Source organism: Dromiciops gliroides, chromosome 4, assembly GCF_019393635.1.
Source record: "Dromiciops gliroides isolate mDroGli1 chromosome 4, mDroGli1.pri, whole genome shotgun sequence".
NCBI classification, from domain to species: Eukaryota; Metazoa; Chordata; class Mammalia; order Microbiotheria; family Microbiotheriidae; genus Dromiciops; species Dromiciops gliroides.
Genome location: NC_057864.1, coordinates 481,975,445 through 482,119,623, shown reverse-complemented (window position 1 = coordinate 482,119,623; position 144,179 = coordinate 481,975,445). Strand labels below are relative to the sequence as shown.

The window sequence follows — 144,179 nt, the reverse complement described above, 5'->3', positions numbered from 1 at the left end:
CTGGGCCTCAGTTTCTTCCTCATAAAATAATGAGGTTGAACTAAATGGAATCTGGGGCCCTTCCAAGCTCTATAATTCTCTGAACCTCCCTGGGCATCAGTTATTTTGAATCTGGCCTGAATAGTCTCTGGGATCCCCACCAGCTCTAGGGCTGTCACCCCAAAATTCTGCTCCCCTAATCTCTCTAGGAACAAGAAGGGCACCTATCAAACAAACCCATCAGTTGTCATTTTAGTCAGAGCTATTCAATAAGCAAGAATGAGTTAAATGGTGTCTAGCTTTTGAGCCTATGACTGCCCTCCTGGGCATGTGGCCCGGGGAGTTCAAAGACAGAAGCAAAGGTCCAATAAACACCCAAACCCTCATAGCAACCCTCTTTGTGGTGCCAAACAAAGTGGGCACTCCCATCAGTTGGGAAATACCAGGAAAAACTATGGACTATGAACATACTGCAGTACTTCTGTGCAACTTTGAAACGTTGAGAGAAACACGGGCAGTTTTATAGGAACCAATCCAGAGGAAATGAGCAGAACCTAGGGAACAATGTACACTATCGTTACAGTGTTAACAAAAAGATCATGATAAGGGGCAGCTAGGTGGCACAGTGGATAGAGCACCAGCCCTGGATTCAGGAGGACCCGAGTTAAAATCCAGCCTCAGACACTTAACACTAACTGTGTGACCCTGGGCAAGTCACTTAACCCCAGTTGCCTTAAAAAAAAAAAGATCATGATAAGGAATGCAGGCTCAGAGTAATGAAAACACTAATGAAGGGGACCAGGAACAGAAAGTCAAATATAGCTCCTCCCTCATGTCAGAGAGGTAGATGAAAGACTCCTGGGGCAGAGTATGGCATACCTTGTTAGATATGGTCACAGTAACAGGTATTTTGGTTTAATTGTTTCTATCTGTTGTAGGAAACAATTCAGTCTGAAGTGACTGAGATGGAAAGACAGAAAAGGAATTAATAATAATTAATACATAGTATTTTAAAAATATTAATTAATACATAGTATTTTTTTAATTTGAGCCAATCATAGGCTCAAAGGCTAGCCACCATTTAACTCATTCTTGTAAGAACTCCCTCCCCCAAATCCCTTTAGAGTAAATTGCACAAGGTTTAAGATTTCATAAAGAAGTTCCCCGTCCCCCTGCAATAGAGCTAAGGCAAAAGACCAAATATTAATGGTTAGGCAACAGGAGAGGCTCATTTCCTCCCAGGCCTCTAGCTCCCCAGGAATATGGCTTCTGGTACAATACTCTGTTTCAGTTTACTTCTTCAATTCCTTAATGGATCCATGATCTCAACAAAGTGGGTACTCCCTCCAACATGTCAGATTGTAACCCTTCCATGCCCCCCCTTTTTTTGGGGCGGGGCAATGAGGGTTAAGTGACTTGCCCAGGGTCACACAGCTAGTAAGTGTCAAGTGTCTGAAGTCTGATTTGAACTCAGGTCCTCCTGAATCCAGGGCCAGTGCTTTATTCACTGCGCCACCTAGCTGCCCCCCTTTCATACCTTTTTGCCCAGTATCATCTTTATCTACAGAGGACTTGCCCTGCCATGGTGGTGTCATTCCTCCAGGGCATTTATTATTCACTGAACCAGGCTTTCCCTTTGTCACATCTTGAGGTCACTGAATGACTGGCTTGCCCCCCATTTCTGATCCTGTATTTCCTGGGTGAGGTCTTTCATACCATCCCTCACCCACAAGGTAGTAGTTAGCACTGTGACACAGCCTCTTTATGCCAAAGTGAGCACCCATTTTGAGCCTCAACTGCCACGTCCATCCTTTGGAGGCTGTGAGCCCATGCTCATTTAGCAAATCCTAAAAAGGTCATTTTAATACCTAAAAAGGTATTAAAGATATCCCTTTTGTGTATGATGGCTCACATAAACCCATCCCCTGTTATTGTGGTCATTGTATATGTTATTTTCCTGGTTCTACCTACTTGACCCAGCATCAGTTCAGACAAGTTTTTCCAGACTTCTCTTGAGTTCTTCTAATTCTGAAGAACTGGCACAGTCATGTCCCAATTATATTTATGTGTATGTGTCATGGATGGGCTAACACAGCTGTCTCCTATGTGTCCGGACATGTCTAACTGCACTTCTAAGTTGACACCTAGATTTGTTGTTTTCAATCTTTAAAAAATTTTAATTAATATCTGTTGTGTTGATATCACCTTAATTTCAAATATATTCCTCCCCCATTTTGCCAACAAAGAATAAAAAAGAAAGAGAAAGAGCAGCTCAGTGAAACCTGCCAATGCCTCAACTCCCAGAGTGCATTGCTTGTAGCTTGTTATTTATCAAAAATACTTTCAGAAATACCTTGGAGCTTAATTTGATTTTTTTCCTTAAAACAATACTCCTCCCTTTAAAAAAGTTAGACTAGCTTTGTCCTTAAATATAGTTTCCTATTTGTCTTACAGCCCAAAACAAACAAAACAAAAATACCCCAACAACCCCAAGCTCCTTTCTTTAAGTCATCTTTAAGTTATCAAGCTGCTTAAATAGGGACAGTTCTGGTTTTGGTTTTGTATTCCCAAAATGTGGTACAAAGTAGGTACTTAATAAATGTTCATTGATTGAAGATGCACAAATGTTCTATAACTTATGGTCTTAGCAGGAGTTCTTAAACTGTTTCTTTAAACTATTTCAATATAATTGACTTCTTTCATAAGCCTGTATATATCATTTCATGCATTTAAAGACATGATTCTGAGAAGTGCTCGGTAGGCTTCACCAGCCTGCTGCCACAGGGTTTCAGGATACAGAAACAAGGTTAAGAACCCCTGCCTACGGACTTCGGGTTAAGTGATTTGCCCAGAGTCACACAGCCAGTATGTGTCAGAGGAAGGACTTGAACCCAGGACTTTCTGACTCTGAGGTGAGCTCCCTATCTACAATGCCACCCTGTTTCTATGTCTCACTTACCTGAGCTATAAAATGGGACACTGATTGAATATAGCTAACATTTATATACCACCTACTATGTGCCAAGCATTATACTAAGCACTTCATGATTATTATCTCATTTGATATTTACAAAAATCCTAGGTGCTATTATTATTCTCAATTCTGACCTGCCACAACCCCATTTTCCTCTCTGTTATAAAAGCTTTTGCATGCATGCCTCTTTTCTGTGGGAAAATTTTCCTCATTCTACCTTTCCCTTCTCCCTTCTCCCAGTGCATCCCTCTTTTTTACCCCTTCATTTTTTTTGGATATCATTCCAACCTAATTGATTCACACCCATGCCCTCCCTCTTTTAACTGCCTTAATAATGATAAAATTCTTAGGAGTTACATTTATCATCTTCCTATACAGGAATGTAAATAATTTAATTCCTTTGAGACCCTTATAATTACTTTCATGTTTCCCTTTTTATGCTTCTTTTGAGTCTTTTGTTTAAATGTCAAATTTTCTATTTAGCTCTGGTCTTTTTATCAGGAATGCCTGGAAATCCTCTATATCATTAAATATCCATTTTCCCCCTGAGGGATAATAATCAGTTTTACTGGGTTTGTTATTTATAATCCAAGCTCTTTTGCCTTCTGGATTATATTCTTAACCTTCTGCTCCTTTAATGTAGAAGTCACTAAATCTTGTGTGATGCTCACTCTGGCTCCACTATATTTGAATGGTTTCTTTCTGACTGCTTAAGGTATTTACTCTTTGATCTGGGAGCTCTAGAATTTAGCTATAATATTCCTAGGGGTTTTAATTTTGGGATCTCTTTCAAGAGGTGATCAGTGGATTCTTTCAATTTCGATTTCACCCATTAGATCTAAGATATTGGGGCAGTTTTCCTTCTTGAAATATGATGTCTAGGCTCTTTCTTTGATCATAGCTTTCAGATATTCCAATAATTCTTAAATAATCTCTCCTCAATCTATTTTTCCAGGTCCATTGTTTTTCCAATGAGATATTTCATTGTTTTTCTATTTTTTTCTTTTGACTTTGTTTTATTATTTCTTAATGTCTTATGGAGTCATTAGCTTGCACTTGTTCAGTTCTTCAGTGAATTTTTGTACCTCCTTTTCCATTTTGGTCTATCCTGATTTTTAAGGAGTTCTTTTCTTCAGTGAATTTTTGTGCTTCTTTTTGCCATTAAGCCAATTCTGTTTTTTTAAGGTGTGATTTTCTTCAGCTAATTCTGGACATCTACAAGTTTTTGGTTCTTCCAAGTTGCTTGATCCTGAGAGAGGTTGGTCACTGCTCACTTGGTCTGGGCTCTGGTATTTACCAAGAAAGGGGTCCTGATCCCCTGAAGCCATAAGGACTAATGTTCCTCTTTGCCTTGGAACTGTAACCAGGGTCCCTGCTCCCTTGTGACCACAGATCAGCATTCTTCTCCACCCTAGAACTGTGACCCAAAACTGAATATGGGCAACAGAGTTACCAATCAGCATCAGCTGTACCCAGTGCCAACAAAAGGTTCCCTATAATCTCTTTCTGGCCAGTTGTCTGACCCCTTTATCATCTCTGTGCTGAGAGCTCCTGAAGCTGCTACTGCCATAGCTGCTGTTGCTGCTTGCCACATGAGTGGGTTCTGGATAGACATCCACCAGACCTCCACCCTAGTTTTACAGACTTCTCCTGCCAACCTCCTAAGTTTTCTTAGGTTGGAAAAATGTCTCACCCTGACTTTTTGTTGGATTTGCTGCTCCAAACTTTGATTTGAGGTGTTATTTTAAAGTTGTTTGGAGGAGAATGTTGGGAGAGTTCAGCAGGGTGGTCCCAAATCTGCCATCTTGCTTCTGCACTCCTTTCTGTAAGTTCGTGGAGTGTCCTTTGGCTCAAAGCTCAATGTTTCTATGAATACCAGATTCCATCCCTTGAGCTATGAACAAAGAGGATCCTCACAGACCACTGATGGTATTTAGCCCCCTCTCTGAGAACTGCCATCTTGGGCAGCCTTGCTCTTTGAAACATTATATGTCAAGGAAAAATCTAAAGGCTTATTTCACTATTTTGAAAGCATCCATGCTTTTCACCTCCTTTATTCAGATTGGACTATTAATGCATTTCTTCCTAGTGTCTCCATTCCCCACAATACCTGCCTGAAAACACTTAGTACTGTCCTGTCCTCACATGCATTTGTATTGAATGTTTCTTCCCCCAATGCATCTCTTTTCTTGGAAACTGGAAACTAACCTTTTGCCAATTCTGGTCTCACCCCGTCTTCTCTTTGCTGTTCCTTATACAGATTTTTCACTACCTGGAAATCACTAATGAGAACTTCATGTAGAGGTTTGGGGGATTTCTTCTATTGGCTTCTTCAGAAAGAAGAAAAAACCCATGTCCCAACCATTTGGGAATCCCTAGGGATTTTTCAGCTTTCTTCTCTCTTCCAAATTCAGTTTGTAGTGAGAAGTTTAGGATCAAGGTTTCTGAGTCCTCATGGCACAAACATTTGCCCACACCATAAAAATTTCAACTCTTTGGTGTATGTGAAAAAAGCACTTTATACTTTGTTTTGAACACTCCATTTTGTTCTTTAGGAGTTTTGCTGACAAAAGCAAAATAGCTATAACCGATTCCTTTCTCCTTTGGCCTCTGCCGATAGGAGGGAAAAGTAACCTATATGGTCTAATATTTGATTGTTAATAATGACAGCCTTTCTAAGGATTAACAGGAAGTGGCCAGACTATTTTGCCAATAGATTCATTGAAAATTTTAATAGAAGGAAGAGTGGAAAAACTGCTGAAAGTCTCAGAGCTACAAAAAAGGAGTTTCTGGGTTTTTTTTGTTTGTTTGTTTGTTTTCTTTGTTTTTTTGCAGGGCAATGAGGGTTAAGTGACTTGCCCAGGGTCACACAGCTAGTAAGTGTCAAGTGTATGAGGTCAGATTTGAACTCAGGTCCTCCTGAATACAGGGCCAGTGCTTTATCCACTGCGCCACCTAGCTGCCCCGGTTCTAGTTTTCAATGACAAGATCTAAAATGAGTTAAATCTGCTCAAGTCTGGAGAAAATGAGTGGGCTCAATAGTCTCTAGCAATACTTAAAGGTTAGGGTAAAGCTCCCTACTATACACAAATGTTTATATTTCTTTAAATCTTGCTCTAAAAAGTTAAATGCATAACAAATTGTCTCCTTGCCCCCCATTTTGGCACCAAGGAAATCACAGCTTTTGATGTATCAAAGGAAATTCAGGTGATTATTGTATGGACTCACAATGGCAGTTTGGGATTCCTAGACTTTACTAGGGCTACTGGTAAGCCACTATCTTTGGATATAAAAATCCTAAATGACAGGATAATCGATAAATTGGTCTGCATTTATTAAGCATCCTTCATGTGCTTTGTAACCCTACCACGTAGGGTTACAAAGACCAAAGCAAAACAATCTCTCGCCTCAAGGAGAATATATTCCATAGGGAGAAAACAACATACACATATAAATAAATACAAAACATATTCAAAGTACATACAAGGGAATTTTGGTGGTTGGAGGAAAAATGTTAATCACGTAAGTGAGATCAGCAAAGACCTCACATAGAAGATAAATTTAAACTAAGTTTTCAAAGAAGCAAGGGATTCCAAGAAGTGGAGATGAGGAAGGCAAATATTTGCCAAGTTGGGAGAAGAAATGTTGCAAATTGACCAGTTTTGGGTGGGGGGTAGAGAGCATGTGAAAGAGAGTAATGTATAATAATTCCACAAATTTAGGATGGAGCCAGGTATGCGTGTGGTACCTTATCTTGCCCTGGGGCACAGTTCTAGGGTTCTGGAAGGCTCTCCATGACAGGTTCTTGACCAGATCCTGTCCCCAGAGTCCATAGAACCCTCTGTCTACCCACACAAACCTGGGTTGGACAAATGACTCAGTTATGTTTTCTTGGATTTCCCCAACAAGACTCAATTGGGTGCATTTCTGCTTGAAGGAATTTTAGGAAAGAGCTCACTGTACTTCCTTTCATACTACTTTCTTATTTCCAACTCCTGTAGATTGTAACGATTGGAATGATGCCACCTGCTGGAGAATTACTGTAGGAAAGCTCTACCATGAGGAGAAGGCATCTGAGGGCAAGCCATGCAATCAGGTTCTTGGCATCAGGAAGTGACGTTTGCTCCTGGGTACTGTCTATCAAAGCTACCAGCCAATTAGCTTGGAGCTGTGTGCATGTGTGGAGGGGATATGCCCAGTTTCATAGGAAGCATTGGTCCTTTTTGTTTCCTAACCTCGCCATGGCAGGTCGGATGCTGGGGTCTCTTAGAAATAGTTAGAATTTTAGCTTTCTCTCTGATCATTAGATCCTAATGCTCTTTAATAAATACTTAAATAAGGGGCAGCTAGGTGGTTCAGTGGATAAAGCACTGGCCCTGGATTCAGGAGGACCTAAGTTCAAATTTGGCCTCAGACACTTAACATTTACTAGCTGTGTGACCCTGGGCAAGTCACTTAACCCTCATTCATTGCCCTGCAAAAAAAAAAAAATTTAAATAAATAAATATTTAAATACTCTTGCTAAAGCTTATAATTTATTGGCAACCACTCATTAGACACTTTAGACAGACTAGTGAGAATTTTAGCCCTCACAGATGGCTGACCATGAAGAGGAAAGCTGAACCTCCATCTTCTGATCTTCCGGTTGAGTAAGAAATTTCTCCTACCTTGTCCCTTTAAACTCTATAAAGTACTGCTAAGTACCAGCTGTTTTCTATTTAAATTTTCAAATGGGCTTTTTCAACTCCCTAAGTACCCTGTTTCTGATTTTAGTCTGTTTAACCAGACAAATGGGGGGTAAGATCATGTTAGAGCATTGTTTTTGTGGATTTTCTATTTTTATTTTTATTTTTGTTAGAAGAGTGAGCAAGGTGCTCACACAAGGGAATATAAATATCCCCCACTCTCCCAACCATGCCTTTTCAGAGAAACCTCTGGCTCCTGCATTTGTTTTCAAATTCTAACACTAAGCATTTCTGTCCTCTTGCATGCCTGGAGGCAATGACCTGACCTCTAGAAGGGCCAAAATCAGGCCTGAGTTCGAAACCAAGCCTGATTCCCAGGCTGTGCACCACATGGGACAGGTGGTCCTGCCCCCTCCTCTTGGGACCCCACCCCTTCCCCCTCCTCTGGCACCACCTCCTACTCCTCTCATGGCCATACCCCTACATCCTCCCACTGGGAAGTCAAGAGATCTTTCTCAGATCCTGAGCTTGGGCATGCACACCTTTCTCTACCTGCATTTCCAGCTTCTACTCTGTTACAAGAGCAAACAGCTTTGACCCTACCCCAGCTAAGTTATGATTCTGACTCAACCTGCTGTGGTTCTCCCAAACCAACCTTAGAAAACCCTTTAAATTCCAGATATGCAAGTTTTGTTCATAATTTTGTTAATCTGCTTTTGTCTTTAATTAGTAACCTTATAAAGCATTTGTGTTATCAAAGGACCAACAGACAATATAAAGGGGTTAAAGAAGACAAACTTAATCTGAATAAAAATGACAATCATCATCATATTTCAAGAAGACATATTTTGCAGAAATGTAGAAGTAAGCAGCAAGGTATTGATATGAGTATTGGGGACTTTAGATATCAGAATCAAAAGTGTCCTAAATTCACAGAGAAATAATGTCAGTTCAGAGGTTACATAGGATTTCCATGCTATTACATCTATATCTTCTGCTATAACTTTTTTTTTTGGTGAGGCAATTGGGGTTAAGTGACTTGCCCAGGGTCACACAGCTAGTAAGTGTCAAGTGTCTGAGGCCAGATTTGAACTCAGGTCCTCCTGAATCCACAGCCGATGCTCTATCCATTGTGCCACCTAGCTGCCCCTATTACATCTATATTTTGAAATTAACATTATGGGTTTATTTTCATAGAGATTTTCATGCTTTTGAAATTGTGTTTTATACTTAGTTTGATAATAAAAAGGGGGAATATTTGTAAAAGCTTTTTATAGTCATTTGATCAAGTTTATATTTTGTAATACTCTTATTAATGTTAAGTTCATAATTATTTAGATTTCCCTCATTTGAATTTCATTGTCTTTCATTCTTCCATGTGTATTTTGTTGTATTAGGTTATCTCTATTTTAAAACAATGCAAGATGGTTTTGATTTCATAATACAGTGTTAATTCTGGCAGTATCGTGCTCCCATATTCTGAGTTGTTTGTTTTCGTTATTTTTTCTCGCAACTGATTATTTGATCAAACTCTAATAAAACATTTCCCTGGAAAATTGGTTTGCCATGGCAAGTGTAAAATTGATTTTAGAAGTATTATTTTTATAAGCATACTAAAAAAAAGAGGGGAACCATTTATAAAAGTTTTCTTTTTTTAAAAAAGTTTTCTTTAAGATTGTGTTGTGTTTTAACTTGTTATTTAAATAGTTCTGATTTTTCACAAAGTAATTGTATACTTAGTAAAAAAAAGGGGGTATTATTTGAAATTATTGCGTAATTGTATATTATATTCTGAGTGAAGGTACATTCACATTTTTTGCAATCCTTTATTATCCTCCAATTTTTAAATCCATGAGACTTGGATAATGGGAACTTATCATTTAAGACAATAAATTGCCTTCATTCTGAGTTATCAGATGCCAGTTGTCCAGGATGTCATCCGATCACAAGAGGAATACATGCAAGAGCAGACATTGAACTGTCCATGAGGGGAGACATGCATGAAGTCAAGGTACTGCCGAGGGAATGGCTATGACAAACGTTGAGGTTGGTTTCTCTTGGTTTAATTTTTTCCTCACAATATTGTACAGATGGCTGGAAGTTTTCATCCCACCCATCTCATTCTACACCTGGCTTCTATGCCCCCTCCTATATGCCTGATGCCATGAATGTATCAATGCCATGCATTTGATTAAGTCTGACTCAGTTTCCCTCCAATATGTTCGGTGGCATGGCTGTATATCCCATCTACCTATTTTAAGCCTGGCATACTGCATGGGCAGAATATATTGCTCAAGTGTGGGAATGCTCAATATCTCATCATTTCTCTGTTCTTTTATGGTAACTCCCATAATTATCTCAGGTGTTATGATAAATACAGTGTTGGATTTGACTTGACATCTGTTACCAATTATATTAGATTTTTTAATATCTCATAATGGCATGAGGATAATTAGGCAGATGATACAAAAAGTGATGAAACAGATAAAAATTTTTTTTTTTAAATAATATCATAGCGATTATCTTCTCAATTTATCCTCCACAAGGGGGGGACTATATTAATATTAAGTTTTAGAGAATGTTTCCATTTTTGTTTTATTATATATTTCATGTGCAACAACTAAGATTCTGAATTTCCTTACACTGTTTTAAGAAACTCTCATTGTTTGATTTGATATTGACAAGCTATTTTAAAGTTGTGTTAAGCTCAATTTTGTAGGAAATTTTACTGTCTGATTACCAGCATCCACACATCATCCCCTGAAAGACTTCCATTCCACAACTACACCCAGAGGACATCCCAAGAATCATCTGAGAAAAAGACTTTCAAAGACTTTAAATGAAAGATTTTGTTTTGTTGGGATTTTTTCCCTCTGTTCTTATGTACACCATTTGTAATATGTATTCTCTGTAGAGGCCCTCCCTCTGCAGGCAGTGTCAAAGTGCCGGTTCATGAGGGACCACCCCTCTGGACAAACTTTCTCCTTTCTCCCTTTTCTGTATTGTTATTGACATATTGTTTGTTAGCATAGGGTATTATATTCTGTTGTTTTTTACTGTTTCTTCTAGGAAACACTACAGTGTTCCTCTAAGAAACAAAGTGGGGACTGTAATGATTGGAATGGCGCCACCTGCTAGAGAGTTACTGTAGGAAAGCTCTGCCATGAGGAGAAGGCGTCTGAGGGCAAGCCGTGCAATGAGGTTCTTGGCATCAAGAAGTGACGTTTGCTCGTGGGTACTGTCTATCAAAGCTACCAGCCAATTAGCTTGGAGCTGTGTGCATGTGTGGAGGGGATGTGCTCAGTTTCACAGGAGGCGTTGGTCCTTTTTGGTTCCTGACCTCACCATGGCAGGTCAGATGCTGGGGTCTCTTAGAAATAGTTACAATTTTACCTTTCTCTCTGATCATTAGATCCTAATGCTCTTTTATAGTGGGTTTTTTTTGTTTTTGTTTTAGTTTTAGTGGGGCAATGAGGGTTAAGTGACTTGCCCAGGGTCACACAGCTAGTAAGTGTCAAGTGTTTGAGGCCAGATTTGAACTCAGGTCCTCCTGAATCCAGGGCCAGTGCTTTATCCACTGCGCCACCTAGCTGCCCCAATCCTAATGCTCTTTAATAAATACTTAAATATTCTTGCTAAAGCTTCTAATTTATTGGCGACCATTCATTAGATATTTTAGACAGACTAGCTAGGATTTTAACCCTCATAAGATATAATTGATCTAAATGTTTAGTAAAGAATTTGATAGTTTCTCATGTTGTTCTTATTCACAAGATGGTGGATTAAGAATTAGCTGAAATTTTTTTTTTTTCACAAAGCTAAGGGAATCGAATAGGATCTAAAGGATCTAAAAGGAAGGTTGGGCTCCATATAAGATGACATTTAATTGAAATATATGCGTGTTGAACTGATGATGAATGAGATGAGCAGAACCAGAAGAACATTGTACACAGTATCATCAATATTATGTGTTGATCAACTGTGATAGACTAGATTCTTCTCACCAATCCAACAGTACAAGAAAGTTCCAAAGTTCTCATGATGGAAAAGGCTCTCCAAATCCAGGAAAAAAAAAAAAAGAACTGTGGAATATGGATGCTGATTGAACATAGTATTTCTTTTGTTTTTGGTGCTGTTGTTTCTTTATCTTTTTGAGGTTTTTGCTCTGATTCTTCTCTTATAACATAACTAATGCAGAAATATGTTTAATGTTATTGTACATATATAACCTATATCAGATTACCTGCTGTCTTGGGGAGGGGGGGAGGAAGAAAAATTTGAAATTGGAAATCTTATAAAAACAAATGTTGAAAACTATCTCTACATGTAAAAAAAAGAAAAAGAAATATATGCATGTAAAAATATCATATTTGGGTTAAAAAAAATCAATGTTGGGGCAGCTAGGTGGCACAATGGATAGAGCACTGGCCCTGGAGTCAGGAGTACCTGAGTTCAAATCCAGCCTCAGACACTTAACACTTACTAGCTATGTGACCCTGGGCAAGTCACTTAACCCCAATTGCCTCACTAAAAAAAAAAAAAATCAGTGTCATAAGTACTAGATGGCTAGGCAGCAATTTGTCAGAAAAAGATCTGGGGGTTTTAGTGGACTGCAAGCTCAATATAATTCCAGAGAGTTATATGACACCCAGAAAACTAATGTAACTGGGGCTACATTAAGGATGGCACATATTCAAAGATTAAGGAGGTCATTGTCCTACCATACCCTACCCTGATTAGACCATGTTGTGTTCATTTCTAGGGGCCATATCTTAGGAAGGGCAACTTAGAAAGCACTCAAAGGAAGGGATCCAGGATGGTGAAGGGCTTTCCAATCAAACCCCAGGGCGCATAACAATGAGCCATGAGTAGAAGCAGTAGAGGTGAGTTTAGGTTTATTCTAAGCCGTCTTTGGCTAGAAAATGATGTCAGCTCATTTTTTTCGTGGGTTTTGCTGCTCCAGGAATTGTCCTATGGCGTTATTTGGAGGTTTTTTGGAGCGATCGTATGGTGAGTTCCAAGGGCTTACTGCCTTTCCCTAGGTTTATTTTTGTGTGTGTGTGTGTGGGGGGGGCAATGGGGGTTAAGTGACTTGCCCAGGGTCACACAGCTAGTAAGTGTCAAGTGTCTGAGGCCAGATTTGAACTCAGGTCCTCCTGAATCCAGGGCTGGTGCTTTATCCACTGCGCCACCTAGCTGCCCCGTCTAGGTTTATTCTAATGAAATAACTTCTTAACCACAGGACTATGTCTAAGGAAAATGGGCTGCATTGGGAGGTGGGAGCTTGTCCCTTGTGGAGATCTGCGAGCAGAGGCTGGAAGACTATTCAGAGACAGTGTGAAGTAATGTATAGGGCACTGGACTTGTAATCAGGAACCTGGGTTCAAATCCTCCCTCAGATGATTACTAGCTATACAACAAGTTACTTCGGCTCTCTTGGACTTAGTTGCCTCCCATGTGAATTGAGGGAGTTTAACTTAATGGCCTCAAAGGTCCTTTCCAGATCTAGATCTTATGGCCTCTCTGGACCTCAGTTTCCTCACCTGTAACGTTAGGGGGGTTCAAAGATCCATGATCCTCTAAGATTCTTGATCAGGGATTTGATAGTCTCTGAGGTTCTTCCATCTCTGAGAAGCAGCTTCTGGGAAAATTTCTCCTGCCACCTCTTGTGCCTGGATACCTGATTGGGAGACTTTGTTACTTACCATGGTTACTTTGTCTCTGGTGGCACCTTCACAGGGTCTACTTTGGGTGCCGTGTGGCATCAGGAGATGTGGGACAGGCTCAAGAACCTAGCCATCGCTTCTAACATTCTTTCTTTTCTTTTCTTTTTTGAGGGGGGCAGTGAGGGTTAAGTGACTTGCCCAGGGTCACACAGCTAGTGTCAAGTGTCTGAGATTGAATTTGAACTCAGGTCCTCCTGAATCCAGGGCCAGTGCTCTATCCACTATGCCACCTAGCTGCCCCTCCTTTGTTTCTTAATTTCAAAGAACCAACTCCAAACCCAGCAGTTGGAGCCCAAGCCTCTCTATGAGTTGAAGAAGCGGGGCAGGCTCTTCTGTGTTCTGAGTCAGAAGTCAAACATGAATATCATGAATGAACCTGTGGTCCCACCCATGTTCCATACTTCCGGTCCCTCACAAAAAGCCCAGCAACGATGCAGAAAAAGCATAAAACATTCCTAAGAACCCATCAGCAATTCTCTTCTCCATTTTGCTAATTTTCACTTTCCAAAAGAAGCTGAGTCTTCAGTCTCATAGCGCCACCTTGTGGTTTGGAGTCCCCTCAGAAGGGAAATGAACTTGGGGTTTCCGGCTGGATAACCCTTCACATGCCGTGACATTCCAACAAATCCTACTTTCAGGGCAGAGTGACCAGACCTTTGGCCCAGAATGCCAACACTTGCAGTCCTTTATGGAGTAAAAAACCAGAGCTGAGCATCCTCTTCTCATCAGTGGTGCCAGGCCCCTCTCCCCAGTCCCCTCAGGGATGCCACCTGGATGAGTGGACAGAATCACCAACGATAATGTTTCAGGTAAGCTCTTGCCATCTGTTCTGCCACTCTGCCCTCTGGCCCACCGGGTCCTCTAGACTCTCAGGGCCTTTCCATTCACCCTACAGTTGAATTTTCCATGTGTCATCTATTCCAATTGGAATGAGAGCCCTTGGATGAAGAAGAAGGCTAAGAGACTTTATCAGGGAAATGTAGAAAAAAAGGGAAGAGGATGGGTTAGTCAGAGGGTGAGGGTGAGGGATAACACATGGATGGCTTTAGGTTTCCACAGATATCCTGAAGATGCCAAGAAAAAGCAAGGAATACCTCCGTTACATTGGGTGGATTTCCTGTTGTGAACATATGGGAGACCATGGCTGAGAGCTGTACCGGTTTGGCCCACATGGATAGCATGGATCCTTGGGAACACACATCCTTTGCAGCATTTAGGTACCGTGTGTGTGTGTGTGTGTGTGTGTGTGAAATAAAATACTATTAATAAAACAGTTGGCAAGCTCTGACATACCACATTGGGTCTCATCTTCATCTTGACCATCATCATGCCTGATACCAGAAGGTATAACAAAAAATGGCTGAAGCATAAAGGAAAGGAGAGGAGCTACTGAGATCAGACAAGGACGAAAGGCTAGGGACAACTTTGCGATTATGGCCTATCTTCTATGTTCCCAGTACTATGGAACCCAGGTGATCTTTGCTTGGCACACTCCTGAGTCACAACTGAATCATTCAAAAGTAGAATTCCAGCAGAGCAACTTCGATCCTCAGAGCGCCCTCTCTCTACAGCTCACAAAAGAAACATATCACAAGTTGACACCAAATGGTGATAACCCCTCCAACATTTTCCAAAAGAAGCCTCTTCCAGCCCTCAAAGTGGTTAGACAAAAAACAATTTGGGGGGCAGCTAGGTGGTGCAGTGGATAAAGCATCTGAATTCAGGAGGACCTGAGTGGAAATCCAGCCTCAGACACTTGACACTTACTAGCTGTGTGACCCTGGGCAAGTCACTTAACCCTCATTGCCCCGCCCCCCCCCCAAACCAAACTATTTGAATGCCACATCCAAACTGAAAACTCAAAACCAATGACAGATTTTATTTTCCCCAGAAAATGTAATTCAGTTACACTGTATAATCAGACTAAATGAGGTATAAATTAAACATCATAAATGGCAACATCAAATGTTAAATACATATCTAAGATAAAGAACCAATTTTTACTTTTCTCTTTTTTTTTTTCTTGGTGAGGCAATTGGGGTTAAGTGACTTGCCCAGGGTCACACAGCTAGTAAGTGTTAAGTGTCTGAGGCTGGATTTGAACTCAGATCCTCCTGAATCCAGGGCCAGTGCTCTATCCACTGCACCACCTAGCTGCCCCCAATTTTTACTTTTCTAATAAAAAATTGCTATGAGAACTTGAACCAGTCACTTAAATTTTCTGATGCTTTAGGCAGCTCTCCAAAAATATAAGTTGCAGAGAGAGCATTTCCCTGCTTTGGTATAGGGAATTTCTTCGCTCAGGAATTCCCTATATTAGTAAAATCACAGGCCTAGTCTCCATCCGTATCCCTAATAGAAGACCAGAAAGGGGTATGACTAATATGCTCTGCTTTGGACAGGTTGAGTTTAAGGTGCCTAATGCCACCTGGAGATGTCAAAAAGGCAACTGGTATGGGGAGGCTGGGATTCAGACAGGGGCTAGATGGATAGCTCTGGGAGTTGTCTGCATAGAGGTGATAACTGAATCCAAGGGAGCCAATGAGTTCATCAGTAAAGACAGTGTTGAGAAGAGCTGTCCCAGGGCAGAGATTTGAGGGACACACCGGGCATGAATGATATTCTGCAAAAGAGAGTGAGAAGGGGGGGGGCAGCTAGGTGGCACAGTGGATAGAGCACTGGCCCTGGATTCAGGAGGACCTGAGTTGAAATCTGGCCTCAGATACTTGACACTTACTAGCTGTGTGACCCTGGGCAAGTCATTTAACCCTTGTTGCCCCACACCAAAACAAAACAAAACAAACAAAAAAGAGAGTGAGAAGGAATAGCTAGATAGGAAGAGAAGCAAGAGAAAGCCCAAACAAAACAAAACACCCAGAGAAGAATGAAGATCTAAGAGGAGAGGATGAGCAATGGTGTCAAATGCTGCAGAAGGGTCAAGGATACAGACTGAGAAAAGGGCATCATATTTGACAATGAAAAGATTGCTGGTAGCGACCATTGGGCCACATCCACAGTTAAGGGTTGGGACGTGGATGATGACCTGATGAAGGAGACTAAGAAGGGTCAGCCAAACAGGAAGACACCAAGGAGAGAGCTGGGTCATGGACACCCAAAGAAGGGAGATTGTCCAGCAGAAAGGGGTGGCAGGTGTCAAATTCTGCAAAGGGGTTGGGGCCACTGGATTTGGCAATGGATATATCACTGGTAACAGTTGAAGGTTGAAGTTGGAAGCCAGGTGGTTAAGGAGCTGAAAATGGAGAGAAGTGGAGGCAACGAGTACTGACAACTTTCTATAAGAGTCTGGCTGTAAGAGGACAAATTACAGGGTAATAACCGAGGGGAATGGTAGAGTCCAGTGAAGGTTTGTTAATGATGGGGGCATCTGAACGTGTTTCTAAGTACTAAGGAAGGAACCAATGATTGAGGACAGATTGAAAATGAAGGGGGGGGGGGGCGGCTAGGTGGTGCAATGGATAGAGCACCAGCCCTGGAGTCAGGAGGACCTGAGTTCAAATCCGGCCTCAGACACTTGACACTAGCTGTGTGACCTTGGGCAAGTCACTTAACCCCAATAGCCTCATTCACCAAAAACAATAACAACAACAACAACAAACAAACAAACAAAAAACAAAAAGAAAAGAAAATGAAGGGGAAGGGGCAGCTAGGTGGCACAGTGGATAGAGCACCAGCCCTGGATTCAGGAGGACCTGAGTTCAAATCTGGTCTGAGACATTTGACATACTAGCTGTGTGACCCTGGGCAGGTCACTTAACCCTAATTGCCTCACAAAAGAAAAAAGAGAAAAAGTGAAAATGAAGGGGAGGGGGCAGATAGGTGGGGCAGTGGATAAAGCACTGGTCCTGGATTCAGGAGTACCCAAGTTCAAATTCAGGCCCAGACACTTGACACTAGCTGTGTGACCCTGGGCAAGTCATTTAACCCTCATTGCCCTGCCAAAAAAAAAAAGGAAGAAAAAGAAAAGAAAATGAAGGGGAGAACCCCTTCTTTGCAGAGGTGGAGGACTGTGGGTATGGAATACAGCATATATGTCAGACTTTGGCATTCCATTGGCTAATTTTTTTTTTTTGGTGAGGCAATTGGGGTTAAGTGACTTGCCCAGGGTCACACAGCTAGTCTAAGTGTCAAGTGTCTGAGGTCAAATTTGAACTCAGGACCTCCTGAATCCAGGGCCAGTGCTCTATCCACTGTGTCACTTAGCTGCCCCATCCATTGGCTAATTTTGCTGGACCTTCTCTCCACCATTTGTCTTCCTTATGTGGGAAGGTTCTCTGGGAGGGATCAGGGAGGGGAATATGCTGGGAAATGTGGCAGCTAATGTTTAGCTGGCACTTTATATTTTGCAGTACATTTTGTATGTTATTTCATTTGTTGTTGCGGTTCATCTTTTATTCTCCAAGAGGACCAATGACATCAGGACTTGCCAGTGAAATGGACTTAAGAGAGGCAGAGTTGCACAAAGTTATCCATCTCACGCTTTCCTCCAGAGCCATCCAAGTCCAAAGGCAAGATAAAAGTCAGGATGACTGGCCTGGCAATGGCCCGAGATGCAGTGCATGACCTCGGCCTTTCTAAGTGAAGGTCTTTCCCGGGTCTCAGTTTGTCTGAGGCAATGCCCATTTAATGACTACGGACTAGGTAAGAACTGAGACAAAAGATGGCCTAGTTTACCATCTCAAAAATATTAATCTGGGAGGGGAAGCCCCTCAAAGTTTCTGGCCAGAACAGAAAACAATTACTATTTATACTCATTCCAAGCCATCCAATGAGCCATTTTTTAAATCATGGAAATGTCTGTGGTGTTAAAACAAAATGTGTTGCGATTTATTTTATTTTAAAAATATTTTAGAGGGTGGCTAGGTGGCGCAGTGGATAAAGCACTGGCCCTGGATTGCGGAAGACTTGAGTTCAAATCCGGCCTCCGACACTTGACACTTGCTGTGTGACCCTGGACAAGTCACTTAACCCTCATTGCCCTGCAAAACAAACAAACAAACAATTTTATTTTCCCCAATGACATGTAAAGACAAAACATTCTTTTTTTTTAAATGTTGAGTTCCACATTTTCTCCCGCCCTCCCTCACCATCTCCTCCCTAAGTTGGTAAGCAATTTGATATAGGTTATACATGTGCAATCATGCAGAACATATTTCCATATTAGTCATGTTATGAAAGAAAACACAGACCAAAAGAAAAAAATCTTGAAAAAAATAGAGTGAAAATAGCCTGTTTTGATCTACATCTAGACTCCATCAGTTCTTTCTCTGGAGGTAGATTGCATTTTCCATCCTGAGTCCTTTGAAATTGCAACGGCATTTATTTTAAATAAATTGGGGGAGAGAAGGGATGTGTGGAGGGGCAAGGCCTTGGGGAAATAGAAGGAGATGGGATCCAGGGCACAAGTTGAGAAAGGCAGTGTTATGAACACCATTGTTTATGTAACATACAAGGTGAATGAGCACAGTTTTCACAAGAGAGCAGATTTAGTGGCAGGGTCAAGATCTGGGATTTCATCAGGGTGGATCCCTGTTGTGGAAACTCTCTCCACAAATACAGATAACCATCTCCTCAATAACACAGAATCTTAGGGATCCCTTAAGTGCCTTGCCCAGGGCTGCACAAACAGGATGTGTCAGAGACAGGGCAGGAGCTCAATACAAGGATTCGATCTGCCCTGCCTCCTCCGTACAGTGCTGGCTCAGTCTTTGCTGCAGGAAGGCGTTTGGGTGAATAGTGATACTTTTGCTCACAGACCGTAACCAGTGTCTTCATTCAGCAAAGACTGAGCTTCTCTGGGCAAGGAGCCAAGCTAGGCACAGAGCGGGAGGAAGAGGAGGAGGAAAGGGTGAAGGAGGGGGAGGAGGAGAGGCCGTTACAATGTACCCCCCCACAACCTACTTAGAATGGGGATGGTGTGTACACACATACATGCACACACACATATACATATACTCAGTCACACAAGTACACACTTGCATACACACAATGCATACATTCACCCTCATACATGCACATACCCATGCATACACACATGCATACACTCGCGCACACACACTCACACATACACAAACTCACATGCACCCACACTCATATGCAGTGCTAATATCATATTAATTGGAGTCTGAGAAACCTGAAGCTTGTCTGGAAATCTTTGGAGGTCCTAGTGATCTGCCACTAGGAAAAAAGGAGTTGCAAGATACCCTGTACTTCAGAGCCATTTCTGGTAATGAAGTAGGACGTGAGAAAGGTCATTTTCTGGCAATGAATTTCACATGAGATTCATAAATGTTCTTAAAAAAAAAAGATATGGAAGCTGGACCTTGGAGAAGATGGGGGCATGAGTCCCCTGGTGGTATTCCTCTGCCTGAGTTATACCCTTCTCTAATACGTCTTCCCCCTCCCCAGCCCACAACAGGAAAGAAACATGAGAAACAGAGAAGTGACAATCTGAATAATGGCAATAATGGGGTTGATAATGATTAGGTCAATTAGTCAATCTACAAACATGTATTAAGTGCCTATTTGTACCAGGCATTGTACTAGACACAGGGGATACAAAGATAAAAATGAGATGATAATAGCTGGAATTTATTTAATGCTTTGGGCAGTGAGGTGGTGCAGTGAAGAGAATGCCAGGCCTGGAGTCAGGAAAACCTCAGACCTCAGACACTTTATACTTATGTGATCCTGAGTAAATCATTTAACCTTGTTTGCCTCAGTTTCCTCATGTGTGAAATGAGCTGGAGAAGGAAATGGCAAAACCGATTCAGTATCTTTGCCAAGTAAACCCCAAATGGGGTCATAAAGAGTCAGACACGACTGAAAGGACTTGACAATGTATAATGCTTTACATAGATCTCCTTCGCTTCCTACAACAACCCTCAGAGGTAGATGCTATTATCTTTTCCTTTTTACAGATGGGGAAACTGAGGCGAAAGGTTAAGTGACTCGCCCAGGGCTACTAAGAATCTGAGGCCAGACTTGAACTGAGGTCTTCCAGACTGAAGGACCAGTGCTCTATTTGATGAAATACCTCACTGCCTCTGAGGTGGGAGACAGCTCTTGGAGGCCTCAAAGGTTTTACATTGATGATCATAATTGAGGAGGATGAGGACGGGGAGGAACAGCAAGGCAACTTCAAATTTAGGGATTAAATCTAAAGGAAAAAAAGAAAGAGGCAGAAGAAGAGGAGGAAAAAGAGGAAGAAAAAGAGGAGGGAAGGATAAGGAAAGAGGAGGGGGAGGAGGAAGAAGGGGAAGAGGAGGAGGAAAACAAAATCTCATTAAAAACAATAAAAAACAAAAGTAACAATAACAAAAAGGGAACATGGCAACGAACAGAACATGTTTGCTACTAACTTGTTAATAATGACCCTCCCCCACCAAACTACTTTGTACATAATGGAAACAACAAAGAAATTTCATGCAGATAAATAGAAAGTTCTCTGTCCTGCTCCCTTGGACACCTGCCCCATCTCCACCCTCACAGGTTTGCAGCTGGGTCCCCACGGCCGCTCCTCTCAGGTTCCGAGGTATATCCTTATGAGGACACCCTTCCAAAACCTAGAGCTCTCTAGCCCCCTTGGGTGTGTTTTCTATGAACAATTAGCCAGTGAACAACAAATTAAGCTCTTGGCCAAAGTACTTAGAAAAATGACTAAGAACAAAAGACATAGATTTTGGCTTTGGGAAAGAAGTGCTTCTTAACAATGAAAGTAGATATCTACCCTCCAGTAGAAGGGATGACCTTGGCCAATATGTCCCCACCACAGAAGTCTTTGAGCAGAGTGGGATGACCACTCACCAGGGATGTTAGGAAGAACTTTTGGTTCTTGTAGGTGTAGCTCTCTCAACTCGTGCTCCCATTCATAGATTGCGTGCCCAGTAGGTGGCTACTATCTTGGGTTAACCATGTGAGGGTACACTTACAAAACAATAGGCTCATGATTGCTCACTGGCATGCTTCAACCATGATCGGCAGAGACAATTAGCTCTTAGCAAAAGGGATTTACTGTGATAGAAAAGGTGTTTGGTTTTTTAAGTAACTGCAAGACATCTCTCCCATAAAACTAGAGGGTACGATCCCACAAAAATGCATAATGTCCATGATAAAAATGGATTTAGAGAACAGTGATCCATGTGTGTCCAAGGCTACTCACAGCCCTGTGTACTTCAGGGTCTGGATGCTCTATAATCCTCATGGCTGCCTTCCTAGAGTCTGTTTCTCTCCATTGTGGGGTCTCTTCTCTACTCCCAGTAATCCTGCTCTTCAGAGCTGCTTTCTCCCTCCATGACTCTCTCTCTCTCTCTCTCTCTCTCTCTCTCTCTCTCTCTCTCTCTCTCTCTCTCTCTCTCTCCATGTCTGTGTTGGAGTTTGTGTCTTGGCTCCCTCAACTGTTTCAGGGATTTTCTCTAACCAATGAACCCTCAAACTACAGGATGAAGTGACTCCTATTCTACTGCCAGATGTATTAACCAGTAGGGACTGGGGAAGAAGAGGGAACAATCCTTTTCTGCTCCCCTAACACCATCTCCTCCACAAGACACTCCTGACCCTGCAATGGCTCTCAATTTTGACCTAATCAAATTCATTGGGATGGGGGGGGGGGGCCTTAACTGTTTAAAACCTCTGGAGCTTGGCTAATTTGTTTACTCAGCCAATCACAAGTCTTTGTGACTCAATCAGAGAGATGTTTATACCTCATAAAGGTATCTCCAGGTGTCACACCTTGTTAATGCATAAAAATTTCTTTCCATGAGATTTTGTCAACTGAGTTGGGGGTACATGGGAGAGAATAATTTTCTTTCTCACTTCCTCATGTAGATGGTAGATTAACTTTTTTTTTTTTTTGCGGGGCAATGGGGGTTAAGTGACTTGCCCAGGGTCACACAGCTAGTAAGTGTCAAGTGTCTGAGGCCGGATTTGAACTCAGGTACTCCTGAATCCAGGGCCAGTGCTTAATCCACTGCGCCACCTAGCCACCCCAGATTAACTTCTAAATAAAGAATTCTATGATTTTATAATAAATATTTTAGTGGGACTCCTCAAAAACCCACTTAGTGAATACAAAAAAGCCAAAATTCTTTTGTTATATCCTCAGACCAAAACACAATTCAAAATAAATTAGAAAACAGAATTAAAAGTACCCACTTCTGTGAAAATTTTGTTCTCTTCCTTCCCTAAAATATGCCACTCTTTAAAATAATGAGTCAAGGAGGAAAGCCAATCAGAGAGTGGGGTTTTTTTTGGTTTTTTATTAATAAAGTATTTTATTTTTTTCCCGTTACATGTAAAGATAGTTCTCAACTTTTGTTTATACAAGCTTTCCAATTTCAGATTTTTCTCCCTCCCCCTTCCCCTAGACAGCAGGTAATCTGATATAGGTTTTATATATATATATATATATATATATATATATATATATATATATACACACACACACACACACGTGATAACATTAAACATATTTCTGCATTAGTCATGTTATAAGAGAAAAATCAGAGCAATGACGAAAAACCTCAAAATAGAAAAACAACAGCACCAAAAACAAAAGAAATAGTATGGTTCATTCAGCATCTATACTCCACAGTTCTTTTTTTTTTTTTTCCTGGATTTGGAGATCCTCTTCTATCATGAGTTCCCTGGAACTCTTCTGTACCATTGCATTGGTGAGAAGAATATAGTTCATCACAGTAGATCAACACACAATGTTGATGATACTGTGTACAATGTTCTTCTGGTTCTGCTCATCTCACTCATCATCAGCCCATGCAAAACCCTCCAGGTTTCTCTGAACCCCTCCTGCTCATCATTTCTTACAGCACAATAGTAGTCCATTGTATTCATATACCACAATTTGTCCAGCCATTCCCCAATTGATGGACATCCCCTCAACTTCCAATTCCTTGCCACCACATACAGAGCAGTTATAAATATTTTTGTACATGTGGGTCCCTCTCCCCTTTCCATGATCTCTTTGGGAAAAAGATCCAAAAGTGGTATTGCTGGGTCAAAGGGTATGCACAGCTTTATCGCCCTTTGGGCATAATTCCAAATTGCTCTCCAGAATGGCTGGATCAGTTCACAGCTCCACCAACGATGCATTAGTGTTCCAATTTTTCCACAGCTTCTGCAACATTTATTATTTTCCTTTTTTGTAATTTTAGCCAATCTGATAGGTGTCAGGTGGTACCTCAGAGTTGTTTTAATTTGCATCTCTCTAATCATTAGAGATTTAGAGCATTTTTTCATATGGGAATAGATAGCTTTGGTTTCTTCATCAGAAAACTGCCTGTTCATATCCTTTGACCATTTCTCAAGTGGGGAATGACTTGGATTCTTATAAATTTGATTTAGTTCCGTATATATTTTAGAAATGAGGCCTTTATCAGAAGTACTGGCCTCAAAAATTGTTTCCCAGCTTTCTGCCTCCCTTCTAATTTTGGATGCATTGCTTCTGTTTGTACAAAATTATTTTAATTTAATGTAATCAAAATCATCCATTTTGCATTTTATAATATCCTCTATCTCTTGTTTGGTCATAAACTGTTTTGCTTTCCAAAGATCTGATAGGTAGACTATTCCTTTCTCTCCTAATTTACCTATGGTATCACCTCTTATGTCTAAATCCTGTATCCATTTTGACCTTATTTTAGTATAAGGTGTAAGATGTTGGTCTATGCCTAATTTCTGCCATACTATCTTCCAGTTTTCCCAGCAGTTTTTGTCAAATACTGAGTTCCTATCCCAGAAGCTGGAGTCTTTGGGTTTATCAAACACTACATTACTAGTGTCCTGTGCCTAGCCTATTCCATTGATCCTCCACTCTATTTCTTAGCCAGTACCAGATGGTTTTGATGACTGCCACTTTATAGTAAAGCTCCAGGTTTGGTACTGCTAACCCACCTTCCTGCGAATTTTTTTTTCATTATTTTCCTGGATATTCTTGATTTTTTGTTTTTCCAGATGAATTTTGTTGTTATTTTTTCTAGCTCTATAAAATAATTTTTAGGTAGTCTGATTGGTATGTCACTGAATAAGTAAATTAATTTAGGTAGTATTGTCATTTTTACTATATTAGCTCTGCCTATCCGCGAGAAATTGATATCTTTCCGATTATTTAGATCTGATTTGATTTGTGTGAAGAGTGTTTGGTAGTTGTGTTCATAGAGTTCTGGGTTTGTCTTGGCAAGTAAACTCCCAAGTATTTTATATTATCTACTGTTACTTTAAATGGAATTTCTCTTTCTATCTCTTGCTGCTGGACTTTGTTGGTCATGTATAGAAATGCTGATGATTTATGTGGATTTACTTTATATCCTGCTACTTTGCTAAAGTTATTAATTGTTTCAAGTAATTTTTGAGTTGATTCTCTAGGATTCCTTAAGTATACCATCATATCATCTGCAAAGAGTGATAGTTTTGTTTCTTCCTTGCCTACTCTAATTCCTTTAATTCCTTTCTCTTCTCTGATTGCTAAAGCGAACATTTCTAGGACAATATTAAATAATAGGGGTGATAATGGACATCCCTGTTTCACCCCTGATCTTATTGGGAAGGCCTCTAATTTATCTCCATTGCATATAATACTTGCTGATGGTTTTAGGTAGATATTGTTTATTATTTTAAGGAAAGCTCCACCTATTCCTAAACTCTCTAGTATTTTTATTAGGAATGGGTGCTGTATTTTGTCGAAAGCTTTCTCTGCATCTATTGAGATAATCATATGATTTTGGTTGGTTTTCTTATTGATGTGGTTAATTATGTTAATAGTTTTCCTAATGTTGAACCAGCCCTGCATTCCTGGTATAAATCCCACCTGGTCATAGTGTATTATCCTGGTGATCACTTCTGTAATCTCCTTGCTAATATCTTATTTAAGATTTTAGAATCAATATTCATTAGGGGAATTGGTCTATAATTTTCTTTCTCTGATTTGCTTTGCCTGGTTTTGATATCACCACCATATTTGTGTCATAAAACAAATTTGGTAGAACTCCTTCTTCACCTATTTTTCCAAATAATTTGTATAATATTGGAATTAATTGTTCTTTAAATGTTTGGTAAAATTCACCCGTAAACCCATCTGGCCCTGGGGATTTTTTCTCAGGGAGTTCATTAATGGCTTATTCAATTTCTTTTTCTAATATGGGTTTATTTAAGGATTTTATTTCCTCTTCAGTTAACCTGGGCAGTTTGTATTTTTGTAAATATTCATCCATTTCATTTAGATTGTCAAATTTATTGGCATACAGTTGGGCAAAATAATTCCTAATTATTGATTTAATTTCCACTTCATTGGTGGTGACATAACCATTTTCATTGTTGATACTGGTGATTTGGTTTTCTTCTTTCTTTTTTTAAATCAAATTAAGCAATATTTTATCTATTTTATTGGTTTTTTCATAAAACCAGCTCTTAGTTTTATTGATTAATTCTATAGTTTTTTTGCTTTCAATCTTATTAATTTCTCCTTTAATTTTCAGGATCTCTAGTTTAGTATCTAATTGGGATTTCTAATTTGTTCTTTTTCTATCTTTTTAAGTTGCATGCCCAATTCATTAGTCTCTTCTTTCTCTTTTTTATTCATGTAAGCATTTAGAGCTATAAATTTTCCCCTAAGCACTGCTTTGGTGGCATCCCATAGATTTTGGTATGTTGTCTCATTATTGTCATTCTCTTGGATATAGTTATTGGTTGTTTCTATGATTTGTTGTTTGGCCCATTGATTCTTTAGAATGAAATTATTTAGTTTCCAATTGATTTTCGTTCTACTTTTCCATGGCTCTTTCTTATATGTAATTTTTATTGCATCATGATCTGAGAAGGATGCATTTACTATTTCTGTCTTTCTACATTTGACTATGATGTTTATGTGCCCTAATACATGGTCAATATTTGAAAATGTGCCATGTACTGCTGAGAAAAAGGTATATTCCTTTCTATCCCCATTCAATTTTCTCCAGACATCTATCATGTATAACTTTTCTAGTAATCTATTCACCTCTTTTCACTTCTTTCTTATTTATTTTTTGGCTAGATTTATCTAATTCTGAGAGGGGGAGATTCAGATCCCTCACTAGTATAGTATTACTGCCTAATTCCTCTTGTAACTCATTTAACTTCTCCTCTAAGAATTTGGATGCTATACCACTTGGCGCATACATATTTAATATTGATATTACTTCATTATCTATAGTACCTTTTATCAAGATGTAATTTCCTTCCTTATCTCTTTTAATGAGATCTATTTTTGCCTGCGCTTTGTCTGAGATAAGGGTTGCTACCCCTGCTTTTTTTACTTTAGCTGAAGCATAATATATTCTGCTCTAGTCTTTTTCCTTTACTCTGTGTGTATCTCTCTGCTTCAAATGTGTTTCTTGTAAACAGCATATTGTAGGATTCTGGTTTTTAATCCACTCTGCAATTCACTTCTGTTTTATAGCAGAGTTCATCCCATTCACATTCACAGTTATTATTACTGTCTATTCTCCTCCATTCTATTTACCCCCTTTGTACTTTTCCCCCTTCTTTCACCCTATTCCTCCTCACTGATGTTTTACTTCTTACCCCTGCCTCCCCCAATCTGCCCTCCCTTTTTATCACCCCCCTCTCTTTTCTTTACCCTTTTCTCCCTTGCTTTTGTCCTCCCTTCTATCAGTCCCCCCCTTTCCCTTCCCCTTTTGCTTCCCTAAAGAATGAGCTAAGTTCCTTTATCCCAGTGAATGTATATGTTATTCCCTCTTTGAATCAAATCTAATGGGAGTAGGGTTGAAAAAATGGGGCAGCTAGGTGGCGCAGTGGATAGAGAACCGGCCCTGGAGTCAGGAGTACCTGAGTTCAAATCTGGCCTCAGACACTTAACACTTACTAGCTGTGTGACCCTGGGCAAGTCACTTAACCCCAATTGCCTCACTAAAAAAAAAAAAAAAGAAAAAAAAAAGAAAAAATGTTCACCCCTCCTTTTTTCCCTCTATTGTAATAGGGTTTTTTTTTCACCTCTTTATATGATATAATTCACCCCATTTCACCTCCCCTTTCCTCTCCTCCCCATAGACTCCCTTTTTAACCCCTTAATTTTCTTTGTATCATCACATCAAAGACAATTTATATTTATACCCTCTGTGTAAAGTCCTTCTCTCTGCCCAAATACATTTACAATTCTTAAGAGTTATGAGTATTATCTTCCTCTGTAGGGATATAAACAGTTTAACCTAATTGAGTAACCTTTTTTCCCCCCTCTGTTTACCTTTTTAAACTTCTCTTGAGTCTTGTTTGTTAAGATAAAATTTTCTATTCAGTTCTGGTCTTTTCATCAGGAAAGATCGAAAGTCCCCAATGTCATTGAATGTCCATCTTTTCCCCTGAAAGAGAATGCTCATTTTTGCTGGGTAATAGATTCTTGGCTGCAATCCAAGCTCCTTTGCCTTCCAGAATATCATATTCTAAACCTTGTGGTCCTTTAATGTTGAAGCTGCCAGGTCCTGAGCAATCCTGACTGTGGTTCCATGATATTTAAATTGCTTCTTTCCGACTGCTTGGAGTATTTTCTCCTTCACCTGATAATTCTGGAATTTGGCTGTTAAGGGCTAAAATTCTAGCTAGTCTGTCTAAAATATCTAATGAGTGGTCGCCAATAAATTATAAGCTTTAGCAAGAGTTAGACTTTTAAGCATTTATTAAGGAGAATAAGAATTTGGTAAAGAGAGAGAAAGGCCTAGATTCCTATCTATTAAAGGGAGAGCACATTTCTAGCTCCCTTCTCCACCAGAGTCCAGAGGAAAAGAGCCTGAGACCGAGCGCCAGTCTCTTCCTTCCTCCTCCCACTAGTCCGCGTCACTTCCTGAAGCCTGGTCTTGCCCTCAAAGACCTTTGCTTCATGGGCAGAACTCTTCTACAGTAAGTATCCAGCAGGTGGCGTCATTCCAATCGTTACATGGCTACAATATTCCTTGGAGTTTTCCTTTTGGGGTCTCTTTCAGGAGGTGATTGGTGGATTCTTTCAATGATGATTTTATCCTCTGACTCTATGATATCAGGGCAGTTCTCCTTAATAATTTCCTGGAATATGGTGTCTAGATTCTTTTTCTGGTCATGGCCTTCAGGCAGTCCAATGATTCTCAGATTGTCTCTCCTGGATCTGTTTTCCAGATCAGTTGTCTTTCCAATGAGGTATTTCACATTTTCTTCTATTTTTTTCATTCTTTTGATTCTGTTTGACTGATTCCTGGTGTCTCATGGATTCCTTATCTTCCAACTGTCCAATTTTAATTTTTAAGGCATTGTTTTCTTCAATGAGATTATGCACCTTTTTTTCCATTTGGCCAAATGAATTTTTAAAGGCATTGTTTTCTTCAGTGAAATTATGTACTTTTTTTTTCCATTTGACCAAATGAATTTTTTAAGGAATTGTTTTCTGCAGTCAATCTTTGTGCTTCCTTTTCCAAGCTGCTGATTCTTTTTTCATAGTTTTCTTGTTTTGCTTTCATTTCTCTGCCCATTTTTTCTTCTACCTTTCTCAATTGATTTTTTGTTTTTGTTTTGTTTTTTGCAGGCAATGGAGGTTAAGTGACTTGCCCAGGGTCACACAGCTAGTAAATGTCAAGTGTCTGAGGCTGGATTTGAACTCAGGTACTCCTGAATCCAGGGCCGGTGCTTTAACCATCTAGCTGCCCCTTCAATTGATTTTTAAAATCCCTTTTGAGCTCTTCCAGGAAGGCTTTTTGTTCTTGAGACCAATTCACCTTCCCTCGTGAGGCTTCACATGTAGGCAATTTGAGGGTATTGTCCTCATCTGAGTTTGTGTTTGCTTCTTCCCTATTGATACAGAAGCTCTCAATGGAGAGGGCTCTTTTTTGCTTCTTACTCATTATTGAAGCTTATTTATTTATTTTTTAAGTTGAGGTCTGCTCTGGGGGCACTAGGGTCCCTGTTTTGGGCTTCTTGTGCAGGGGTATAGGTGCTGTGTGACCGGCTTTTTACTCTGAGGCCTTTATAGTGTGTGCAGTTCACCCCCCTGCACTTCCTGTTTGAGCATGCTAGGTCAGTGTGCCTGGTCGTGCCTGTCCTGTTCGTGGCTCTACAGCTGGCAATTTGCCCTCTCAGCTGGTGCAGGTAGGTTTTTTCACTGTCTTACTGGGCCACCAGAATTTTGAGCCAGGTTCCAGGGGCCTCAGTTGTTCAGCTGTGGCCTGCAGCTTCCTGCTGACTTGCCCTGACCCTCTCAGCGCTGGGCTGCTGCCCTGCGCTGTACTTCCCTTTTGCCCGAGTCAGACTGATCTTTTCCTGTAGTCTTCTAAATTATCTCTGGTTGGAAGACTGTGTCTCTCTGTCTCTTTGCAGGTTCTGTAGTTTCAGAATCTGTCCAGAGGCTTGATTTAATGTTCTTTTTGAGGGAACAGAAGGAGAGCTCAGGTAGCTTGCTGATTCCTCTCCACCATCTTGGCTCGCCCCCCCCTCCCCCCCCCAGGAGAGTGTTTTAAAATCAATTTCAATCTTTTAAGGTTAAGTTTTAGATGTGCTTGTGGTTAAAGCACCTACTAAGTAAGTGTGAGATCCTGGGTTCGAATCTCACTCATGCCTTGGCCAGCTTATTTTTTAATATTTGACACTTTTATAAAGTCCAAATGCAGGATATCATAAGTTAAGGTTCTTATCTACAAGGCTTTGTGGCTTAGCTGGTTAAAATGCCTATCTTGTAAATAGGAAAAAACTGGGTTCAAATACTGGCAAGGTCTTTTTCTCTTCATTCTATTTAAAAAGAATGTTTCCTTCAAAAATCTGTGGGATGATAAGATTTTACATTTATCTGCCACTGGTCCTTAATCTAGGATCTCATCTGAGCCATATAAATGACCCTGTGAGGTAAGCAGTGCTGGTATTGTTGTGCCTAAGTAAGCTGAAGCCCAGCAACACCAAGTGTGTGCCTAAGATCACACAGTTAATTAGTGGGAAAGTCAATACTAGAACTCTGGTCTTTCTACTCAAAGTCCAATGTTCTTTGCACGATAATTCTGCTACTGGTACAAAGGAGAGAATGTTGGACCTAGAGTCAAAAAGACCCAAGTTCAAATTAAGCTTTAGACACTTACTAGCTGTGTGATCTTGGGCAAGTCATGTAACCTCTGTCTGCCTCAGTTTCTTCATCTGTAAAATCTTTATCTGTAAAAAATCTGTAATAATATCACTTCCCAGGGTTGTTGTGAAGATCAAATGAGATAAGTGTAAAGTGCTTAATACAGTGACTGGTACACATCAGGTGCTATGTAAATGCTTATTCCCTTCCTCCTCTCCCACAGGCAAAGGGCTTAGGATGATTTCAGAAAAACCTGGAAAGACATGAACGATGCAAAGTGAAATGAGCAGAACCAGGAGAACATTGTACACAGTAACATCAACAGTGTACAATGGAGAATTGTGAATGACTTAGCTGTTCTCAGAAATACAATGAATTGAGACAATCCCAAAGGACTAATGATGAAGCATACTATCCTTCTCCAGAGAAAGAACTGATAGTGATTGAATACAGACTGAAGCATGCTGTTTCTCTTTCTTCCCTCCCTCCCTCCCTGCCTCCCTCTCTCCCTCCCTTCTTTCCTTCCTTCCTTCCATCTCAGGGAGTGGGGAGGAAAGGGAGGAAAGGATAGAATTTAGAAGTCAAAACTTTTAAAAAATGTTAAAAATTGGTTTTAGCATATAATTGGGGGGAATAAAATATTATTAAAAAATTAAAATAGAAAAAGGGCTTAGAGGGAATTTATTATTCCAAATTTTAAAAAGAAAAAAAAAAGCCAGAGGCACTAAATAATTGTCTCAAGACCTCTGAAAGCCAATCAGCTACAAACTTGCTGTGTGACCTTAGAGGAAGGAAGGAAACATATATTTTTATTAAATAGGGTCAAATATGTGTCAGACACCAAGGTAAGTGCTTGAAAATTATTATCTCATTTAATCCTCCCAACAATCCTAAGATGCTCTTATTATACCCATTTATTATTATTATTATTATTATTAATTATTATACCCATTTTATACTTGAAACTGAGACAGTTAGTGACTTGCGCAGGATCATAGAGCTAATATCTGAGGACGGATTGGAACCTAGCTCTTCCTGACACCAAAGCCCAGCACTCTATCCACTGAAGTGCCACCTAACTGCCTCTAGGGTCTAGAAGTTACTTCCCCAGGTTGGATCTCAGTTTCGCATCCATGAAAGAAGAGGTTGGACTTTAAAATCCTCTAAGGTTGGGCAGCTAGGGGGCGCAGTGGATAAAGCACTGGCCCTGGATTCAGGAGTACCTGAGTTCAAATCCAGCCTCAGACGCTTGACACTTACTAGCTGTGTGACCTTGGGCAAGTCACTTAGCCCTCATTGCCCTGCAAAAACAAAAACAAAAACAAAACCTCTAAGGTCCCTCTCAGCTAAATTCTATGATCCATCAGAATGTGCCATTTGCAAGTAAGGATTGTCTCAATCTTTTCATTTATATCCTCAGTCTATGGATTGATCGATCTTTTTCAGTGATGGGAAGGAGAAACCTATGAGAAGAAAATTTTAAAATGTCGAAAGATAATGCCCTCGAATTGATAAGCAAAAGGAATCATTGGTTCTTTAACAAGTTTGTCATGGAGTCCAGATGTCATTGGAATTGCCTGGAAAGGACAGAACTGGGACCAATGGGGAAAGCATCAGAAAGGTCCATTTGCTTTGACTTCAGGAAGAGCTTTGGAGCAATTAGTGTCCCCAAATAGCACACCTCCACATTTGTTGTTCCTCTGCGGGCAAGAACATCTCACTTTTGTCTTTGTAACTAACTCCAGGGCTTAGCACAGAGTCTGGACCACAATGTGTTTAATCAAGGCTTTTTCATTCACTCTTTGGGCAGAATGGGATGATCACTTATCAAGAATGATGCAGGGGGCAGCTAGGCGGTGCAGTGGATAAAGCACTGGCCCTGGATTCAGGAGTACCTGAGTTCAAATCCGGCCTCAGACACTTGACACTTACTAGCTGTGAGACCCTGGGCAAGTCACTTAACCCCCATTGCCCTGCAAAAAAACCCCAAAACAAACCAAAAAAAATGATGCAAAAGGGTCTCATGCTCCTGTCAGACAACTCCTGTCTCCTTCCTATTGCTAAAAAAGTAAAAATATAAAAACTGGATAAGACAAATTATATAACAACTAATATAAAAAAAACCTTTTCAAGTTATGAGAGGAATAGGTTATATATGGATATATATGCATTTATTAACATTCTGTTCTAGAAATGGAGACAGTGCAGAGTAGCTGAGAGAGAATGGTTATTGGAGTCCAGAAGACCTAGAGTCAAGACTCACTTTTGATACATACTGCATGGGGGACTTGGGAAAAGTCACTTAACCTTTAACTGCTCTAGGCAACAACTGCTCTAGGCTGCAACTCTAGACAGTCAATCAACAAGCATTAATTAAAAGTTCACTATGTGCCAGGCTCTGTTCTAGGTGATACAAAGAAAGGAGAAAAAAATACTTCCTGCCCTCAAGAAGCTTACATTTGAACAGGGGAAACATAAAATAAAAAACACTAGGAACGGGGCAGCTAGGTGGCGCAGTGGATAGAGCACTGGCCCTGGAGTCAGGAGTACCTGATTTCAAATCTGGCCTCAGACACTTAACACTTACTAGCTGTGTGACCCTGGGCAAGTCACTTAACCCCCATTGCCTCACTAAAAAAAAAAAAAAATTAAAAACACTAGGAACATACAAGATCTCTCTCTCTCTCTCTCTCTATCTAGAATAGATGAAGGGTAATCTCAGAGGGGAAAGCACTTGAAGTTTGGGAGCCTCAGAAAAACCTTGCAGGAGGTAGAATTTGAGATACACGATAGATACGATTGTTAAATGATGGAGAGGGACAAGAGACAGAGAGACAGACAAGGTTATTAAGTACTAACCACGTACCAGGAGCTATGTGCTAGCAATACAAATACAAGGAAAAAAGCCAGTTCCTACCCCCAAGGTTGTATCATTCTAATGGAGGAAGAAAATACAGAGAAGAGGAGAGTGAGGCGGTCAGGCCATACAAGAACATGGTGAGGAAATAGTAGAAGTGGTGTCTGAGATCTGAGCCCCCAGCAAGGTAAAGCAAAAGCATACCTATTAGGGCCTGAACTGAGTTTTAGAGGAGGTCAGGGAAACTAAGAGGGCAGGAATTCTAGGCATGGATAGAGGTCCATTGAAAGGCATGGAGGGAGGAGATGGAGAATTGTTTGAGGATCATAGAGTGCATGGAGAGGAGTCAGCTATAAAAAGACTTGAGAGACCAGAAGGGATCGGGTTATGAAGGACCTTAAATGCCAAACAGTGGACTTTATATGTAATTCTGGGGCCCTCTCTCCATAACATCACACTTCCTCTAAATAGACCAATACAGAAGAAATAAGAGAAAGTTATTAAAGTATTTTTTAAGAAACAATGTGTGGTAAAAAAAAATATGAAAGTTTTTTAACAGTCGGTTAGGATAACTGAAAGACGCCAGTTTTTTTTTTAAGGACCACCCTTTCGGGGAGGAGACCAACGGCATGAGCTACGCACGCCAGTCCGCCTGCTGCGCACATCAGACTGCCTGCTAGCACTCCACTTCCGGGGTGCGAGCTTAAAAGGCAAGGAGAGAACGGAAGTGGGAGTTTTTTCCTGCTCTGCTGGTCTCCTGACTGCGCTGCACAGATGGTCTCTCTCTCCCCAAAGGTGGCCTTCTCTTTTGGTGAGTTTTATACGGAATATAGACTAAGCTTAGACTTAAGACGATTTGTATTGTGTTTCTACTTTCCTATCCTTCTAATCAACATCACCTTGTGACTACCATACAATAAATGGTCTATCTAGAAAACCAGAAGCTTCTTCCATTTACTAGTCTGGGAGATAAATTAAGGGAAAGGTTAAGTAGGGTAGATTTATGATATAATATCCAATTTTAAATCTCACAAATGGTACCAATGAATTCATGCAAAAAAAGTTTCCCAACCTTCAGAGAATAAGATTGTAATATAGCAAAAATATAGAAAATATGGAAAAAGGATAATGTTTTTTTAAATTAAATTTTTTTATTTTCATGAAGATCCATTTTCTCTCCTTCTCTCCTGCTCCCCTCCCCCACCCAAACTGAGAAAGGAAGAAAAACAAAATCCCATTACAAACTTGTAGAGTCAAGCAAAACAAATTCCAGAATTGGCCAAGTCTAGTATGCATGTGTGTATGTGTGTACATATGTGTGTGCATATACTCATGGATGCATACATATGTGTGCTATGTATACACACACACATGCATACTTTGGTCTTCACTGAGTCTGTCTCCTCTGGGTCAGGAAGTGGACAGCACATTTTATCAGGAGTTCTCTGGGATTGTGGTTGGTCATTGCGTTCATCAGAGTTCCCAAGTCCTTTAAAGTTTTTTGTCTGTACAATGTTACTGTTTTGTAAAAGTTGTTCTCCTGTTTCTACTCACTTCACTCTTCATCAGTTCATATAAATCTTCCCAGATTTCTCTGTTATTAAGGAAAGGACAATATTTTGCTCAACTCTTTTTAGGAGAGAAATTCCACAAGAGCAATTACAAAATACAAAAAAGTAAAATAAAATTATAGACTAATCTGGTTTATGAAGATGGAAGGGATTTGTGATTTCATCCGGAGTGGGAGATCTCTTCCAACAGATAACATAGCTTCAATCATTCATAAATGCTAGGGAGTTTCTTGAAGCAACATAATGTTATCATGAAATGACTTACCTAAGGTCATACAGCTAGTTAAAGGAGATAGGATTCAAACCCAGGTCTTCATCACTCCAAGGATAGTGCTGCATCAGAATGTCTCTTACATGTCTCTTATTTCATCAGCACAGAGAGCTCCCAATGTACGAACATCTTCCTCTTAAGCACTTTGTGTCCTTTCTCCGATTTAGAAGTTAAATTCTTGTGATACTTGAGGTACACAGGGGAAGAGTTACTTTCTTAGGGACCCTTATCCAGTAAGTGTCAGAGACAGGTCTTCCTGACTTCAAGACCAGAAGTCTATTCACTATGTCAGGCTGCTACTTTAACTTATGACAATTGATGCAAAAAAATCCTCTACAGAATCTTCAAAAACAATACGACAGTAACTTTAAGAGAATGACTCCCAGTCATCAAGGAGACTTGTCTCTGGAATGCCAGACTGGCATAACACAAGGAAAATTTTGAATATAATTGATTACATTAGAAGAAAACATTTTAATTTTTAAGGTTTTTATTGAAGTCTTTTGTTTTCATTTTTATTGATATCTTTTGTTTTTATATCACCTCGATTTCCCAGGGTATTCCTTTCCCCATCCTTGCCCAGAGAGCCAACCCTTAAAAAGAAAAGAGGGGGAAAAAGCAATTGGGCAAACTAATCAACATACTGACAATCCGATGGTGTATGCACTGTTTCACCCCATAGTTTCCTTCCTCTGCAAGGAAAAGTGGGAGGTGCATTCTTGTATATATAGAGGGAAAATATTTTTTTTGTTTTGTTTTGTTTTTGTTTTTGTTTTTTTTGGTGAGGCAATTGGGGTTAAGTGACTTGCCCAGGGTCACACAGCTAGTAAGTGTTAAGACTGGAGACCGGATTTGAACTCAGGTACTCCTGACTCCAGGGCCGGTGCTCTAATCCACTGCACCCCCTAGCTGCCCCGAGGGAAAATATTAATAACATATACTCACTTGGGAAGCAGTATGGGTAATGGGAATAGTGTAGAGCTTGGATCCTCAATGTCAGGTCTGCAATAATTCCCTGGGCCTTGATCTTATCTAAGTGAGAAATCTGGGAAGTGTTGTGCCATCAATGGCTGTGCTTGAAGCCACTAGTAAGAATTGGGTGAGAATTTGGTGTCCACCCTGAAGGTGGATGAGCCACCCTGAAAAGGGCTTTGGCAAGCCCTCCCACCAGAGGTGGTAGTGCTCCCTGAACACTCTCAGCTGACTGGCTAAACCAGACTGAGGATAACTGACAGACCTCAAACCTGTCAGGGCAAGGGAGGGGGGATGTCCTCCCCCAACCATGTGAAGGCTTTTCCTGGCAGAATGGAGATGAGAACAATTTGTTCTGACCGCCATGAAGCAGTTAAAGTAGGCATTGTGGAGCGATTAGAGCTTATCAGACATCAAAGATCTCAAGGGCTTCCACTGCATCCTGGGTTATCACCACTCATCCTAGCTTTTATCTTGCTATTGGACTTCAATGACATCAGAAGAGAGTGAGGCTGAAGGCTTTTCCTCAACTTAAGCCCAATTCACAGGCAAGTCAAGACATCGCCCAGTGACATCATTGGTCCTCTCAGAAAATGAAGGACAAACAACAACAACCCTCGACGGCTTCCCATTCTGTGCCCCTCTTGGCGATGTTCACTTCTGCCAGGGCTTCATTCCACAAGCTGGGTATCTTCCTCTTTCTCAGCATTGTGTGGCTGGGTGTACGCCCTGCCCCTGCAGTTTATGACGAATTTGCTTCTGAAGCACAGGAGAGTCACTATGTTTAAGAGGAAGGAGTTCTCACAGTGGGAATTCCCCATGCTGATGAAATTGTTTTATTTGGGAGAGGCAGTCGGACGTAGCGCTCTCTTTGGAATCATGAAGCCTTGGGTTCGAAGTCTGACTTGCTTTTTCAACTATCTGTGTAACCTTAGGTAAGTTATTTTACCACAGTAAACCATAGTCATCATGTCACTGTTCTGAAACTTTGTTTCCTCTTGGGCAGAAAAGTGGGATATGTGGCCAGCTTTCAAGTGTTATATAAATACTAGCTATTGTTGTTATTATTATTCACAGTGATCCTTGGGGAAGAAGATTAGTGTGATAATAAGAATAAGAGTAATAAATAATAATAGCGGGGGCAGCTAGGTGGTGCAGTGGATAAAATACCAGCCCTGGATTCAGGAGGACCTGAGTTCAAATCCAGCCTCAGACACTTGACACTAGCTGTGTGACCCTGGGCAAGTCACTTAACTCTCATTGCCCTGCAATAATAATAAAATAATAATAATAATAATAATAGCACTATATCACAAGACTGCCCTGAGGTCCAAATGTGAAGAGCTTTCTAAGCCTTAAAACATTGCATACATATAAGCTGTGTGACTTTGGGCAAGTCACTAAACCCCTGTTTGCCTCAGTTTCCTTAACTATGAAAGGGGGATAAGGATAGCACCTACCTCATGGGGTTGTTGTGAGGATCAAATGAGGTAATATTTGTAACGCACTTAGCACAGTGCCTGGCACATTTTAAGTTCTTAATAAACGCTTCTTCTCTTTCCAACTGATATGACTGGGGGACAGTTTACCCAGTGGCAGCAAAAGAAACAGGAAGCAGTGTCAAATATCTTCCTTTCTTTATTGATGGCCTCCAGTGTTCAAATGTGTTGTCAAGTAATTAGTACATTAGTCCTAATTACTGATCACTTATATCAAGGCAAATTAATGGAAGCAATGGAAATTCGATGAGCCAATTTAAAAGCAACATTCTAGGGACCTGTGAACAGCTAAGACCAAAGGGCTCATTTGCCATAGACCAAAGTCAGAGGAGCTTATTCAAGATCTAGGACCATCTTGGCCCCTGGTGGAACTGTTCTTGTGATCTTTGTGCTATCTGCGATAGATAGATAGATAGATAGATAGATAGATAGATAGATAGATAGATAGATAGATAGATAGATAGATGGATAGATGGATAGATGGATAGATGGATGGATGGATGGATGGATGGATGGATGGATGGATGGATGGATGGATGGATGGATGGATGGATGGATGATAGAGATAGCTAGCTAGATATCTCCTTTTTCTTCTTTTTCTTCTCCTCCTTCCCCCTATCTGATCTGCTATATTTATATTCCTGCCAGTGGTGATTCCCAAGGCTGTATTTGTGTTTGTGTGTATGTGCTACGTGAAAACTCTCGAGGAAAAATGGAAAGCATTTGAGGAATGCCTCTCTTCACTCTCATTTCTTAGAGGGTATGAAGAATCCTTAGAATAAAGAAAAAAGATACAAGTAGGAAGATGGGTAGTAAAATATTCTGAATAGGAGGCAAGGACTTAAAACTGGTAGAAATCTGGGTAAGGGAAGAATAGGTCACAGAGGAGAAAGAAAAGGAGAAGAAGCTCTGTCTCAGATGATTTAAGCAACAGAGATGTAGATGGTTTGGACCTTCTGAGTTCCTATACAAAAAAAAATTTAAAAAGAAGACCCACAGAAGCAACCTGCTAGGGGCCCTGGGAGGAAGAGGTGATGGATGCTTCCTTGAGAAATGAAGTGGGAGGACGGTCACCTGCCTAGTACACATATCCAAGGATTCCATGAAGAAGTCTGTCAAGATTGATTAAACCTGATGACTACCACCCACTTTTGGTGATTCTTGAAAAAGCCTGGTATGTTATCTCTAGGGACCATATCCTGGGCAGGAAACCAAAGGATCTGGAATCACTGGGGGCACTTCATACCCAAATGCAATTTGGAACTTAGGAAGATATGGGAGCAAATGGCTAGCTATTGAGTTATTAAAGGAAATGATTTGGCTTTCTAGACCATTGCTTGAAATAGCAGAATGATGATGGGCTCTTGGCTGGAGACAGAAAACCTCATGAACACTGGGAAGAACATGTTTGCCTAGAAGCTTGCTAGTCTGGAAAATGAAGATTTAAAATAGAAAATTGAGAGGGATGAGGGAAGGGGTTACATGCTATATCGTAATGAGAGAAAAAAAATGAGTGAAGAAAGTGCCCAGTATTAATTGACTGGAAGAGGGTCAGGGTTTCAGTGTCTGTGTCCCAATGGATATCATGTTATCATGGATAACAGATGAAGTGAACTAAGGTTTGATGCAAAAAGGTCAATACAACTTTATGGATATTGCTGAAAGTTGGTAGGATGGGATGGACAACTGGAATTCAGTAGGATTCTGGTGCCTGAGGTCATCTCCCATTTATCCTGTTTAAACCCTGTTTGTACATAGCTGTTTGCCTCCTGTCTCCATTAAGTGTGAGTTCCCTGAGGGCAGCCTTTCTCTGTGTTCCTAGTGTTTAGCACAGTGTCTGGCACATAGTAGTTACTTAATAAATGTTTATTGACTGACTTCCTTAGGGAATAGTTTAGACTGTTGGATAAATCCACTTCTCTGCCACTCTTGACCATGTTTGTAAAGTGCTTTGTAAAAAAAAACAAACCAAAAAAAAGTGCTATGTAAATGATCTATTATTATTGTGGTCTACCAGGCTTGTTTGTGTGTGACTGTTTTCAGAGTTTTGAAGGTTATAACTAAGAAGTTATAAATCAAATAACTGAGGAAGATGGGACAATTGTAGCGGAACTGTTAGGAGTCATATCTGACAGAAAAGCAGGTTTGAGTTTCACATCAAAAGGTGGGGATGAATCACTAAAAATAAAAAAGCCCTGTTTCAATGTGCAAATATGATTATTCCTGCTCATTTTTCAGTCGTTTCTGAATCTGTGACATCATTTGGGATTTTTTTTTGGCAATGATACTGGAGCGGCTTGCCATTTCCTTGTCCAGCTCATTTTACAAATGAGGAACTGAGGCAAACAGTTAAGTGACTAGCCCAGTGTCACACAGCTAGTCCGTGAGGCTGGGTTTGGAGCAAATGTTTCCTTTTAAAGAGGTGACAGCCAAGAGGAAGACAAGAGGTTGAGTGACCCGACATCACAGTTATCTATGGGGCCACTTTTTTGGTGTCCTGTGCAGACTTCAAATAGCATTCCCCCCATGGCTCATCATCACTACAGGTTTGGTCTTCTTCACAATCTCGAGCCTTTGTATTTGCATACCCGATGCTTAGCAGTGCATGTTGGCCAAACAAATTCCAACCACCAGGATGTTCACTACCGAGGAGCATTCTTCCCGAGTGCCAACTTTGGTGCATGTACATTTTCAATGGTGGCTTAGACAAGTATTTAAAACTTCCTACTTGTATATCATAAAAGGTAAGTTAACAAGGCTGTTTCCTGTATCTAGAATGCGAATATGTGGCAGTCTGGTCCCAAACGAGCTTACTCTTCTCTTGTAATCAGTGGCAAGCCCCTGTGCTCTGGTATACTGAATCCAGGTAACCCACCCCCCCACCCTCAATGGGAATGGGCCAAAGGTATACACAGAGTGAATCCATCCCCAGCCCCTTTGTGAAGGGACCACGTCCGTAACACCCTGTGAGATGGCCTCTTTTCCCTTGCAGTTTTTGAACAGGGGATGCCATCTTTGGGCCTGCCTCCCACCCACCATCGGGATATTCTGGACACCATTTTTAGCCCTCCTAACGGCCCCCTTTTAGGCCATAAAAACAAAAACCCTTTAGTAAACCCTGACTCGATGTAAACTTTGTGGCCAGGCTGCCCTGTCTTTCCTAGCAAAGATAACATTTGCCACAAAATCATTTACTTGAAAGCATTTGTTGCCAATTAAGCTGGGTAGAAGTTGACAGATTATTTTCATTCTGAGAAAAAACTCCAATTTATAGAATACTGATCTCTTCCCATGGGGCAGCTAGGTGGCACAGTGGATAAAGCACCAGCCCTGGATTCAGGAGGAGAGTTCAAATCCAGCCTCAGACACTTGATACTTACTAGCTGTGTGACCCCTGGGCAAGTCACTTAACCCTCAGTGCCCCCCCCCCCAATCTCTTCCCATCCTTACACTCAATCCTTTCTTCAGCTAAATGTCTCTTTCAGTTTACTCTCAAATTCTCCCAAATCCAACCTAACTTTCCCAATACTAACTAAAACCATCAATTCACCCCCAACTTCCTTCTTAGTGGGCAGCTTGGGGCCTCCCCTAGAAACAATGTAACATTTCTCTATACTAGTCAAGACGTACATTAGATCAAAGGGAGACTAGAAGACAGGAAAAGGGTGCAGATTATTTATTACTCTAAGACATGCAAATATTTGATTTCCACTCTGCCTTGAATGCTTCAGTGATATGAAAGCCAAGTTATTGCTGTCAGATCAAATAAACATTTTAAAAAACCTAACTTGATGGGAGACCCATTTAGAAGTTTAAAGGCTCCATTCCACTTAAGATACTGGGTACTCATAAGGAATCCTTTCTGTAAGTCTGTCCAATTTGCATTGTCGTCTTGTTATCCATCCAGTTTTGTCCCTAAATACACTCATTCATTCTTGTAAAACACACCCTCTCCCCTCCCTGGATTGTAGAATGGTTTAAGAAAAGAACCTTTATTAGATCAGGGACTCAATTTTGAACTTTTAAAAATGACCAATGGCAAAAACAACAGCAAAGAAAAGCCCTAGAAATGCAATGAGTAAGCAATTTTTTTTCTTTTAAAGTAATGGAAACTTAAATGGGCAAACTGAAAGTGTCACCAACTTGTTATCTTTTTAATTAACAGTTTATTTAAACACAGTTCTCCAAACAGTCGAGTGAATCAGGCCTCCTTTGGTAAGCAAAAGGATCTCTCAAAATAGTTTTTGAAATTTAACAAAGTCTTCCATTCACTCCTCCAACTGCTGACGCGTTCCTTTCTCCCATCCTTTATGAAGCACCCATTTTTACTGTAATCTAAAGCCAGAAAATTAAGATTACATTTGTGGTGGAACGTGCTGTTAACTCACTGAAAGCTGAAAGCTCAACATCACCACCTCCAGGACAGTCTGTGAGGAAGAGGGGCCTTCTGCCAGGCCTCCACTGTCCTCACTTGCTATTTGCACAGATTACATAAAGGCTTGACAAACAACATTCAGACAAGCAGTAAGCAATTGCTGGATAGAAATACCTTTAGTTCTAATACTAGTAATACAGAGTTACACAGTATTATAATCGTAACACTCAGTTGTAGATATATTAAGTACGGTGCTCTCTAAATGGCAAGGGGTGAAAGGGTATCTGACTTTATTTTCCACAGACTAATTTGAAAATTCAGTTTTTCTAAGCATTGATGTGGTGAAAAGAAAAGTAGAAATCAAACGGTTTATTGTTGGTTTACCATTTGGAGGCATTTTACATAAATGTCAAATCTTCAGGTTACCCTGGATTCAGTAGAAAAACCTTTTAAATGAAGTTTTTGTACAATAGAAACTTCTCAGCAGTCAAAATTTAGACTGTAAAAAAATACATGCAAAACATACTTCTCTGAAAACACTTAACTTTGAACAAAGCACCAAACTACACAAATGCAGAATGAAAACAGCATTTCAACTCCACCAAAAGTAGTCTTCATAAAAGGTGTAAAAGTCACCTATTCACTAGGCACTGTTCACTTTTAAACAGGAGACAATAAAAAAATATTGTCAACAAAACCAAATTCCATTTCAGAAATCCACCGTCTTCACGCTTTAATAACGACCTGCTCCAAACAAACACACAGAAAGAGAAAGAAGTAAAAATATTAATGTTTTGATTCATTAAATAAGTCTAGACTTAGAACCCAGGCCGCTTTCCCACTAGGTTTTTTCCTAATGTTTTCTTATTTTCCAGTCAGATGTAAAGATAGCTTTCAAAATGTTTTTATAAGAGTTTGAGGTCCAATCCCGCCCCCTCCTTTCCCCTTCCCTATGACAGGAAGCAATCTGATATACTTCCCAATAGTTTTGACTGACACGATATAAACTCAGGAAATTAAACTCTTTCTCAGATTTCCCCAGGAACACGCCAGACCGGGGATACTAGCTTTCTAAAGATGGTCTGGGATCGAGAAGACCAATGTTCTATGTCTCTTGCAACCACTGGCTCTGCATTATTTTCATTCTATTGCTTCAATAACTGCCACCTGCCTCATGAGGGGCCTGGTGCTTCTTTCACCTCCCCCCAAATCACATAATACTTTTAAGGCAAAAAATGGCATGTGGTATGTAAATGCTGTGCTGAGAAACAATCGACACCAATCAATTATACACTGAAGTTATGGGGTTTTGGATCTAATGACTAATGAATATTGAAATAAATGATAGTTGAAAAGTTTTATCTGAAAGAATCAAGCAAAACCCCAACTATACTGGCATCTGCTAAAACATTATCATTTAAATGTGTACTCTTAAAACAGGCTGTCAAACATACAACTAATAGATAGCCCAGTGGTCCGCTTTGGCTTCCAACTGGAGAGGTTTTAACTTTTTCTAGTTGGGAAAAGACAAGGGGAAAAACTGCTAAGCGGCAAGATCCGGAGACACTGAGGAAGGCCCACCAGTCTTTGTTAGGCAAAAGCAAATCAAACGTTCTTCACTTACGAGGTGAATAAGATCGAGACCGAGACCGTGACCTGTAACCTCCTCGGCTGTAATATGGGGATGGCGATCGCCTCCTGTAAACAAATGAGAAGTGAGTCAATCCTTAACACAAACTGTTACCTAGATTAGTCTGGGAGTAGACTTGAGCACTGACAGTTTATGAAACCAATCCAACTATGGAGTGCTTCCATGAACTTGCTTGCTCTCCTTGATCCTGGGGCTCAGGTTCGGTTCAGAGCAGTGTGCCCCCACCCCTTGGGGACATACAATTCCCTACTCCAAATGTGATTGAAGAGACTCACCAGAAGGGCTTTGCCGTTTATATCATCCCTGTCTAGGCATGGTCCCAATTGTAATAAAAGGTTTGGTCTAGATCTCAAATGAGCTACCTGCAAGCTGGACCCTGACAAGCAGCACTGACACCCTTACCTCAGTAACTCAGCAGCACATCCAATTCTCCCAAGAAAAATGAGGGCCGAGGGCAGTATGGAGAGACACTATCTGTTAAGCCATTTTACCCCTTTCTTCTTTTCCCAAAGCAAGCCTTTGACCTACTAAGAGGTGCATGTGGGAGGTTGGGATGTGTAGAAGTTTAAAATATCTCCAAGAATTACATCCAGCTTGAATTTCAAAGTTGGGAAGGAGGTGCCAATGACAGGGAACTACAGAAAATGCCCACAAGGGTGTGCATAGGGGAATGGAGATCAAAGCTGTTCTAAACATGCCACTTTTATCTAGCCAATGATTTAGTCCCTTGTGATTTCACACCACATTTTAAAGAACCCCTTTTCAACACCTAGTTAACTCCTTGGCATAGGCTGAACAATGTCCAATAACCCTAATATATGGCATATCTTCATTCAGCCTCGACACATATTCTTACACAGCATTTTCTAGCTTACAATTGGGCGAGATCAATATGATGTGGAGAACCCCTTGGTCTGACCCAGCTTGGCATTGAGCCCTGCAGCAACACTAAGACCTCGCCTAGCATACCTGTAAATCTGATCCCTGTCTTGGGCAGCTCTCCACCCTCCTCCTCCTCCACCTCCTCCTCTGTGAAGACACAAGCAAAATACTTTTTTGCAGTTTGGTTTATTGAGTTATAAATGTATTAGATGACATTCAACAACACACACAGAATCACAGCATCACAGCACCAGACCTCAGTGGCCATCTAGTTCAACCGGGAGCCCAACAAGCATCTCCTCTACCGCCACCAGCCACATCAGCCTGGGCTGGACCTCCCCAGCACCCCGCTCCCTCTGCTTTGGGAGAGCCCTCATTGTTTGCAAGGGATTCCTCATATCAAGCCTCAACGAGCTTCTTGGCCACGTTCACCCACTGCTCCTGGACCAGGGCCATCAGGATGAGCCTAATCACTTTTCCACATGACGAGTCCTTTGAAAATCCTTGATGACAGCAATCATTGTCACCCCTAAGTCACAGCTTTTCCATGCTAGTTATGTCAAAGCATAAATTAAGAAGCTGATCCATCCTTCAAGAGTTACAAATGCTGGGAAGCAAAGGGTTGGCTCCCTGGTAGCTACAACGAAGTATCACCCCTTACATTTCAAACTAAATCATATTAAGCTACCAATGCTCCTTGGATATTCACCCATGCCTTAAGGTGCTTATAAATGAACTGCTAACAATACAGCCCAGCACTCACCCTCCCAAACCAAGCCTGTTTTAAGTTAAGATCCAATGATATTAATAGAGAAACCCTTAGAATGGAAATGTTTGGAAGATTCAACCAGCTTCTAAAGCTCAAAACTGAATGTGTATTATTAAGTAGGGTCGGGTGTGTTTGTGTGTACCCCCAAACTATCTGACAATGTGGGGCTCCTGGGCTCTCCAGGCCCAGTTCATCCTTTGTTCCCCATTTCATCTTTTCTCTCCCCAGCCCAATTCCTTCACTTCAATCTCTGTCCAAGAAGAACGCTTTCCATTTGAATTCTTCCAAGATTGTTTCTCTTTCAAAATAAGCTGGAGGTCAGACCAGGCACCTTGGGCTTTTCTGTCCAGGGATTTCTGAGGGAGGATCCTCAGCCCTACTGAACAAGTTTATAAAGACAACCCCTGGCTTTCCCAAAGCTTCACTCAGTGAAAGGCGCACCAACAAGTATTCCCAGAATGTGGCCTTAGGGGCTAGTTTGGGGGTGGTAACAACACAGTATTATGGCTTCTCTTTTATCAAGAGAATAAATAAGCTTCCTTCCTCTCTCCAGTCCTTGGGGCCAGGGACAGAACAGGCACAGGGAACATACGAGAACACACCAGGCTAGTCCAAACGGCCCATGGAGTTTTGAGGGCTTCTGCCCATTAATAGCTAATGTTCATCACGCACTCCAAGGACTCAGTTTGACCTGTCCATTTATATCTTCTGGTTGAGGAATTTAAATAATGTAAAATTATTGCATGTTCCTCGGCTGAGTTTACCTGGTGTTTAAACAGATTTAAAAAACCATTTGTGCCACAAGATACCTAGGACCACATGACAGGAATGCCAATGCCTGTGCCAAGGAGTTAATCAATGGACATACCACCTTGGAGCCTAGATGAAATCTGTGATCCTGGATTTCTTAAAAACCAGAACAGATAACTTGTCTGATAAAGGCAGCACGGTTTACTCAAGTGCAGGCAAATTAAATAACTACAAAGTTCTCAAAGTTCCTGGAACCTGGGAGAAGTGCAGTTAGATTTCAAATATGGTGCCCCAAAGCTATTTATACCAAAGTAACTTTGTTAAAATGATTTTTATGTGAACAGGCAAGTCTATCCAAGAATCATCATTGATAAACCAAACCAAAGGTTGTAACCTTCCCCAATACCAGAGAGAGACCTGAACATTAAGACTTCTTACCTGTAGGATCTGCTGTAATAGTCACGATCATCATAGCCTCGATCGTACCCTCGATCATAGTAATCACGACGGCGGGAGCTGCCACTGCGCATGATACCAAACAAAGTTAAGCGCCAGATGTTAAATCAAAAAGCTTCTCCACTTCATACCTGGCTGACCCCACACAAAGGCAAACACATTTTGATCAGAGTGAAACCTTATGTAGAAATGGTAGCAAACCAATCTGGAAGTTTTAATGGGGGTGGGGGGTGGTGGTGGTGGTGCGCAGCTGCGTGCCGAAGGAAGGGGAAGAGATAGGATCCCCCTGAAACTACAGGTTTAACACTTGTTCAATCATGTCTACTCTGTGACCCCATTTAGGGTTTTCTTGCCAAAAATACTGGACTGGTTTGTCATTTCCTTCTCCAACTCATTTGACAGATGAAAAAACAGGCAAACAAGGTAGGTGACTTGCCCAGGGTCACATAGCTAGGAAGTGTCTGAGGCTGGATTTGAACTCTGGTCTTCCTGACTCCAGTCTGGACACTATTCACTGTGCTACCTAGCTGCCCCCCGTTTAACATTATTTCCTGGCAAAACCTGAGAACTACTAAAGAAGGGATGACTCACTTTACATTTAGAAAAGGTAATATTAATATTAATCATTTGGCTGGCTGAGCAGAGCTTCATTAAGAACAAATCATGCCATAGCCTTACTGAGGAGGTAGCACGGTTTTGTTTTGTTTTGTTTTTTTGGGTGGGGCAATGAGGGTTAAGTGACTTGCCCAGGGTCACACAGCTAGTAAGGGTCAAGTGTCTGAGGCCAGATTTGAACTCAGGTCCTCCTGAATCCAGGGCCGGTGCTTTATCACTGAGCCATCTAGCTGCCAGAGGTAGCAGTTTTAATGGGATTCTGACTGCATGGGCTACACCTAGAGTAGCAACCAGCCAACCCACCCAGACCTCAGTTTCAATAAGCAGTTCCATGACTTGACAACTGTCACAGAGGCATCAGCAATCTCCCCAGCCCTAAAGCCAGACCCCCTGATCCATTACGGCACCAGCTGATATTGCTGAAATCCAACCCTATCCTCCCGACAACTTCATACCAAGTGGTTTTCATATCCTTCAAATGACTAGGCCTTGGTCTGAGTATAGCCTCAATATGGCTATCTGCATCTGGCTTAAAGGGCAATTCTATTGGCTGACGCTGGACCCTTGTAAGAGGTTTCTGAAGCAGTTAACACAGAAGAGCGGCCCGCTGGAAGGCTCCAGGGGGAGTACAGACAGCGGGAGTACCCTCAGCCCAAACCAGAATCCCCTTTTCCTCCCCCAATACGTTTCTAGACAATGCGCCAAAGATGACTCACTAAGTAGGTCTTCCCATGTAGATTCCAGGGGTTGGGGTGTGGGGTCTTTTTGTTATAGAAAAATCCACTCGGATCCTTCGCCCATCCAGCTCCATTCCATTGGCACGCTCTTTAGCCTTCAAAATGAAAACAAGGGAAATGAGCTGTTTAGCATCCTGGCCCAAGCTCCTGAGGGCAGGCTCTATAAAGCTGAAAATGTTTTCAATTCAGATGATCACTCCTTGGGACCTGGGATTTCATCAAGAGGGAATTCTCAGTCCACAAATGCAGCTGTAACAGAGAATTGCCTAGGGGGTGGGGTCCTGCCCAGGTTAAAAGGCCAGCCCAGAATTAAGGTCATAGTTCAAAGGTTTCGCCTGACACATTCTTATGAACCCAGAAATTATGTCTAATAAAAAAATTAATAATATTCATCACAGTTCACTCTAACACATTATTAGAGCATTTACAAAAATGCTCAGTGTTCTGTCCAAGGTCATACAGCTAATCACTGGGAAAGCTGAAACCCAAATCTAGAAGCAGCAGCACAATACACATCAACCAATTAAAGGAATAGAGCCTGGTAAATAATGTATCCAAGTATGGGGACTAAAATTTCTTTGTGGTCCCCAGCATCTGGCATGAGAACGCATAGAACCATTATCATTTAGATGGCCAGTGAGGAACTACCAAGAGGCTGCCTCCTTGCTCACATGTTAAAATGTTCCCAAATGCTCTCGACCGTATACATATATGTGTACGCACACAGTACACTTACCTACCCACCCACCCCAGGAATAAGAAACCCATTTAAAAACATCTCTTAATTACAACCTACAACACACCCTGGGTCCATCTCAAACCACACCCACAGTAGAAAATACTTTCCATGTTCAAGACCAGACCTTCCAAATCTCATTTCCCTGAACTGTAAACAACGATCCTAATCTGTTTCTTCAGGAAAGGACATGAAAGAAACCCCTACCCTGAAAGCCTTCTCAGTCAATCCCCTGGCAGGCTTGGGAATAAGAAAGACTTGTTCCCATTGAATGAAAAATGAACGACTCACCATGAGGCCCTCAGAGGCCATCTTTATATATGACCAAAATGAGGCTGACTCCTGGTTTTTTAAAAAATTCACCTGGCCCTTAAATACAACCCAAAAGTTGTGAAGCCCAGCCTTAGTTCTAAGAATATGATTGTTTCGGTCAGCTTTGAGTGGTTTCTTGGATTAGAAATGATACGGGAAACTTAACTGACAAATGGTGTTGTTTTAAACAAAGTGGACTAGAGAAAATGTTACAACATGGTTAGGTTTGAAGGCAATCCACAAAAGCCAAGTTAAACAAACAAACAAAACTTTTTGTGATAAATGTGCTCCAGATACCCAATCTGACACAGGGTCAGTAATAGGTTCTAGTCTCGGCTCTGCCCAGGACATACACTTTGGGACTCTAATATGTAAAATGGTGGTGGGAGTTCTCTCCTAAATTACCAGTCATTCTGGCTGAGAGTTAAGTGACTTGCCCAAGGTCACACAAATAGTGCCGTGTCTCTGAGGCCAAATTTGAACTCAGGTCCTCCTGAATCCAGGGCCGGTGCTTTATCCACTGCGCCACTTACCTGTCCCTTGATTCATTTTTAATGGCTTTCAAATGTTTGTTTTCCTTCTCATCTCTTAACCAAATCTGTTTCATTTTCAGGTACCTTAGTTTCATTTCTGAAAACTGTTGCTGCTTTCAGCAATTCCCAACTGTTACCAACAATCTCCAGCCCCATAAGTCCTGTTGCAACTCTAGGAGGCAGCCACTTACCTCCTTGGCATCATCCACGTTCTCAAAGTAGACAAAGGCAAAGCCCCGGGAACGCCGGGACTGCTGGTCATACACAATGGACACATCTGCAATCGGGCCATATTTGGAAAATACTTCTCGGAGATCCCTCTCTGTCGTGTATAGACTCAATCCAAACACCCCGAGACAGCAGTTGGGATCAGGATTGGCCTATAATTAAAAAGAAAAGGACTTAAAACAGTTTTGAAAAGATTCAAGTTTCTTAAAGAAAAGCACAACGACAACAGAAGGTCTCAGTTCTCCTAATGGAACCTTTTAACTGGTGCTAAAGCCCTTCCCAAACATGCCGGTTTAAGGAGACAACAAATAATTACGATCATCATCAATACGAATCAATTACATGATTACTGAACAGTTAATTAGAATTATTATCATTAAGATTTGAATAATTTTAAACATATCTGAATGGCCCCAAATCATGGAACGGAGATGGAATAATCACGTGCATATGCGAAATCCCATGAGATGCTTGTGTTCTCAAAGCAAAGAAACTGACCTTTCAGGGAATGCCTTCTGTCAAGTGGCACTTTAGTCTGTCACACATACTAAACTAGCTTCCTTTCAGCTGACTGCAGCAGAGCAAAAATGTGGGACGTCAAAATCACAGCCCCAAGCCCACCGTTCTGAACATTAAAGCCTTAACCAATGTGTACTTAAACATAATTTTATGGTTTAATATTTGCTGAGTACCCCAAAACACTGATACCCAGTCATCATAACCTAAAGCAATCACTTTACAAATAGCCATGAAAACACCAAAGACAAGTTTATAATTCTCCAAACACAAAACATTCTCTACTTTCGTAGCCAATCCATTATTTGCTCTATGGACCAATGGCAAATAACTGCTCATGAAAACAAATGAGCGGGGAAAAAGATCCAACACCAAAAAACCAAGAACAGCTGCTAAAATGCAATTTTAGGTAGTCTACAACTGAACAATGAAACTGGTTAGCTTTTCTTACTCGATTCCCCACGTGACGCCTGCGGGTAGACATTGGAGAGTGACTGTGGCTATGTCGCCTTCGGTAATCCCGACTGTATGATCTGCTTCGGGATCGTCTGTGGGAGCGGGAGCGAGAACGTGATCTAGTATAATGTCTCCGAGAACTTCTTCTGGATCTCGATCTACAGGACAAATTATTCATGGTTACCATCATTCAAGACTGATGTCCACACCTGCCTTCCCCCACAAACGAGGCAGAGCAAGCAGGTGTCTTTGTGGAGTCAGTCTTGGAAGGGGATAGAACAAAGCCAAATAGTACACAAGAGACAATGTCTAAAACAGGAGGGTGATGGAGTGATAGATGATCAATGAGATAGCTTTTAAGCAGGGCAGTAAAAGCAATTGAAGGGTTTGGTGAAAGATTTGATACTCATGCACAAGGAATTATCTGGCACTCATATACAAGGTCTGCAGAGCAACGAGTAAAGCTAAGAAAGATGGTTAGGCAATTTTAATAAATGTTTCGTAGACATGTAGCAGTGAGGGTCTGTATTGGTTAATAACAGGAATACTAAGGAGGCAGTGCAGAGACAGGGAATACTAGACCTTCAGGGGTCAGCAGGGTCAAATGACAGCACAGGTGGTCACTAGCAGCTAGTGAATAGTTTAAATAGTTATGGGAGATTAGGAGGGACAGAACAGATTCCAAGGGTATGAGAAAATGAACTAAATGTATCCTAAAAGAGACATGATTTTTTAAAATTTAGAGGTGAACAGGATGACATGATACAGCTTCTAAGTAAGGGTCAAATGCTTTTAAAAATGTAGGCAAAAGGAAGGAAAGCTTAGAGGCCATCAAAGCAGATTGAGGACTGAGGATCAGAAGTTCTGTGACTTGCTCAAGGTCACAAAGGTAGTGGCAAAGCAAGGATTTGAACCTAGGGCATTCAGATGTTCGCACTGTCTACTATGACACACTATCTCTGAAAGCAGAGACTCAATCTCAGACTGAAGATGACTGACCAGCCTAGCTAAGGAGAACAAAACAGCTATCTGGTGGGAAGGAGCATAAATTACTACTGAAAAGCTTTGCCACTGGTAAAACAGAACCTCAGGCAAAATTTGGGGTGAGAACATGCCTGGAAGGTACTTTCGGACGAAGCCAGCTTTCTGAAGAGTGGGTGGCATGCAATTAAGTTCTAAAAAGCACAAAACCATCATTTTCTTTCTCCAGTGACTGACTCAGCAGCCTCTGCCCCAGCTCCCAGCCTCCCTTTAGAAACCTTCTCAAACGCAGGGCCCACTTACCGAGACTCAGACCTGGACCTTGACTTGGATCTGGAGCGCCGGGAATCTTCCTTGGACCGTGACCTGGCAGGGGTGTGCCTTGCGGATTTCCCAGATCCATGGGCACTCCCACTTCTGGAAGCGGAACGGGATTCCTAAGTGCAGATTGGTCAAGTTTAATTTGTGCCCTTTCTTGGCCATCGCAATCTAAACAACCTGCAGTGAAACAGTATGGCAGACTGACCCCCTTGCCCTTCCAAAGAGGTTACAGAGAAACACCTGTTCAATGGATAACTAGGTTTTGAAATCATCTATTTAACATTAATATTGTCCATCTAGGGGTGAGTACGTTGTCCCATCAACCCCGTTCTGTTTCACCTGGATGCAACTGTGACCAGAGCTTGTCTAAGCCTTCCATTGGAAGGGGCACTGAATGGGGTTGGAGGGAAGAGAATCAAAGCAAGAGTAATATGCAAAATCAAAAGGTTTTTTAAAAAAGAAGTTTTTGGGGGCAGTTTCCCAGACAGGGGCCAGGTCAAATCAAGGAAAGAAAGGAGGTGCCCTATACCCTCTTCAAGTCAAAACAATCTGGGTAGATTGGTCTGGGTCAGAAAATCTCACAGAAAATTGGTGGAACTTGGAATTTATTTTTGCTCTCCTTATTTAGAGGAATCTGAGAAACCTCAACCAAGTCTAAGAAACCAAAGGGGACAATACAAATTTACTACATCTGTCAGAGAGAAAGACTGGCACATCCTTCCGTGGTAGATTGTAATGTCTCCAAGAAAGAAGCCCACACTAGTGGAGCTGGTCAGGCCTGGCACTACCCATGGTGGCAGGCCTGTTACCAAAGACAGCAGAGCATATAGTCCAGAGGCCCTGGGGATAGGGTTTTACTTCAAGAAGAAATGTCAAGAGCCTAAGGACCAACAAGCCCCACTGCCATCAAGATGACCAAGGAAGAACTGAAACAGGAGTGCAGTCATGATCAGATAAAGCTGCGGCTGATGAACCAGAATAAGCTGGTCCATCCAATCAGAGCCTGGCGTGGAGCAAAAAGACAAAGATGAGACAAGAGGCAGATGGAATTGATTCTATAACCAGCCAGTGTAATGAGCCTTCATTATCAGAGAGCTAGACCAATAGCACAGTGAAGGAGAGCCACTCGCTAAGATATCAGTTCATGGGTTGACTCAGTTAACTGAGGGACCAGAGGAAACTACATCACAGTAGACTCAATAGGGGAAAAGCCTAGTACACTAGCATCCCACATGGTAGGGCAAGACAGAGCTCGAAGGAATTTAGGAATCACAGCTCCCTGCCCATTGAAAAGACAAGAAAATCCAGAGGTGAATCAAGAGATCATAAAGGCTGTTAAGTAAGCCATGTATATATATTCAAACCTACATCTTCTACCTTCCAATCCAGGTTACTACCCACAAGGATGGGATGCTTGTTAATGGACAAAGTCTAGCTGACATTTTTGCAGTTAAAGAAACCTGCACCTTACTCTTAACACAGGCAAGAGATGGAAGGAAACCCTTAGATGGTGGAGGCACAACAGAGGTAACCACAGAACAGCCCTCCCTAACAATACTGGGAGAGGAACCATAACTACTTCTGGTCATTTTGGGGTTCTCAGAAGTGGAAGGTATCTTAAGTTAAAAGGTTTGAGGACACGATTCAAAAGAGAAACAACCTATTGACAATTACAGTCCAGAGAATCTTAGACTAAAACTCTCCAGTCTGCTACCTACTCCAGGGGAGGCTATAGTTAAGAAAAAGAAAATTAAGAACTGATATGGAATTTCCCCTAAAAACTAAAAGGCTTTAATTTGTTTTCAAAATGCTTACCTCACAATTAGGATGTGGATCTCAGCAACATTAATCCCATTTTACAGATAAATGCATAAGGGAGTTGCTCATGGTCACACAAGCACCAGAACTAGAATCTGCATTTTCCACCATATGACAAGGCCTCTAAAAAGCCATGTTTGGAAAGAGAAAACCAAGAGAGATAAAAAGTATCACATGAGAAAAAAGATGGCATGATAGCGAATAGAAAAATACAGAACCACTTAACTCCTATTTTGCTTTAAATTTCTCAAAAGAGAATGACTTTCAAATTGGAAATGTTTACCAGAGGGGAACTGAAGCCCAAGATTTTCCATATTCTCTCTCTCCCTCTCAATCTCATACACACCACAACACAACAGACCCCCACACACCTCACTCTCTCTCTGGAAAGTGCCATATCTGCCCAGGCTCCTACATAAAAAGATAAATTCAGAGCTAGAGAAAGAGGGACCTCAGAGATGATAATGATCTGAGTCCAGGGCTTCATCTCCTTTTTTGTGTCCTGGACATCTTTGGCAGTCCACAGTCTGGTGAAGCCTAGGGAGCCATTTTCAAGGTTTTCAGATTCAAATACACAGATTACAAAGGAAGCCAAACAATGCAATAGTTATCTAAACAACAAGTTCACAGAACCGCTTTCTTAGTTCAACTTCATGTTTCATAAGGAAATCGAGGCCAAGAGAGATTAAGTGACTGTAGCAAGGCCCCATAGGTAGGTATGTAATCTTGCTCAGATCTTGGGTACCTTTCTAACAGGCCACACTATCCTTTTTCCTATGGTAACTAGGGAAAGAAAACCCAAAGCCCTTACAAAAATGACCACCCAGTACTCCCAGATAAGCAGATATCCTGTTTTGCTTTATAGTGGGGGAAAATGCAGTTTCATAAAATAGACCAATAAACGATGTTGATCCTAGAATGGAACCGGAGATTCGGATTGAGTCCCAGTTATGGCCGAGATCCAAGTCCTGTTCTCCCGACCAATTACAGTGCATTTGATAAATGAAGGGATAGACCGAATGTTTAAAGTCTCTTTTTAAATAGCATTCTATGGGTCTGGCTGAACCAACCAACCAACCTTTTTTCTTTTTTGGCTATCTATTGTCAAGGATGAGTATTTAACTTTGGCAAGCCTTCTAAAAATAAGCCACTCATAATATTCTGGTGTACCAGGAGAAATAAGTGAATTTAAGTTATCTCTAGCTGAACAACTATAGTAAAAAATAATAAACCTACAGCAAGGTCTTTAATATGGCATACCCAGATCCTCAAGGTGTCTTTGAACTTGGAAAGGGGAAAAAAATGAGATTTATTTTCTTTTTCAAAATTTGAGATTTCCACTAGCCATTAACTTAAACTTAGCATTTCTTTAAAAATATAATCCTCAGGGGGCAGCTAGGTGGTGCAGTGGATAGAGCACCAGTCCTGGAGTCAGGAGTACCTGAGTTCAAATCCAGTCTCAGACACTTAACACTTACTAGCTGTGTGACCCTGGGCAAGTTACTTAACCCCAAATGCTTCACTTAAAAAAAAAATATATATATATATATAAAAACAAATCATTTAATTTAAATAATTAAAATCACACACACACACACACACAAATAAATAAAAAATCCTCAAATGGCTTAGTAGGCTTCACCAAACTGCAAAGAAGAATCTGTCCCGTGAAGCCAACATCTAGAAGTTGGCCTAGTGATGATCTCCATCCCTGGCAGGAATCGATGAAATTTAGTAGGGAATGAAGGGAGGATCCCATACTTAAGAACATAGAAGAGAGAATACATGCCAAATGCCTATGCCAGCCATTCATGATAGAGAGACCTAAGGCTTCAACTGCCTCCAAGCTCAGCACATCAAGAATTGAAAACAAAAACCCAAACTGCAGACAGTTGGAAGTACAGGTAAGCTGAAGGCAGGTGGTAGAAATCCCACTGTAAGCTGTACTGCCCGAACCTCACCTGACGGTCTATCGGTATTACCATTGTAAGAGATGACAAACAGCCCAGTTAGCCAAGTATAGGGGGCCCAGAAACCTCTCCAAAGGGAATGGCTCAGCTTGCCTTTGCATAAAGTTGCCTTGCAAAAACAGGAGGTAGCGCCTGATAATTACTGAATGACATGGGACATACAATCTGGGAAAGATACTTTAGAGGGACCTAGAAGACCTTTTGGAGCAGCTCCAGAAGGAAGAACCAGGGCTAATGGAAAAAGGGTTCAAAAATGGATAAGAGGATGAGGCAAGGTGCAGTTCCTGTCACTAAGTATTTAAGCAGACAAAAAAACCAACAAACATCTATATGGGATGCTAATAAAAGAAATTATTCTTTTATTTGGTGGGTTAAATGCAACATTTATATCTCAGTGTTAAAAAAAGGACTGATGTTCTGTTTAGAGCCACTTCTGAGACAAGAGCCTGCCACCCAAGGATGGCAGCAGCTTCAGGGGAATCCAATGTTCTGCCAGACCAATTCGGTTCCTACAGGAGTCAAGACATTATAAGGGGACTCAGGTTTGGGATGAAAAGCAAGAGAATAAGTGAAGATATTTCAGTCATGGGAATGTCCAGGTGAAGTTTCCTACTAGGACACCTGCTCCCTCCAAAATGAAATGTTCCTAAGCAGGGTTAGAAGTAGCAAGGCCTGCTACATCGAAACTCCCTATAGCCACTGTAGTTTTGAAAAACTGTGCCTTTCAGATTTGTGAAACAGCAAATCCAAGGCTATTTGGGAGATTGGTATTTATAGAATCTGTTACCCGAAGGAAAGTCATTAGAAAGCAAGCAGAATGATGGGCCTGGCTAGTTCCTGTTTGTTATCCATTTTATACTGAATGGAAACAGGAACCTGTATATCAGAATAAAATTACTTGAGAAAACTGCTTGTAACCTGTATTAAGGATGTAAGGTATACAGAAGGAGATATTTACTAGGGGACAAAAAAAATCCAACACCACAGGCCTTGGCTTTGGGCCAACTAATGAAAACACTAGAAAACATAGGATGTAAACACCTCATACTAAGATTTGAGAATAAGGATCCAACCAAGGAAATTTGAGAAGGAAAGAAAAGAGCTTTTCTGATATAGACCCAACAAGACCTGTCATCTCAACAAATGAAGTTGAGGAACTCAAATGATGTGAACTGCCACTAAATCACTCAGCATTTTCAAAATCTCAAGGATGCCAATATGAATGATTTATCTGACAGAGGCCAATGAGAACAGATTTAAATATTGGATGAGCTGAGGACAGGAAATTTAACAAGGGAGAAAATGGAAAGAATCATGGATTTCCCTTAGTCTCTCACTACTGGGGGAAAAAAAAATCCCCTAACAGGCTGGGATGCACTCGATCAAGCTTGGCCCTAAACACTCAAAAAGGGGGAAGGGGAAGAATAAAGAGAAAGATTTTGACCAAGTCATTAGACAACCAGAAACAATACTGTTCATCTCTAGCAGCAACTAAAACAATTGTAGAGGGCTTAATGAAGCTTCTTAAATTTGGGTTTCCTCATAGTGTATGGATAAAAGGACACCCAGTAGTGCTCTTTCCTAAGGGAGCAATACCAAGGGCATTCTCAAAATTGTGAACAGAAAGGAGATGATGAAGTCCAAGAAAACAGCCTTTCCTCAGAAGAGACAAAAAGGCATTATGGTATGTCAGAGTGACAGATTTCACTGATAGCAAGAAGGTACAATGTTATACCTCCCTCTAAGTGCAAAGGTTCTTAGAATAGTTCCTAAATAATGGAAAAATAAGAACCAAAGACATAGAATTATGTTCTAGCTAAGGTCACACAAAGTGTCCTGGGAAAAGTTGCACATATCTTTTGAAAACCCTAGAGGGGAAAATATTAGTACCATTCCACCCCCAAGGAAGGGTAAAGTACAAGGAATCTGACACTGAAACAAGGTTTAAATTCTAACCCTGGCAAGTTTGGTAAAAGCCTGACCCCAGTCCCTACAGACAGGTATATACTTATATTAATACCATTTGAAATAGCTTTTCTGGGGAAATCAGGAACATCCTGGCCAAATTCACAATAAAGATGCCAGGCACCACACTGTCCCCACAAAGCCACATAACTCCAAAGTGGCAAAAATCTAAAACCAAAACTATCTCCAGAGGCATGAGATGCTGAATGGGATAACTACTCTCAGCTTCCAGCAACCCCATGCCTTTTCTTTGTTATTAGTTCCAGAATTGATGATGATGATCTAAGACTGTGTGGACTATAGAGGAATTGCCATTACTAAGTCAGAATTCTAGCTAATGACCTAAGTTTTTGTCTCAAGTCACATAATGGGGACTGGCATGGAGTAAGTCCCAGTGGCCAAGACCCCCAATTTTTCATACCCCCTCCAAAGGAGCCTGTACAAACATACTATTTTCCAAGCTCTTTTAAGTACTAACTACATTTACTGAATGGAATGAGAGGATTTGGTGATGATGCATATGGGTAACAGTCATTTTAAAACTAGATAAGAGACATTTGGGGACATGTTAATGTAAAGTCTAGCCTAGAAGGTACAGATTACAGAATAAACTAAGAAATCATACTTAGGTCACACAGCAAAGAGTAGAAAAATAGCACCAATTCAGGAGAAAGGCCATACACAGAGGAGAAATCCCCTAAACAAAATGTGTGTTCTTGGAACCAGTATTGTGTTGCTGTACATTTACACTTGTCTCACCTTCAAAGAGACCTAACTAAAAATAAACCACATTTAAGATAGCCAAGGACTCCTGAATGCCAGATCTTTGAGCAACTGAAGCCCTATCTTTCAAGGAGTAGCCTTAATGGTCCCAGATTATGAGACCTTATACAGCCACAACTGATTACGAAATAGTAGGGCTTACATATATTGCAACATAGGGAGGGAGACACCCCATTACTTTCCTGCTCAGGATTTGTGAGTCCTGAGAAGGAAATACTCAACATATGATCTTTGGCAACAGGCCATAGAGAATGCTGGAGGGGACAATTTTTTACTTTGTTCAGAAAATACAGAGATGGTTCAACACTATGAAAAACTCCCTAGGCACAAGCCATAAATTTTAAAGAAATTTGCCATGCAGTGAACTATAAGTTCTCTGGAACCAAAATTATTTTAGCTATCTTTTTTTTAGATAAGGGCTGATAATTACAGATTTGGGGGCTGGGGGAAGGATAAGGAAAGTTAAAATGGAGAGCTACTTGAATTTTTCTTAGGGAAAATTATCCCCATGCCCTTCCCAAGAGGATAGGAAAACATCTGTTAGGCAGGCACTCGGGGTATATATAGTGTCTGCAATCTCCAATGGAGAACAACAAGTTATTTGTTCCACCTAACTGAAGTTTTAACCTTCTGACTACTGCAAAACCCCGACTTGAGAATGAAAAACAGGGCTTTTTAGACAAATTTCCCCAGATGGGTTGGGGCAAAGGAGAGGGACAAGGAAGAGCTGGGGAAACCCATAAGCTGCACCAGCCAAGCCAAGCTGTGGCTGGATACTAGATCAGATCAGATACCTATATTCTATAAAATTTAGCATTTAAGGTGATGGTGGGATGATTAAAGTCATAGCAAAATGAATGTGGACACCGAGTAGGTACTAACACCTCATGATTAAGTTCCTGTCTACTTGAGTATTCCCTGGCTCCTTCCTCACTAAGGGCTGAGGATGACGGTGAGGACGAGCAGGGAACTTTCAAGGTTATACTTTGTTGTTCAGGTGTGGTGACCGTATACAGGAGATAGACTTAAGAAATTTCAAAGAGAACTGTGCATGACATTCAGAAATCAGGTCTGTGAAGGGTGATGCTAATTTGGTTGGTAAGATAAAAGTAATTTGGAAAGACAAGAAAGTAACGAGACCACCAAAATACTGATGCAAAGGGAATACAACAGATCATAAGGAGCAAAAGGGAGCTTATTCTTAGTTTATGAAAATTTTGGTGGTTTCCCTACAATTCAACTTTGGCTAAAACTAAAAAGAAAAATAAACTCCACAAGTAGTTTTGACTTTAAAAGTGCCCGAGTGTGGTGGTAGCAGCAATCACCTTCCCCACTCCTGAAGTCCCAGAGCCCGGGTCCTCAAAGGTCTGGGGGAGGGAAACTGGGGTCAATGGCAAGGGAGGGGGAGGACAAAGCCCCTTCCTGGCCTGGGCATTCCACTAGCAATAGTACCAGAGCTCACACCTCCATCACTGGTCAGGGCAGTTGGCATTAAAGCTGCCCGATCAAAAATGCTCCCCCTGGTGGAGGCAGGCTGGGCCGTGCTCAGCCTCTCCCTGGGCCGCAGACCACGCATGCACGCTTAGCAAAATATACACAGGGACACAGAAACAGACTAGTGAGTACTTAGCGTAGTGCTTTCTCATTCCAGATTACTTCTTAGCTTAACTTCACTTTTATTTCTTTTCTTCATTCTTCCGTTTCAAATTCTGACTTCTTTCATCTTCCCCACTTCACACAAACTGCTCAATATTCTATAAGTGGGACTTCTGGTCTGATAATTAGCATGCATTCTTTTTTTTTCAAATTTCAGCTTCACTTATTCCTGAGCTTCAAATAATTCTCATTTATAAAACTTGTCAAATGACGACTTCCGCATTTTCCTTCTTCAACATTAACCTTAATAGAAAAAGAACAGGATGAAGAATATTTTAAAACTCCAGGATAAAATCTAGTGCCAAAACTGAAACTAGAAAAAAAAGCTTTTTTTTTTTTGGTTTGGACTTTTAAGAACTAGAATATGCAGTTCAAAAAAACTGACACATCAAGTTTTCAGCTGGTTCTAAAGTTGTCAACTCTCAGGCTGTACTGCTAATAAAGTTACTTATCCCTATATTGAACATGAAGTACACAACTGAACATTTGCTGTTCACTAACATTTAAAGTCCTATGTCAAAAGGCTCTATTAAGCAGTCTCTTGTCAGTGACATTCTGAATACAAAAATGCAGGAATGAAAAGTCTAATTCATTTGTACATCTGATGACAACTTTTAGGGCTGCTCAAGTAATTCACATTTATTGTGATCTGAACTATTTAATATTCATTTAAATTCATACATTTTGCACTGAATATTTAAGGACTTCAGTTAAAGGAATCAAATGATATCACTGCTTCTGAATAATCGGGACATTACTGTTTAACCCACCCCTGAAAAGTTCTAATTTTAATTTTGTTGGCTAACCATTAAAAAAAGTATTTCCTCAAAACAAAAACAGTAAACTGGTCTGATCAATTACACTACATGTTCTGTTAGAACAGAACTAAAAATAGCCAAGAGGGGCGGGGGTGGGTTTAAATCTAAAGACTTGTTTTACGTTAACTATTATATATGAACAGCCATAAAGAGCAGAGCAAACCTGAATCCAACAATAGTTATTTCAAAAAATTCATTCTAAAGATTAAAACAAACCCCCCCAACAGTTTCAAAGAAACCTAAAAAATGGCCATTTCCCCATAAACATTTACTATTAAGTTATTTTTAAAAGGCACTGAAAATATAAAAGTGGAAAATTAATCAAACTAAATTGGCAACCATAGGGGGAAAGTTATCTTCCAAATTTAGGTGAATCAATTATGACTTAAAATATTAATTCACTCTCTGGCATATTGGGACTATAATTTAGATAGCACCACCAAATGATGCCAACATCATGAAAATGTGCAACCTTAGCATTAGTTGAGTTAAAAGACAAATGAGCTAGAAAGCTCTTATGTGTCATGTCATCTAAGTTTATCTGAAAAATATTACCTACACTACTCAAAAAAACCCTATTATTAATGCCCATCATAGAGAGACATGTTTCATGGATTAAGATACAAGCAATAAAAAATATTTCTGCACTTTTGAGTTTCAAAATTTCCTCAAACCAGTTTATGGCATTTTAGTTTTAGTCTAGGATAACTTTAAATATGTTTTATTTATGTGATAGATTCACCTTTTGTGAAACAAACTACAAGTAACTGTTTTAGAAGAGCTGACAGAAAAATGGGGAAGGTGGTTCATTTGCAGAATCCCAACCGTAATCATGGAATCAGAAGGCCCAAGCGCGTTTCCTCTTTAGCGCCTGATTGATGGAGTGGGCACAGAGATAGGGAAAAGATCAGGAATGCAAGTCTTCTGGATGGCACTTCACCATGTGTGTCTACATAAAGCACTAATAACATTTTCAACTTATGACACCTCAAATCTTAATTTTTACAGTCTGTAGCAGCTGCTTATACCCAACTCCATACAACCAACTGTAGCAATTTATACCAAGTTGACTGTAGGCTCATAGCCTATCCTGCTTACTGCTCATCTGCTTAATGCCTATAAGAAACATGTTTAGTGGGATAAGTAGGTAAGTCTGTGCCACTAATACAATTTTTAAAAAGGAAAAGTTTATTGCCACACATGGCTTTTTTTTGACCCACTGGCATGCTCAAGTCCACAAAGCTAGAAATTTGTAAGGCAATTTAAAACTGATTTTCAAGTGGGTAAAGAAGGAAAAATGAATGGCTATAGTAATAGCAAGTTGTCCTAAAATTGAAATCTTAAAAATAATTGGTTCTCTGTAAACAGTATTAATATTCTCTTGGAGGCTCCCATGGATAGAAAATAAGACTCTAAAAAGCTAAGCTCTCTTCTCCACTCAAGTCTTTCTGTGATGTCCCATTGTGTACGGCGGCCCGATAGCTAGGCTAGCAGAGCAATAGCTCTGGCAAGGTCCTACACCAAGTTGAAAGGTTTCTGATGAAGTGAAAAGAGGCTAACTAGACTGGCCACAAATTGATCAATTGTTGGGCCATAGCAACTCTTTCAAGTAGTTGGTTTCATTCAGTCAGTGGAGGGAGTACCCACTCCAACTACATTCCCAGATTCTTGGAAATATGGAAATAAACACTGAGCCAACAAACTAACCCAATGGTCACAAGCAGAGATGTTATTTTTGTGACCCTGCTTGCCAAACAAAACAAAAAACCCTCTCCCAAACCCACTCTGCAGACTGGCACAGTATCACAAACTTTAAGTTTATATCTTAAAGTATTCAACATTTCGCAGAAATAGCAACCACCCTTTACATAAAATCATCTACAGAACTACCACATTTGGACATAGCTGCTCAAATTTATGTAGAAGATACTGTAACCTTACACTAGAAATACACTGAAGCTAAATTGCTAAAGCTGCAATAATCAGTAAACAATACTTTGTTATATATACTGAATTTAAAACAACCTATTTTGAGGAACCAAATTTGCCACAGTAAAGAGGTTAATTACAAAGAACTTTAAATTTGAAAACAGCAGAGACTAAGCTATGACAAAAATGAATAAATGACAAACCACATCAAGATGATCTAAACAGGGCAGATGAAAAGATTTACACCAAATTTCCTGAAATAACACAATTCTGTCACCAAAACTTAAAGGGTGACATAATATCAGGTTTTGTTTCTTTCATTAAAAGGATGAGAATCACGTTTTCATGGAAATCTTTGCAACTATAACAGCTCTCTTCTCTTCATTCAGCAATACCACTCCCACTGAGGAACACTTCTCTGTATTTGGAGAGTAGGCACCAAGGTGTCACGAAATATACCCACCCTAAGGCCTTCCCTTCCATCTTTGACAAAGATGGCAGATAGTTACTTACCTTGTCATTTGTCATTTTCACTTATTTCAGTTAAAGTGTCAGACTTCATTTCCAGACTGAGCGAGACCAGAAGAATTTATCACTGGTTGTCCAGGTTCTTTATGATGGTTTTTTAAAAAAGAAACTTCTTTCAACCAGGATGTTTCTTCAGCACTGTACTACATGCTGTTATTTAATAATCTACCCTGAATTGTGGTGTCAGGCATCAGAAAAATGACAATACCATTTCCTATGTGGCTGACATTTTTTGAACCTTTATACAACATCTTAAAAATAGGGATGAAGTGCTATGCTTTTGAGAATAGAAAGTGCTGGAACTAAAGAATTGTTAACATTGGAAAAGACAGAAGGGCAAAAATTTAACATCAATAAGCCTGGAGAGAAGAGTGGAGAAATGTATTTGAAGGGTTATTACAGTGAGATAACATCTCTAGTGGGAGAACAAAGCAAGAAAATTGAGTTTTCAATCTTCTACATTTGATTCATCATAAGGAAGACTCATGAGGCTGGAAATCCTATTAGTTTGTGCAGGGTCAATTTCACCTGAACTATATGGTAGTTTCTTCATAACAATCTGAGGCAGAGAAATGAGAGAGCAGCTACGGGCTTATATTGAGAGCTGCCTACATTGGCTTTGTCCACACTGACCCTCTGCTGCCAAGTATTCCTGGCTAAAACATTTCCTGTTGTTTCTGGATTCATCTGCAGCTGGCTACAAGTACAGAGACTAGAGTGGTAATCAATCTAGTAACGGTGAGAAGGGTAGACAGTGACCCAACAACTATATCGCTAACATAGATAGCCATTCTAATTCTTCTCCTCCCTCACATTCACTTCCTGAATTCCGCCCAACTAATTTGTTCCTGCCAATCCTTTCCCTGTCTGTATCTTCATTCCTATTTTCTTATTTCCTCCCAACTTTCTCTTATAGCTTAACAAGATGTTAACAGAGGCACTCATTTTTTTTCTCCCAAGAATCACCCCATGCAAGATAACAGAAATCTTGCTAAATATTTCATCTAAAGAACCAAACTGTAGCCTGACTGGTTTAGAACCTTAAGAGAAGTGAATCAAAACTTACATACCTTGTCAAGTTCAAGAAGAAAGAAAATAAAAGCAATACAAATATTAAGTATAGTGGGTCAGTAATATGGGTTATTAAAAAAAGGAGGGGGAATTTTGGAAATGATTAGAAAATATTAAGCAAACTGTTTAAGAACCATAAACCATTCAATTAACATTCATCTAAAAAACACCCCCTCCAACCTGATCAATTTGACTCACCAAAAAATATCAGAGGATTCAAAAGAAAAAGTATTTAGCCAATAAACCTTTTGAGGAATGAAGTCTTTCTCCCCCAATCCATGCATAGTTAGCCTAATATTGTCAACTGGTTCTGTTGACTTAAAAGTTGGAGAAGTCCATCCATAATAGCTGACATTACAGTGACTGACACAGGGCTGGGTCATCACACACACGATTCATGTTGTTTGGGGCCCAACTGAGGAGTGTACCCTAAACCATGATATGAAAACAGTGCATCGGATGGTTCTTCTGGGGTGAGGTCAGACACTGCAGGCCCTTCCTTTCCCTTGGGGTAGAAACCTATTTTTTTAAAAAAATTTTAAACAGTGGTTTTGTGTTGGTTTCTCAGGCTTTTGAGAAGATGCTACATGAACTGAGGCTAGGTAGGAAGAAAACCTTTTTGTAGGTAAGTAGCTTTACTACTTTTCTCAGTCATTTGGCATGTAGCTCCAAATACAATAAACCTTTTGCTACCTGACCTCAGTTATTTCTCTCCTTTTTCATGAAGTGAGAACTCAGTAGTGGTCTTTAAATTCAGTAGTGATTTTTAAAGTTCCCTAGGAACTTAAAGATTTATTAAGCTCCCTTTGGGAAACCAATGTCCTAGACAATCTATTTGTGTTTAACACCATTCATTTATTTTGGGGATTGCCAAATTCCTGAGAAGACTTAATTTGGGGGGGAGAACTGCAGTTATCTGGAGGGAAAAGTGTTCTCAATATTTTTACAGGCCCCTCAGGATTGATCACAGGCTCAGATTAGATTAGAACTAGAAGGGAAAGATCTTTCTGTAGGTGTCTTGTAGTCCAAACACCTCATTTTCCAATTGAGTGAACAGAGACTTAGTGGCTTCTCAACTCACATAGGCCCAATGGGGAGGAAATGTGAACCTCCATCCTCCAAATCCTGAAAGGGAATCTGCAATTCTATTCTAATTCGGATCTCCAGCAAAGAACTTAATTGAACACTAGAAGGACCAGAATATAAGAATACCCTTTAAGGACCAAGGGTCAACAAGTGCTAACAGTGCATTTTTATCTAAGGCAAAGAACAGAGGATGAACATTTTAATATCAAAGTAAAATTATAAATCTCAATTGACATGCCAGGTCTTCCTTGTGTAAACATACACAGAGCTATATCTTATTAGGCCTGAATACTTAGATTTCAGTTTGGTTTTGACCCACCAGATCTTTGGTCACGAGAAAAAAAAAAAAGTTGTGAGATGGTAATTTCACATGAATTATATGTGAAGCACAACAACCATGCTCTACTCACTTGTACTAGTCAAAACCTTTTTTTTCCTGAGCAAATTTTCTTTAAGTAGAGTTTCAATTTAAAGGTCACTGGGTAGGTTTATATAATCCCCAAACTTAAAAAGATTGGTGGGGCAAAAAAATATTTTAAGCAACAATCCCTTTGAACTACTAGGTCTACATAGAATGTAGATAAGTCGATATGGGACAAATCGAACAAGTTAGTATGTTATTTTCTTTCTATACCCAATATAATGACTGGTCTGCTAACAATAGCAGCTAGTTACTGGCAGCCAACTAGAGTCAATCATAGATACTCAAGAGTTCACAAACTTATTTAACAATTTGGCACAAAATCCCACCAATATTTATCTTATTTCCTATGGGAAAAACTTCCAGTGAAAAACATCAGTTGAGTTCTACTGGTTCACAACAGACTGATCAACTTTGCCAAATGTTTAACATATTCAGAGTAGTCACAGTGATATAGTCGAGTTGAAAAACATACAAAAGGGTCTGGAGCCAGATGATCTGGCGTCAAGTTCCAGGCCTATGACACTCTTTCCTTTATTTATAAAATGTGGAGATTGGACTACATGACTCCTAAGGTCTCTTCCAAGAAAGTAAGCTTGAAAGCATTTTTTTTTTTTGGGTTTTGCATTTGTACCCCCCACCATCTAGCATAGTGCCTGAAATGTACTAAAGGCATATTGATTGAAATTAAGGTCCTAGGATATCATCACTTTAAAAGTTAAGGTCTCCTTACCCCAAAGTGGAAAGGCTAACAAGAATCCTAAGCCTATTGTTTTAACTCAAAATCTTACACAAAACAGAAGTTACTTTTCTACCCTAGAATTAGGCCTGGGTTACTGTGATGTAAATTGGTATTCTTCACTCAAGAAGTAAACAAAACTACCCTTTTGGGGGGAAGGGGTGTGTGTTTTGGGGTTGAATTACTACCTATGAGTTTTAGATTAAAACTTATTTCTAAAGCATGGTGTATGCATAGCCTTGTCACCTATGCTAACAAAGTGTGTGTGTGTGGGGGGGAGAAAGACATGGTTCTGATTAGGAGCAATTCTGAAGATACCATAACCATAGTGTAACCTCCTGCCCCTGAAACACTTCCATGGGGCATGTTCTTTGCAACTAACTGGGCAAAGGACTTAGTTGGTGATGGCTTGCTAATGGAAAAAGATCTTGCAAAGGTGGCAATTGAAGCAATTTCTGCCCTGATACTAACAACTAAATCCTCAATGAAAACCCAGTGAGTGACATAGCTAGTCAAAGATTAACCCCATTTACAGATGTCCAAAGTTAATGTCTTGATGATCCATCCTGTAGCTACTATCAAAACTCACTTTCACCTGGAATTTAGTGCAGGGCCATTAGGTTAGACATAGAAGGGCTCTGTAAAATCCCCAATTACAAATAAAAACGTGGACAGAAAAGGGTCATATATCTGCAACGTTAAGGTGCCATGGACAGAGTTCAAACTTCTGCATGTTGTGACAAATCTGTCAGGGTATTTGAGGTGTAAAGTCGTCTTACTGTTAAGAAATATTTTTATACCTATTTGACTTTCAAGTTTGTCTCCTGTGAGTGGGTAATTAACAGACAAAAAATACTTTTACAGAAAGTCAGTCATGGAGCATCCAAGTTAAAGGAAGGGGGAAAGAAGGGCCCCAGCAGCTGCAATAAAACAGGGCCCTATGGCTTGTCTTCAGATACCCCGATATGATCGACAGTAATCTCCACTCTTTCCCCCAGGTTGGAGGACTTTTGACGCTTCGGGGAAAGTACAATTCGGGGGGCAGCCAGTGCATCCCCAGTGGGGTTCCTAGGTATTCTTTTCCCTCTCGCTGCGAGGGAGCCTGGAACAAGACAAGAATGTCTCTAGATCTGGTAACCAGTCATCCTCCTCTTATCCCAGAGCTAACGACGGCAGTGTGAGGAGGGCTCGATTTGGAATCAGAGACTGGACGCAAAGAGGGGTCAGTTATCAACCAGTCCAACGGCCTCGAGGTAGACGGACGGGAAAAGGAGGCGTCGAAAGCCTCCCTCCCCCCTCCCCCTTTGGAACCGCGTTCCTTAGCTCAGGTTTCAGGAAGAGGCAGAGGCACGATTCGAACCCCTCTCTCCCGACTCCAAACCCAGCACCGCCTCCCCACAGTGCCCTGCTCGCCAGGGGATTTGAGTTCAAAGGTCCCCCTCCACCCCACTTCTCACTGGGGGGCCCGGAGGCCAGTCACTTGTTTGATTCCGCTTCCTCCACTGTCAAGCATTTAAGCGCCCACTGTGAGCCAAGCGCTGGGAACAGAAAGCCAGGGAAAGCCTAAAGGAGGCCCTGCCCTCGAGGAGCTCACAGTCTAACGGGGGCCCGGCCCTCCAACGCCCCCCGCGTCCTCCCGCAGCGGCCTTCACATCCGGAGCCTCGCCGGCCCCTCTTCCGGGATCAGTTTCTTCCTCCGCCACCCCCCTCCCGCCCCCAGCCCGGCCGCCATTTTGTGCCCTTGGCGGCGGCGGCGCGGGGCCCAAGATGGCTGCGGGGAGAAACCAGACACCCCCCCCCCCCCCGCTCGGCCGCCCCTCCCCCTGCCCCGGCCCCGGCTCGCGCCTGCCGCCATCTTTAACGGCCTCCCCCAACGGCTGCGCCCGCCCGCCCTCCCGCCCCGCCGCCTCCACGTACCCGCTCGCCGTAGTTCTGCTCGCCGCTGTCGCTCATGGTGCCTGCCGCTGGGCTGCCTCGCTGCCCCGTCCCGCCGCCGGATCCGCCTCAGCTGTCGCTGTAACCGCTGCCGCCTCAGCCGCTCGCCGCCGCCGTCTCGACCGCTGCAGACTGACCTCCCGCCACAGCCTCCGCGTCCCGCTCTGCCTGCGCCGGAAGTGACGCGGGGCCTTTTCTACGTCGGTGGGCGCCTGGCGTGCGAGCTCCTCCTATGGGCGGCGGGGAGCCTGCCGGAAGTGACGTCAAGAAACCCCGCCTCCCCTCTTCTACACCGCCGTCGCTCTCGGCGCGCGCTCTGGCGGGAAGGCGGCTGGGAGGAACGCGCGCCTTTGTCGTTGGCGGAGCGGGGAGGAGGGAGGTGCGGGATCGAGGCTGCCGAGCGCCATGTTGTGAGCGCCCCCTCCCCCGCGACCAGGACCCCGTGCCCGTGTCGGGGACCCTCCTCGCTGAGTCTCTCGCCCGTGGCGGCCTGTCCCGTGCAAAGAGTGCCCTTTGCCCTGGGCAAATGAGTCGCGGAAGGGCCGGGAGGCCGTAAGGCCCAGTCAGTCACTGCCCGACCCCAGGCCTTTACCGTTAGGCCCAGTCAGTCACTGCCCGACCCCAGGCCTTTACCCAGGCCGTGCTCCCGGCCCGTCCGCTGGCCCGCTTGGCCACATCTCGGACATGGGGCGGCTGATACTCAGTTCACACAGTGATCCCATGATCCCTTGCAGGGGATTATGGGAAGCCCAGGATAGTGTCCCCTTATCTATGAAGAGCCCCCTTGAACCCCGACCCTTGTTCAATCTCCTGAATTTGCGTCTTTACCGAGCTCCAGGACGTCTGCCTTGGGCTGGACCCACCCACGGGGGCACCTGGAGGGGGCGCTGGGGGGGGTTGGTGGCAGGGTCCCCTCCCTCTGGTGGGCATCGGGCAACTCCACATGCAGCCCCTTCCGCTAAGCCAGCGTGGGGGGGGGCGGGTCTGGTGCATCCCCCCCCAAAACGGCGGAATTACTCCTCCGCTCCAGAAGCCTCCGTGCCTCCCTCTTACTTTAGAGCACAGGGGGCTTCAAGCTGGCCTTCCGAGGCTGCCCAGCCCTGCCCCTCGCCGGGTCTATGAGGTTCCTCTCCTTGGCCACATTGTCCTTGCTCTCAACCACCTTCGCTCACCCTCAGCTCCTTCCATTCCATACCCCAGCACGTGGGTCCTCAGGTCTGTTTCTGGACCACTCACGGTACCTGGCACATAGTAGGTGGTCACTTGATGAATGTTCAGCGTTGTGATCCAGGGAGGAAAGGGGAGACAAGGCTCCCCCGGCCCTGTGCCAGAATGTTCTTGGGGGATTTTCGGGGGGGGGGGGGGTGGAGAGCTGCTACTCTACACTGGGCGGGGGAATCTGTGAGCAGCAGAGTCCCCGTGTGCCTTGTAGATGGTGGGCAGCGTGAGTGTTGGCATGGCAGAAGCCAAGTGGAAATCAATTTGCTGTATCATAATTCAACCAGATACTTTAATGTTTGCTTTCCTACAAGGCTCCCTGAAGACTTAGCATGTAGAACCCCAGCTTACAGGGACTAGACCCCCTCTCAGGAGCAGCCCTAAATGTTTATTTTGGCTCCTTGTCCCCATCCAGGGGACTTTGAGAAAATCTCTAACTAAAGCTCATGTCTCTGCCTCCACAAAGGTGCTTCAACAGGGTTCTCAGCTCTCATAGAAGTGCTCAAAGTATAAGCATTATTGGGGACAGGACAAGCTCAATTTTGTGCCCCAGAAAAAAACACAAAATGAAGAGGACTCCTGGTATGTACTAAACAAATTTAGAGGACACAAAGGGACTCTCAGCCAATAAACAATCAGTTCATTCTTTTCCAAGAGGTTTCTCAAGTCCTCGGTGCCATTTTGGGTTTGGGCTCCCCAAAAGAGAAACACTTTGTAGCGGAGTTGCCTGTGTATGGGGCCTGCACTGTCCAACTGAGTCAAAGCAAAAGTGGATTATCTAATGGGACCTTTTACTGCCCAATGTATTAGCTTTAATCTTATACTGATTTCCTAACTGGAGTAAGAAATCTTTTCCAGAAAAAACACAAAATATTTTGGGGCCAATCTACTAACATATGATCAATACTTATATAGATTCAAACTCCTTAAAGAAATAAAGAAAAAAACAAACAGCTAGATAGTGCTCTTGGCTGGTCTTCGCCAATATAATAAAATGACAATACTTAATTTATGGGTATAATGGTGTCTTAATTAAACTACCAAAAAGATACTTTTACAGTGCTAAGTCAAATAATACATTTAAAAAATAAAAGATCAACATTTTTAGTAAGCACCTACTTAGTAAGCATTCTGGAGGGACAATGCTGGGCTCTGAGAATACAAGTACAAAGAATTGAAACAATCTATTCTCAAGGACCTTAGTCAGGGAGAAAACAAGAACATATAAAAATAAATGCAACATAATAATCAAGTGAATAAATACAAATATATACAACAAAGTAATTAAATACAAGATATTTTGAGAGGGAGGGCATCAGCAATTGAGGAAGACAGTGTTTGAGCTGAGTTTTAAAGAGAAAGGGGGACTTTGGAAATTGGAAGTGCGGCACTGTGATGAGACAAGGAGTGCTATGTGTGAGGGACCCAGAGAGAAGGCAACTTTGGCTGGATCACAGCTATTAAATCTTGAAACTGCCAGAAGAATTTTGAACCTATATTGATAACAACATCTCTGTCTCTATCTCTCTCTATCTCTATAATGTTGAACCCATATATAGATGTGTGTGTGTGTGTGTATAAGTAAAATATACTCTTGATACATCTATGTATTGTGTGTAAATATGTTTACATACATGTGTCACACATGTAGACACAGATATGTTACATACCTGTGTAATATCTACATAGAGATGACAGTTTAACCTATGGAAGCTGATGGGGTTACCAAGAGAAGGCAAAGAAAGAGAAAAGAGAAGAAGCGAGGTCAGAATCTTGGGGACACTCTGTTCAGGGCTGTGTCAGGGATGATGAACCCCCTTATAGCAGCTGCATGTGCTCCCCCACATACAGGGGAGAGTCCTTGGCAGTCCATGGCCTTCCTTTCCCACTCTGAGCACAGGTGTGAGATCCAAAGCAGGAGTGTAGACTTTTGAAGTCCACGACGTGACAGAAGCTGGGCTTTAAGGGGGTATCTGGAAGAAGCATACAGTAACTCTACCTGCTTGCCCTTCTGGCATGAGAGGGGACTTCCGAGGCAATTCCACTCCTAACAACCCAAGCTCCCAAACAGATGTTTGATCTTATTGTACACATCACTTAGACTTCCTTCCTTATAACAACAATTCCCTAGGAGGAAGAAGAGAGAGCCAGCTGCAGAAAACCATATCAATATATTGGGGAAAAAAAATATGAAGTAGCATTTACAATGAGCCAGCAAAGAAGCTGAGCACCCATCAATCAGACAGGCAGGAGGAGAAAGACAAGAATTCCACCATTTAAACCCAGAAGAGAATATCCAGAGGGAATTCCCCAGATCACTGTAGTCCTTGTCCTCAAGGAGTCTCTATTGTAGCTGAATCTAGTACCATGGGATCTCGGGGCTAGAGCAAGAAGGGACCTTGGAGGCCAGCTCTCTTCATTTTACAGAGAGGGAAACTGAGGCCCAAGATCACGCAGGCAGGTTTGGAACCTGGTCCTGACTCTCCAATAAGGGTTCTTTTCCATTGTGCCACACTTTAGGTTGAATCACTCTATCTCCTGGGGAAGAGTTCAAGTTTCCCCAGTAGCCACGTATCTACCAGAGACCTGAATGATCCTTTGGTTCCCGCTGGGATCTTTGCAGGTTTTCAAGAAAAAGATCAAAGGATTACTTTCAAGGATCTTTAGTCCTCGACTGCAGATATTTATGATCTCATATTCAGATATTGGACTGCCAAGTTCAAGGTGATGGTTCTCCAGGAGTTGGTGGATTAAGTCACTTGTAAACATTTTCTTGATTGTTATGTGGATTTATAATCTACCTCCCCCTGCCTCCCCCCACCCCCCAATGGACCTTTCTCCCTAACTCACCAATTGCAATGAAAATGAGAAGTAAAACCTTCATCACAAACATAGATAGATAGCAGAACAAGTCCCTGCCTTGGCTGTGCCTGAAAGCGAATGTGTCCCTCTGCATTGTCAGCCCATCACCTCTCTGGGCCTATGGCTCAGCACTGCATTGAGCAGTGTTCAAAAGGTTTTCCAAATTGTTTTTCTCTTATAATGAATTGTCATTGGGTAAATGGTTCTAGTTCTGCTCAATTTTATATCAGTTCATAAAGGTCTTCCCAGCTTCCACCATCACTTCTTATGGCACAATAATATTCTATCGTATTCATATATGATCATTTGTTTAGCTAATTCTTCAACAGGATAGTCCCTTAGTTTCCAATTTTTGGCTACAACAAAAAGAATCTATTATCCGTCTGTCTGTCTATCTATTTCTGAGTGTACATGTGTGTTGTGTTGTCCATATGGGTCCATTTCCATTTTCTTTGGTTTCTTTGGGGTATAGGCCTAGTAGTGGTTTAGTTGGGTCAAAAGGCTAAGCACAACTTAGTGACTTGGGGGCATAATTCCAAATGGATTTCCAAAATGGCTCACCAGTTCACAGAGCCCCCAGAGGTGAATCAATGTTTCTACATTCTCAGAGCCCTGCTAACATTTCTCATTCTTAATCACTTTGAAAAGAACTTGCAGATAAGAGAGAATAACATTCTGTGTTCCTGAATGTGGGTCAGCTAGCACAGGGCTTCTTCTTGACTATTACCATCAAAGAGACATTGTCTTCCCTCAACAAAGTGTCCTAGTTTGGGAACTTCCATAGGAACATGTTGCTGTTGTCCAGTTCTTTTATTCCCATTTGACTCCTCATGACCCCATTTGGGGTTTTCTTGGCAGAGACACGAGAGTCGTTTGCCATTTCCTTCTCTAGCTCATTCGACAGATGAGGAAATGGAGGAAAACAGGGTGAAGTGACTTGCCCAGGGTCACACAGCTAGAATGTGTCTGAGGCCAGGTTTGAACTCCTGAAGATGAGTCCTCCTGACTCCAGGCCTGGAGCACTATGCACTATAGAGTCACTCATCTGGCCAATAGGGATGTGCCGAACCATCCAAACTGGCCACCACCAAGTCTTTACCTATCTGTTTCCTTGTTTGTTGGTCTAGAACCAGCCTACAAGTGGTAAGGAGAATTCAGTAACCTTGGTGGTGAGCTGGCCTTGGGTGCCCCTTTTTTACAAACTACACTGGAGTCTTGCTATGGGTTTCAGACCCAACATATCAGCCCCTTCTAGTTGGCACACCCTGGCAGGCCACTCTTTCCTGAGCTGGCACAAGTGATCTGTGGACAAAAATGAAAGCAAACTTCTTTCCTTGGTGGAGGAGGATGCCAGGGACTCCTGTGCACTTACCCATTGGCTGGCAGAAGAAGCAGGAAAGACTATATAGATCCCTTTAGCATGAAGGACCAATTTAACATCTGGCAGAGCCCATGAGAACCTGCTGCTTGAAGAACAAAAGACTTGGAGCCAGGAGAGCCCTGGGTTTTGTGATAAAATAATGGGACTTTGCAGATGCCCAGGAGCCCCACCTGAAGATTGATTTGGAATTCATTGAATTGGGTGAGACTGAAAGAATGAGAACCTACTTAATGATGATTAAATTGGGACCACACCTGGCTGGCTCTGAGTAGGGTATTGTTCTCAGAAGTTGAACCTAGTTAAGGTTGATTAAATTGAGACCACAGGGGGCCAACCCTGAGTAGAGTGTGTTCTCAGAGGGTGTGGACTGCAACATCAACAGGAGGCCACTCTCGACCTATCAACTTGAAGAACCTCCCATTTTAGGGAGGAAGACAGGAAATAGGAAGCTGAGGCTGGCGGACTGGAGCTTCCTCTTTTCATTTGAGACATTGGCTTGGCAGCAGAACTTCACATGGACTGCTAGGAAAGCTAGGATTTCCAAGCTATAAAGAATCTGTTCTCAATCTTTCTCTCTCTTCACTATCTTATATCTTTGAATAAATCCTTTAAAGCCTAAACTCTTGCTGAATTTATCAGTGATTTTATCCAGTTTACCTCCAAAACTGGGGGGGCAGAGATTAGAACCCACATTTAGATTTTTAAGCAACACAATTTAAATCTTCTCTCTGCCACTAGTGACCAAGGATGACTCACTTAGACTTTGAGTTTCAGTTTCCTTCGGTATAAAAATATGTGGGATCGTTCCCTTAAAAGGTTGTTGTAAGAATCAGAGGAGATGAAGCATCCCACTCTGAGCTCACTGCTCCAACTTCCACTTATATTGGTGGCCTGGTTCTCCAAAAGGTAGCTTACTATTACTTCCCTCCAGATTCTAGGGATAACAGTAAGGAGTTGTGGCTTCTAGTGTGTCACTCATGTCACTGGGATCTCTATTGATTATCAGCCAGAAGCCTCAATTAGCTTTTAGAAAAGGACATACTGACACATTATAGTGAGAATTATAGTAAAAAAATGATTCCCCAAGGTCCCTGGGGAGGGTGGGCTCAAAGTTAAAGTGCTATGGTAGTAAAGCACATTTGGGGAGAGTCCATGAGGTCAGTGGGTAGAACACTGTCTTGCCCCCTTTCCCCTTCAAGGAGTCCTTAGGAGGTTCCTCTTTGCACTAAGCTCTAAAAAGAGGTCACTTTTCTGAGTCCAAAGCTGACGCTTCTCTCCATGATATCTGAAGCTGTCCCCACCCTTTGGTGACTATTTCCATATCCACCTGCAGGTTCCTCCTCTGTCACTGGCCACTGTCTCTCTGGCAGCCACAGTTACTGCCTCCTGATTGCCAGTGGGAGCCCCAGATGTCCAGAACTCACAGGGTTGATGCTTGGATCTATGCACCTCAGAGAACTCAATTGCCTGATATCAAAGAAAAAGCAGGGGGCAGCTAGGTGGCACAGCGGATAAAGCACCAGCTCTGGATTCAGGAGGACCTGAGTTCAAATCTGGCCTTGGACACTTGACACTTACTAGCTGTGTGAGCCTGGGCAAGTCACTTAACCTCATTGCCCCACAAAACACACAGACACACAAACAAAAAAGAAAAAGCAAACTCAAAAGTAATGGAGGCACCATGTATTCATGGACACCTGACTGGGCGTGGGGGAACATAGCCGGGCACCACTGCCCTCCTTGGCAGCCTGAAGCAATCTGTGGCACACTTGCCACCAGGAAAGAAAAGAGCCTGAGAGTTGGCTGGTGACTCTAGGCCCCCTGAATTCTAGGTCTGCAGTCAGCTACAACACAGTTCCCAAGTCCTCAGCCATGCATGGTCAGAGGAAGACTCACCAAGGTTTCTATGTGATTAGATTGGATACAGGCAGAGACTCTCCATAGTGGTTTCACAGACTGGGCCCTCATTGGCCAGTCTCCCCATTATACATATGTCTATGCAAGCAACTTTGAAAACTTAGCATACTAAGTGAATGTCAGCTAGCCTTATTTTTTTTTCTTTTTCTTTCTTTTTTTTTTTAGTGAGGCAATTGGGGTTAAGTGACTTGCCTAGGGTCACACAACTAGTTAAGTGTTAAGTGTCTGAGGCCGGATTTGAACTCAGGTTCTCCTGACTCCAGGGCCGGTGCTCTATCCACTGCGCCACCTAGCTGCCCCAGCTATCCTTATAATTATGGTTATCTTTGTGATTACCAATTGTTATTATTTGAGGAAGATTTCCATGAAATAGGCATGATCTGGGTCAATTGTTTTAGGTCAATGGCCCGGACAGAGGATGAGGTACCATGCATGCAACCCTTTCTTTTGTGTCTTTTTTTTTTTTTTTTAGTGAGGCAATGGGGGTTAAGTGACTTGCCCAGGGTCACACAGCTAGTAAGTGTCAAATGTCTGAGGCCGGATTTGAACTCAGGTCCTCCTAAATCCAGGGCCGGTGCTTTATCCACTGCGCCACCTAGCCGTCCCTACGTGCAACCCTTTCTTGAGAAAATGCTTTGGTGATAGCAGAGAGAATTCAGGCCACTGTTCGCTTATGGACCGAAGAAAACCTTCACCTTTTATTTGCCACCTTCTGACAAATTTTCCAACCAGCTAGATCAGCTGCTCAGAGAAATAGCCAGCATCTCTGCCAGCATCTTAAGGAAGCTAGTTGCCATGTTGCATAGAACAGTGGACTTGGAGTCAGGAAGACTTAGGTTCAAATCTTGTCTCAGACTTACTAGCTGTGTGATTGTGGGCAAGTCACTTAACCTCTGTCCGCCTCAGTTTCCTCATCTGCAAAAAGAGGATAATTGCATCTATCTCCCAGTGTTGTTGGAGAATCAAATGAGAGCTCTGTAAAGCACTTTGCAAATCTTAGAGTAATAATAATAATAATTATTATTATTATTTTGCCTGTGTAATGTTAGTGAGCCACAATATTTCCTGGACAAAGTTGACAGATATAGTCTAAGTTAGGTGACCTACATTTTTATCTTATATAATCTGGTATTGTAGCTGTGGGCCCTGCAATTAACTTCCCTGGTCCTTCTGCCAGAGGAGCTTGGGGGGGGGGGTCATCGGTTGCTTGGCATAAAGACAGGAGACTGGCATTACCCAATGGATGTTTGTAAGGTATAATGTGTGTATGCATATATGTATATGTATATATATGCATATATATACTACATATATACTTTTTTACTAAACAATATTTTTCTTATTCTTAGCCATGTCTTTTGTTTTTAGATTACCCTTGTTTCCAAATATATCTTTTTGAAGAAAGCCATCTCTTATTGTTTTTTATTATTTAGAATTTTCCTCAAGTTACATGTTTTGTTTGTTTGTTTGTTTGTTTGCAGGCAATGGGGATTAAGTGACTTGCCCAGGGTCACATAGCTAGTAAGTGTCAAGTGTCTGAGGCCGGATTTGAACTCAGGTACTCCTGAATCCAGGAGTGCTTTAACCACCCCAAGTTACATGTAAAAAAACCCCACAAATATTTCACATTGATTTTTTAAAAACTTTGTGTTCCAAATTTTCTTCCTTCCTCTCTCCTCAAACCTCCCTAAGAAATCAAACAATTCAGTATAAGCCATATGTGTACAGTCATGCAAAACATCTTCACATTAGTCAGGTTGTGAAAGAAAACAGACAAAATAACTTTAGAAAGAGGAGCTAACAAATAAAATTATACTTCAATCTATATTCAGATACCATCAGTTCTTTCTCTGTTGATGGTTTGGATTTTTCATAATTCCTTCTGATAGCATCCTGCTCATCATTTCTTTCATAGTTACTACTGCTAACTGTATTATCCTCCATCCAATTCCCTCCTCTTGATATTTACTCTATTTTCTATCTTTTTTCACCCTATCCCTCCTCAAAAGTGTTTTGCTTTTTACTGCCTCCTCCCCCAATCTGCTCTCCCTTTCTTCACCTCCCCCCCGCCTTATCCCCTTCCCCTCCCACTTTCCCTCAGGGGAAAATATATTACTATACCCACTTGAGTGTGTATGTTATTCCCTCTTTGAGCCAAATCTGATGAGGGTAAAGCTCACTCACTCCCCCACTCCTTCATCTTCCCCTCTACTCCATAAGCTTTTACTTGTTTCTTTTATGTGAGCTACTTTACCACCTTCCACCTCTCCTTTTCCCTTTCTTCCAGTGCATTCCTCTTACCCCTTAACTTTATTTATTTATTTATTTGTTGATTTATTTATTTTTGCAGAGCAATGGGGGTTAAGTGACTGGCCCAGGGTCACACAGCTAGTAAGTGTCAAGTGTCTGAGGCCGGATTTGAACTCAGGGACTCCTGAATCCAGGGCTGGTGCTTTGTCCACTGAGCCACCTAGCTGCACCCCTTTAACTTTATTTTAAAGATGTCATCATGGGTCAGCTAGGTGACACAGTGGACGAAGCACCAGCCCTGGAGCCAGGAGGCCCAGAGCCCAAATCCAGTCCCAGACATAAGCTACTCAACCCTGACTGCCCCACAAAAAACAAGGATAAATGAAAAATAAATGCTTTATAGATATCATCCCTTCATATTCAATTCACAACTGTGCCCTTTGTCTAAGTGTATTCCTTTCAGCTGCCCTAATATTGAGAAAGTTCTTATGAATTAGAAGTAGTATCTTCCCATGTAGGAATGTAAACAGTTTAACCTTTTGATATCCCTCGTGATTTCTTTTTCCTGTTTACCTTTCTATGCTTCTCTAGGGTCTTGTATTTGAAAGTCAAATTTTCTATTCAGTTCAGGTCTGTTCATCACAAATGCCTGAAAGTCCTCTTTTTTCATTGAAGTCCTATTTTCTTCCCCTTAAAGATTATACTCAGTTTTGCTGGTGTGGGCGTTGAAATTGACCTCAGGCTCCCTTAGCAGAGCTGCCACTGCCCCTCCCCTTCTGCTTCAGCTGCAGGGGGGGGGGGGCCTCTGAGCGGGGCTAAGCTGCATGGATGAAAATCCCCGAGCCATAGGTGTGGCATGACACAGCCCTGTGCACATAGCAGAAAGGCCCATGAAAACCCTCAGGGATACTGGTGTTTGCTTTGCCCAGCCCCAGCTGCAGGCACACGCAACACGGGGCTCGACCAGTCCAGGGGCGGCCAGCCCTGAGTTTCACCTAAGAAAGAAAGTTAATAAAAAAGGATGCTAGAGATGCTTTGGAGGGGCAGACTGATGGGGCAGACAGACAGAGAAAGAATGATATGGAGAAAAGGGTTTTTTTAGTGAGTTAGATGGGAGGATGCCAGAGGACTAAGAGAGATGCAGGGGTTCATCATAGCAGTTAGATGGAAAGTCTAGAGACGCTGAGAGGTTGGTGAGAGAAGAAGCACTTGGGGGTTTGTCGTGACAGTACACAAAGGGGGATCACAAGAAAACAGAGTAAGGGGCTTTTCAGTTGGTAGGTAGAGAGAAGTTAAAGGGTGAAAGTTGGAGAGGACTGGAGGTGAACAGGTCCAAACAGCATACCCTTAAGCAAGAGGCAGCAACGGCCCTTATTATACTAAAAGCAGTCAGCTCTCATATAACTTTGCATTTCTTATCTCTTACATTTATTTTTATAAATAAACCCTGCTTTGATTATTTAATTAAGAGGCTTCTTAATTGTTTGCTTATCAATTTGGGATTGGGGCAGTGTGGAGAAATTTTTAAATGGCCCATATTAAATTAATAGCAGTCAGATAGCCAGCCAGTCAAAAGTCTACAGATTAGGCCCTGCAGTTAGATTAGGGCCCAGCTAGTCAGTAAAAAGTATTCTCACACTGGGTAGGTGATTTTTGGTTGTAATCCCAGTTCCTTTGCCCTCCAGAATATCATATCCTATGCCCTCTGGTCCTTTAGTATAGAAGCTGCTAGATCTTGTGTTATACCGACTGTAGCTCCACAGTATTTGAATTCCTTTTTTTAGCTGCTTTCAATATTTCTCCTTGACCTGGGATCTCTGGAATTTGGCTATAATATTCCTGGAAGTTTTCCTTTTGGGATCTTTTTCTGGAGATGATCAGTGATCAGTGGATTCTTTCAATTTCTATTTTACCTTCTGCTTCTGGAATATCAGGGCAATTTTCCCTGACAATTTCATGGAAGATGATGTCTAAACCCTTATTTTGATCATGGTTTTCAGGTAATCCAATGATTTTCAAATTATCTCTCCTGGATCTATTTTCCAGGCCAGCTGTTTTTCCAAGAAGATATTTCATATTGCCCTCTATTATTTATTCATTTGGATTTGCTTTATTGTGTCTTGATTTCTCATAAAGTCATTAGCTTCTATTTGCTCTATCCTAATTTTTAAGCAATGATTTTCTTCAGAGAGTTTATGTACTTCCTTTTCCATTTGGCCAATTTGGCTTTTCAAGTTGTTGACTTTTTTTTCATGACCCTCCTGCATCACTCTCATTTCTCTTTCCATTTTTTCCTCTACCTCTCTAACTTTTCCCTCTACCTCTCTTACTTTATCTTCAAAGTCCTTTTTGAGTGCTTCCATGGCCTGAGACAAATTTATATTTTTCCTGAAAACTTTTGATGTTGGAGCTTTGACTTTGTTATTATCTTCTTCTGAGGGTGTATTTTGATCTACTTTGCCACCAAAGAAACTTTAGATGGTCTGCTGCTTTCTCTGCCTATTAATCTTGAACACCTATTTCTTGGCTTTTAACTCCTTAATGTGTAGCATTGCTTCCAGGATGCACTGTCCCAAGCTAAAGGAGACCCAGGTGGTATGATTAGGGTGATTCTTAGCCCACCTGACCTGTAAGTAACCACAGCTCGCTTTCTCTTTAACCCGGAAGTAGAAGTCTGATTGAAATCTGATTCTCTATGGTTGAAAGCTTGGCCTGCCTGTGCCCCTCCCTCACTGGGCTTCTGCAACTCAAGTCTGCTTACTGGTTCAGAATATGGGTGCTCTGCCTTAGCTCCAGCAGATACCACAGCTATTTCCCCTTGGCCAGCCACTGGACCCCCTCACTGGTCCATGAGCTGAGTTTCAGAAGAAGCTGCTGATGCTAAAGATTCCAAGGCTCTGGAGGTGCGGCCTGCCTGGGGCTGGATCTGCACCATGTGCTGAGCTCTTCTCTCGCCCTGTACAGCAGACACTCCCAGCTGCCTATTTAAACCTTCTTTGGCTGGAAAATAGTCTCACTCTGTTCTTTTGTGGGTTTTGCTGCTCCAGGAGTTGTCTTATGGTATTATTTTTGCAGGTATGTAGACAGATTTGTCAGGAACACTGGGAATCACAGCCTTTCTTCTGCCATCTTGGCCTGAAAGCCATCTCTTATAACAAAGATTTTAAAAAAGGAAAAGGGGAAAAAAGCAGGTCAGCCAAAAACAAAGACTAAATCCAGTACATTAATCTTGTCTGATAGAGTATTCAATATTCTTCCTAGATAGGTCTCTGCCTCTGTAGCAAAAGGAAGGTTCTGCATTTTCTCAATTCTTTTCTAGGGCCAATCTTGCTCATTCTAATTGCAGTGCTCAGTCTCTTGTTGACTGTTTTCCTGGTTCTGTTTACTATACTCTGCATCACTTCATGTAAGTTATCCCATGTTTCTCTGAATTCTTCCTTTAGGTTGTCTCTTGCAATGCAGTAATAGTCTATTTCATTCTTGTATTACAGTTTGTTTAGCCATTCCCCAAAAGATGGACATCTACTTTGTTTCTAGTTTTTTTTCTAGCACAAAAAGTGCTGGCAGAAAAGTTGTTTTTATGTGCATTACTTTTTATTATTAGTGGTTTGGAATAATTATTCACAGGGTTCTTATTAGTTTGTAGTTCTTATGACAACTGCTTATTCATTTGGACCATTTATCCATTGGGGAATGGCTTTTTTTCTTATAAATTTGTGTATCTTTTTGGTATTAGGCCCTTATCATAGATATTCAATGCAAAAATATCCCCCAATAGCTTTTACCCTTTTTATCCTAGGTACATTGATTTTTACTTATATATAACCTTTTAAATTTCATATATTCAAAATTAATCTCTTTTAACTTTTGTGATCTCCTTTATCCCTTGCTAAAAATTCTCCCTGTAGGGGCAGCTAGGTGGTGCAGTGGATACAGCACTGGCCCTGGAGTCAGGAGGACCTGAGTTCAAATCTGGCCTCAGACACTTAATACTAGCTGTGTGACCCTGGGCAAGTCACTTAACCCCAATTGCCTCACTAAAAAAAAAAGAAAATTCTCCTTGTAATCATAGTTTTGAAAGATATCTGAGGTCAGTCTCTTCTAATATCACCTAGTATCACCTTTATATTCACATTTCACATTTATTTTAAGTTTGCTGTGGTGCATAGTGTAAAATGTTTATCTAAACCCGATTTTTGCCAAATTACTTTTCAGTTTTCTTAATAGTTACTATTGAAAGGAGGGCCATACTCCAAGTAATGTATACCTCTCAGGGTTACCTAATACTTGTTTTTTTAGTTCAATCATTTCTAATTCTTGCTTGTTCAGGTCTTTTCATTGATTAACAAATTTTTTAAAACGAATACTACTTTAGATAATTATAGCATGTAATATAATGTGAGGTCTTGGAAGGACTCTTCCCTAGTTCCTAGTTTTTTCATTGTTTCCCTTGAGAGAGGGAAATTTGTTTTTACATCATCCTTTTTGGTATCTGAGCAACCACAGACTACTTTGTGATTCCTAGTTTGTTCCTGGATTTTTCATTATTCCTCTTGAAATTCTGGAACTCTTGCTCCTTCAAATGAATTATTATTTAATCTGGCTTCATAAAGTGGAACCCACAGTTTTGCTAATTGTACAATCTATATTAAGGGAAGTACATTCAAGCCCTTTTTCATACTAGATCTAGGCCTGAGTTAATAGAGAATGAATATACCCAAGGATCATTTTGTTTGTTTTTTAGAGGCAATAGGGGTTAAATGACTTGCCCAGGGCCACACAGATAGTAAGTGTCTGAGGTCATATTTGAACTCAGGTCCTTCTGATTCCAGGGCTGCCACTCTATCTACTAGGCTGCCTGTTTACCTCTACCCATTTCTTTCTTTCTTTCTTTCTTTCTTTCTTTCTTTCTTTCTTTCTTTCTTTCTTTCTTTCTTTCTTTCTTCCTTCCTTTCTTCCTTTCTTCCTTTCTTCCTTTCTTCCTTTCTTCCTTTCTTCCTTTCTTCCTTTCTTTCTTTCTTTCTTTCTTTCTTTCTTTCTTTCTTTCTTTCTTTCTTTCTTTCTTTCTTTCTTTCTTTCTTTCTTTCTTTCTTTCTTTCTTTCTTTCTTTCTTTCTTCCTTCCTTCCTTCCTTCCTTCCTTCCTTCCTTCCTTCCTTCCTTCCTTCCTTCCTTCCTTCCTTCCTTCCTCCCTCCCTCCCTCCCTCCCTCTCTCTCTCTCTCTCTCTCTCTCTTTCTTTCTTTCTTTCTTTCTTTCTTTCTTTCTTTCTTTCTTTCTTTCTTTTTTGCAGGGCAATGAGGGTTGAGTGACTTGCCCAAGGTCACACAGCTAGTAGGTGTCTGAGGTGAGATTTGAACTCAAGTCCTCTTGACTTCAGGGCTGCTATGCTACCTATCTGCTCCATCTTCTCATTTTACAAGTGAGGAAAAAGAAGGAACTGAACTTGCTTGAGGTCACCAGGTGATCATTGGACATAGGATTTGAACCCAGATCTTTTGACTCTGAAACTCTTTCCACCATGCTGGCACCAACCACATTCTTTTTTGTTTGTTTGTTTGTTTTGGGTTTTTTTGTGTGTGTTGGGCAATGAGGGTTAAGTGACTTGCCCATGGTCACACAGCTAGTAAGTGTCAAGTGTCTGAGGCCGGACACCAACCTTTTGTACTTCTCAAATGAATTCAGGCAGTTTTCTTGAAATGTGGACATTGATTCACTTAAATCCATTTAAGTAGTCTGTGGTTGCTCAGATACCAAGAGCACCATCATGTGGAAGCTATGTGCACTACAACCCCACAGTAACTGAATCCAGGAAATTGATGGGGAAATTAATTTTCTCCCCAGGTGTTCATAGATACATGTGCCTGATGCCTGGATGGAGGATAGCACATTGAGGGAGGGAACAATCCTAACCATAGTTCAAGCACCTTGATCAAGTCGTTCTGCCATCTGGTGTGTGAACATGACTTTCATGACTGAATCTGATTAAAAGTAAACCCTTGGAGGGCAGCTAGGTGGCGCAGTACATAAAGCACCAGCCCTGGATTCAAGAGGACCTGAGTTCAAAGCCGGCCTCAGACACTAGACACTTACTAGCTGTGTGACCCTGGGCAAGTCACTTAACCCTCATTGCCCCACAAAAAAAAAAAAAAGTAAACCCTTGGGGCAGCTAGGTGGCGCAGTACATAAAGCACCAGCCCTGGATTCAAGAGGACCTGAGTTCAAAGCCGGCCTCAGACACTTGACACTTACTAGTTGTGTGACCCTGGGCAAGTCACTTAACCCTCATTGCCCCACAAAAAAAAAAAAAGTAAACCCTTGGGGCAGCTAGGTGGCACAGTGGATAGAGCACTGGCCCTGGATTCAGGAGTACCTGAGTTCAAATCTGGCCTCAGACACTTGACACTTACTAGCTGTGTGACCCTGGGCAAGTCACTTAACCCCCATTGCTCTGCAAAAAAAAAAAAAAAAAGTAAACCCTTGTAGGTTTATACAACAGCAGACTCAGAACTAGAAGAAGTCTTAGGCGTTGTCTTGTTCTCTCATTTTAGATTTGAGTAACCTTGGGCTCAGAGACTTGCTTAGGGTCACACAGGGAATTTTCATTAAGTGTCTATGCAGACAATTAGTCATTTGGCAGTTTTCCATCTTGTATCACCCATGGTCATTAGGTAGCAGTGAGGAAATGAACAAGGGCCTCTCAGGCCTCAGTCCCTCATCAAACCTCAGGGGTTGAACCAGTTGACTTTAAAGGTCCCTTCCCGTGCTAAATCTATGATCCTTTGGGACCAGCTGCATAGGGACATGCAGGTAATATGTCTTGGGGGTTCTTCATTGGCTTCCTTTGTAATCCCATATATTTTATTTTATGCATTTAAAAGGGTTATTGTGGAAAAGGCTCCATAGGCTTTGCCAGACTGCCAGAGGGCTCCATGACACACAAAAGATGAATAATCTGTTGTCCAGAGTCAGGATGGACAGATGGCCTCAGACGGGGGCCTTCTTCAGTAAGGATTCCTCTGATTTTTGCCACTATGGGTGCTACTCCATTTGCCTCCATGCAAATAGGTCCCCTGGGGACCCAAATAGATGTCCCTATTTGGGCTGGTCCTTTAGGAAGGCATGAGATATGTACACACACTCCTAGGCACCAGCCTTTCTAACCCCCATCTGGTCTAGGGCTAGTTGCCAACATGCTCTAGGCAAGTGCTGACTATCATTGGAAAGCCCTGTGCACATAGTTGCTCCTTGGAGTACCTGAGTAGCCAGTCTTTGGGCAGCAATAGCAGGTTAGAGTGTGCTTCTTATAAAGAACCCATCACAGTTACCGACTAGGACAGAATGTCATCTTTCCTCACCCTACAGAGCTGGTCTTTGCCGGTTCATGGGGATATTACAAGTATCCTTAGAATTTTTCCAAAAGGAAGAGTGACCTGGGAACAGGTGACCTGTGCCCATATAACTGACATATAACTGTCATAACTGACATATAAGGTTACAGAATTTACAACTTGCAATTAGTGGCCCTGGACATCTGTGTCTTTCTCTTTACAATGAGGGGGTGGCACCTGATGGCCTTCGAAGTGTCTGCCAGTGCCAGATTTATGATCCTCAAACCCCATTGTGTGGACAGAATCCCAAATTACCTAGGGGTGAACAGAAGGGGTGAGAGGATTTGTCAGTCGGTCAACAAACGTTTATTAAGAACCTACCATGTGTTAGACACTGTACTAAGAGCTAAGAATACAAAATGAAGGAAAAGACATTCCTAGCTCTCAAGGAGCTCACAGTTGAATGGGGGAAACAATAAGCAAACAGCTTGGAAGAAACCAGCTATATACAAGCTAGAGAGGAAGTAAATAAGAAAGAACATTGTGGTTATAGTGACTAGAATCGTTTATTTGGTCTATCGCCATGTCCATCCACAGGGAAAGTATGTGAGAAAAACTGGAAGCAAACTAACAAAGCGTTAATGATTTATTTGTTGGGATTTAAGAAATAGAGGGTGGATGGCTTGTGTCAAGGATTGCTCAAGCAAGCAACCAATCAACAAGCATTTGTTCTATTTGCCAGCCCCTCCGTTAGGTGCTGAGCCTGGGAGAGATAAATATAGAAATGAAACAATCCCTGCCTTCAAGGAGCTTACATTCTAATGGAAGAGACAACATGTGCATTACTAGGTATCTATAAGATACATGTAGAGTAGATGGAAAGAAGACAAACATTTATCAAGCACCCACTGTGTGCCAGGAATTGGGCTAAGCACTTTGCAAAGGTTATTTCATTTGATAACCCTTTAAGAGTGCTGTGATCATTGTACCCATTTTAAAGATGGGGAATCTCAATTTGTCCAGAGTCATACAGAGAGCAAGTCTCTGAGACCAAATTTGGACCCAGACTTTCCTGACTTCAGGCCCAACTGCCTGGTGGCTTTATAGAAATAGAACCTCAGAAGGCAAGGTAGCAGCTAGGGCGGACTCTTCTGGTGGCCACAGATGAGAACTACACAGGATGCTGGCATGGATGAAGAAATTTGAGTTGTTAGAAGAAAAGTCCATGAAATTCCAGCTCCATTTGGATATTTTGAGAGTAGCCGCAGAGGAATATGGAAAAGTTAATGGAAAAATGGTGAGATATCTTTTGTTTTTCCATGCCCTTCCTTTTCTCTCTCCCTTCCCCTCTCCCCCGAATTTATTGCTTAGCACAGTGCCAACTATGTTATATAGTATGTGCTTAATAAATATAAGTAGATTGATTGATCATTGAAAAGAAAGAGAAAAGATACATTTAAACGAAGGTAATTAATACATTAAACAAATCCAAGTATTAAGTATTTTTTTAAGTATTTTTCAGCACCCATAGTCATTCACTTTTGCAAAAAGGGAAGATAGATATATTTCTCTGTATTCCCCATATTCATTGATTCTTAGAAGTCAGTAAAAGGTCATTACTTTCCAGCACTTTTATAAGCTCCCAAAGTCTCAGGCGAAGGTTCTGACTTGGTATGAAGCATAACTGATCAGGTACTGGGGAAAGAAAGAGATAAATGGGATTATATGTTGGTGACTCAACCCAAAGTGAAAATCTGGGCTTTGGGCTCCTGGGGAAGCCTTTTATGTGGAGAATGAGACTGTGGGACCTGATTTAGAGAGTAGAAAAGAACCTCAAAACATTGTATCCCTGAGAAGTTTCAGATACCTTGAGGCATTCTGGCACTGACTTTCATTCTGAAAGGGTCAGAATTGTCAAGAGCTAGAGACATTTCCTGGGGTAATGTGAGGGCAACTCAATTAGCTATGCTTCATTGAGGAGGACCTCAAAAGCAATGAGGAAGACCATAGGGTTGTGCCCCTTGAAGGTGGAACATCAATAGTAAGCATCTGCAAAGAGTGGTGAGGAGAAATAAGGCACCTACCAGGGAGGGTGTGGAGAAGTGGCTGCTGAGTGAACGCTGGTGGGGGTTGGCAAGGGGTACCTTCCACCTCTGGGAATTGGAGCAGAGAAGAAACCAGCAAAACCAGTAGTGGAATGTTGGATTGCTGACAAAACAGAGGCCAGCTGTGAAGAAACAGGAAAGGAGCCAAAAAAGAGGTTAAGAAGAAGGAACTTAGGAGGAGCAGCAAGCTGAAGAGGAGTTTTTTAAGGGTCAAGGAAGAATAGCCTCTTGTGTAGAGGAGGGAACTCCAAGTCAGTTTCCTTTCTGTGGGCAGACCCATCCAGGATAGTACTCAAAGTCATGGGGATTGCTCAGATTTGGGGGAGGGAAATATCTGGCCCATCAGATAGAAAGGGTCAGTTGGGCCTTTAGCAAACCCTGAATTATTTCCCCTTCCTAGGGCTACCACCCAGGTCAGTACTGTAAGTCAAAAGGACTCTACAAGTTCCTCAGAGAAGTCAAGGGTCCACTGGGAAGGAAAGGAGGGTTTCTTGACACTATGTTGAATCCCAAATTATTTTGACTTGCTAAGGGCACTATGTAGGATGATCCATTATGTTGTGAGGACTATATGTGTACAGGACTAGCTAGACTCCCAATGGAAAAAGAAAGAGGGCTTGATCTTCTGTAGGCTTGTGGGTTTCCTTTTCAGGTATGGCTTGGATAAGATCCCCTCCAACTCTCAAATTTTTCAGTTCTCTGAACCTGGTTAGATCTCATCACTGCAGCATCATGAAACAATTCTTGATAATAATAGCCACACTTTAACAGCCTGTAAAGGTTTGTGAAACACTTTACAACATTGGCCTCATTCCATCCTTTCAACCACCCCAAAAGGTAAGTGTTGGTTACACTAAGGTCCTGTGAGGATTGTGCCCCCCTCCCATAGTCATAATAGGATAATTGGAACTGTCTGGGGAACAATCACAGGTGACTTAAAAGTCTGGGAAGTGAATTTGGATTCAGCTGGAAGAATAGAAAGAGGTACTCAAATACTGATACCCACAAGTAGGGGTTAATTCAAATATAGGGCTTCTCAAAGAAAGTTCCTAAGAGAAGAAGTAAACAATGCCGAGGGGGATGCTACTTTGATTGACTAGCCAGCTCCTGCTCTTGTAGATTGCAACGCTGGGGGAGTAGGGCCAAATTGCTGTTATAAAAACAGGTCTTCCAGCCCCACTAGGGGGTGTCCCATTCTTGGAAGAATGTAAATAAAGGGTTTTTTTTGAGATGTCTCCAACACTGGGGTCCCAGACAATTTTTTTCTTTCTTTCTTTTTTTTTTTTTTGGTGGGGTCAAGTGACTTGCCTGGGGTCACACAGCTAGTGTCAAGTGTCTGAGGCCAGATTTGAACTCAGGTCCTCCTGAATCCAGGGCTGGTGCTTTATCCACCGTGCCACCTAGCTTCCCCCCCCCCCAGATAATTTTTAAATGGTATTTCTGACAGGTCCCCATTTACTTATGAAGACATTGAGGGTCAGAGAGGTTGAATGACTTGTCCAGTATCACCCAAGTGGTATCATAGTTGGGATGGCTAGAAACCCAGATCTTATGGACTCCCAATCTAGCATGCTTTCTACTACTTAATGAAGCTTCTCAATCAGATCCAAAGGATTCTTTCAAGAGGTGTCTCAATATGATTTCCATGCTATAGAAAACTATGCTATTGACAGGGCCTTCCAGAACAGCATAGTGCAGTGTAAATGGGCTGGCTCTGGAATCGGAGGCCCTGGCCCTGATACTTCTACCTCTGTGCCCTTGGGCGGATCGCTGAAACTTCTCAGGCCTTTCCTCATTTGTGAATTGAGAGGTTTGGAGGACGTCCCTTCTAGCTCCAGATCTAGGGTCTGTGGAGTCCATCACCCCCCACAGAGATCAAGGAACTTGCCCCAAATCACATAGGTATGAAGTAGCCCAACTGAGAGTTAAAGGCAACACTTTGATCCAGAGTCTGTGATCTTGATACTTGATACTTGAGTGTGAGAAATAATTCATTTGGACCCCTACTCTGTTCCAATAAGTATTAATCAGTTTGATATGATTCCATAGGGGTAGTGATTACAAGTTCTATATTGTAAGGGTCAAATTCAGTATGGGGAGAGTTAATTGGGTGGCTTGCCATAATATTGGGGTTCAGTTTCCCCTTCTCCAATCTGCCTGTTTTTCAGTTATGTCGCCCAGACTAATAAGAAAGGAGATTAACAGCCTCTTTTTCACAAACAAATAAGGTTTTATTAATGGTAACAAAATTTACAACACAAGTGAAGTTAATAAAGCCAGGTAAAATGAGAAAGGGGATAGAGATAGTTAGAATCTAAATCTCTAGGGTAAAAAGGCCCCCAGGTACCTCGAATAAGCTCTACTTCCTCAGCTACTCAGAACAGCCTGGGTCTGGCAAAAACTAACTCAAACCCTAAACTTGTTTCCAGCTCAGCTGGCCTAATGAGTCAGCCTTGCTTCAACAACACAAACTTACCACCATCTGGAATCTGTAGTTCTAAGGAGAATCAGCTGTGCAGTGTCTCCTGGTTAGGTCTGAAGATCAAAAACAACACACCAGGGGCAGCTAGGTGGCATAGTGGATGGAGCACTGGCCCTGGAGTCAGGAGGACCTGAGTTCAGATACAGCCTCAGACACTTGACACTTGCTAGCTGTGTGACCCTGGGCAAGTCACTTAACCCCAATTGCCTCACCAAAACAAACAAACAAACAAAAAACACACCAGCTTCTCTCTCTCTCTCTCTCTCTCTCTCTCAGTACTCTCCCCTTTTCCTGCCTCTCTCACAGGAAAGGTGGTTCTATATCCAGGCTGAGTATCCAATTGGTTTAACATACCCCCTGGGCTGTCCCATTATAATTTGGCCAGGCCCATCTGGGCATGGTGCAGCTCCTAGGTGGGGGTTAGGTACTTTAGTTTGATACTTTGACTCAATAAATGTTCTTTGTGTTGTTTGTTCTATAATTTCTCTCTCTCTCTTTTTTCTTTTTGGTGAGGCAATTGGGGTTAAGTGACTTGCCCAGGGTCACACAGCTAGTAATTATTAAGTGTCTGAGGCTGGATCTGAACTCAGGTCCTCCTAAATCCAGGGCTGGTGCTCTATCCACTGCACCACCTAGCTGCCCCTGTTCTATAATCTCTTAAAGTATACACACATCTTCTCTTAGGCTTTTAAAGCTTGCATCTTTTCGGTCTGACCATGATGAAGCAAAGATGGGGTTATAAAAACTCCAAATCACAATTAAGTCCTTACAATATATTAGGTCCCAGAACTGGGAGCTGCAGATTTTTGTTTGCTTACTTAATCATAGGAAGCTAACTAGAGGTCCTCTACCTTTGTTTTTCCTTTTCATGGTGACCAAGCCCAGTGTGGCAGAGGTGACTCAATTACATGGAAAGTCCTCCAACTTATTTTTGTACCTCTGGACCACTCTCTCTTGTCCAACATGAACAAGTGACCATCTGAAAGATTCATATATGAATTAATGTAAGATTATCCAGGTATAGGCCTAGTTGAAATGACCTCCAGTTCACCCTTATGTGACTGGAATTTCATAACCTCCAAATTATCTTTAGTGTGACTGACTCTCACCCACAGTGTATGTTTATGTCGGGAGTAGCCTGAGAACAAGAAGGATAACCACCTTGATGGACCCTGGCCAGACCCTCAAGGCCTCACCAGATTAAACTGCCCTTGAATTCCCAGAACTAGCCATCCCTGGGAATCAACATCAATTCTTCTGGGGTCCTTGTAGGGTTGGCCCCTCCTGGGCCTTACGTAAGGATGAACATTATTCCAATATTCTTGGCAGTGAGCCTTCTTTGTTCTCAGACTTTTTAAGCTCGGCCCTTCCCCAGTGTAGTTGAGTCTCACCCAGGGGCATACATGTCATCGTTGCTGAGACCTTCCCAGTCAGGACTCTGGAGGTTGTGAATTGGGACTCCCCAGCTACAAAAAATCCAGATGTTTGTGCTCTCCTGACATGGTGATGTTTTTATGTTTCTGTTTCTTTTGGGAACCTCACCCATGGGGCTTATGCATCAATGCCTGAGACCCTCCTGATTGGCACGCGAAGGCTGTGAATAAGGGATTCCCACAGCTGAGAGTTGTTTCTTTCCTGATTTGGTGATGTTTTCTTTACTTTATATATATATTTGCAGAATATATAAAAATATATAATGTATATATATATATATATAAATATATATTTGCAGGATTTGCTTTATGTGGGATCATACTAAGCTATATTGGGTATTTTCCTTATAAAACTGATCTGCTTTTACCTTTCCTTTTAAATTTTTTTTTGCAGGGCAATGGGGGTTAAGTGACTTGCCCAGGGTCACATAGCTAGTAAGTGTCAAGTGTCTGAGGCTGGATTTGAACTCAGGTCCTCCTGAATCCAGGGCCGGTGCTTTATCCACTGCGCCACCTAGCTGCCCCTCCTTTAATTATTATTTGCTTTTACCTTCCCTTTAATTATTCTATTAAAATAATTTTAATCTCTATTTGAGAGCGTGTCATTTTGTAGGAGCAAATTGAAACCAAACTTCCTTAACTAAACACTGTCTCATGACCACTTAGTCAGTGGAGATGCCCCATACTTCACCCAACCTGCTGTCATACCATTTCTAGCTGATGTATCATTTTTTTGCCCTCAAAGCAAGATCTATCAATCAATGGGATTCTGTACTTTGTATAGCCTCTTCAGATATCAAATCTGGTATCAAACCTTATAAAGAGAAGGCCCTGGAAGAAGGGGGCATCTCAGATGATGAGGAAAGTCTGGCGTCCACTTCATTAGAACAGAACATGGACCCTTTTAATAAAGTGCCATTGGCTCAGAGCTCTGCCTTAGTGTCTTTTTCTTTTAGGTTGGTTAGATAATTTTAATCCCCACACAAGCTCAACACAACAGGTGTACCATGGTGACTATTTGTCCAACAAAGGCCAGGTGTCCTCATTTTCCTAACATTTTCCCAACACATGCTCATTCTTATTTTTTTAAATTTTTCTTTTATTTTAAATGAACAGGCATCTATTTTCTCTCCCATCCTCCTCCTTCCTCATTAAAACAACAACAGAATGAAACCAAACAAAAATGAAATACTTGTAACAAACATGCAGAGTTAAGCAAAATAAATTCCTGCATTGGCCATGCCAAATGTGTATGTCTCATTGTGCATCTTAAGTCCAATAAGCAGATTAAAAACCAAAACAGATCCCCCAATAAATATCTACACAGTCTAGCAAAACAAAGTCCCAATTAGCCCCATGCAAAGATGTGTGTCTACTTCTGCATCTCATGTTCATCACTTCTCTCTGGCAGGAGATCAGTGCTGAGTTTCATCTGGATTTTTGTGGACTCCTGGTTTATCAGGGTGTTGACTGAGCATGGGCCTTCTAGTCTTTCAGTTGTCTTATCATTGTCTAAATTGTTCTCTTGGTTCAGCTTTCTTCACTTTGCATCAGTTGGGAGACTTCCCAATTGCCTTGGAAATTGTCCATTTTATCATTTCCATTTCATTCACATACAGTGATGCATATAACCATTCCCCAACAGGAGGACAGCCTTGGTTTTAACAGATTGAGCTGTATTCTTTTTAGGCTCCCTTCTCCTCATCACTCACCAACTCATCCCTTACCACTGCCCTGCCTGTGCTCCTATGTATTTCTTTCTTCCTTCCTTCCTTCCTTCCTTCCTTTTTTTTTTTTTGGTGAGGCAATTGGGGTTAAGTGACTTGCCCAGGGTCACACAGCTAGTAAGTGCCAAGTGTCTGAGGCCAGATTTGAACTGAGGTCCTCCTGACTCCAGGACCAGTGCTCTATCCACTGCGCCACCTAGCTGCCCCCCTATGTATTTCTTGAAAACACTTTTCAGGAGAAGCCTGGATGGGCTTTATAGAATAAATCTTTTTTTCTTTTTCTTTTCACCAAACACTTGCTTTCATATCTTTGTTTTGGAAGACAGAAAGCCTTCTGGAATGAGGTGCGTTTGGCCCAATCTTTCCATCTTTCCCCACAAGACAAATTCTCTAGATCCTTACACCTCACAGTGAGTAAGCCTTTTACTTTCCTAGACCTGGGGATGGGTGATGTGGGGAGAGGACAGGGGAGTGGAAGGTGTGTGTGTGTGCTTATGTTATAGATATAAATATCCTCAAACTTACAGGTGAGGAAACTGAGGCTTGGAGAAGTTAATTGACTTGTCCAGGGTCACACAGCTAAGTATCAGTGCTGGGATTTGCGCCCAGGTCTCTGCTGACTATAGACCCAGCCTTCTTTTCACTGTGAATTGATCTAGAGAACTGCAAAGTCACAGTGAGTCAGAGAAAGATACTGAGTCCCTCTCATTCTGTTTTGTTTAAGAAAAGAGCAAGATTAGGCGGGGCAGTTTGAGGTGCTGGCATGCACTGACATAAAAGGCAGGGCTCTCCAGTCTGGTGCAGAAGCTGGATAAGGGAAAACCTGCTCCCAGACTGTCCTTCTACTGGCACGAAGCTCAGGAACATGGCAAGCAAGAAAGTCATCGTTGTGTTTGGGGCAACAGGTAAAAAGAACTTCCTTTTTCTAACAGGAGGGGAAGGTTGTCTGAAGATTTTGTGCATGCTTCTGACTGTCCATACTTCCTTCCAATGTGGGCAGGCTTAGGTTGTCTATCATTGTATGACTGTAGGAGCATAGTATGTGGAAAGAACACAGGAGGCTCACACCTTGGTTCAAATCTTGTCCTCTACTACTTAATACCAGTACGACCTTGGGCAAGCCTCTTAACCTCTGCACCTCGGTTACTTCACATGTAAAATGGCCGGGGGTGGGGGGGGTGGGGGGGGATGTGATGTCCCTGTTCAACCTCGAGCTAGTCTTTAAGCCTTCTTGGTCCTGAGTTCCTCATCTATCAGCTGAGGGGGTTTGGACTCATCGATCTCTAAGTTCCCTTTCAGTTTTCTTTTTTCCCCCTTTTTTTTTGGTGGGGCAACGATGGTTAAGTGACTTGCCCAGGGTCACACAGCTAGTAAGTGTCAAGTGTTTGAGGTCAGATTTAAACTCAGGTCCTCCTGAATCCAGGGCCAGTGCTTTATCCACTGTGCCACCTAGCTGCCCTTTCCCTTTCAGTTTTCAATCTGTGATCCTTCTAAGGATCTTTAACAAAGAGAATCTTCTTGAATTTTTTGTATTGGCAGCAAGAATAGGAATTTAATTTGATTTAATTTCAGGAAATATTCTCTGAAAGAGTTCCCTGTTATATTTTCCCCCTTTGTTTATTATTTTTTGGGTCATGCCTTGGCTTTGGCAAACCTGAACTTTATTTAACAACGTAGGCTGTGTCTTCAGTTCTCTCCTTCCCTTCATTTTCTGAGGTGGAAGAGGGATAAGAAAATGCATATGTCGGGGTTTGGGGTGAGTGGGGAGACGTAGGAAATCTATCCTGACAAGAAGCTACAAGAGGTAGTGTGGGGTAGTGGATAGAGTACTGGATTTAGAGTCAGAAAGATCTGGGTTTCAATTTCACCTAAGATATTAAAGGTCTATCGGGAAAGTTACAAGCTTTCTAAGCCTCAGTTTCCTCATCTGTAAAATAGAAATGATAATAGTAGTGCCTTCCTGAAAAGATTGATCATAGATTTAGAGTAGAAAGGGAACTTCAAGTTTTGCACTTGAGGACATTGAGGTGAAGTGACTTGGCTGGGGTCACCTAGCTAATAAGTATCTGAGGCCAATTCAAACTTGGGTCTTCTTGACTCCTGGCCCAGCTGAATGCATTCCACAAATGATAGATAGACCCAGTGAGCTTGATTTTATCTCCTGGTAAAATTCTTGAGCCTAGTTTTAAAGGGATAGTCTGTGAGTGTTTGGCAAAGAAAATGGTGATCACTAAGAGCTAGCGATGTTGCTTCCATGGGTCCTGGAAGATGGCAGAAGCATCAACAACCCACAGCTTTTTGGACACTTTAGCTTGATTCCATTAAGTGAGATTTCAATTTTCAAGTCTCCAATTTAAATATAGATCCCTCTCCCCCAATACCCCTAGTCCCACAAGTCCTACCTCATCAATTAATACCTTGTGGCTTAGCATCTTACAGGGGTTAGTTATACTACCAGCATTTTCAATGTCAATAATTATTGTCAAAAATCAGCAATTGTAGCAAATTTTGGCTTGATTTGTTGTTTTGCTAATTGTTCTAGAAGTAAGAAAGTGGTGGAAAAGATGCCAACAAGGGAGATTAAAGTTAAAGTGTAGGGTGTATGCACTCCCCACCCCACCCAGCCTGGTTGTTAAATATTTCCCAACACACCCTGTATTGCTCCACAAATATTGCTGGGGCAAAGCGAGAGGGCAGTGGAAGACTCAGGGAATGAATTCATTACCAGACAGGGGATGATAGACTGTAGCTGCTAACAACATCAACACTACTGACACCACCACCACCACCACCACCACCACCATCACCATCACCACCACCATCACCAACAACAACTGGCATTTATATAGTGCTTTACATCTATTATTTCATTTGAGCCCCAAGATACCTCTGGGTACCCTGGCCCAAAGGAGGGCTAGAGCAGAATGAGGAGGGGGTGGGGGAAGGTTCCAGAGGAGGGGTAGGGCCCACAAAAGGAGAGCTCTATGCACCAAATAAGTTTGTTCTGCTCCATATTGTCAGTTGCTTCCTAGTAACCCTTTTTCTATAAGTGGGTGTGGGGTGGGGAGAGGTGGGATCACAATGCTCCAATCTACTCCCTTAGTAGCACTTGCATCATTAGCTATATTTTATAGATGACAAAACAGATGATCAGAAGAGTGGAATAATTTAACACAACTAGTAATTATTGGTACAAACACACTAATTGGAGGATTTCTGACCCTAAGCCAAGGGTTCTGAGAGCATCTCTTTCTGATCCCTCATACATACACACATACAACCTGCACACACATATACATGCACACACACATATATTTATACACATTTGTTCATTTGTTTGTTTATAAAGGTATTTATTCATTTTTTAATTTATTTTCCTCTTCACCAGGTTCTCAGGGTGGTTCTGTGGCCAGAGCCATTTTGGCAGGCAAAGACTTTTCAGTAAGAGCATTGACTCGGGATGTGAGCAGACCTGCCGCCCTGGCCCTACAAGACCTGGGAGCTGAGGTGGTGAAGTGTGACCTGAATGACCAAGAGGCCGTGAAGGAAGCATTGAAAGGCGCCTATGGAGCCTTCCTGGTGACCAACTTCTGGGATGACTTTAGTAAGGAGAAGGAAGTGCAGCAGGTAGGGAGCAGCTGTCACAGAAAGGGGTTCTAGAGACTGGGCAGCCTCTTTCCGGTGCTGAAGAAGTAGATGGCCTCATGTGCCAGGCAGAGCACAATCTACTCTTGTAAACTCTCAGGACTCCATGGCAACTTCACCTAATTCTTGTCTGGTGCCCAAAGTTGATGATTCTCCCTCTAATCAGAACAAGGAAGTATAAGTCAAGCAGATTTCTCCCCCTATAGAGTATACATGTGCACTGGTATCTTAAGAGGACAATGTCTGATTCCTGATTGGTTCCCAATGATTCTGGCTGCTCCTAAGATGGTTGGCTGGCTGGGACTCATGAGGACGGTCTTGTTATAAGACCCTCTCCTTTGTACTGGCCTGTAAGTGAGAGGGATAGAAAAGATCCCTTTTGCCTTTTTCTTGGATGGCAGAGTGTTAGCATATGGTATGGGAGAAGGGATTTCTCTTTTCTCCTCTATTCCACCAGGAGCATTGATGGGGACTTTCAGGTTAGTGCTTAGTGCTTAGTGTAGCCCAAGAGGAAAGTGTCTAAGAAGGGATTTCCTCAGCCGAAGAGATAGCAGTAATTGGGGCTCTGAGAGAGTTCTTACAAGAACACACGGTGAGGGGCAGCTAGGTGGCACAGTGGACAGAGTACTGGCCTTGGAGTCAGGAGGACCTGAGTTCAAATCTGGCCTCAGACACTTAACACTATGTGTGTGACCCTGGGCAAGTCACTTAACCCCAATTGCCTCATCAAAAAAAAAAAAAAAAGAACATAAGGTGGAGGCAGGCATGTACCTGCCTGCTTGGCCTGAGAAGGGAGCTAGTTCATGCTTGAACAACCCAATCTCCCACATAGAAGAGGAATCTCAAATCTTCTAGGCAGAATTGTCTCCTACCCAGAGAAGGAAGATTTCTTGGCACCACTAATCATGGGTGTTACCTCATGGGTGAGCCCAAGTTCAAGTGTTCAGAATATTAGTCTTTTAGAGAAGGGAGGATAATTGCTGGGCAGGCTTACCTCTGGGAAAAAAGAAGAATCAGCTTGTCCATGTGGCCTCTGTGGCTGGAGGATCAGTGAAAGGGGCTCATGATTTGGGGATTTAAGAGAAAAGGACCTTGCCACCTCCCTACCCCCCCATTATAGACAATGCAAGTCCAATGGGAAAGGGAGTTGCTGTCTAAAAGATCCAAAAAGTATTTCCCTTTTAGAAAAGTAACAGTTGTGATGATTACAAAAATTGAGAGATATAGTTTATGGGTAATTTCATCATTTTGCTAATAAGGCCAGCAGGTTATTGTTTGTCCTTTGTTCTCTAAGAGGACCATGGCATAGGAGAGGATTCAATATAAAACAATAAATTTCCATTTCAAGAAAAGCTATATAATAAATACTACTTACTATTTTCAAATCTGTCCAGCTTTTCTTTGCTTCCTTATTGGTTTTCTTTTATTCTCTGTTATGTACTTTTAAAAAAATTATAAAAGTATTTTATTATTTTCCAGTTACATGTAAAGATAGTTTTCTTTTTTACTTTTCTTTTTTTTGTAAAGATAGTTTTCAACATTTGTTTTTATAAGATTTCTAGTTTCAAATTTTTCTCCCCCCCTCCCCAAGACAGCAAGTAATCTGATATAAGTTATATATGTACAATAACATTAAATGTTTTTCTACATTAGTCAGCTATGTACTTTTTACTTTATTATTTCCTTCTCTCCTCTCTCCCCCCCAAAGAAGACTGCAATTAAGCATATATATTTATATATGTATATATTTCTATTTATACATACAAAAGCACATACACATATGCATAGATATCTTTACACACATATATATATATGTATACACACACACACATACATATAAATGTAAGACCATACTATGCTTATTTCCACTCATCTGTTTCTCTGAAGGTGGACAGCATCTTCACAAGTTCAACCTTTTCATGCCTTTCCAAGTCAACCAGCTCATTATCTCATACACCACAGCAATTATATCCTATCTGAGAGATTGGCCATGAAAGTGTTCCGCCCCCCCCCCCCAATTTTCTACATTCTTCCTATTCTTTTTTTTTTTTACTTAATAGTATTTATTTTTTCCAATTGCATGTAAAGATAGTTTTCAACATTCATTTTTGAAAGATTTTGAGTTCCAAATTTTTCTCCTTTCTTCCCTTCCCTCCCCCTCCCCAAGAGAGCAAGCAATCTGATATGGGTTATATATGCACAATCATGTTAAACATATTTCCACATTAGTCATGTTGTGAAAGAAGAATCAGAACAAAAGGGAAAAACCACAACAAAGAAAAAACATCCAGGGCCTCAGCAAGCATTAAATTAGTGCTTGAACTTGTCCTGTGTGTAAGATTCATTCATAAAGTATTTCATTCTTTCAGAATGATATGAATATAATTAGACAAAGGTAAAGAAGCTTGTGAAACAAAGATATAAATCTATTAAGTTGTGAGGTTAAAAGCCAGGAACCTCTTTTGTTTTTGTTTTAAAGAATAGGATTTCATTACAGACAGTTATGTCAGTAAAGAGTAGTAATTTATGACCTATATATCTTGTGTTACCTTAATGGGAAATGTGATTTTACTTAAATTTGTTATTTAATCTCGGATTAGACCCTATGTGTAGAGCATGCCCTGAAATATATGCAAACTAGTTGTCATCTTAAAGATGTTCGCATTGTTTAAAGGGATTCTGAGAGCAGTAGTCTGCATTTATGTCCATTTGAACATGGTTAATAACTGAACATGTTGGGGGAGAGAATAAGGAAGGGACTCTTAGAGAGGTGGGTCAGGTAAGGAATAGGAAGCAAGGTAGCAGGTAGAAGTAAAGCAGAGGAGTGAGGAGGGACAGGGTCAATAGGGTGAAAAGGATAGTGAGGAAAAATGGGAAAAAAGAAAATACAGAAGTAATTGTAGCTTAGAATGTGAATGGGGGGCAGCTAGGTGGTGCAGTGGATAAAGCACCAGCCCTGGATTCAGGAGGACCTGAGTTCAGGTGTGGCCTCAGACGCTTGACGCTTACTAGCTGTGTGACCATGGGCAAGTCACTTAATCTTCATTGCCCCGGGAAAAAAATGTGAATGGGGTGAATTTACCCATAAAACAGAAACTTATAGCAGAATAAAAATTTAAATTCAACACTATGTGGTTTCAAGAAATATTATAAAAATGAGAGAAACACCCAAAGATAAAATAAAGGGGAGTACTGGAATTTATTATGTAAAAAAAAACAGGGATAGTAATCAGGATCTCAGACAAAGTTAAAGTTAAAATAGATTTAATCAAAAGTGAAAAATAGGGAAACTACATTATGAGTCAGCAATAGTATTCAATATTGCTTTAGACCATTTAAAATAACTAGACGGTATAAGATATGTAGGCACATATCTGCCAAAAGAGACACAGAAACTATTCAGAGATAAATATAAAACACTTTTTTATACAAATAAACCCAGATCCAAATAATTGCAGTAATATTAATTGTTCATGGATAGGTAAAGCCAATATAATTTTTAAATGACAATTTTAACTAACTAATCTATGGACTCAAGGTCATCCCAATTAAATTATTAAAAATTAGTTAGAAAAAAATAACAAAGTTCATTTGGAAGAACAAAAGGTTGTAAACTTCAAAGAAACAAGGAGTAAAAGATGTAAAGGAAGTAGTTTTAGCAGTATCAGACCTTAAACTATAAAGGTGAGAGCATTGTTGAAGTGTAAAATGGATAATTTCAATTATTTTAAATTAATTTTTTTCTTATATAAATAAAACCTATGTACCTCAAAATAGAAGGAATGTGGCAAACAACTGGAATTCGAGGGGATCCCACAAAATATTTTTACAGATTTTTTTTTACTTAAACATTCCTTCTCAAAATGTTCTTTTTCTTTAAAAGCAGCTTTTTAAGAAAGAGAAAATTTATCCTAATGTTAAAAAGAATAGTCACTAAATTTTCATGAAGCAAATTACTTGGAAGCCTCTAAAATGATAGATATCACTTATTCAACCTTAAAGCAAAAAGAAATCTTTAAAGGTGGAATTTCTCAAAATTAAGTAAGTGAAAAATGTTTTTAAGTAACATACATAAATCCCAAAGTACTTTGATAAGATAAATTCCTAACTACTACAAAATTCCTACTTACCATCCCCCTCTCATCAAAAGATATTTGCAATGGGGAGCTGATTCAGTTTTTCTAAGACCCAAAAGAACATAGCCAATTAAATTAGTCTTATCCCAAAACAAAGTTTACCAGGACTTTAAAAATTTACTTAATGTCTTTTTCTTCCCTTTCTCTTTAAGTATATCACTAGAAATTAAAAAAAAAAATACATTCTGGAATTCTACATAGATAGTGAATGAAATAGTTGACTTAAACACCTAGAAAATGATTGGTACACATATCCCTCTCTAAACGTATTTTGTGTTCACCCCTTCAAGTAAAATTAATCTTTAAGAGTGGAGTTTGTTAAGACTAAGTTGCTTCAAGATGCATATAACATCCACAAGTGATAGAGAAATAACCTTATATGAAACTCACTCTACATTATAAGTAGGTTTGAAAATTTCACTCTCATTTTGTGCAATGATTCCCATTTTGTATGCTATTTACTCCCATTTGTATCCCATTATACAACACAGAAAAAGTCTTGTACAGGTTTGATAAGAATTTATAACTAGGGGGGCAGCTAGGTGGCACAGTGGATAAAGCACCAGCCCTGGATTCAGGAGTCCCTGAGTTCAAATCCAGCCTCAGACACTTGACACTTACTAGCTGTGTGACCCTGGGCAAGTCACTTAACTCCCATAGCCCTGAAAAAAAAAAGAATAAATAAAAAAAGATTTTATAACTAAATGGTCCTAAGAATATTTGTAGGCTTGAAAAGAATATTTTACAAGGTATTTTCTTTGTACAATTACCAATTTTCCCTTTTAAAATACTTATGTAATCACTTTATCACTTACTTAAAACAATAACTCCAAATAGCTTAGTTAACAATCTCATAATTTTTATAAGTAACAGCCAAATAATTTCAGGTGAACTTTTGTTTTGTTTTTTTGTTTGTTTGTTTGTTTGGGGTTTTTTGTGTGTTGTTTTTTTTTTTTTTTGTGAGGCAATGGGGGTTAAGCAACTTGCCCAGGGTCACACAGCTAGTGTCAAGTGTCTGAGGCCGGATTTGAACTCAGGAACTCCTGAATCCAGGGCCAGTGCTTTATCCACTGTGCCACCTAGCTGCCCCCTAACATTTTTTTTTTTTTTGGTGAGGCAACTGGGGTTAAGTGACTTGTCCAAGGTCACACAGCTAGTAAGTGTCAAGCCTCTGAGGCCGGATTTGAAACTCAGGTACTCCTGATTCCAGGGCCGGTGCTCTATCCACTGTGCCAACTAGCTGCCCCTGTGAACTTTTAATATATGGACAAAACTTCCAAGTTGTTAAATTAGAGTACTCTAGTATATTACCAACATATGGTCATCAGGGCTGATAGAATGACCTAATAGCTTCCTAACCCATTCATCATTAAAATTTTTTTTAACAGTACAATTCTTAATCTAATAACATCTAGATTATAAGAGAAATTGCTTTTCTAACAACATAGCTGATACAATTGTTTACCAAATTACACAATATAAGAAAATGTAGAAGTATAACAATACACTAAAAAATAACATGATATTGGAAAGTTGAAAGAAACCCAATTAGTTACCAATCAGGTGACCTTAACTTAGTTAATTGAATTCACTTCAAATTAATCTACACAGAAAATAATCTCATTATCACTGGCATTGTGTTATTGATCACATCTAAAAACCAAAATAAAGTCGTCAAGTATAAATCAATTACATCTAATTAAAGAAATAATAAAAACAATTAACATTCATGTAGTATTTTTCCTGTGCCAAGCACTTTACAATCATGTGATCCTTACAATAATCCTGGGAGGTGGTTTTTATTCTTCCCTTGCAGAACAGTAAACTGAGGCAAATGGAGCTTTTTTGCATGTCATACAGTTAATAAATTTCTTTGAGAGTAGCCAGAACCCCACTCTTGTGGGTTTTTTAAAAAAACAATAAACATTTTTGGGGGCAGCTAGGTGGTGCAGTGGATACAGCACTGGCTCTGGATTCAGGAGGACCTGAATTCAAATCCAGCCTCAGACACTTGACACTTACTAGCTGTGTGACTCTGGGCAAGTCACTTAACCCTCATTGCCCTGCAAAAAACAAAAACAAAAACAAAACGATAAACATTTTTATTTAAAGTTTTTAGTTCCAAATTCTATCCCTCTTTCCCCCTTTCCCCTTTCCCCTTCCGGAGGCAGTAAGCAGTCAGATATAGATTATACATGTACCATTATGTAAAACATCACCATATTAGTAATTTTGTATAAGAAAACTTAAAAGAAAAAATGAAAAAAAGTGAAAAATAGCATTCTTCAGTCTATGTTCAGTAGATATCAGTTGTGTCTTTGGAGGTGGAGTATGCGTTATCATTAGTCCTTGGGGATTATCTTGGATCATTGTATTGCTGAGAATAGTTAAGTCTTTCACATTTCTTCATCTACCTTCCATATTTTCACTCAAGCCTTTATTTCTTTTTCAGATTACCCCACTTTCCTTTACATTTAAACTATATCCCAACCTGCACATACTATTATTAAACCAACGTCATATAGCAACCCTACTTTCCAAAGCTATGGAGTTAATTTCAACCCATTCCCTTCCTTAATCTGCATGTCACAAAATTCAGATGTATTCTAGGAAATCAAAGAGCTCCAAATCTCTCATTCTCTCAGAGGAGATAAAAACCTGTACTGTCTGTTCCTAGTCCCAATATAGGAAGAAATTTGTAGGATAAGTCCTTTTAAAATATCCGTTAAATGTTTTTATTGATTACAAAAACTTTTAGGAGACATGAAATGGTTTATGTTCCTGTTGAAACACAGGAGTGGCATTCCCCAATTAATAAATTGTCAAAGGATATGAACAGGCAGTTTTCAGACAAAGAAATAAAAACTTTCTATAGTTATATGAAAAAATGCTCTAGATCACTAGTGATCAGAGAAATGCAAATTAAAACAACTCTGAGTTATCACCACACAACTATCAGAGTGGCAAATATAACAAAAAAGGAAAATACTGGATGTTGGAAAGCTGGGATGCTAATCCACTGTTGGTAGAGTTGTGAAAAGATCCAAGCCATTCTGGAGAGCGATTTGGAACTATGCCCAAAGGACTATAGAACTGTGCATACCCTTTGATCCAGCAATACCACTGCTAGGTTTATATCCCAAAGACATCCCAAAAAAGGAGAAAAAGACCTATTTGTACAAAGTTATTTATAGGGGCAGCTAGGTGGCACAGTGGATGGAGCACTGGCCCTGGAGTCAGGAGTACCTGGGTTCAAATCCGGCCTCAGACACTTAACACTTCCTAGCTGTGTGACCCTGGGCAAGTCACTTAACCCCAATTGCCTCACTAAAAAAAACCAAAAACCAAAACCAAATTATTTATAGCAGCTCTTTTTGTGGTGGCTTAGAATTGAAAATCAAAGAATGCCCATCAATTGGGGAATGACTAAACAAGCTGTGGTATATGATAGTGATGGAATTGTATTGTGCTATAAGAAATGACAAGCAGGATGACTTCAGAAAGGCCTGGAAAGACTTTTATGAACTGATGTATAGTGAAGTGATCAGAACCAGGAGAATGTTGCACACAGTGACAGCAATATTGTTTGATGAAGAACTGTGAATGATTTAACTAAACTCAGCAATACAATGATCCAAGAAAATCCCAAAGGACTAATGATAAAGCATACTATCCACCTCTAAAGAAAGAACTGATATTGATTGAACACAGACTGAAGCATTCTATTTTTCACTTTTTTTCCATTTTTTCTTTTATTCAAGTTTTCTTATACAAAATGAGTAATATGATAATGTTTTACATAATTGTACACATGTAAGCTATATTTGATTGTTTTCCACCTCAGGGAAGGGAAAAGAGAGGGAAGGAAAGAAGGATAAAATTTGGAATTCAAAACTTAAAAAAAATGTTTATTATTTTAAAAAAACACAAGAGTGGGGTTCTGGCTATTCCCAAACCCAATGAACAGATTACAAAGGGCTTGACTGCCTACTTAGCAGTTTTTCAAATCAAAAATCATACTCACACTCCTTTTTGTCCTGCTGCTTTTCACCTTTTAGAATCTGGAAAGAGTTAACACTTAGTAATTTACAAATCAAGAGCTATATTTCTCTCACACCTCTCACCAACTTACTTATAAAAATAGCTTTTACGATGTTAATATACATTTTAAAACAAATTACTGAAATCCTAAAGTGATTCTATGATATGAGAAGCTATGATATAAAATCCCTGATCAAAGTGTCTTCCAAGAGAAGTCTTTTTTTGGCGGTTTTAAACACATTGCCCTTGTCTCAGGTATATTGGGTGGGTGGGGGGCGGGGAAGATAGTTCTCTAGATTTAATTTAAACCTAATCTACAAACTAGCTTTGGGATCTAATTAAATCTGAATTTACCTAACTCTGGAGTAACAAAAAACTTGTCAGTCCTTGCTATCTTTGGGCTGGTTGACCTTGATCTTTATTAGTATAAAGCTGCTGCTAGAGCTTTCTCCTCATGAGAAGAAGTCCAAGGATTTCTCTCTTGGTTTCCCTTCCCCAGTCCCTAAATAAACTATTATCTTATTCTATTGGATTTGTTTGCAAGAGGGTGTAATTCTTTTCTATTTATTTATTTATTCTTCTTTTTTTTTTTTTGCAGGGCAATGAGGATTAAGTGACTTGCCCAGGGTCACACAGCTAGTAAGTGTTAAGTGTCTGAGGCCACATTTGAACTCATGTTCTCCTGAATCTAGGGCTGGTGCTTTATCCACTGCACCACCTAACTGCCCCGAGGGTGTAATTCTTTAAAGAGGAATTCCTAAGGACCCCAAACCACAACCCCAGCACCTACCCCCAAACCCCCTACCCTATTTCCCCATAATACTAGCTTAATTTCTATAAGTACAAATCTTGAAATCGAGGATTATAGCTTTAGAGATCCTCTCACAGAGTATTTACCCATGTTTACCCAGAAATGGTCAAAAATTAGAATGAGATGTTTTAGGTTGAACTATCAGAGACTTAGCCTCTATTTATCTAGAGCCCAGAAGGGTGAGCCTTGGCTTGAGTGAAGGATAGATCTCACTCTTTGAAACCCTATTCCTGCAAGAAATTTGGAATATATTACTAGTTTGGGGATCACTAGTAATTGGTTTCATAAGCTGAATATCCACAATACACCAAATTTCCCAGGTAGCCCCTTACTGTGTACACAGGTTCCTCCCCACCCCTTCTCTCCCTCCCTCTCCCTCTCCCTCTCCCACGTATAGCTTACTATAGAGGATCTTGTTCAAGTAGATGCATCTACCTGATAATTGTCTCCTTGTGAGAGTGAAAATGAGGAGAAAATGCTGCTGCCACACAAACAGTAAAAACAGAGACACATGTTTACCCAGAAATGGTCAAAAATTAGAATGAGATGTTTTAGGTTGAACTATCAGAGACTTAACCTCTATTCATCTAGAGCCCAGAAGGGTGAGCCTTAGCTTGAGGGAAGGATAGAAAATGGAGTAAAGGGGCAGCTAGGTGGCGCAGTGGATAGAACACCGGCCCTGGATTCAGGAGGACCTGAGCTCAAATCTGGCCTCAGACACTTAACACTTACTAGCTGTGTGACCGTGGACGAGTCACTTAACCCTAATTGCCTCAGCAAAAAAAAAAAAAAAAAAAAAAAAAAGGAGTAAAAAAAAAAACCCAACCTGATTTATACATAACAGAGGGGGAAATGACATCTTTGTTTTCACTGGCCTCTAAATGCAATGTAGAATTTCTTTCAACTATTTTAAACATGAATCTGAGTAGGGGCCCCTACACTTCGCCAGCCTTTCCAAGGGGCCAAAGGCACAAAAAAAGAAAACATCTGTTCTAGAGTCATTGATCTGGCATCTTAGTTACCTTGACTAGTTTTTTCAAAAGTCTTTAAGTAGCTAAAGGTTGCCCTGGTCTGGTAGAACCTGGGGCTCTCAGTGCTCTAAGATTACAAATTGCAGAGAAAGTGCCAGCTTGCCTAGAGGGAATTATCACCATCTTCATAGGTCCAATCCTTATATTTATTACAAGCAGTTTAAAGGAAGTTGAAACACAGATTACAAAAACAAAAAGAGCACTTGTGGATTGTACACATATAACCTAGATCAGATTGGTTGTTGTCGTGTGGAGGGGGGAGGAAAGGGAGGGAAGGAGAAAAATTTGGAACTCTAAATCTTATGAAAATGAATGTTGAAAACTGCATTTACATATAACTGGGAAAAAATAAAGAAATAGATTTTTTAAAAAAGGAAGTTGAAGAATGCATTCAATCAAGTTTGCGCATTTACTCTGAAGAAAAGCCCTCAGGTTTGCTCTAAGCCCATAGAAGGTAGGCAGCTGTCCTAGAAAAAGAGGGTTTGGGATTCCGATGCACCAGATCTGGAAGGGCCCTCAGAGGCCAACTAGTCCAACCTCTCCATTTTACAGACGAAGAAACCGAGGCCCATGGAAATGAAGGGAATTGCCTGAGGTGAAAGAGGGTACAAATATTTCCTTCTCTGCCATTTATAGTCAGAGAGAGTTGCCTACAGCCGGGCTTCTGAAACTTTTTCCACTCTTTAGCCAGAGAAATTTTTATGGGACTTCAGGGCATATAGGTATATAAAACACGTATGCATGCCCTTTTACTGTTGCCAAATTTTTCGGGATCCCCACATTCAGTTACACGACCCCATATGGTGTCGTGACCTACAGTTTAAGAAGCTAAAGCCTGAGCACTGGGAGGGTTAGTGATGAAAATCAGGGACACAACCAGGATGCATCAGAGGTGGGACTCGAACCCAGGGCTTCCTGGTTCTGAGGCCAGTTGGGCTGACACTCATAAACCTTAAAGTGCTACAGAAAGGTGGACTATGTTGTGAATGATGCTGTCATCCTTCAGTTAAACCCTTTTCTTTTCTTTTCTTTTTTGCGGGTCAATAAGGGTTGAGTGACTTGCCCAGGGTCACACAGCTAGTAAGTGTCAAGTGTCTGAGGCCAAATTTGAACTCGGGTTCTCCTGAATCCAGGGCTGGCGCTTTACCCATACGCCACCCAGCAGCTCCCCAGACTATTTCTGTTAGCACATTGCTGCACACAAAGTAAGTAATTAACAAATGCATGTCTCTCCTCCCTCTGCCCTCTTTCCCAAGCTTCTCTGCTAGAGGACAGTCCTGAGGTCTCTGAATTACTCATCTCTTTGAAGGTCGGGACTATATTTTATGGATCTTTATCTGCCTCCCCTCAAAAAGCCTAGCATGGGTCCCTGGGTGGAGTAGGTGAGGTCTCAATTAGTTCACAAAATGAATTCCCTGAACTACTTGAATGCATTAACATTCATAGTATCTGAAGTTATACTTATGTAAAATATGGTCATTGGTTCCTACCCAATGGAATGATGTGGGCGAATTAAAATAATTCATTTCATTACCATATTTGTTGACTCTTTTTTTCAGTTTTCTGCTCCTTCCTCACTTCTTTCAACTCTTCCTGTTGTGCTTCCCATGGTCCTGGCTGGGGCTTGGACTTGGCATTTCATTGGCCCAGGGAATGACTTGCAGGAGGAGCTCTCTCTACCAATGTAGATCAGCACCTGCTCCTAAATTTATAATCTTCTGGAGTTAACTGCCTGGTTCAATGAGAAGTGAATGGCTAAATCCAGACTCAGACACTTGACCCTTACTAGCTGTGTGACCCTGGGCAAGTCACTTAACCCTCATTGCCCCGAAAAAAAAAAAGAAGTGAATGGCCAGCCCAGGGTTGCCCAGCCCAGATTGTCTCCAAGGCTAGCTGTCTCCAATTGCCACATCGTTGTTGCCTTTACTTAGTTATTACTATTACTCTTTCTTATTTGGTGAGATTTCATGAGGATGACAGTAATAATCAAGGAACAGATATGAAAGCAATACCTTTGAAAAATGAAAAAAGAAATTGGAATAAAATAAATGAAAAACTCCTTTTATTTGTATATTTTTGGTTCACAGGGGAAAATAGTAGCGGATGCCAGCAAACAGCTGGGCTTGAAGCATGTGATATACAGTGGCTTGGAGAATGTCAAGAAGTTGACCAAAGGGAAACTGGAGGTGCTGCACTTCGATGGGAAAGGAGAAGTGGAAGAATACTTCTGGGCTCTCGGAGTGCCCATGACCAGCGTCAGGATAGCGGCCTACTTTGAAAACTTTTTAACCTTCTGGAAGCCCGTGAAGGCATCTGATGGCGACTACTACAACTTAAGTATGTTAGAAAATGGCTGCAGGAGTTAGCAGGGATCAACGCTTCATTCGTTCACTCAAATATTTCCTGAGAGGCAGTGGGATTGGTAGTGGATAGAGGGCTGAATTTGGACTCAGGAAGACTTGGTTTCAGATTCCACCTGTGACACTTGATCACTGTGTAATCTTGAGCAAGTCCGATCACTTCTCTAGCCTCAGTTTCTTTATCTATAAAATAGGAAGGAAAGAGTTGGGCTAGATGTCTTCTAGGGTCCCTTCCGGATCCTTTCTAGTCTGTGATCCCATGCAAGACCCTGGTGGAGTAAGAGAGGGAGGTGCAAAGATGAATGAGACTCTGGGGAGGCAACGTGAGGTGGTGGAAAGAGCCTTGGATTTGGGGTCTAACGACCTGGATTCGAATCCTGCCTCTGAGACTTAGTACCCATGTGAAGTTGGTAGGTCCCAACCTCCTGGGCCTTGCTTTCTTCATCTGTAAAATGGGGGAGTTGGATTTAAGGACCTCTGGATCCCTTTTCAGCTCTAGAGCTATGATCTTCTAAGTCACTCAAGCTCCCTGTGCTTCCATTTCCTCCTCCATAAAATGAGAGGGGTTGGCCTCTGAGGTCCCCTTCACATCTAGATCTGGGTTCCTAAGCGTCTGTGATTGGAAGCTGGTCTCAGCCTGAGGCCAGTCAAAGCACAAAGGAACTAGAACAAGGCATCCGCAACTTTGCTTAGTAAATATTTTTGAGTGAATGAATAAGTGAATGATCTGCCACAGTTTCTTGGGCTACCCAAGGCTTTGGGAACTTCCAGACTGCAGAGATTACAGGGCAGTCTCTGCTCAATCGAGCGATAAGAATTTTTTAAGTGTTCACAATAGCAATCGAACTACAATTGCTAATCTAGAAATGTACTGATTTCTAAATGCTCCTAAGCCAGCACCTATTAGGTCCCTTGTATCTGTGGGGCACCGTGCCAAGTCCTGTGGGTACAAAGACAAAAGCCTCACAACAAAAATCACTGCCTTTTAGGGGTTGGCACTCTAATGGAGGAGACGACAGGAACCACTTTGTGTCCCAAAGGTGGGCTTGGTCCCAGTGTTTGATGGACATCGCTCAAGGTTATGTGATGAGTTTCCCACCTCTGCTGTCAAAGCGGGGATGGGGGGCGGGGCACCAATGAGCAAGGCTGAAAGGAAGATTCCTGTTATGGGGGTTTCAAAGAAAGGCCTGCTTGGGGGAACTAGAGCTGAAAGGGACTCCAGAAGCCATCTGGTTCATCCCCCTCATTTTACATAGGAGGAAATTGAGGCCCAGGATGCTAGCAGGACTTGCCCAAGGTCATACAGATGGTAGCACACAGAGATAGAGATTTGAACCCAGGTCCTCCAGCTCCAGAGGCATTACTCTTTCTGCTTTACCACACTGCCTCCTAGAGGCCAGCTCTAGAGCACAGACAGTCTGTGGCCACAGAAGCTGGACCCAGAAAAGCCAGAGGTTTCTGTGGGGAATTTTCCCTTTTTGTGGGCTCTCCCTCCCCCATGTCTGGAATGCACCCCCTTTTCCCTCCACCTCTTAGACTCTCTAGTTCCTTTTAAAGCTTAGCTCAGGGGGCACTTCCTCTGGTTTCCCTTGGGTGCTCCTGCCCCCACAGACCATGCAATGACCTTGCACTTATTTTGTGCGTGTTGTCTCTCCCAATGGAGGGCAAGGTCCCAGGAGGCGGAGGCTTGCAGGCTTCTGTCCCTGCAGCCTTCTGGCTGAGAATAGCGATTAGCAAATGCTCCTTGATAGATGGTGATCTCCCACCTGCTTTAACCACTGATTGTGACTGTATCCAGCTCCTGCTGTATTTGAATGGCCAATGGATTCTGGGAGGAACCTGCTTGGGGAGGGACTGTTGTAACTGATTGTTCCTCACTGTTGGCCAGTGTTGCCTATGAATGACGTACCCATGGATGGCATCTCTGTTGCTGACGTTGGACCAGCGGTGGCCAGCATCTTCCGGTCCCCAGAGGAGTTCATGGGCAAGGCCGTGGGTCTCAGTGCAGAAGCCCTGACGGTTCAGCAATATGCGGACATCCTTTCCAAGGCCTTGGGTAAAGTGGTTAAAGACCCCAAGGTGAGGTTCAAGAGGACAGAAATGACAGTGATTGGGGAGTCCTTTTCTGATCCTGTAGGGGAGGCCCCTGCTTCTCTTGGGAATTCTGGGAAAATCCTTGTGCATTAGGAAAAGTCAGTCATTATCAGTTGGTGGTTGATAATGGGATTTCATAGCTAATGGGGAGGGATCCTTGCACTTCAAAAACTAATAATAGTGGGAGCAGCTAGGTGGCTCAGTGGGTAGAGCACCAGCCCTGGAGTCAGGAGGACCTGAGTTCAAAGCTGGCCTCAGACACCTGACGCTTACTAGCTGTGTGACCCTGGACAAGTCACTTAGCCCTCATTGCCCCACCAAAAAAAAAAAAAAAAAAAAAAGGAAAAAAATTAATAATAGCTAACGTGTCACAACTTAAGACTCACTTAGTTCTTTACATATGTGATCTCATTCATGCTTGACAATAATCCTGTGAGGCAGATGCTTATTGTATGTGGAAAATGAGGGAGGTTGAGTGGTTGAGTCAAGACCCATCCTTCATAACCTATTCCACCTCTCATCTTTCTTTACATCTTATAACCCCTCACCCCATGTACCCTTTGATCAGCCTCCCTGGCATCTTGGCTGTTCCATGAACAAGACCCTCCACCCCTCAGCTCCAGGCATTTTATCCCACTGTCCCCCATGCCTGGGATGTTCTTCCTTGTCATTTCTACCTACTAGCTTCCTTTAAGTCTCAACTAAAGTCCCATCTTCTGTAGGAAGCCTACCCCAAGCTCTCTTAATTCTTTTTGTTGTTGTTGTTGTTGTTTTTTTGGTGAAGCAATTGGGGTTAAATGACTTGCCCAGGGTCACACAGCTAGTAAGTGTCAAATGTCTGAGGCCGGATTTGAACTCAGGTACTCCTGACTCCAGGGCTGGTGCTCTACCCACTGAGCCACCTAGCTGCCCCAAGCTCTCTTAATTCTGGTGCCTTCTCTTTATTTGTCCTGTACATAGCTTGTTTGTATATATTTGTTTGCTCATTGTCTCCCCTATTAGATTGTGAGCTCCTGGAGGGAAGGAATGATTTTTTAACCTTTCTTTGTATTCCCAGACAGAGCTTAGCATAGTGCCTGGAACAGGTGGGCATTTAATCACATCTTTTTCATTTATTCAATCATTCACTCATCATTTATACATTCACTCATGCATTTTTGCATTCCTTTCATTCATGCATTCCTTCCTTTACCCACTCCATTCATTTATTTATTCATTGGCTCATGCTTTTATGCGTTTATGCATTTATGCATTGATGAATGTATGCATTCATTCATTCATTCATTCATTGCAGACCTGGGAGGCAGCAAACTATGTGGGAGCTAGCATGTTCTGAAGGAGTAGCCCAGTTTAGCTACAATATAGAAAGAAAGTAGTGGGTTATAAGCCTAGATTGGTTGGGTGGAACCAGAGTGCTAAGGACCAGAGTGTGTTATTTTCTTGTAGGGCCAATAGGAAGCTTCAGTCCTTTGGCTCCATCATGAGAAGATGGAACTCATGGGGAAAGCCCCTGATGCTGGGAAAGATTGATGTCAAAGGGAGAATGAGATAGATGGACAGTGTCATGGAAGCAATGAACATGAGTCTGGGCAGACTTTGGGGTAGTGGAGGACAGAAGGGCCTGGTGTGCTACTGTCTGTGGGGTTACAAGGAGTTGGTCATGACTGCACAACTAGGCAGCCTTGGGGCTTTTTGAGTGGAGGGGTCCCAGGCTGAAATTACCCGATAGAGACGTTTGTGATGACCATGGCCTGTGGGGCTGGATTTCCATCATCTACAAAGTCCCTTCCAGTTCTATACTCCCATAAAGACCCCAAGGGCTGAATTGTCAGTTTTTCTTTGTTTCAAACAATGAACATTAACATTAGTTTTTAAAGGGCTTGAGAGACTGGATCTGGCCACATGGTGGCGCCCCAACCCCAGCAGTAAGCCAGCCTCTGGTCTGCCATTTAATGCTCTTTATGATGTGTGAGCTGGTCTATTGGCCTACAAATGGAGCTGTGCTGCCTTTTAGGTATTTCGGCTCTGGCTGAGCCCTTCTGGAAGACCAGCCTTGCCTCAGCAGAGACCTGGGGGCAGCTAGGCATGGACAGGTGAGGCAAGGAGCACAGTTTTCACTTCCTTAAGGCGCATGTTATCTCCATATTGCATCTGAAGGACTTAAAGCCTAGGGAAGGCCAATGGTCACAGAGACAGCAAATGGGGAAAGCCAGGATGACACAGCTGTGAGAACTAAGGTTTTGGGTTCAAATCCCTGAGTTCAAATCCCTCTTCTGCCACTTACCTGGGAGGCCTAGGGAAAGTAATGTCCCCTTTTGGGGCCTCAGTTTATTCCTCTGTGAAACAAGGGGGCTGGACTAGAGAGCCGGGCCGGCGGGCCGGGCCGGCCCGCCCCCGGGCTCCCCGAGCCCGGCCGCGACGCCCGCCGCAGCTGGGGCGATCCACGGGAAGGGCCCGGCTCGCGTCCAGAGTCGCCGCCGCCGCCGACCCCCGGGGCCCGGCCACCCGCCGAGCCCGGACCCCCGGGGCCCCGACCGGCCCCCCCGCGCGGCGGACCCGACCCCGCGACCCGGAACCCCCCGGCGCCGTTCCCCCCCGCCATCTTTTGGGGCAGCTGGGGGGCACAGTAGATAGAATGCAGAGTCAGGAAGACTCATCTTTCTGAGTTCAAATCTGGCCTCAGACACTGACTCTGGGCAAGTCATTCTACCCTGTTTGCCTCAGTTTCCTCATCTGTAAAATAAGCTGGAGAAGGAAACTGCAAACTGCTCCGGTATCTTTGCCAAGAAAACCCCAAATAGGGTCATGAAGAGTCAGACCCATCTGAACAACAACAGAGATCTCTTCCGCCTCTGGGTTTATGAGCCTATGAGACATCTCTGGGCCTTAGTTTCCTCTTTTCTAGAATGAGGGAGTTGAACTAGGTCTCTAACGTCCCCATGACTCAAGTTGTCAGATCCCAATGTTCTATATCATTTAACTTTCTGGGCCATAAAATGGGGGAAGGGTAGACTACAGCCTTTGAGGTCACTTCCAGGTTGAGAGCTGGGATCTTGGGATAATCCTTAGGTATTAAAGTGAAATTCAAACCCAGGTCTCCTGCCAAAGGAATATTCTTCCCTCTCTGTAACATTGCCTCTTCTGGGCACAAGCCTATAAAGAGAATCTTACATTTTCATGTGAATGTTTACCCATGGACAGAGCTCCATATGACCAGCTACTCCAGGAGGTGGATCAGTCTCCCTTGCCAAAACCAGAGCTACCCTCTAATCTTTTGCCTCCCGGGACCCTGCTCTTCCTTCCATCCTCCAGGGTTTTCTAGCAGCCTAAGTCTTCAACCCACAGCTCTCATTTCTTGCCCTACCCAGCTGTCCTTTCCCTGAAGGATCAATTTCCCATCCTCTTTTCTCTTTAGTCTTTATATATTGTCAATAGATGGAGGGACTGTACCTCCCTAGGGCCTCTTCACTCCCTAGTACTGGGCACCCAGAAACCCCTCAAGCCATTGGCTAATTTGGTTGTGATCTGGAGAGGAGACCAATAGAAGCAGATTTTCATCATCTATAAGCAGCTGGAGCCACTGCCAAATCTGATTGTTCAGGATAGGCAGATCAGTGGTATTTGAACCCTTTCCCAGACTTTTTTGCATCACAGAACGATTATTTGCTTTATAAAAGAATTCAGAGGAGCAGAAAGCTCTAGATGTAGAAAGGGCTTTCAAAGGCCACCTAGTGTAAGCCCCTTGTTTTCCAGATGGGGAGGAGGTTTTATTAGATGACTTCTAAGGCTCCTGGCTTTAGCTCTGGGGTCCTCAATGAAACCAACAATGAATGGAGGACGTCAGAGACTAGGGAGTCATTGGTGACCTAAGGGAAAGAGAGCAGTTCACATGAAGTGGTAGCAGCAGAGGCTGGATGACAAGGGGGTGATGAGGAGGTGGGGGCCACTTTTGCCAGAAGTTTATCAGTCAAGAAGGAGGGAGAGATGGGATAGGAGCTGGAAGAGATAGAAAGGCAGAAGGACTGGCAAGCTCACCTGAGCACATTTGCGGCTCGATGGGAAGGAGCCAGTAGAGAGGGAAGAACTGAAGATGCACGAGGAAGAAGGGATGGATTATGGGAAAGATTCTAGAGGAAGCAGGAGGGAGGAGAAGGAGCAGGGGCCTAGGCAGAGAGATTAAAGCTACTCCCAAAGAGGAGTAGTTATAGCTTCCATTGTGTGCTATCTCCCTCATTACAATGTAATCTCTTTGAGGGTAGGACAGTCTAGTTGGCTTGTTATTGTATCCTTCATACTAAGGGAAGTGCCTTACATATATGGTTAAGTGCTTAGTAAATGTTTCTCTCTCTCTCCTCCTTCCCTCCTTTCTCTCTTTCTATCTGTCTTTCTTGTAAATAGCATTTTATTTTTCCCAATTACACATAAAGACCGTTTTTATAAGATTTTGAGTTCCAAATTTTTCTCCCTCCCCTCCTCCCTCCAAAAGATGGCAAACCATCTAGGTTATACATGTGCAATCATGTTAAACATTCTCCTTTTCTTCTTTCTCTCTCCTTCCTTTCTCCCTGTCTCTTTCTGTCTCTCCTTCCCATCTCTCTCCAATTTTCTTCTTCCTTTCTCTCTCTCTCTGTTGCTTTTTGCCTCAGTTTCTGTCTCTCTTTGTCTCTGCCTGTCTGTCTCTCCTCTATCTTTCTAACCTATTATTTCCATGGCTAGAGAGAAAGAGGAGAGAGACCGATTGTGTTGAGAAGAGGGGTAGGGAGGATGTTCCAGGGAAAAGGAATAGAGTTACCACTGGCACAGAAGCTCATTGATCTGGAACTGGGAGGAACCTTAGAGGCTGCTGGCTCTAATCTCCTCATTTTGAAGATGGGGAAACTGAGGCCCACAGAGATGAGGTGATTTGTTCAAACTCACACAGGCAATAATGTCAGAGGCAACATCTGTTTAAATGTGGGTCCTCAGACTCCAGAGCCAGTGCCGTGATGTCAGGGGCAGAGTAGCCCAGTCTGCAGGGTAGAAGGGAGCAACATGAGATAAGGCTAGGAAAGATTGTGGAGGGGAAAGAATTTGGAGCTTTACTCAGTGGATAATAGGAAGCTATCACAGGGTTTTGAGCAGAGGAATGACGTGACTAGATCTATGTAAAAGGACAATTAGTCTGGTAGCAGAGTAAAGAGTGGATTGGAAGAAGGAGAGAGGAAGCTATGGCAGGAACCAGATGAATAGTACTAGGGAACTCTACTGAGGCAGGTAAGGCAAGGGACACATGATGGGGATATAATGGAGGGACAGCCAAGAGTGACTAGTACCATGTGAGCACAGAGGGAGCACTGTCAAAAATAATAAGGTTTTGAAAATGGGAGTTTGGATGAAGGAATGGTAGCTCTCAAGACAGACAGGGAAATCAAAGGGAGGCTCAGGTATGGGAAGACATAAAATAATGGGGTCAGTTTTCAACCTGTGGAGCTCAAGCACTGGTAGGAAATCCAGGTGGTGATAAGTGTGTGTGTGGGGGTGAGTGTTGGTAGTAGTAGTGAAGATGACAGCAGAGCTCAAGAGAGAGGTCAGGGCTGGAGATAAAGGTCTGTGTCTGCCTGGCAGAGCTGCTAGTTGAACTGTGATAATGAGATTGGATTGCAATACAATGGTCCAAGATAGTTCCAAAGGAGTCATGATGGAAAATGCTTTCCAAATCCAGAAAAAAAAAAAGGAACTGTGGAATATGGATAAAGATTGAACCATACTATTTCTTTTGTTTTTGATGCTGTTTTTCTTTTTTGAGATTTTTCCTTTTTGCTCTGATTCTTCTCTTATAACATGACTAATGCAGAAATATGTTTAATGTTATTGTACATATCTAACCTATATCGGATTACGTGCTATCTTCGGGAGGGGGGAGAGAGGAGAGGGAGGGAGAAAAATTTGAAACTAGAAATCTTATAAAAACGAATGCTGAAAATTATCTCTACATGTAACTGAAAAATAACAAAATACTTTTATAATTAAAAAAAGAGATTGGAATGGATTGTTAAGGGAAGAGAGGAGAGAGAGAGAGAGAGAGAGAGAGAGAGAGAGAGAGAGAGAGAGAAGATGCCCCAGAGAGTCTTCAAGGGGATGCTGGGTGACTTTTTGTCTGCTTGTCTATAGAGGGAATTCTTGCTTTGGGTAGGAGCTAGGCCAGATGACCTCTGAGGTCCCCTTCCATAGCTGAGATTCAGGTGAGGGTTTGACTTGACAACAATCCTGTGTGTGAATCTTTAATTGACACATTCTTTGGAACTTGGCCCAAAATGGTTTCCCCCCTGCTTTTTTTTTTTGGTAGGGCAATGAAGGTTAAGTGACCCTGGGTGAGTCACTTAACCTTCATTTCCCCACCAAAAAAAACCCCAACACCCTCCCCCCAAAAAGAATATGTATCCTAAATTTAACATGATAGTAGGGCAATAACATTTCCTGCTTTGTTCTCTCTCTTTTCCTTCAAAGATCACCCCAGAAGCTTATGAGAAGCTGGGATTCCCTGGAGCAAAGGAATTGGCTGACATGATGCGTTTCTATCACATGAAGCCGGACAGAGATGTGAAGCTCACACACAAGCTTAACCCCAACGTCAAGAGCTTCTCCCAGTTTATCTCGGAGAACAAAGAGGCCTTAAAGGACCTATAGGAAGCATTCAAGCTCATCGGTCAGGCCAGTGGTTTCACAGCTTCCTCCGTGAAAACAAAGCTACTCTGTGCGGTGTCATGACAGGATGGTCAGAGTGCTGCATTTGCATGGAGGAATCTGTGACCTCTGCGACCATAGGCAATTAGTTGACCTCTCTGGGCCTCTGTTTCCCCATCTTTAAAACAAGGGGGGGGCAGCTAGGTGGCGCAGTGGATAAAGCACCGGCCCTGAATTCAGAAGGACCTGAGTTCAAATCCAGCCTCAGACACTTGACACTTCCTAGCTGTGTGACCCTGGGCAAGTCACTTAACCCCCATTGCCCCGCCAAGCCCCCCCCCCCAAAAAAAAACCAAAACCAAACAAGGGGGTTGGTCCTTTCCAGCTCTAGATCTTCCTATGATTCTTACTTAGGTAGGATGGGCAAAACTTTGAACCAGCTCAAACCAATCCAGTGGGAAGTAATTTCTCTACATTATAAAAAGGTTCCTGGAAGCCTTCTCACCAACGGAGAATAGTGGTATAGTCTCCACATATTGACACAATTCACCCAGGGGCAGCAGGGCATGATGGCTAGATAAAGAGCTCGATTTGTCATTAGGGGATCATAGCTATAGACCTGGAAAGAGACTTAAAAGTCATCTAGCCTGAGGAAATGACTAGCCCAAGGTCATACAGATAAATAGCAGAGCTGGGACCTGAGCCCAGGTCTGACTCCAAACTGGGCACTTTCCACCGTGCCATGTCAGGAGGCTCAGTTCAAATTCTGCCCCTGAGGTCCCAAGTGGCTTGACCTTTTTGGGCTTTAGTTTGCTCTTCTCTAAAATGGGAGTGATCATACTGGTAGTTCTTCACAGGGCTGCTGGAGGCTTGGATGAGATTCATGTCTATAAAGTTTTTTGCAAACATTAAAATGTTTTACAAACATCAAAGTTCATATTATCCGTTATTAGTTCTCCTCCCACTCCTTCCTCTTCTTCTTCTTCCTTCTCTTCCTCCTCCTCCTTCCTTCTCCTCTTCCTCTTCTTTTTCCTTTTGCTTCTATTTCTCCTCCTCCTCCTCCTTCCTCCTCCCTTTCCTTTTCTTTCTCCACTCTTCTTTTCTCTTCCTCCTTGTCCTCCTCCTCTTCCTTCTTAGCCCGGGCTTCTGATCGCTTTTCCAACCTTGGAGGTCATCTGATCTTGATTTTGGAAAAGAAAAAGTATGTTATGTTGGCAAAATGTCTCCATGTCCTTCCTAGCAATACTCTGCCCTCCCAGAAAAGGCCTGCTAATTAACCGATTAATCTGTCCATCCATCCATTCAACAAATATTCTACAAGCATGGTTCTTGGACCACGGTAAGTGCTTATGAAAGGGTTTCTCATTCATTTATTAAACACCTACACTGTACTGGATAGTCAGAAGATGTCAAGACAACTGGCCTGGAGCAGATGCTTCTCCAGCCTTGTGGGTATAGATTCAAGTCTTCCTAATCCTGTATCTCCCTGAAGGTGGTTCTTTCCTTAACACTTGTGACATTGCTATGTATAAACACTTGGGAGAGTTGTTTTCAAGGACGCACCTAAAAATCCTTCTCTGTCTGTTTCCTGATGCTGAGATCTTGGAAGGAACACTGGCATGAGAGTCCGGAGACCTTATTCTGGTCCTGGCTCTGCTTCTTCCGAGCTGTCTAATATTTGGTGTGTTCTTTCTCTTTTCTGAGCCTCAGTTTTCCAATTTATTAAATGGAAATAATAATGTCACCATGACTTGATTGTTGTGAGCATCACATTTGAAAATGGATGTGAGTCCTTTTGTTCATGGGGCTCCTGCGCTTATAATAGTCACATCAGGGGCAGCCAGGTGGCACAGTGGATAGAGCACCGGTCCTGGAGTCAGGAGTACCTGAGTTCAAATCCAGCCTCAGACACTTAACACTTACTAGCTGTGTGACCCTGGGCAAGTCACTTAACCCCAATTGCCTCACTAAAAAAAAAAAAAAAGTCACATCTTACTGGGCTGTCCCTGAATCTTCTTTGCTCCAGATTTAAAGCCTCACTTGTGCCCCCACCCCACCCAATCCTACCCCATTTCTTCTACCTGTTCCCTTGACAGGGTCAGAGGTGTGCCTAGCTTCAGTCCTCCGGTCTGTCTGTCTGCTGGGCACACCTACTTACCTGCCCTTCCAGCCTCCCTCTCCATCCTTACCTGGATGAATTTCATCACTCTCTCTGCCGTGGCTCTCTGCTGCCCTCTGCTGTCATTGGTGGAATCCACAGTGCCACAACTTGGCTTTCCCTTGCCAATACAATGAGGTGCAGAATACTGGGGCTGGAATCCTCCTCAAAAGCTGATGCTGGGGCAGCTAGGTGGCGCAGTGGATAGAACACCGGCCCTGCATTCAGGAGGACCTGAGTTCAAACTTGGCCTCAGACACTTGACACTTACTAGCTGTGTGACCCTGGGCAAGTCACTTAACCCTCATTGCCCCTCCCCCCCAAAAGAAAAAAGCTAATGCTGACACCCAGAATGTGCACCCTGGTACCACCCAAAGGGGAAAAGGAGAAAGGGCTCTCCTGTACACAGCCAACGAGTCTCCCGTTGCCCTTTGTCCCTGCTGGGCGAAGGGTTGTCAGAATCCCAGGCCCCTTTCCATTACCTTTGGACTGCCCAGCATGGGTATTTCTGGGGAGTGGTTAGCCCTTCTTAGGGGCCTGAACAACTTCCTGGAGCCTGGCTCCAAACCCGGAAGGAAGACATATTCTTCTGTCTGATTGGATTCCTAACTGGGCTCCCAGAGCTAAAGCCAAAGGGATCTCAAAGGTCATTTGGTCCGACTCATTGATTTTACACAAGAGGAAACTGAGCCCCTGGGAGGTTAAGTGACTTGGGATCGTTGACTCACAGACTGAGGGGGAAGGAACCTCAGAGGCCATTTTGGTGGCTAAGAGGATTTGGAGTCAGCGAGGCCCAAATTCGAATCCTGCCTCAGATACTTACCAACTGTGCCTCTCTGGGCAAGTCACTCATTTGGGGATGGAGATAACAATATAATAACAGCACCTACCTCCCAGGGTTGTTGTGGGGATCAAATGAGTTATATATGTAAAGTGCTTCATAAACCTTCCAGTGTGACATACACGCTAACTAATGTCATGCTATGCTATGTTGTTATGCTATGTTATGCTATGTTGCTATATGAGAAAACAGGTGCAGGGAAGTTGAATGGGACCATGGCTCTAGGGCTAGAAGGGACCTTATGAACCCTCTTGGTCAACCCCTTCATTTGACAGTTGAGGAAACTGATGCTTAGAAAGCTTATAAAATTATACATCTAGAGCTGGAAAAGATAGGATGCCATCCCCTCATTTTACAGATGAAGAAACTGAGGCACAGGGATGTCACAGAATCAGAGCTCTAGGCTGAATGGGGCTTCTGAGGCTATTGAATTTAATCCTTTCATCTTAGAGATAAGGAAACTGAGGTGAAAGGACTTGTCCAGAGCCCCATAGGAAGGAAACATCAGAGATCTGAACCCAGGTCCTGTGACCCCAAAGTCAGTGCTCTTTGGGCTTACTTTGCATGGCGCTGGGGCCAATGACACCATGTTCCACTCTCCTGTCTTTTGCTAGAGTGGAGCTGCCCAGTGCTGCTGGCCCTGGATCAGAGCTCGATCGGAATTTTATTTACAATAACTTCTGCATGCCAGCTCTGTCTAGAAGGGTGGCAATGATCTTTTCATGGATATTTCATAAAACAAAGTATTAAAGCTAGAAGGGAAATTGAGATCATTTTTCCCAGCTACCGCCTCATTTGACCTCCTCCTCTTCTTTCCCATCATGTACATGTATCTATTGCTCTAATGTTGCTAAAGTGCTTTCCACAATAACCTTGTGACATAGCCAGTGCAATTTATTATTATCCCCATTTCTCAGAGGACAAAACAGAGGCTAAATAGCTTGCCTGCAGTCACCATACTAGTAACTATGGGAATTCAGGTTGTGAACCCAGGCCTCTTGCCTCTGAGTACAGTGCTCTATTGGCAAAGCTGCCCGGGCCTCTTTAGGGATGAAACAAGGCCTGAGACAGGGCTATGCGGGAGCCAGGTCTAATGCCTGGAAGCTCATTGTTAAATTTTCATTGTGAGCATTTATATCTCAGAAACTGGAAGATATTAGGCTTGATTTGTTGTTTTGATGGTTGTCTACACCAAAGCTTCTTAAACTGTGGGTTGTGTCCCCATATGGGGTCACATAACTGAAAGAGGAAAAAGAAAAAGATTCAGTAAGATGAACAAATATTTATGGAAAAAATTGATGTGATGTGTTCTTCACCCACATTTCCCCACCTCTTCAAAGAAGCCTTGTGTGGCTATCTTTTCATATCTCTCCTTAAAGTCTCATTATTTTTTTATGGATCTTTCATTTCTCTTGGCTTCAGCCCCACCTAGAAATCTGGGAAACACACCCTACTGGACACTCAACACTTCCTCACTTGCAAGTAAGTAATCAGAAAGATTATAGACAAAACCTAACACTTTTTCTTATTATGGGTGGATTTTAGCTGTTATCACTTGATGTTGGTTTAAAGTATCCCCGATATTATAAAATTGCAGCCATAGCATTCTGAAGAAGTATCTCTCTGGGGGAGGGATGAATCGTCCAAGAGATGTGGGTCAGTTAGATAACCCCAGTTGAGAAAGAGCTTGGGGCCAGTTGGTCATCTCAGCATCTTAGCTCTCTGAATGAGCTCCCTTGAATGCACCCCTGTCCTCTCCGTCCTCAAAAGGAAATCCAGGGACAGCTAGGTGGTATGGGGCAGCTAGGTGGCACAGTGGATAAAACACTGGTCCTGGATTCAGGAGGACCTGAGTTCAAATCGGGCCTCAGACATTTGGCACTTACTAGCTGTGTGACCCTGGACAAGTCACTTAACCCTCATTGCCCCACCAAAAAAAAAAAAGGAAGCCCAACAAGGGACAAGGGCTTAGAAAAAGAAAGAGGCAGTCCCTCCTCCGATATGGGAAGGGGCTAAGGCTGAATATCTACAGGGTCCTTCCACTGAGGCTGTAAGGCTTTCGGAGAGATTCTCCACAGTTCACATTTGGATCACCCTTTAAGGTTTACAAAGTGTTCTGCTTTACAGTAGGGAGTTCAGACTACACGGTTCCATTTTATAGATGAGAAAACTGAGACTCTTTGAGGGAAAATGACTTGTCCATGCTCATACAGGTAGTAGGCATTAGAGATCCAATTTGAACCAGGGTCTTGAGACTCTAGTCAGTGTTCTTTCCACCATATCATATTGTCTCCTAACTAAAGATTAAATATTTGATCAGGAAAAGAAATATTCCATATTTCTCCACTTTGAAAAGGAAAGAGTCCTTGGGTCTGTGGAAGGCAACACCCAGGTTGACCAGCTCAGAGTCATCCTTGACTCTTCCTTCTGTTGTGGGGAAAATAGAGTAGGGGGTTTGGGGTCCTTAGGAATTCCTCTTTAAAGAATTATACCCTCTTGCACACAAATCCAATAGAATAAGATAATAGTTTATTTAGGGGCTGGGGAAGGGAAATCAAGAGAGAAATCCTTGGACTTCTCATGGGGAGAAAGCATGGCACAGAGCATGGCTCTGAGATACCAATCTCCTCAAGCAGGAGACAGGCAGATACTTTTATAGAGATCCGATGGTGGTCCGATGAGGTAATCTTCTGACTGTATTAAGTTCCCCTATTGAGGGAGGACCGTCCCCCACTGGTGGTGGCTGGGGAATTGGGTGAGGGGTGGCTTCAGATCTCTCAAGCCATCTCTCTCTCCTCCTCTCACCACAAAGGCAGCAGCCACACCTAATCTTATCTCCCCAGGGGTGAGGGAGACTGGAACGAAGGGTGGTGGTCCTGGAGCTAGCTCAGTCCTGATCAGGTTCCACTTATCTCTTTAGGTGTGTCTGTCCTTTGGTTTAGTTTCTCAAGGAGAAGGTTCTTTGATGTTCCCCAGAGAACTTCTGGGGTGCTAGGCCCTATAACACCTCCTTTTCCTCCCCCCAGATCCAATCATTTCCAAAACTTCTTGGTTCTTCAGCATTGTTTGCCTCTATCCCAATATCTTCACCCTATTTCAGGTCCTCATCACATCTCTTCTGGACTATTGCAATAATTCCCAATTGGTTTCCTGGCCTACAGTCTCTCAAATTGTCCCCCAGTCAGTCAACTAGTGTTTATAAAGGGCTTACTATGTCCCAGGTACTTTGCTAAGTGCTGGAAACAAAAAGACAGTCTCTACTGTCAAAGAGCCCACTGTCTATTGGTGAGACAACATGCAAACAGCTCTCTCTAAACAAGCTATAGACAGAATCAGTTGGGGGCAGTCATAACAGGAAGGAACTAAGATTAAGGAGGTTTCTTCTAGAAGGCAAGACTAGTTCCCTGAGACTTGAAGGGAGCCAGGGAAGCCAGGGGCCCAGAGAGAAAGAGGAAGAGAACTCTGAGCATATGGGACAGCCCAAGAGTGAGAACACTTGGAGTTAGGAGATGGAGTGTCATTATTCCTAAAGCTTGAGTCAAACCACTTTGGACCTCTGCTCAAGAAGTTTCAGTGGGTTCCAATGGCTCCTAAGATAAAAATACAAGCTCTTCTATTTGTCACTTGAAGACTTTCACAACCTGGATCCAAATAATCTTTCCAGATGGATTTCACATGACTTTCCTTTGCACAGTCTACATTTTAGCTGACATAGATTCCTTGCTCTTTCCCTTCACACGTGATACTTCATATCCTATTTCTATTCCTTTGCCCAATGTGTTTCCCATGCCTAGAATCTGCTCTCTCCTCACTTCTGCCTATAGCTCCCCTCAGAGGATAGCTCTGGTATGCCAGCTACTGTCCACAACGCTTTTCCAAATGCCCCAAAGGCTGTCGTTTCTTCAGAACCATTCCCCATTACTTTGCATGTATTTTAAATTCATTCGTGCACATACACATTGTTTCTCAGGCTTCTTGAGGGCAGGCACTGTTTGCATTTTTTTTCCCAGGACAATGGGGGTTAAGTGACTTGCCCAGGGTCACACAGCTAGTAAGTGTCAAGTGTCTGAGGCCGGATTTGAACTCAGGTACTCCTGAATCCAGGGCTGGCGCTTTATCCACTGCGCCACCTAGCCACCCCTGCATTTGTTTTTGTAACCCCAGTGCTTGGATAAAATTTCATTGAATTGAAAAGAACCCTAAGCTTTTTTGGTTTTCTGAACTTTTCAAACAATTCCAACTGTCTACTTTCACCTTGTTTTAAAACATCCCCCTCATTTTACAGAAGAGAAAACTGAGGTCCAGAGAAGTGAATGACTTGCCCAAGATGACATAGAAGAGGCAGGATTCCAAAGTGTAATTAATATTAATTGTTCTCTACTCACCTTGACTAACTGTCAAACAGTACCCATGTTTGGGTTACTTGAGGTGAGGAAGGGGAGGAAGGTGTTTGGGGCTAAATGAGGAAGAGCTATCCTGATCTAGAGTTGAGATGAAAAAGAGAAACACACAGGGTAACCCCATTACATCAGTGTTGTCAAGTCAAACCAAATCAAGTCAAGTTGTCATTCAATCGCATTCTAAATAAGGTAAAATCACTGTGTGCTGCAAATTCATGGGTATCTACTATGTCTCTATATTTTGTTTTATTTTGTTTTGCTTCTTCTTTAGTTACCTAGTGAATCTCTTTTCAAAGATACCCAAACATTGTTTTGGTCACCCAGGGGGAGTGACTACATCTCCATGACTACCCCAAGAGAGCCAGGGGGATCAGACCCTCTTCTAGAAATCAGGTGTCTGAAGTCGGGCCAAGGACATGGGCCAGTTGTTTGGAGGCTGACAAAGAAGCCATTAAATTTTTTAAAATGGAGGGGGATGAGATGGGGAAAACTGCCAACAAATATCTGCTAAACTGATACAATGTAGAAAGAATAGCAGAAAACAAGAAGGAACTGGAACTATTTAGCCCAGAGAAGAGAAGGCTTATGGACACTCTGAGAGCTGTCTTCCAATATTTGAAAAGCTATCATGGAAAGAAGTGATTCGACTTGTTCCACTTGGCCTTAGACCTGAGAGCAAAGGGTGGAAGTGGTTGGAAGGGCAAGTTTTAGCTTGATGAAAGGAAACTCTTCCTACCAATTAATCAAAACTATTCCAAAGCAAAACAGATTTTCCCAGGAGGTAGTGTCTTCCAGTAAACAGGGGATAGCAACATGTTTGGGCTGTTGTTGAGGGAATTCTCATTCAGGTCTAGGTTGGGCTGGTGTGACTGTCAATGAAGAGTGTATGTCCTCATTCATTCAACAGATTGTCTGCTGAACAGGTACCATATGCCAGGACCTGTCCTAGGTACTGGTGGGGATGCAATGACGAGTCATGGTGTCATAGATCTAGACCTGAAAGGGACTATCTCATATCTATGAACTGATACAGGGGAAATAAGCAGAATGTAAAGGAAAACAATAGAGAAAGATCTGGGAACAGCAAGACTTCAGAGGACTGAGGGGGAAGCAAGCCTCTTGCCTCTCCAAAGATAGATAGGTGGCTATGGATGCTAATAAATGTCTAACGTGGGGTTTGCAGCCAGGGATTCCTGACTCTAAGTCCAGAACCCTATTCCTACACCACATGGCCTATACACATAAGGCATTACACAACATATCTAAAACATGATTTTTTTTTTTTTTGGTGAAAAGGGGCTTGGAGAACTTCCAGTAAGTTATAGAATCTTGGGGGTAGCTAGGTGGCGCAGTGGATAAAAGCACCAGCCCTTGGATTCGGGAGGACCTGAGTTCAAATCCGACCTTAGACACTTTATACTTACTAGCTGTGTGACCCTGAGCAAGTCACTTAACCTTCATTGCCCTGCCAAAAAAAAAAAGTGCTTGAAGAAGTTATAGAATCTGAGAGTCACAGAGGTTGCAAGAGTTGTTGGAATGATTGGGTGCAGGACCCAGAATCTATACTAAAAGGAAGCAGTGGATTCTGCCTCCTTGGAGGTCTTCAAACAGAGTCTCTTGTAGGCGACAGTGGGAGGCAGAGGTCAGATCAGTCATCCGATGAGCCTAGAATTCCCTTCCCGCTCGGGAATTCTGTAATTCTGCTAAGGCTTTGGGGGGGAGATTGAGCTGAAGAATACAAAGTGTTCAGTTGCTCAGAACTGCCTGTAATTGGCTTCCTTGTCTAGTAGGGATTTCCTTCCTTGTATCTCTCTCCTCTGGGCATGGATTTTCTACTGTCTCAGTGGAATAGAAAGTTGGACTTGCAATTGAAAGATCTGAGTTCAGATTCTCCTCAGATATTCAGTAGCTGTGTGACCCTGGCAAAGGTGCCTAATCTCTTCTCTATTGTCTCATCTGTCATACATGAAGTTTGGACTCAGTGCTTTCTAACAATCCTTCCAGCTTTAGTCTATGCTTTTATCCCTTTCCAGACCTGTTGATATAAACTTGGTCGGGCATATCATTTTATAACACGCTTCTTCCCTCCCAACTTTGCCTCACTTTCCTCTGCTGCCAGCAGGATTTTCCTTTTCCCTGCTCAGTTTTGACTAATACGTAAGGTCAGCCTTGAGGAGAACCAAGTAGTTCTGTTACTTCTATCTCCCCTCCTCCATAAGTGAAGTGTATTTGCACCATACAGCATGCAGACAATTATTGGGTGTTCTGAACACCTGGGATTGGAATTTCAATATTCCCCATGGGGCGCTCCACTGTCTTCTTGTTCATTAACATCTCTGCCACTCCAATTGGTGCTTGGGCTTGAACTCTGTAAATCACTTTTTAAAAAGCCCCTTCCTTCCACCTCCCCCCCAACCCCTCTTTCTTTGTGTTTGTTCAAACAAACAATGGATTTGGTCACAAAGGAGAAAATGAGATGCAGGTGAAAGTTTATTTTTAACATGAGGGCCAAACTGGTATTTAAAATGAAAATCAGAGCACTTGTGATGTAATGCATTGGTCCAGACCAGTCTCACTTTTGGGCCCCTTCCAAACGCGGGCAGAGTCTGATTTCGGGGGACGACTTCAAAGTCTTCCTGTCTCGAGGGAGTGAGCTCTTCCTTTTGCCATCAAACAAGTCCTGATGTTGCCGGTTGGGGGGGGGGGTCCCATGGGTCAAGCTTATGGAGGAGCAGAATTGGGAAGGGGGTGGGGAGTTGATCTCCTGGTGACTCGGCTCACTATTCAAACTTTACCTTGGTTTAGACTATTTTACATTTTATTCCAAGAGTCTCACCTAGCAAGGAAAGAAGTGAAGGAATAAATTATTAACCATCAGTAGATGGCTAGCTTTTGGGGGCAGGGAGAGTTGGCATTGTGGACAGAGTGCTGGATATGGAGTCTGGAAGACCCACGTTCAAATCCTGCTTCGGTTACTTGCTAGCTGTGTGAACCTGGGCAAGCCACGTAACCCTCTGCCTTCCTTAATTTCCTCATCCGTCAGATACAGGTGATAATAAGTAGGGTAGCAACCATATCTCACATACCTTCACAGATAAGTACAGGGCTGGCTATTGTGAGTCTTTTGCTTCCTTTTAAGCTCTCTATAAGGTCTTGGACTATTTGTGCCTGACCTGTGGCTGCACCTTCTGAACTCTGTACTGGTCTGATCAGCCACAGGCATCACACTGTTCCTTGACCCTGAACAGTGATGCCATTTTGGTCCTCTTCAAGAACAAAGGACAACAACCAACCATGGGGTCTAGTGCTGTGTCCTACAACTGGCTCATGAAACACTTCGATGGGGATGGGGGTAAGTGTTCCCTCCTTTTCCCACATCCCTTCCTCTACATCAGCAATGAAACACAAAGACCCAGGGCCTGCACACTTCCCAGATCCAAGGACTCTCCCATACAGCAGTTGTTAGGGAGTCAAGGTGATCACAGAATGGGCTAATGTTCCTTCACATGAGCCCCCAAGGGGCTGCCAGAGTCCAATAGTCCTGGCTCAGGCAGGCCCCAGAGAACAAATAAGGCAAAAGAGGGATCCCACAACTATAAAGCTAGGGAGGGAAGGGCCTTCAGAGGCCCTCTCAACCAACTCCCTCATTTTACAGATGAGAAAACTGAGGCCCAGGGGGAGGTGAAGTGCTTCGCCTAAAAGGGCCACATAGGAAGTTATCATCATGTGTCGGATCCAGACTGAGTTGTTGACTCATTTTTTTTTTAGGCAACTGGGGTTAAGTGACTTGCCCAGGGTCACAGAGCTAGTAAGTGTCAAGTGTTTGAGGTCGGATTTGAACCTAAGTCTTCCTGAATCCAGGGCCGGTGCTCTATCCACTGTGCCACCTAGCTGCCCCTGGGTTGCTGACTCCTAATCCGGTGCTCTTCCTTCCTTCCTTCCTTCTTTCCTTCTTTCCTTCTTTCTTTCTTTCTTTCTTTCTTTCTTTCTTTCTTTCTTTCTTTCTTTCTTTCTTTCTTTCTTTCTTTCTTTCTTTCTTTCCTTCTTTTTTTTTTTTTTGGTGAGGCAATTGGGGTTAAGTGACTTGCCCAGAGTCACACAGCTAGTAAGTGTCAAGTGTCTGAGACTGGATTTGAACTCAGGTCTACCTGAATCCAGGGCCGGTGCTTTATCCATTGTGCTGCCTAGCTGCCCCTCCAGTGCTCTTTCTGCTGCTCCATGGTGCTGTCCAGGGTGTATGTCTCCCTACCCTTGTTACTGTCAGACCCTTTAATGCTAACTCCTATCTCTATGGTAGGTACACTGAGCTTTGCAAAGTACTGATCTCAACAAGCTGGTGAGGTGGGTGCTTTTTTGATTACAAGTGAGGAGACCAATGATCTGAAAGGTTAAGTGACAGTGCTCAGTGGCACTCTGTAATAAGTGGCAGAGGCCAGATTTGAACTCAGGTCCTCCTGACTCCAAGTCCCATGATCTTTCCACTAGGCTACACTACTTCTGTCCAGCAGCTGGTAGGATATCATTGCCTTAGACATTCTCTAGGGACACACACAACACAGGGAAACACAATGTGTTTAAACAACCAAGTTCCCCAGAACTACACAGTTCTGTCACACAAAGGTCTAACCCTTGCTTTCCCTTCTGATTATCATCAGTTCTATGGTACAAGAGCCAATATAGAAACATTGGCCCAAAAGCCCATGCTAGCCTTTGCTTTTTTATTATTGGCAGTGGAAGTGTGTGTGTGTGTGTGTGTGTGTGTGTGTGTGTGTGTGTGTGTGTGTGTGTGTGTTTAGAGAGACAGAGACACATAGAAAGACAGAGAGGGAGACACACACAAAAACAGAGAGAGAGAGAGAGAGAGAGGAATACAGGAAAAAATAGAAAGAGATGGGGAGAAGGGAACAGAGGGAGTGGGGAAGGGGTTCATCCCCTTATCAGGGTTATCTGAAACAGCTGCTGTCTTTCTGTTCCACAGATTAATTGCCCTGCATTTTGGACTGTGGTATCACAGCTTGGGTTTTATAATAGGAAATGGTTTGGCAAAAATAAAGATGAAAAGAAGAAAAAAAACCCCTTGCTTTCCCTTCAGTTAACTTTAAGCTAACCTCCTTTTGGGGTTAACCTAACTAACTTCCTTTTCTGTTTTGGCTCTTCAGTTCTTAGAAAGTGAGATTTTGCTGATTTCTGGAAAACTGTGGTGACAGTACTGAAGTCCAGGCTTCTAAGAGGTTCCTTATTTCCTTATTTCAGCCTTTTAACTTTTGATTAAATTCAGAAGAACAAAAGTCAGGGACTGTGAAGAAATTGGGTTGAAAAGAAGAGAATAAAATAGTAATATGGAAAGTAGGGGGTTGATAGACCCCTCAAACTTATAAATTAATTACCTTAATCAGGTGAGAATACCTTTATTGAATGGATCCAGAACAGGTACTAAACCAGGCATAAAAAATCCCTAATCAATTTGGAAAAGATGAAAAGCACTAGATCACATGTATTTCAGCAGAGGCAGGATGACCAGTGATCAGATATATTGTAGTAGGCTCTCTTAGTGGGGTTTGGCTCTGACAGCTGCTGATGTTCCTTCCAACCCAGAGACTCATTCATTCTGTTCCAAGGTGCTCAATGTAGGACTATTTGTAATGTCAAAAAACCAAACTGGAAGCAACCTCGATGTCCAACAATAGAGGAATAGTTTTAAAAAAAGACCATGGGGGCAGCTAGGTGGCACAATGGATAGAGCACAGGCCCTGGAGTCAGGAGGACCTGAGTTCAAATCCGGCCTCAGACACTTAACACTTACTAGCTGTGTGACCCTGGGCAAGTCACTTAACCCCAATTGCCTCACTTAAAAAAAAAAGACCATGGACTATTAATGTTTTATATATACATATATATGTATATAATATATATATAAAATGCAATGAAAGCCAATGAGCAAGTAAGGCAAGGAAGAGTATGAAGAAATCTGGAGAGATCTTTAGGAAGTTATGCAAGATGAAAGAAAAGCAGGATAAGAACAGAATACATGGCATTACCATAGAGGAAAAAATGAATGGGAATGAAGAATTCTGATAGAAACTTGTAGTTGCTGAAAAGTTAAGATTGTTTATTCCCCAAAATTTCATATATACACACATATGTTAAGTAACTTGCCCAGGGTCCCATAGCTAGTAAGTGTCTGAGATCAGATTTGAGCCCAGTTCTTCCTGACTCTTGGGTGTCTTCTCTATCCACTAAGCTACCTAGTTGCCCCTTAAATATAGTTACAAAGAAAGTTGAATTAGCGTAGTGATGTTTCTCATCAATCATGATTTGAAAAGTCTCTACTTCCTGCCTCCACTCTATCAGCTCACTCTTTAACCCTTTGCAATATGGTTACTCTCTTGTAATGGCTCCTTCAAGGATACTAATGACCTAATTAATAAAATAATTACTGTTTCTCCCTCTCCATGGTATCTTGGATCTCAAACTGGAAGGGATTGTAGAGGTTATCTGGTGCCGTTCCCTCAGTTTCTTTTCTAGATTTCTTCTTTGTTTTTCCAGACCTGTGATCTCACTAGGGGCAGGGAAATCTCATGAGGGAACTCCCCCATAAGGCATCTTCACCACTCGTCTGACAGTCTTAGAGTTGCCTGGAACACTGTTAGGTGGCTCAGCTCATATGGATCGGGTTTGAACTCAGGTCTTCCTGATTGCCAAAGCAAACTCTCTCTACTATACAATGTTGGCTCTCCCCCCTCATTTTACAATGAGGAAACTCATGCACAGAGAGGCTAAGTAACTCACCCAAGGCTACCCTGAGAGCAGCGTCAGAAGTGGGATTGGAACCTGAGTTTCTCACTCCAGAGCCAGGGCAATTTCCACCGCACCACACTGCCTCCACAGCTCGGACAAGATCGATGTTAAGGGGAGGAGCGTGGTGGCAACCAGCTGGAAATTGTGGGGATGCCTGTCAATTGGGTAATGGCTAAACAAGTGGTGGTATATGACATGATGAAATATTATTATAAGGTTGATTTTAGAAAAACATGGAAAGATTTGCATGAAATAATGAAGAGCAAAATGAGCAGAATCAAGGGAACGTTGTATACAGTAATAGCAATATTGCTTTAAGAACAACTTTGAGCAACTAAATCATTTTGAGTATAAATACTCAAATCAACCACAAAGGACCTATGAAGGAAGGTGCTGCCCACTTCCAGAGAAAGAACTGACCGATAGAAACATGTATAATATGTTTTTAGATATATGTATACATACATATTTGTGTCCAATGGTTGCCATGGGGTGGAGGGAGGAAGGGAAAAACATATAAAAAGTGCCCAGCAGAGAATAAAAGAAAATTTAGAAGGAAGTATAGAAAACATAGTAGCTTTAAAAATGTTGCATAGGGGTTAGCTAGGTAGCACAGTGGATAAAGCACCGATCTTGGATTCAGGAGGACCTGAGTTCAAATCTAGCCTCAGACACTTGACACTTACTAGCTGTGTGACCCTGGGAAAGTCACTTAACCCTCATTGTCCCGCAAAAAGAAAAAAAGAAAAAGAAAATGTTGCATAGTACTTATGTAATTTTATTTATTTATTTATTTTAGTTAGGCAATTGGGGTTAAGTGACTTGCCCAGGGTCACACACCTAGTAAGTGTTAAGTGTCTGAGGCCGGATTTGAACTCAGGTACTCCTGACTCCAGGGCCGGTGCTCTATCCACTGTGCCACCTAGCTGCCCCATAATTTTTTAAAAAAGTAAATAGTATGAAATATAAATTCATGGTTTTATGGTGAAACCTCTTTTGTATGTTGTGCTGTGTACATGGGAATGTTCTTGTTTTTGTCTTTATGTATCTAAGTTCAAAATGAATTTTTAAAAATCTAGAAAAAAAAGAGAGAGAGAAGGGTAAGTCCAGTGGCCAAAGACTAGAATGTGTCAGAGAAGATAGAGCCAGTATGAGGGAGCAATAAAATAAAATGTTGAGCCCCCTACTATGTGTCAGATGTTACACTAAGTACTGGAGATCCAAACAAGAAGAAAGACAGTGCCTGCCCTCAAGGAGCTTACAGTCTAATGCAGGAAGACAACAAACACACAAAAGGAAACTGGGTGGAAAGATACTGGGCATGGTGGAGTCAATCCAAGCAGTACAGCTGGTGAGAAATGAAGAGTTGCCTGAGCTTCAGAGTCCTGGCCTGAGACCAGGATAAGTCTAGATTTAATAGCCGTAGGTGTGGCACGAGAAAAGATTCTGGTGAGGTTGAAGATGTTCCAAAAGTCTAGACAATTCATGTTCAAGAGTGGAAGACTGGTGAGGCAGGCTGGGCAAATTCCCATGCTGCCAGGCCACAGAGTAGAATGGCTCCTCCTCTTACTTCCCAGAAAAGCACAGGAGTATAGGTTACTGGGGTCCTATGGCTAGACACTGGACAGATGGCTTACTGCACTTTGGGGTGGCTCCACTCTCCTTATGTTCTCCTTGAAAAGCCTAGTAAAATCTGAGGTGGAATGTCTTGAGCCCAAGTCCATGCTCTACTCACTAGACTACACTACCTTCTTGGTCTGAGCAAGGGGTCAAAGTGGTTAAGAGGCAACTTGGGATTTGATGTCAGGAAGTTCGGGGTGGGGGGAGTTCTCTCTCTTTGGAAAGAAGTTAGATGGCCCCTGTTGGGGAGGTGGGAGTGGAGGTTCTATTTGAGGCACGAGTTGGCTGCTGAGGTCTGTTCAAACTCCACATTCTCTGATTTTATGGATTCTGAATCACAGAAGAAAATTCTTTAGGGGGAAATGCCTCCGCTCCATGGTTAGGGTTTCAACCATCCTCCAATGCTGCTTAGACCAGGGGCTTAGTTTAGAGTTATAGGCACCCAAGCAAAAAGCAAAACCCCAAACCCAATAGTCCTTTACCTCTAAGCAGAAAATAAATAGCTCCCTAGTGCAGGGGAGGGCCCCCTTCTCAAGCAGAGCTGGGGGAATTTTCTGTCTAGTCCAACAGCCGTGTTCCACCTAGACCACTGCCAAGGCTTCTACTAGCTGGAAAGTTCTAGGGTTCTGTGAGTTTTTCTAGGCAGAATCATCATAGAGCCTTCTCACCCTCTGCCAAGCTCAGTGCTGGGGAACTGGGTTGACCAGGGTGAAATCTAGTCAGATTGGTTGAGGAAGGGCCCTGTCAGTCCATTAAAAACCTGCTCTGTTCAAGCCAAGTGCTGGGGTTGCAAAGAGAGACAAAAACATAGTCCCTGCCCTCAGGTAGCCTCAATTCTGATGGCTATGTTGGGCAGGTGGGGAGGGGGGGAGAAAAAACTTTATGGTAACTGACTAGAAAATGGGCTAATGTCCTTGGGACTCCCCAGCAGGAGTTACTTAGGGGCAAGTACACCGGCGGCTCCCTTTTGGTTATTGCTATTTCCTACGGGCTCTGACAGGAGTTCTGCTCATTTCTACTAAACCCGACATAAACTTGGTCATACTTTAAGGCTTTGCTTTTAATGAATGATTTTTATTGTAGGAGAATCAGTGACCACACCCCTAAGTAGGGTCATTGTCACATCCAGAAGCTTCCATCTCATCAGAGGGGAGACAATTAGCCAGAGAAGTAAGAAGTCCCTTAAAATATACTCAGGGCACTTTGATCAAAATGGAGCCTCTGACTATGCATGTGTGTGTATGAATGTGTCTGTGTGTGTGAGTGTGTGTGTGAGTGTGTCTGTGTGTGTGTGAGTGTGTCTGTGTGAGTGTGTATCTGTGTGAGTGTGTCTGTGTGTGTGAGTGTGTCTGTGTGAGTGTGTATCTGTGTGAGTGTGTCTGTGTGTGTGAGTGTGTATCTGTGTGAGTGTGTCTGTGTGTGAGTGTGTGTGTGAGTGGTGGTGAGAAAGAGTGAGAGGCAGAGGGAGAGAGAGAAAAAGGATCAGCAAGAGGAAGAGGGGGAGAGTAGAGTTAACCCAGGAAGGAGGAAGATTTAAATCGTTTGAAGCCGTCAAATCTTCCCCATAGATCTCTGTGAGGAAACCACTTGTAAGTGTTTACAGAAGCAGCAGCGGCAGCAGTGGCCCAGGCCTGGGGGAGAGTGAAGGGTGAGCCATCCATGGGCACAGCCCAGGAAGCATCAGATGCCAGGTTGATTGTGGGCTCTTTAAGGTAGGGCTGTAGCAGTGGGGAGCCGCTGGTGATATCTCGACTAATTGACATCATTCTACGCCATCAGGAGGAAGAGATGGGCAATTATGAGAAATAGTGAGAGGGAGGCTCCCACACAGGTGTGCTGATAGGGCTGGGGTGGGTCTTGGCAGTGCCAGGCTTTGGTCTTTCCATTTAAGCTGTTTGTAGCTCACAGCATCATTCCCTACGTACACAGGACAACTGTGGTGTGTGTGTGTGTGTGTGTGTGTGAGAGAGAGAGAGATGGGGGTGAAGTGGGGTTATCAGTCAATTAGTCAACCAACAAATGTCAATCAAGCGCCTGCTCTGTATTGGTCATCATGCTTAGTTGTTGTTCAGTCATTTTTCAGTCGTGTCTGACTCTCCATGACCCCATTTGGGGTTTTCTTAGCAAAGATATTGAGTGGTTTTGCCATTTCCTTCTCCAGCTTATTTGACAGATGAGGAAACTGAGGCAAACAGGGTTGTGACTTGACCAGGGTCACACAACTAGGAAGTGTCTGAGGCCAGATTGGAACTCCTGAAGATGAGTCTTCCTGACTCCAGCCCTGCTGCTCTATCCACTATAGCACCACTTAGCTGCCATTGGGCTTAGAGATGGGGATAAAAAGATAAAAGTGAGACAGCCTCTGTCTTGAAGGGGCTTCCATTTCACCAGGGGGATCCCACATGCATCTGGGAGTGGTGGCCAGGGAAAGAAGCTTTGGTCTGGGCAATCACAGGGATGTATGGGTGTATGGAAGCATAGGGCAATCAACTGCCATGTCCTTTCCAGTACTGATTGGATTGGACTGGATTATTATTCCCTTAAAAATGGGCAGGGTAAGAGGGGAGAGAGCAGGGGTGCAACAGTAGGGCAGATGGCAAGATGCCCAAATCAGCCCTTGTGTCTTGGTAGAAGAAAATCAAGCCTGCAGAAGCCAAAGTGCTAGAAGAAATGTCAGTAAGGTCGGTGGAAAAAATAGACAAGAAAATCCAAGAATGAGTACAACAGTGACTTATGGCAGTTGAGGTTAAAGAAACTACCAATTTGTGCTGAGGCACAAATATATGCATGCACGCACGTGCGCGCACACACACACACATATTCTTTATATATATTCCTTATATATATATATATGTGTGTGTGTGTGTATATCTTTAAATTTTGCTTCAAATGCTATCCCCTTTTAATGTCAACATATACAAGTAGGAAAGCTCATACTTGGTCAGTGTTTGTGCCATTATTTTTCGAAACCAAGTGTTCTGTTTTGATAGAAAAAGTATAGCTGGCTCGATCATGTGCTTTCCATGGGGCATGGTCTCAGCCTGTGGTCGGGGCACTTAAGGACAAGCAGACCTCAGAGGAAACCATGGCCCAGGCCCTATATCACGTTCTGGCCTTTGGAAGCAGGAAGCAATAGTGCGGATTCGGAGGGAGGTCTATAAAACTGACGGTGACACACATTCAGAAGTTCACGCTGGTTATCTCCGCAGGTGTTCTGCGGGGGCAGCCTATACAGTAGTAACAACAGCTGACATTTATGTTGAGTTTTGCCATATATAAAGGGCTTTATAGACATTCTCTATTCTGAGCCGGGTAACAACTCTTGTCGTGTTTAGATTGCCTTACAGGAGATCCAGTTCAAGATGTCCCATAGGCAGCTGGAGATAGGGCTCGGTAGGTTAGGAGAGAGGTTAGGGCTGGATAAATAGATCGATAAATAGACTATAGAGATTGTTGTCTCTGTTTTACAGATGAAGAATCTGTGGCTCAGAAGAGTACAAGGACTTGCTCATGGTCACACAGTGGTGTCAACCCCATTCTTTGTGACTCCTAGACCAGTATTCCAGCCACCATTCAAGCTGCCTCCCCCCCCCCATTATATAGTCCAGTCCAGAGGAAACAAAAGACCAGATGGTCGTTCTAAGGCCATGGGCTCCCAACTGTGGTCATGGGGTGGTTGGGTGCTCTAGGGCCAGGGGGATCCAGGCACTAAAGGAAGCTTTAGGATGAACCAGCATGCATTGGCAGTCTAGGAGCCAGAATTCCAGGCTGTCTATAAGAGGCCTCGGAGATCATTTAACTGAAACCCCTCATTTAACAAATGAGGAAACTGAGTCCCAGGGAGATTGTGACTCACTCAAACTCACACTGGGAGGGGAGGTGTCAACATTGGGATTTTGAAGCAGGGTCCTCCGATGTCAACCGAAAGTCTCTTTCCCTTCATTCTGATGGAGGTTTCATCACTCCCTACTCAGTTGCCAGAATGGAAGTAAGATCAAGAACTCCTCTCTCTTCATCCTTTGTGGGGCACCTCTCCTGAGAAATAGGAGGGACCCAGAAGGACGGGTTTGCTTTTCATGGCTTCTGACCTTCTAGCACTTTCTACCTGCTCTCTCTGGTCCTATGTTGTTCCCCTCAGGGCACAGTGCTAGGCTGAGGCATTAGCCCCCATACTTAAAAAAAAATGATAACATTGCTGTTCAGTTGTGTTTAACTCTCCATGACCTTATTTGGGATTTTCTGGAGTGTTTTGAAGTAAACAGGGTTAAGTGACTTGCCCAGGGTCACACAGCTAGTATCTGAAGCAGGATTTGAACTCAGGTCTTTTTGATTCCAGGCCCAGTGCTCTATCCACTGTCTAGTATTTCTGTGGCACTTTTAAGCCTTCCAAAATGCTTTTTATATATTATCTCATTTGATCCTAGCAACAGTTCTGTGAGTAGGTGCTATTATCACCCCCATTTTACAGATGAGAAAATTGAGGCTGACTTCCCAGGGTCACATAGCTAGGAAGTACCTGAAGCAAGATTTGAACTCAGGTCTTTTGTGTGTGTGTTTTTAAGTGAGGCAGTTGGGGTTAAGTGACTTGCCCAGGGTCACACAGCTAGTAAGTGTCAAGTGTCTGAGGCCGGATTTGAACTCAGGTACTCCTGACTCCAGGGCCAGTGCTCTATCCACTGTGCCACCTAGCCACCCCACAAACTCAGGGTCTTTCTGATTCCAAAATCCAGCACTCTATCCATGGCACCATCTTGTTGACAGAATTGAAAGGATGCTAGAGGCCATCTAGTCTAACTCTTCATTTATAAATGAGGAAACTGAGGAGTAGAGGTTAAGTGACTTATCCAAGGTCACATAGGAAATGACCCAGAGCTTTAGATCCCAAACATTCTCCTCATCACACCATGTCTTCCAGGTCACCATATTCGGCTGGGGCACTTCCTAACTCAGCCCCGCTCTGGCTTTTCCTGAACACCTACCCATAGGAGACACTTTCCTTATCCCATATTTCCCTCCTTTTTACTCTCTCATTTTTTTCTCTTTAACCGCTGAATGGTTTCTCCTTCATGCATTTCCTCTCCTTCTCCTGGGGCTGACTCAGTCCCTGTGACCACAAACCCAAATTCTCGGTCCACACCCCTTGCTTCACCCCTCCCAGCTTGGTCTGTAACCGCTCCTGGACCAGATGCCAGCCTTGAGGCTGTGTGTGTCCTGATGCTCTTAAATAGACCGAGGAATAGCAGGCACCTGCTTCCCTTGGCAGGCTTCCCATCTTCTCCTTCTTCCCTGTACCCTGCCCCCTGGCCCTGCTTCCCTTGCTCTCACCAGGCTCCTTGTACGCATGAGTGTGCACACACCTACATCCACACCCACTCCATCCACACCCCCCCCCCACGCGAACGCTGTTCCTTTCCCTGCTGTCCCCAGAGCCTCATCAGCTCTTCCTGCAAAGTGTCCATGGTAAGGAAGGTGGAGGAAGCAGAATTAAGAACAATTCTTGCCTATTTTCCAAATCTCTCAGAAGCCATTTTCCTAAGACTCTGCGTCACAATTTTCACTTAACACAACACAGGTGGGGAACAGTAATCAACTTAATTGCTGACTCCAACAGAGAAATTCAGTGGCTGGGTTTATGTTTCTTTCTCAAGAAACAACAGTGTCTGATTCCACCTCTTGGAAGCTGGAACTCTTTCCTAAGGCAAATGAAGTCAACACACATTTATTAAATGCCTTCTGTGTGCCAGGCACTGAGCTAAGCCCCAGGGATACAAAGAAAGGCAAAAAAAAAAATAGTTCCTGCTCTCAAGGAGCTTACAGTCTAATGGGGACGATAAGATGCAAACAGCTACATGAATACAAGATGTGTATAAGGTCAATTGGGGGTAATCTCAGAAGGAAGACACTAGCATTAAGGGAACATGGGCAAAGGCTTCCTGAAAAAAGTAGGATTTTAGCTCAGCTTTAAAGAAAGCCACAGCTCCTGAGTGACTTATAACCGGTAATTGCCGCATCCCGTATTGTATCTACCCCATAAGGAGTAGCTGGAGTATCCTTGGACTGCACAGCCACACTGTGGCCTGTGGCTCTTCAAGGCGCTGATCCGTGGTTGTCCGTGATTGGTGGAGGCCTACTACAAAGAAAGCCAAGAGGTGGAGATGAGGGAGGAGATGACTCCAGGCCTGGGGACAGCCAGTGAAAAGGTCTGAAATCGAGAAAGCATCAGCAGAGGCAGCTAGGTGGTGTGCAAGTGGATAGAGCACTGGCCTTGGATTCAGGAGACCTGAGTTCAAATCCGGCCTCAGACACTTGACACTTACTAGCGTGTGTGACCTTGGGGCAAGTCACTTAACCCTCATTGCCCACAAAAAGTAAAAAAAAAAAAAAAAAAAGAAAGCATCAGCGAGGAGGTCCCTGGATAGAAGTGTAGAGGGGAATGAGGTGTAAGAAGATTGGAAAGGCAAGGGGGCAAGGGAAGGGCAGGTTATGAAGGGCTTTAAGAGACAAAAGGGGGACTTTATATTTGATCTGGAATAATCCTGAAGATGAATATAATAACTGAGTGGGAGGATGGACTGGGGTAGGGAGGATGAGGCTGAGAGACCAATCAGCAGGTTACTGTATTACACAGATGTGAGGTGATGAGGACCCGCACCAGGGTGCTGCAGTATCAGAGAGAGAAGGGGGTATATAGGAGAGGTATTAAAAAGGGAAAATGGACAGCATCTGGCAATGGGATTGGATGTAGGGCTGTTGTTTGTCCTTCATTCTCGAAGAGGACTGTGACATTGGGGTGATGTCATGATTTGCAATGAATTGGATTGAAGTGAAGGAGGGCTGTGCAAAGTCACCAACCTCACATTCTAATAAAATAAATATATCAATAATGGTTTTTAAAAAATATGTTTTTACACAGTAGATAAAGCTCCAGCCCTGGATTCAGGAGGACCTGAGTTCAAATACAGCCTCAGACACTTAACACTTACTAGCTATGTGACCCTGTGTGGGCAAGTCACTTAACCCCAATTGCCCCGCAAAACAAACAAATAAACAAAGAAAGAAAGAAAAGAAATGATAAACAGGGCAGATTTCAGAAAAACCTGAAAGACGGAACATGAATTGATGCTGAGTGAAATGAGCAGGAACCAAGAGAATATTGTACATGGTATCAATGACATTGTGTGATGATCACTGTGACAGACTTAGATCTTCTCAGTAATACAATGATTGAAAACAATTCCAAAGGACTCATGATGGAAAATGCTCTCCACATCCAGAAAAAGAACTGTGGAGTCTGGAATGTAGATTGAAGCAGACTATTTTCACTTTGGTTTTTGTTGTTTTTCTTCTTATGTTTTTTTTCCTTTGCTTTTTTTTTCCTTTTTCTGATTCTTCTCTCACAACATGACTAATGTGGAAATATGTTTAACATGACAATAATAACCTATATCAGATTGCTTGCTGGCTTTGGGAGGGGGAAGGGAGGGAGGGAGAAAAATTTGGAACTCAAAGTCTTACGAAAATGAATGTTGAAAACTATCTTTACATGTAACTGGAAAAAGATAAAATACTATTAAAAAGAAAAGCTGTCCAATAGGCAGTTGGAGACACAACTCTATAGGTTAGGCCTGAATAAACAGACCTGAGAATCATCAACATAGGACCGGATGAGATCTCCAAATGAAAGAGAAGAGAAGAGGTCCCAGGAAAGAGCCTTGGGGAGAGGGAGCAACCTGTGAGAAGAAATAGTAAGGCAGGTTAGGAGATCCAGGAGTGAACAGTATTCAAGAAGAGGGGAACAAAATGTCAAAGGCTGCAGAGAAGTCAAGAAGGATGGGGATGGAGAAAAGAGCCTAAAAGTGAGCTTGTCCATTTTCCCTAGTAATGGTAGGGGTCTATACTGAGTCATCCAGCTACCCTGATCTAGCTATCTAGCTTCTCTGGTGACCGGTATAATGGGAACTTTCAGCTTTGGTTTTGTTGTAGTTCAGTCATTCAGTTGTATCTGACTCTTTGTAACCCCATGGACCACAGCACGCAGACCCTTCTGTCTTCTATTATCTCTCAGAGTCTGTCCAAGTTCATGTTTGTTGTTTTCATGACATTATCCATCCCATCCTCTGCTTTTGCCTTCATTCTTTCCCAGCATCAAGGTCTTTTCGGATGAGTCCCGTCTTCTTGTTATGTGGCCAAAGTCTTTAAGCTTCGGCTTTAGTATTTGACCTTCTGTGGAAGAGCCTGAATTAATTTCTATAAGTATTGACTGATTTGACCTCCTTGCTGTCCAAGGGACTCTCAGAAGTCTTCTCCAGAACCATAATTCCACAGTTACAATTCTGTGGTGCTCAGCTTTCCTTATAGCCCAGCTCTCACAGCCACACCTTGCTACTGGAAAAATTATAGTGTCATGGGGAGAATGGGGTAGGGGGTTTGGGGTAGGGGTTGGGGTCCTTAGGAATTCCTCTTTAAAGAATTACACCTTCTTGCACTCAAAAGCAGTTAGAATAAGATGGTAGTTTATTTCGGGGGGAAGGGAAGGGAAGGGAAAGGAAGGGAAGGGAAGGGAAGGGAAGGGAAGGGAAGGGAAGGGAAGGGAAGGGAAGGGAAGGGAAGGGAAGGGAAGGGAAAGGGAAGGGAAGGGAAGGGAAGGGAATGGGAAGGGAAGGAGGAAGGGAAGGGAAGGGAAGGGAAGGGAAGGGAAGGGAAGGGAAGGGAAGGGAAGGGAAGGGAAGGGAAGGGAAGGGAAGGGAAGGGAAGGGAAGGGAAGGGAAGGGAAGGGAAGGGAAGGGAAGGGAAGGGAAGGGAAGGGAAGGGAAGGGAAGGGAAGGGAAGGGAAGGGAAGGGAAGGGAAGGGAAGGGAAGGGAAGGGAAGGGAAGGGAAGGGAAGGGAAGGGAAGGGAAGGGAAGGGAAGGGAAGGGAAGGGAAGGGAAGGGAAGGGAAGGGAAGGGAAGGGAAGGGAAGGGAAGGGAAGGGAAGGGAAGGGAAGGGAAGGGAAGGGAAGGGAAACCAAGAGAAATCCATGGACTTCTCAAGGGGAGAGAGGTATGGAACAAAGCACATGGCTCTAAGACACCAATCTCCTCAAGCAGGAGACAGGCAGATACGTTTATAGAGGACTGATGGGGGTGACCATCTGACTGTGGAAAGTTCCCTTAGTGAGGGAGGACCATCCCCCACCGGAAGCAGCCACACCCAATCTTATCGCCCCAGGGTTGAGGGAGACTAGAGTGAAGGGTGGAGGTCCCGAAACTAGCTCAGTCTGAACTGGTTCCGCTTATCTCTCTAGGCATATCTGTCCTCTGGTTTAGTTTTTCCAAGGAGAAGGTTCTTTGATGTGCCCCAGAAAACTTCTAGGGTATTCTGGGCCCATAACATTAGCTTTAACTAGACAGACCTTTGTTGGCAAAGTGGTCTCTGCTTTTCAGAAGGCTGTCCAGATTTGCCATAGCTTTCCTCCCAAGCAACAAGTGTCTTTTTTTTTTCTTTTTTCTTTTTCTTTTTTGGTGAGGCTATTGGGGTTAAGTGACTTGCCCGGGGTCACACAGCTAGTAAGTGTCAAGGGCCTGAGACCGGATTTGAACTCAGGTCCTCCTGAATCCAGGGCTGGTGCTCTATCCACTGCGCCACCTAGCTGCCCCAACAAGTGTCTTTTAATTTCATGGCTGCAGTCACTGTCTACAGTGATCTTTGAGCCCAAGAGTATAAAATCTGATACTACTTCTATTTCTTCTCCCTCTATTTGCAGGAAGTGATAGAACCAAATTGCCCAGATCTTAGTTTTTGGGATGTTAAGCTTCAAGCCAGCTTTTACACTCTTCCCCAATCTGCTCTGGCTAGCACAGGATCTATTGGCACCTGAGTGGAAATGAGTTGAGCTCCCCTGGGACACATGTGGTGAGCCCCCATCTGCTTTGGCTCAGTGCTGAAGGACTTGGCACATTGGGATGATGCAGTCATTCCTTAGTTTCTATGAAGGCAGAAGTGGGAAGAGAATGCATCAGAAGAGGATTGGCTACCCAGCCACCAGACTGCACAAATGGTATCTGGTAGAAGTGGGGAGGGGGTTGCTTCTTCCCCCTGATGGCTATGATGGCTGTTCTCACCTGGCAGTGGCCAACATGTGCCGCCTGTGTGAATCTGAGCCCAGATCTCAGCCCCCTGGCTGTTTCTTCTGCTCTGGGTTTCTTCCCCTGAGTGTAGGTGACTGAATAATGA

At 42.3% G+C, this 144,179-nt stretch overlaps 2 protein-coding genes across 4 annotated transcripts; one reads left to right on the top strand and one right to left on the bottom strand.

Annotated features, from left to right (window-relative positions):
- Positions 1 to 41,759: 41,759 nt before the first annotated feature.
- On the bottom strand, positions 41,760 to 68,842 carry TRA2B (transformer 2 beta homolog). 3 transcript variants are annotated; one of them, XM_044001892.1, is made up of 9 exons: positions 68,649 to 68,841; positions 51,930 to 52,063; positions 50,641 to 50,803; positions 49,637 to 49,825; positions 47,844 to 47,959; positions 46,495 to 46,578; positions 44,625 to 44,684; positions 43,629 to 43,702; positions 41,760 to 42,748 (listed from the first exon to the last, which is right to left on the bottom strand). In XM_044001892.1, the coding sequence occupies exons 1-9, from the start codon at positions 68,682 to 68,684 to the stop codon at positions 42,738 to 42,740; spliced, it is 867 nt and encodes a 288-aa protein (XP_043857827.1). In that variant the 5' UTR covers positions 68,685 to 68,841; the 3' UTR covers positions 41,760 to 42,737. The 3 variants fall into 3 exon arrangements, with proteins under 3 accessions (XP_043857827.1, XP_043857829.1, XP_043857828.1); XM_044001894.1 differs by lacking the exon at positions 44,625 to 44,684 and having other exon boundaries at positions 68,649 to 68,842; XM_044001893.1 differs by lacking the exon at positions 41,760 to 42,748 and having other exon boundaries at positions 43,621 to 43,702; positions 68,649 to 68,842.
- Positions 68,843 to 94,233: 25,391 nt separating this feature from the next.
- On the top strand, positions 94,234 to 118,152 carry LOC122756218 (nmrA-like family domain-containing protein 1). The gene is made up of 5 exons (XM_044005399.1): positions 94,234 to 94,273; positions 96,757 to 96,995; positions 109,120 to 109,369; positions 111,281 to 111,471; positions 117,973 to 118,152. The coding sequence occupies exons 1-5, from the start codon at positions 94,234 to 94,236 to the stop codon at positions 118,150 to 118,152; spliced, it is 900 nt and encodes a 299-aa protein (XP_043861334.1).
- Positions 118,153 to 144,179: the final 26,027 nt, after the last annotated feature.

Excerpts from the sequence above, each read along its gene's own strand:
- TRA2B (XM_044001892.1), bottom strand. The coding sequence starts at position 68,684 with ATGAGCGACAGCGGCGAGCAGAACTACGGCGAGCGG. Across the intron at positions 46,579-47,843 it reads TACATGGGAAGACCTACTTA|TGGCAGCTCCCGCCGTCGTG; the intron begins GTGAGTCATCTT and ends TATCATGCGCAG. Across the intron at positions 43,703-44,624 it reads GACAGGGATCAGATTTACAG|GAGGCGATCGCCATCCCCAT; the intron begins GTATGCTAGGCG and ends ATTTGTTTACAG.
- LOC122756218 (XM_044005399.1), top strand. The coding sequence starts at position 94,234 with ATGGCAAGCAAGAAAGTCATCGTTGTGTTTGGGGCAACAG. Across the intron at positions 94,274-96,756 it reads CGTTGTGTTTGGGGCAACAG|GTTCTCAGGGTGGTTCTGTG; the intron begins GTAAAAAGAACT and ends CCTCTTCACCAG. Across the intron at positions 111,472-117,972 it reads AAGTGGTTAAAGACCCCAAG|ATCACCCCAGAAGCTTATGA; the intron begins GTGAGGTTCAAG and ends TTTCCTTCAAAG.